Source organism: Pyrus communis, chromosome 17, assembly GCF_041283825.1.
Source record: "Pyrus communis isolate YQ-2024b chromosome 17, ASM4128382v1, whole genome shotgun sequence".
Taxonomy (NCBI): Eukaryota; Viridiplantae; Streptophyta; class Magnoliopsida; order Rosales; family Rosaceae; genus Pyrus; species Pyrus communis.
The window spans coordinates 27,738,288-27,853,083 of record NC_142581.1 but is presented as its reverse complement, the minus strand read 5'-3'; the positions used below and the strand labels follow the sequence as shown (position 1 = coordinate 27,853,083).

General features: G+C 36.2%; 12 protein-coding genes, 1 long non-coding RNA gene, 1 other non-coding gene and 2 pseudogenes across 22 annotated transcripts in view; 6 read left to right on the top strand and 10 right to left on the bottom strand.

The window, feature by feature from the left end:
* The first annotated feature begins 17,408 nt into the window (after positions 1–17,408).
* LOC137708752 (trans-cinnamate:CoA ligase, peroxisomal) lies at positions 17,409–19,728 on the top strand. Its single transcript, XM_068447904.2, has 2 exons — positions 17,409–17,739; positions 17,902–19,728. Exons 1-2 carry the CDS (start codon positions 17,527–17,529, stop codon positions 19,411–19,413), a joined length of 1,725 nt encoding a protein of 574 aa, XP_068304005.2. The 5' UTR covers positions 17,409–17,526; the 3' UTR covers positions 19,414–19,728.
* An 18,392-nt stretch (positions 19,729–38,120) lies between these two features.
* PAO4 (polyamine oxidase 4) lies at positions 38,121–43,357 on the bottom strand. Its single transcript, XM_068446749.2, has 10 exons — positions 42,686–43,357; positions 42,459–42,574; positions 42,192–42,280; positions 41,386–41,499; positions 40,932–41,019; positions 40,742–40,827; positions 40,560–40,662; positions 40,290–40,387; positions 38,813–39,242; positions 38,121–38,612 (listed from the first exon to the last, which is right to left on the bottom strand). Exons 1-10 carry the CDS (start codon positions 42,723–42,725, stop codon positions 38,295–38,297), a joined length of 1,482 nt encoding a protein of 493 aa, XP_068302850.2. The 5' UTR covers positions 42,726–43,357; the 3' UTR covers positions 38,121–38,294.
* A 2,905-nt stretch (positions 43,358–46,262) lies between these two features.
* SDG40 (SET domain group 40) lies at positions 46,263–51,509 on the top strand. 2 transcript variants are annotated; one of them, XM_088689087.1, is made up of 7 exons: positions 46,263–46,526; positions 46,624–46,774; positions 46,898–47,029; positions 47,125–47,265; positions 48,426–48,692; positions 49,873–50,451; positions 51,044–51,509. In XM_088689087.1, exons 1-7 carry the CDS (start codon positions 46,393–46,395, stop codon positions 51,158–51,160), a joined length of 1,521 nt encoding a protein of 506 aa, XP_088545213.1. In that variant the 5' UTR covers positions 46,263–46,392; the 3' UTR covers positions 51,161–51,509. The 2 variants fall into 2 exon arrangements, with proteins under 2 accessions (XP_088545213.1, XP_088545214.1); XM_088689088.1 differs by having other exon boundaries at positions 46,388–46,526; positions 46,610–46,774; positions 51,044–51,366.
* Positions 51,510–52,027: 518 nt separating this feature from the next.
* LOC137709602 (small nucleolar RNA Z103) lies at positions 52,028–52,131 on the bottom strand. The gene has a single exon (XR_011064894.1). It is a non-coding gene; the product is annotated as a small nucleolar RNA Z103 (small nucleolar RNA).
* Positions 52,132–52,248: 117 nt separating this feature from the next.
* Positions 52,249–52,334, bottom strand: LOC137709605 (small nucleolar RNA Z103; annotated as a pseudogene).
* Positions 52,335–53,370: 1,036 nt separating this feature from the next.
* LOC137708145 (sucrose synthase 5) lies at positions 53,371–57,950 on the top strand. Of its 2 annotated transcripts, XM_068447147.2 has the most exons (15): positions 53,371–53,828; positions 54,057–54,211; positions 54,381–54,573; positions 54,689–54,807; positions 54,883–55,099; positions 55,195–55,290; positions 55,381–55,554; positions 55,668–55,784; positions 55,874–56,040; positions 56,137–56,361; positions 56,451–57,017; positions 57,109–57,247; positions 57,350–57,432; positions 57,581–57,610; positions 57,704–57,950. In XM_068447147.2, exons 1-15 carry the CDS (start codon positions 53,595–53,597, stop codon positions 57,717–57,719), a joined length of 2,532 nt encoding a protein of 843 aa, XP_068303248.2. In that variant the 5' UTR covers positions 53,371–53,594; the 3' UTR covers positions 57,720–57,950. The 2 variants fall into 2 exon arrangements, with proteins under 2 accessions (XP_068303248.2, XP_088545212.1); XM_088689086.1 differs by lacking the exon at positions 57,704–57,950 and having other exon boundaries at positions 57,581–57,614.
* Positions 57,951–59,391: 1,441 nt separating this feature from the next.
* On the top strand, positions 59,392–64,079 carry LOC137708409 (sucrose synthase 5-like). Of its 2 annotated transcripts, XM_088689605.1 has the most exons (16): positions 59,392–59,587; positions 59,727–59,947; positions 60,176–60,330; positions 60,500–60,692; positions 60,808–60,926; positions 61,003–61,219; positions 61,316–61,411; positions 61,508–61,681; positions 61,795–61,911; positions 61,998–62,164; positions 62,260–62,484; positions 62,574–63,140; positions 63,232–63,370; positions 63,470–63,552; positions 63,701–63,730; positions 63,822–64,079. In XM_088689605.1, exons 2-16 carry the CDS (start codon positions 59,762–59,764, stop codon positions 63,835–63,837), a joined length of 2,484 nt encoding a protein of 827 aa, XP_088545731.1. In that variant the 5' UTR covers positions 59,392–59,587; positions 59,727–59,761; the 3' UTR covers positions 63,838–64,079. The 2 variants fall into 2 exon arrangements, with proteins under 2 accessions (XP_088545731.1, XP_068303579.2); XM_068447478.2 differs by lacking the exon at positions 59,392–59,587 and having other exon boundaries at positions 59,626–59,947.
* Positions 64,080–69,655: 5,576 nt separating this feature from the next.
* LOC137722556 (uncharacterized) lies at positions 69,656–71,652 on the bottom strand. The gene is made up of 4 exons (XR_015958728.1): positions 71,416–71,652; positions 71,246–71,314; positions 70,536–70,597; positions 69,656–69,854 (listed from the first exon to the last, which is right to left on the bottom strand). It is a non-coding gene; the product is annotated as an uncharacterized LOC137722556 (long non-coding RNA).
* Positions 71,653–72,739: 1,087 nt separating this feature from the next.
* On the top strand, positions 72,740–76,701 carry LOC137708200 (ALA-interacting subunit 5). Of its 4 annotated transcripts, XM_088689635.1 has the most exons (9): positions 72,740–72,919; positions 73,093–73,188; positions 73,682–73,740; positions 73,845–73,919; positions 74,026–74,142; positions 74,259–74,329; positions 75,490–75,787; positions 75,888–76,177; positions 76,414–76,701. In XM_088689635.1, exons 2-9 carry the CDS (start codon positions 73,122–73,124, stop codon positions 76,475–76,477), a joined length of 1,041 nt encoding a protein of 346 aa, XP_088545761.1. In that variant the 5' UTR covers positions 72,740–72,919; positions 73,093–73,121; the 3' UTR covers positions 76,478–76,701. The 4 variants fall into 4 exon arrangements, with proteins under 4 accessions (XP_088545761.1, XP_088545762.1, XP_068303321.2 ...); XM_068447220.2 differs by lacking the exon at positions 72,740–72,919 and having other exon boundaries at positions 72,980–73,188; XM_088689636.1 differs by lacking the exons at positions 73,682–73,740; positions 73,845–73,919 and having other exon boundaries at positions 72,787–72,919.
* Positions 76,702–77,408: 707 nt separating this feature from the next.
* Positions 77,409–87,890, bottom strand: LOC137708794 (plant/protein). The gene is made up of 11 exons (XM_068447944.2): positions 87,502–87,890; positions 86,989–87,091; positions 85,627–85,640; positions 85,288–85,506; positions 84,593–84,664; positions 78,921–79,007; positions 78,695–78,733; positions 78,407–78,511; positions 78,146–78,311; positions 77,804–77,913; positions 77,409–77,709 (listed from the first exon to the last, which is right to left on the bottom strand). The coding sequence occupies exons 1-11, from the start codon at positions 87,754–87,756 to the stop codon at positions 77,623–77,625; spliced, it is 1,257 nt and encodes a 418-aa protein (XP_068304045.2). The 5' UTR covers positions 87,757–87,890; the 3' UTR covers positions 77,409–77,622.
* Positions 87,891–89,015: 1,125 nt separating this feature from the next.
* Positions 89,016–93,818, bottom strand: LOC137708636 (NAC domain-containing protein 86). Of its 2 annotated transcripts, none has more exons than XM_088689637.1 (7): positions 93,648–93,818; positions 93,250–93,518; positions 91,461–91,744; positions 90,996–91,352; positions 90,320–90,781; positions 90,030–90,117; positions 89,016–89,931 (listed from the first exon to the last, which is right to left on the bottom strand). In XM_088689637.1, exons 2-7 carry the CDS (start codon positions 93,404–93,406, stop codon positions 89,195–89,197), a joined length of 2,085 nt encoding a protein of 694 aa, XP_088545763.1. In that variant the 5' UTR covers positions 93,407–93,518; positions 93,648–93,818; the 3' UTR covers positions 89,016–89,194. The 2 variants fall into 2 exon arrangements, with proteins under 2 accessions (XP_088545763.1, XP_088545764.1); XM_088689638.1 differs by having other exon boundaries at positions 91,467–91,744.
* A 3,902-nt stretch (positions 93,819–97,720) lies between these two features.
* On the bottom strand, positions 97,721–98,913 carry LOC148689757 (uncharacterized; annotated as a pseudogene).
* A 1,936-nt stretch (positions 98,914–100,849) lies between these two features.
* Positions 100,850–107,657, bottom strand: LOC137749408 (putative glutathione S-transferase parC). 2 transcript variants are annotated; one of them, XM_088689422.1, is made up of 3 exons: positions 107,648–107,657; positions 101,594–101,898; positions 100,850–101,194 (listed from the first exon to the last, which is right to left on the bottom strand). In XM_088689422.1, exons 2-3 carry the CDS (start codon positions 101,858–101,860, stop codon positions 100,850–100,852), a joined length of 612 nt encoding a protein of 203 aa, XP_088545548.1. In that variant the 5' UTR covers positions 101,861–101,898; positions 107,648–107,657. The 2 variants fall into 2 exon arrangements, with proteins under 2 accessions (XP_088545548.1, XP_068345604.2); XM_068489503.2 differs by lacking the exon at positions 107,648–107,657 and having other exon boundaries at positions 101,594–101,911.
* Positions 106,376–108,150, top strand: LOC137708578 (protein ALTERED XYLOGLUCAN 9). The gene has a single exon (XM_068447691.2). The coding sequence runs from the start codon at positions 106,691–106,693 to the stop codon at positions 107,798–107,800; it is 1,110 nt and encodes a 369-aa protein (XP_068303792.2). The 5' UTR covers positions 106,376–106,690; the 3' UTR covers positions 107,801–108,150.
* Positions 108,151–109,347: 1,197 nt separating this feature from the next.
* Positions 109,348–112,158, bottom strand: LOC137708447 (expansin-A13). Its single transcript, XM_068447532.2, has 2 exons — positions 111,474–112,158; positions 109,348–110,224 (listed from the first exon to the last, which is right to left on the bottom strand). The coding sequence occupies exons 1-2, from the start codon at positions 112,085–112,087 to the stop codon at positions 109,915–109,917; spliced, it is 924 nt and encodes a 307-aa protein (XP_068303633.2). The 5' UTR covers positions 112,088–112,158; the 3' UTR covers positions 109,348–109,914.
* A 1,872-nt stretch (positions 112,159–114,030) lies between these two features.
* LOC137708219 (protein REVEILLE 1) overlaps positions 114,031–114,796 on the bottom strand; it is a 3,263-nt gene continuing 2,497 nt past the window's right edge. Inside the window, exon 6 of the mRNA XM_068447244.2 lies at positions 114,031–114,796. This exon is cut by the window's right edge and continues 264 nt beyond it. Coding sequence (XP_068303345.2) covers positions 114,332–114,796 — 465 coding nt within the window. The 3' untranslated portion in view covers positions 114,031–114,331.

Here is a 114,796-nt window from a genome sequence, read left to right as displayed (position 1 = left end):
TATGTCATTATAGTCTGATAAATAAATACTCCGATTATAACATGAGCGGATCGACTAAAAGTATTTTTGGACAACTAAAAATTGGCTTTTTGACAATTAAAGTTGGTTATATTTGGAATAAAAATTTGTTTTAGAGTCATTAGAGAAACACATGTCAGGTGTTTATTCACGAAAATCGAACCTAAATTATTTTACTTACAAGTAAATATGAATAAAACTTTGTCGTAATACTAAGTGAAACGTCAAATCACCCTTCAATAAAGTTACTGTAGTTAGTAAACTAGGGATTAAATCATAAAAAGATACCATAATTAAAGGTCATCATCCCTAAAACATGTTTTAGGCCCAATTTTGATAAAACCGGGTGAATAGGTTCGTGGTAGTCGAGGCCCATAACTTGGGGCTTCTCCTACGTTTCCAATCCATGATCGAAAGCCCATTATCCTTAATCCAGGTGATTAAATTTTTTTCAAGTATTCAATTACTTATATTAAAATACTAAATATATCAAATCGTATTTTTAACGTATTAAAAAATATCTCAAAATTGGAGGGTGAAATCATTTCATTATAGAAGCGCAATCAACCTGTAAAAACTAATTCCAAACTTCTACTAAGTTGATTGTGCTTTTAGAATCGAACTTTTTTTTTAACACGAATTAAGCTAGTAGAGGTGTAAAGTGGTATTTACATAATTCATCAATAGAACACATTTTATCAACGCTTAAATAATAATTCAAAGGTAATGCTAGGGAGATTAAATTTGAAGACAAAGTTTTGGAAACTAAGAGACATGGAAGTTGATGATTAGTATATTACTTAAACATTGATAAACGTGTTTATTCTTATTGGTGACATATAATTTACTTTGCAAATTTAGTCTTTCTATCATTACCCATAATTCAATCATCAACTTTCATATCATTTAGTTCATAAAATTTAGTCTACAAATCTACCAAAATTGTTTTTAAGAAAAGCTACCCAATGACATTTGAGAAGAGATACACAGATGATAGATGGTCCGAGTACTAATGCAGTTTTTCCCAATTAAGTCCTAATACTATGATGACCTGAGATACTCTACACACTCATTAAAGTCCATGCCAGGCCTAACAAGCCAATGAAGGAGTTGAGGTCGAAAGAGATTGATCTGGTCCTAGTAATGCTAGATGATTGTCATTTTTGTAGGGTCCATTCTATAATGTATTTTAACGATTTGAATAGTTCTAATAATGTTAGGCCATTGTCATAAGATATACGTTTTCTGGAGCTCATTCCGTAATGTATTTCAACTATACGAACTGTTAATTTTTTAGGTTGTCCTTCAAAGATCATTATACAAATCACCCAAATTTGAAATCATATGAATGTTCGATCAGGGTTTAAGGTTTCATAGAAAACCGTATTAGTCCATTTCTTCACTACAAATGAATAAACGTTTGAATAGTTTTGAATTTGTCTAATTTTCTGCAAAGATGATCTATGAATGATGTTCTAAACGATAGACGGTTCAAATGGTCAAAATATATTACGTAATGGACCCTACAAAAACTTATGTCAAAAGTTGTGCAAAAAAAGTGGTGTCATGGATCTGCCCCATATATATATATATATATATATATATATGTATATACCCATACACACATATTTATACATACACACACATATATATACATACATATCTTTTAAGCAAACATGGGCGTGCTAACCCTTTACAATCAAGTTCGAATCCCCCTCCTTTGGAGCATTTTACAAATGAAAATTGAAATAATTTTGGTTCTTTAGTTTTACGCATTTAGAAAAATACCAGAATGGAGAAAAGTTCACCCTTAAACTTTCCCATGTACTAACACGTAAGAAATAAATAAATAAAAAGTGTTAATTTTTCTTATAATCTATAATCAAATACCTGAACAAAAAAGTCTTAATATAGGTTTCTCGACTAAACAGTTGTTTACATTGAGTTGTTAATAATATTATTCAAGTGGAGATCGAATTTGTTTCCCACCAACAAAGTTCCTGGAAAATTCTCATAAAACTACGAACTAATTAGAATTCTTAACACTTTGGAAAGTTGAACATAAGTTCTTGGAAAGTACCACACTAGTTTCTTCTTGGAGACTTGAGTTACACTTCATTTAGTGGAAATTATTTCTTAGTCTATCCTCAAGTAAGATTTATAATCCAAATAATATCATTCGTGCAACCGAAAAAAAAAAAATACCGTATGAACTTTATGTTAAGAGGTTGGTTGGTTCATTCCGAATTGGATCGGTTTATTCCGAAACACATTTTTTATGCCTATTTAACTCAAGAATATATTTTTTTGGGGCCTTATTTACTCAAGGGAGAGAGAGTATGCAGTAGCACAGAGAAAGATAAGCCTGACGAATTTTGATGATGCATGTTTTTCATCACTTGTGTCTTTATTTATAGTAAATATAGCGAATTTTCTTGCCTTGCAAGTAATGCAATCCTAAACGAATAATATTTTTTACTATCATAAAAATAATCAATTAATAATTTACACAATCACACATGTAACATTTTCGTCATATTCCATGCCTTGCAAGTAATGCAATCATAAACGAATAAGATTTTCTACTATCATAATATAATCTATTAATAATTTATACAATCACAGATGTAACATTTACGTCATATTTTTATCACATGGAATTAATATCATAACATTTGCCTAATTTTTGTAAGGATGATCAATGAATGATATTATAAAAGATAGACGGTTCATAAATACATTACAAAATAAGTTCCACAAAAATTTATGTAAAAAATTGTGTAAAAAAAATTGGCGTCACAAATTGTGTCAAAAGTTGTGGAATGACCTTTTTTTTTTTCTTTTTTTTTTTTTTTTTTTTTGTTCTTTCTTTTTAATATGAACACACAGTGACTCCTTTTTCATTATTCGTTTTTTCTTTCTTCCACTCGTAATATTTGATTCTTTAGTGTGATCGATGTGTGATATAGACCTGCAAACTAATTTCCTCCAGACTACATGACCTTGAATATTCAAGGGTCGACTGTCATATGACCTTGAACAGCCCCTAAAAGTATCTCAGGTCATCATAGAATTAGTACTTAGTTCATCTCCATCCAAATGGTCTAGAGGGTTAGAGGACCGAAAATAGCTCGAAAATTGTCTCCAACCGAAGGCTAGGCTAGAGGGCTCATAGGCCCCACAGAATCTGAAAGGGCCAAAGGGCCGGCTGCTGGGGCTGGCCAGAAATTCAAAAAATCATGTCGATTGAATCCAACGGCTAGCTGACTAGCCGTTGTATTCAAATTTTTTTTTTTTAATTCTTAAAAATTCTAATTTTTTTTTCTATAAATACCTAAACCATTCATTAAATTTAAGTTCTAATTTTTTTGGTTTTTTGGGCCAGTTACCGTTGTAGTTTTTAAATTTAAGTTGTTGTAGTTTCTAAATTTAAATAATAAATTATGTTTAGCTCTCGGTTGGAGATGGTTTTTTGTGATAGGACTAAAACGAGCCCTATGACCTTTTGACCCTTGGTTGGAGACGGAGGTAAATATGGTATTGTACTGTTCATTAAAATATTAATATCTTAGAGGGCTAGAGGGCCAGAGGGCTAAAACAAGTCATCTGTCCAGCCCTCGGTTGGAGATGGCCTTAATTGGAAAAAAAGTGTATTACTACTTGGACCATCTATGTATCTCTTCTCAAATGTCATTGGCTAGCTTTTATTAAAAACAATTTAGGTAAACTTGTAGACTAAATTTTATAAACTAAATTATATGAAAGTTGATGATTGTATTATGGGTAATGCTAGAGAGACTAAATTTGTCACATTTATCAACGTTTAAGTAATATATCAATCATCAACTTCTATGTCTCTTAGTTTCTAAAACTTTGTCTCCAAATTTAGTCTCCCTAGTATTACCCTTGAATTATTACTTAAGTGTTGATAAACGTGTCCTATGAGTGACACATCATTTAATTTGTGAATTTTATCTACAAATTTTGTCTCCTTAACATTACCTATAGTAAACTGTCACATCCCGGCCCGGGGCGGATCACTTCCCGGGTCCGCTCCACCACCGTAGCACGATATTGTCCTCTTTGGGCTTACCATTCCCTCACGGTTTTGTTTTTGGGAACTCACGAGCAACTTCCCAGTGGGTCACCCATCATGGGATTGCTCTAGCCCCCTTCTCACTTAACTTCGGAGTTCCGACGAAACTCGAAGCCAATGAGCTCCCAAAAGGCCTCGTGCTAGGTAGAGATGAGAATATACATATAAGGATCACTCCCCTAGGCGATGTGGGATGTCACAATCCACCCCCTTAGGGGCCCGACGTCCTCGTCGGCACATACGCGACCAGGGTTAGGCTCTGATACCAAATTGTCACATCCCGGCCCAGGGCGGATCACCTCCTAGGCCCGCTCCACCACCGTAGCACGATATTGTCCGCTTTGGGCTTACCATTCCCTCACGGTTTTGTTTTTGGGAACTCACGAGCAACTTCCCAGTGGGTCACCCATCATGGGATTGCTCTAGCTCCCTTCTCGCTTAACTTCGGAGTTCCTAAGGAATCCAAAGCCAGTGAGCTCCCAAAAGGCCTCGTGCTAGGTAGGAATGAGAATATACATATAAGGATCACTCCCCTGGGTGATGTGGGATGTCACATAAACTGTCATAACTTGGTTATTTGTCTCGTTCCATTGCTATGACTGTTATTGTAAATGAATTATGTAAATACCACTTTACACCTCTACTAGCTTAATCCGTGTTTAAAAAAAAAAGTTCGATTCTAGAAGCACAATCAACTTAGTAGAAGTTTGGAATTAGTGTTTTACAGGTTGATTGTGCTTCTATAATGAAATGATTTCACCTCCAATTTTGGGATATTTTTCAGTACGTCAAAAATACGGTTTGCTACATTTAGTATTATAATATAAATGATTGGATACTTGAAAAAAATTCAATTACTTGTATTAACAACTTAGTGTATTAGGACCATGTTCTGCACACCACAAAATTTCTCCCAATATTCAGATTTATGCTCGGTGAGAACGGACCCAACCCAAATCGATTCTGCTGTTTATTTTTGCTTGTTCTTATTCCTCTAACAACCATTTTGTTAACCATCTTGATGACTTGTCCCATTCATCAATACCTTGGAAGGAACTGAATCCAAGTCAAAGAAGGAAATGAATCCAAGTATTAGGACCATGTTCTGCACACCACAAAATTTCTCCCGATATTCAGATTTATGCTCGGTGAGAACGGACCCAACCCAAATCGATTCTGCTGTTTATTTTTGCTTGTTCTTATTCCTCTAACAACCATTTTGTTAACCATCTTGATGACTTGTCCCATTCATCAATACCTTGGAAGGAACTGAATCCAAGTCAAAGAAGGAAATGAATCCAAGTCAAAGTCATCATGTTTTTACAAATGAAAGTCAATATTTTGACTGGATTTCTTTCAACAACCAATAGCATGTCTTGTTTAATCTTTACGGGATGGTTTGGTAGTTGAGACGAATTACATACTCGTATTCTATACAGAACGTTTTAGGTTTGATTTATGGCATTAGTGAATCACACCATGTTGGTTAGGAGATGTTCAAATGCCTCTATGAGTCGCTTTAACCCTAGAAATGATAGATTACCGTAATAAAATCACAAACTAGTCTCTTATTATAATTTCCTTCTAATATTTCCAACATAATAGTGTGTCGTGTTATATAGAAGATGATCTAAGGCCAACAACAACCCTATTCAAGCAGCCACTTTTGCGGTTGTTAAAAGTTTTGATGTTACATGCATGGTTGTAAAGTATTTTGAAGTGAACAAAGAAGCCCCACAAACCCTACAACCCCTGGTCAGGTTGTTTTCTTGTAGTACCATAGTTGTTATGTTTTGTTTTAATTGTGGCTACAATTTTTCAACCCTTAATTTCATAATTTATTATACAAAGCCAAAGCTATGTGTGTGTAAAAATTTTAAAAAGAAAAAAAAAACTATGTGGAAGAGAGATATGTTTGAGACAGATGTGAAAGAAAGGGAGAGTGAGAACGTGGTAGATGTTTAAATTTTTATTTTGTAGTTTTTAAAATTCAAAATCAGTGATATATTATGATAACATATAAGTCATAGAAAAAAGAAAAAATTGGTTTGCAAAATTACATTACTTCTCATCATTTTATTTTGTGATAGTAGATCAAATTGTTTTTTCACCATCTTTTGATTGACAGAGAAGATTTTGCTAATACTTCGTGAACTATATATCCGACTGAACTAAGAGGTTCAAAACCTCTTTAAAGACAAAATTATTCAGATGTGACCTACAACAAAGAAGACAGTATTTTGGAGATCGAACTAACCTTACGTTCTTGTTGTATCCAAGAGGTCAGTTATACCAAAAAGCTGTTGATAAAATATTTTTCTGGGTCGTCCCCGCCTAGAAGTCATGTACAAAGCTTATTTCGATGTCATCCATTCAATGCAGCAAGCAGATAGAAACACACATAAATTAGTGTTTTCAAATGGAAGAAAGAGATTCTCGTAAGACTAAAAACAAGTTCTTCGAAGTTGCACTCTTTAACTTTGTTTGACTACAAGAACGAGTTTCTTCTTGGAGAGTTCAGGTAAAAGCTCTTTTAGTGGAGCTATTTTTCAAGTCTTTAGTGGAAAGCAAACAAAGCACTGATTCATGCATGTTTCTATCAGCTTGCTGCATTGAATATGGATGATAACAAGATAAGCTTTGTACATGACTTCTCGGCAGAGACGACCCAGAAAAGTATTTTATAAACAGGTACATGATGGATTAGTTATGAAGAAAACTTTACTCCTAATTGTAAAATATAGGGTTTAGAAGGGATATAACTTTCTTTCGTGACTACTTCATCTTGATGTTTTAAAACGCTTATTAATTGATTTGCCTCCTGAAATCGCCATTTAGTCTTACTTTATTGCCTGAAACTGATTTTGTCTCACTTTACTCCATGAAACTTCCATTTTAGTCTCATTTAATCTTAATTCATCCTTGTTCAGTTTATTCCATCAAATAAATATAAAATTAAAGGATAGTATGTACATTACATCAAATAAACGTTAAATTAAAGTGAGACTAAATTGCACTCCTCAATGCATGTTTCTATCAGCATGCTGCAGTAATCGATGATAACGAAATAAGCTTTGTACATGACTTCCAGGCAGGGACGACCCAGAAAAATATTTTATTGACATGGTAGGTGATGGATTAGTTACGAAAAAACCTTGTAATTGCAAAATTTAGAGTTTATAAGGATATAACTTTTCTTTATAACTACTTCATTTTCTATGTTCAACTTGTATAATAGTTAAAAGTTTTCATTCATGCCAAATCTTAAGTTCGATTCTCGCTAAAGATGAATTAAAATCACATTATTATTAATTGATTGTAAGGCTAAGCTTAACTCTAACCCCCTTCCCCTTAATATATTATTGTTTGTTTTAAAAAAAAAATAATAATAATAAAAAAAGTTTTCATCCATGCTTTCTTTAAATTTTCGTTCGAAATCACCTCTCTCTATCAAGCGCAGCCATGATTTGACTTATTTTTCATCCGTTCATGTTCAGACAAGAAGATAAGGAACATAATTACCCTTATGGGTCCTAAGTCCTAGCATGCGAGTTGACTAGTCTTGCCAACTACTTCCCCATGACTGGTTTTAAGGCTAGTTTGAGATTGTTGTATTGTGAAAAAAGCGTTGTTTTAAAAAATGAAGATAGAAGTAGAACTGCTTTTATTTTCTACTGTTTTGGAATCATGATTTGAAAAAAAAAAAAAACAATTTTTTTCATTTATTAAACACGATTTTAGTTCTAATTTTTTTTAAAAACTACTTCTTAAAAAAAATTCAGTAATGTCAAAATTACGTCTGATTTTAGTCGTCCAAGCATGCCTTTTAGGTCGAAATTGATCTTGTTGCTCAAGTTCAAGTTAGACAGTTTTCTTTTCTTGCATGCCAAGGGAGAAAACAAAATAATTCTAAAGTCAGACTGCGCCTTGCTAGTAATGGTTTTTATATTCAGTATTGTCGTTTAACTTTTTCATACAACGTACAAGAGAAACAGGTGTTATGTGTGAATTTAAAAAAAAAAAAATGTTACTCTTACTGTATTTTATATATCACAGATGAAATCCATATGTGTTGGTAGGCGATATTTTTATTAAAGAGGTTGTATGAAAAATGTAATAAATATAGCATTACTCAATTTTTTTGTATACTTGCTGTTTATGGGTTTATCATAATTTATTCAGTTTTTTTAGCAAGTTTATTTTTTAATCTGGAGTTCAATTTTCAACTTGTGATCTTCATCTAAAAAATGAAATTTGAAAACAATTATCAAACAAGTTTTTGGTTTTAAAAAAAAATACTAAAAAAAAAAAAACTTAAAAAAAAATAAAATTTAAAAGCTAAAACGAATATAACCAGATATCAATTTGTTTTCAATTTAATTTTTCACTATAGTTTTTCAATTTTTTTAGTTTTAAATCTTTAAGTTTATAGTTTTTTTAGTGTTTAAGACCCAGTAATCAAATCTGTACTAATCTCTACTAATTAATAAAACAGTTATTGTCAACCAAAATCTTATGAAATTACCAGTTTAATTCTCTAATTAAAACAGAACATGCATAAGAAATATGAGCAGAAATGTAATTTCACACAACTAAATTTTTCTGTTTTTTTTCTTTCAAAGTCTCACCTAGATGTAATCCTAACATATCTCTAATTAAAAATAAAAAAAATAAAACAATAAAACATCCTACTCTCACATTCTCTATCACTCTTTTCCACTCTCCTTCTATTTCAAAACAAAAATAAAAAAAAATTCACATATTGTGTGTGCTCATATTCTAGTGTTTACGAGCATTGGTTTCTTTTTTTTTTTATCGAAATAATGGGTGTTTTAGGGATCAGGATCATCTCCGGAGCAATTACATCAGGATCCTCGGGATCAATAAATCATGGCCGTCCGTAATAGATCGTGTGGCCAGAAATGAATCTCTCTACATTCGTCTGCTCCTTCCCCTTCCCCTCTTTCTTTATGCTTCAATTTGATTCTAATCATGGGGGATAAAGACAACACAGTATCTATTAAAATCGGGAAAGGATGGTTTTCCTCCATCGTGACCCAAATTGAACCCGCGGCGACCTGATTCCCATCCGACGACGGCGACACGTCAACGTCGTGTCGGTCACCTCCGAACTCAACCCCTAGCTCTGCTTCTCTCGCAGTCTCCGAGAGCAGAATCCAGATCAGGAGAATCGTCGGAGTTCGGCTTGGTAAGGTTCGAAAAAGAAGGTTATTGATTACCGGAGTTCGACTTCCATACGGCTCGAAGAAGAAGGTTGGTGATTACCGCCCGGGGGGGGGGGGGGGGGGGGGAGGGGGAGGGTTTATTTTTGACCGCACATCTCTTACGACGGTTTGGATTCCTTGATCCCGAGAATCCGGATGTAATTGCTCCGGAGATGATCACATAAACTAAAAATTCATGAATATTGATCTCTAAATTTTTCATAATATTGGGCAATAATCCATTTCGTTAACACCCTCACAACTCCCATCCAAGATAAAAGGGTTTAACAAGCAAATAAGTGACATAATTTTTAACAGTTACCCCAAAAAAAGTGTTACTTCATAGTGTAAAAAGTTGGACCAAAACTTGCGGATCAGAAACTAAGACTCTAATTAGACTAAATTTCATGGACAAATGTTCTAAATTTCTGTATTTATATTGTTAGAAATTATAAGATGTGAACCTAAAATATAAAAAAAGGTTAAAAAAATTCATGGAAACCCGAAGAGTAAAATGTGTTTTACTGGAAATGGATGAAAATGAGAGTGGTAAAAAAGAAGATTTACTTGGCTCCATCTGTCGAATGCTTAGTATTCTTTCCTTTTCGTATGGGTTTGAAAAGAAAAAGTTTAAAAACAAGTATTAATACTCTATTCTTCACTGGCAAGTTAAGTGTTTTAGGTCCAATTCTCGTCTAAGTCGAATTTGAACCATATTGTTACTTGCTCATTATGAGGCTTAACTCACTCCCTTACTCCTTTAGTGTAGATAATATTGTTTGTTCAAAAAAAAAAAAAAAAAAAAGACTAATATCACAATCATGTGCATTAATCTATTGTTTTTTTATCTGTTCCTAGGAATAGATTTTTCAATGCGTGGAACAGGGGCGCTATGGCACATGTAATTGTACAAGAGGTGAGAAGTGTTTTTTTTTTTTTTTTTTTAAGTGTCCTACTTCTTGTATAATTATATGTGGTGTACCACTCTATATTCCAGATACACTGAAAAATCTCTCGTTCCACGAAAACAGATAACAACCCGTTCAAACAGCCTGTTTAATGCATAAATGTATGAGAGATGCTAAAAAGACTCTCAAAGAAGGACTCTCTATGGGCTCTCAGCCACCTCATATTTTTTTCACAATGTTTTATAATGTTTATACAAAAATTGTGTAAAAAAAATAAAATGTCGGATAGTTCCACTTTTGAGAGAGTTGAATGTATCAGCCTTGGAATCCCAAGTCTGGCCTCCAATTGGAGCATTAATCCAACAACCAAATCATTATACACTCATTTGAATAGGCTATGCAAAATAGTATGTGCTGCTCCTTTATATATATACTAGCCTTCATGCACACGCTCACGATGGTGCAAAAAGTATTTTTTGAATTACGACGTGCTATGTGACTTACATGTTTTTAATATATTTATATGCGTAAATTGACAAAAAGAAAGTCAAATATTTGAAATAAATAAATAATCTTAAATCATGCTAGAAGAAACCTCTCATAAACAAATTAAAGCAGTTGAATCCACATAATAAAATCGGTCTCTATTGCATTTATATTAAGAATAGAGAAAATAATATTTAATAAACAACTGATTGAATCACATTATTACTAACCCATTGTAAGGATAAACTCACCCCCTCACTCTTAGTGTAGATAATATTGTTTGTTCAAATAAAAAAAAAAACAAAAAACAATCATTTGACAACTAATTTAATCACATTATTATCCGAGTGCGAAAGACATTTTTTTATAACCGACATTACACAACTCTTAAGATGTTTTGAATGTGTTTAAAAACAAAGAAAAAAAATATTTAATGAACATTTGAATCATATTATTGTTAGCTTATTGTGAGGTACTAATTATTAAAAAAAAAAAAAAAAAAAAACTGTACAAAAAAATTTAATTATTAAAAAAACAATGTTAAAATGATGAAAATACCCCTGCCACATTTGATGCATTATTTTGAGTTACTTTTGAAGTTTTTGATTTGAGAGCATTTTTGTTCAATTATTTTTTATGAAGCTTGTGACACCAAAAAACACTGTTTATTGGGCCCTTAACTTTATGTATAAAGATATATCACCTAAGCATATCGTGGGGCACTTTTGTGTTATTGGAGTTGTAGCTTAATATGTGGCTATGAGTACACATATATTGTTGAGAAAATCATTGATCATCACGAAGATACTTACCAATATAGTGGAATCAATCAACGATAGTCATGGAACAAATATATTGTAATTACTTACTTTCCAACCTTGCATTATATATTTTCAATTAGTAGCTAATTTGTAGGCGTTGATTGAGCTATAGCTATTTATAGTTACATATCGGTACAAAGAAATACATTCATTGATTGAGAAGAAATCAAATGTCCAAATTTCACATTTATGCTTGTACTTGAAGTTGTAGGTTCAATGCCTCTCCCTCTTCATCACTGTGTCAAAACGAAAGAAGTTTCACTACTTCTACATAAACTATATACTATGATATCATTTAGTGACGTTTTCGTTTTGTCTAAATTGCCATTCATCCCCCAAGTTAGTTCCATATTGTCTAGTCACCCCTTGAATTATTGTTCTCGACAATTTATTGCTTTAATTATTTAGTTTGGTTTTAAATCTTTAAGTTTAGTTTTTTAGTGCTTAAGACCCGGTAATCAAATCTGTACTAATTAATAAAACACTTATTGTTAACTAAAATCTTATGAAATTACCAGTTTAATCTTCTAATTCAAACAGAACATGCATAAGAAATATGGGTAGAAATGCAATTTCACACAACCAAATTTTTTTGTTTTTTTTCTTCAAAGTTTCACCTACATGTAATCCTAACATATCTCTAATTAAAAATAAAAAAAATAAAAAAATAAAACTTCCCACTCTCACATTCTCTATCACTCTTTTCCACTCTCCTTCTATTTCAAAACAAAAATAAAAAAATTTCACATATTGTATGTGCCCATATTCTAGTGTTTACGAGCATTGGTTTCTTACTTTCTTTATCGAAAATGGGTGTTTTAGGGATCAGGATCGTCTCCGGAGCAATTACATCAGGATCCTCGGGATCAATAAATCATGGCCGTCCGTAATAGATCGTGTGGCCAGAAATGAATCTCTCTTCATTCGTCTGCTCCTTCCCCTTCCCCTCTTCCCTGCAATCACCAACCTCTTTCTTTATGCTTCAACTTGATTCTAATCATGGGGGATAAAGACAACACAGTATCTATTGAAATCGGGAAGGATAGTTTTCCTCCATCGTGACCCAAATTGAAACCGCGGCGACCTGATTCCCATCCGACGACGGCGACACGTCAACGTCGTGTCGGTCACCTCTGAACTCATCCCCTAGCTCTGCTTCTCTCGCAGTCTCCGAGAGCGGAAGCCAGATCAGGAGCGGCTGGAATCGTCGGAGTTCCGCTTGGTAAGGTTCGAAAAAGGAGGTTGTTCATCGCAGAGGAAAGGGGAAGCTGAAGGGGAAGGGGAAGGAGAAGAAGAGGCCGGAATCGTCTCGAAAGCACCGGAGTTCGGCTTCCATACGGCACGAAGAAGCTGGTTGGTGATTACCGAGGAGGGGGAAGGGAAGGGTTTATTTTTGACCGCACGATCTATTACGACGGTTAGGATTCCTTGATCCTGAGAATCCGGATGTAATTGCTCCGGAGATAATCATATGAACTAAAAATTCGTGAATATTGATCTCTAAATTTATCACAATGTTGGGCAAAAATCCATTTGATTAACACCCTTACAACTTCCATCCAAAATAAAAGGATTTAACAAGCAAATAAGTGACATAATTTTTAACAGAGTTACCCAAAAAAAAGTGTTACTTCGTAGTGTAAAAAGTTGGACCAAACCTTGCGGATCAGAAACTAAGACTCTAATCATGGACCAATGTTCTAAATTTCTGTATTTATATTGTTAGAAATTATAAGATGTGAACCTAAAATATAAAAAAAGGTTAGAAAAATTCATGGAAACCCGAAGAGTAAAATGTGTTTTACTGGAAATGGATGAAAAGGAGAGTGGTAAAAAAAAAGATTTACTTAGCTCCATCTGTCGAATGCTTACTATTCTTTTCTTTTCGTATGGGTTTGAAAAGAAAAAGTTTAAAAACAAGTACTAATACTCTATTATTCACTGGCAAGTGAGGTGTTTTAAATTCGATTTTCGCTTAAGGCGAATTTCAACCATATTATTGCTTGATCATTGTGAGGCTTAGCTCACTTAATTACCCCTTTAGTGTAGATAATATTGTTTATTAAAAAAAAAAAAAAGACTAATATCACAATCATGTGCATTAATCTATTGTTCCAGAGATTTTTCAATACGTGGAACATGGGCGCTAAGCCACATGTAATTGTACAGGAGGTGAGAAGTTTTTTTTGTTTTTTTTTAATTGTCCTACTACTTGTATAATTATATGTGGTGTACCACTCTGTATTATGGATACACTGAAAAATCTCTCGTTCTACGAAAACAGATAACAACTGATTCAAACTGCCTGTTTAATGCATAAATGTATGAGAGATGCTAATGATACTCTCTCAAAGAATGACTCTCTATGGGCTCACACCCACCTCATGGTTTTTACACAATGTTCTATAATTTTTATAGAAAAATTGTGTCAAAAACATAAAATGGCGGAAAGTTCCACTTTTGAGAGAGTCGAATGTATTAGCATTGGAATCCCAAGTCTAGCCTCCAATTGGAACATTTATCTAACAACCAAATCATTACACACACATCTGAATAGGCTATGCAAAATAGTATGTATTGCTCCTTTAGGAAAACTAATGAAAAATGCTTGAAAACTTTGAGTTTTAACTGTCACATCCCCGCCCGGGTGGAACCACTTCCCGGGCCCGCTCCACCACCGTAACACGATATTGTCCGCTTTGGGCTTACCATTCCCTCACGGTTTTGTTTTTGGGAACTCACGAGCAACTTCCCAATGGGTCACCCATCATGGGATTGCTCTAGCCCCCTTCTCGCTTAACTTCGGAGTTCCTACGGAACCCAAAGCCAGTGAGCTCCCAAAAGGCCTCGTGTTAGGTAAGGATATGAATATACATTTAAGGATCACTCCCCTGGGCGATGTGGGATATCACAATCCACCCCCCTTAGGGGCCCGACGTCCTCGTCGGCACACACGCGCCCAGGGTTAGGCTCTGATACCAATTTGTCACATCCCGCCCCAGGTGGGACCACTTCCCGGGCCCGCTCCACCACCGTAGCACGATATTGTCCGCTTTGGGCTTACCATTCCTTCACGGTTTTGTTTTTGGGAACTCACGAGCAACTTCCCAGTGGGTCACCCATCATGGGATTGCTCTAGCCCCCTTCTCGCTTAACTTCGGAGTTCCTACGGAACCCAAAGCCAGTGAGCTCCCAAAAGGCCTCGTGCTAGGTAAGGATATGAATATACATTTAAGGATCACTCCCCTGGGCGATGTGGGTGGATTGTGGCCTTTTGGGAGCTCATTGGCTTTGGGTTCCGTAGGAACTCCGAAGTTAAGCGAGAAGGGGGCTAGAGCAATCCCATGATGGGTGACCCACTGGGAAGTTGCTCGTGAGTTCCCAAAAACAAAACCGTGAGGGAATGGTAAGCCCAAAGCGGACAATATCGTGCTACGGTGGTGGAGCGGGCCCGGGAAGTGGTCTCACCCGGGCCGGGATGTGACATTAACGATAAGGACAAAATAAAGGGTAAAGTGAATAAGGATTGACTTTTTAGTGTAAAAATGTGATTTTTCGTTAAAGTGAACAGTACCGCGAGTTTTTCGTTAAAACGCCCTTATATATATATGCTAGAGTGGGTGCAAAATGTATTTTTTGAATTACGACGTGCTATGTGACTTACACGTTTTAAATATATTTTATGCGTAAATTGACAAAAAGAAAGTCAAATATTTGAAGTAAATGAATAATCTTAGATCATGCTAAAAGAAACCCCTCATAAACAAATTAAAGTAGTTGAATTCACATAATATAATCGGTCACTATTGCATTTATATTAAGAATAGAGGAAATAATAAACAATTAATTGAATCATATTATTGCTAGCCTATTATGATGATAAGCTCACCTCCTCCCTCTTAGTGCAGATAATATCGCTTGTTCCAAAAAAAAAAAAAAAAAAAAAAGCAATCATTTGAAAACAAATTTAATCACATTATTATCCGCTTGCAAAAGATATTTTTTTATAACTGACATTACACGCCTCTTAAGATGTTTTGAACGTATTTAAAAACAGAGAAAAAAAAATTTAATGAACAACTAATTGAATCACATTATTGTTAGCCTATTGTGAGGTACTAATTATTAAAAAAAAAAAAAACTGTACAAAAAAATTTAATTATTAAATAAACACTTTTAAAATAATGAAAATACTCTAGCCACATTTAATGCATTAGTTTGAGTTGCTTTTGAAGTTTTTTTGTTTAAGAGCATTTTTGTTCAATTATTTTTTATAACGTTTGTGATACCAAAAAACACTGTTCATTGGGCCCTTAACTTTATATAGAAAGATATGTAACCTAAAGTGCCCGATATCATGGGGCACTTTTGTGTTATTGGAGTTCTAGCTTAATATGTGGTTATGAACTTACGAGTACACATTTATTGTTGAGAAAATCATTGATCATCACGATGATACTTACCAAAATAGTGGTAAAGGAACAAACATATTGTAATTGCTTACTTTCCAAAATTGCATTATATATTATCAATTAGTAGCTAATTTATAGGCGTTGATTGTAAAAGCTATAGCTATTTATAGTTACGTATCGGTACAGAGAAATACATTCATTGATTGAGAAGAAATCAAACTTCCAAATTTTATATTTATGCTTGTACTTGAAGTTGTAGGTTCGACGCCTCTCTCTCTTCATCACTGTGTCAAAAAGAAAGAAGTTTCACTACTTCTACATAAACTATATACTATGATATCATTTAGTGACGTTTTCGTTTTGTCTAAATTGCCATTCATCCCCTAAGTTAGTTCCATATTGTCAAGTCACCCCTTGAATTATTGTTCTCGACAATTTATTGCTTTTAGTATTTTTTCTCAGTACTTTAAATTTAAAGTTAGATTTGAAATTTTTTATCAAATGTTTGAAAATTGGTGTCATTTGAAAGGCATGTAACTCACTTTTGAGCAAATGAAGTCTTCACTAACTTGGGCTCCTTAAGTTTTGACTCTTCAACTCTGCACAGCAATTTCAAATAGATGTTGCCCTTCAATGCTCACTTGTGAAAGGATGAAAATATGGTTTTTTTTCGTAAAAAATGAGTCACATGGTCATATGATGACAATTGATCGAAAATTGGATGAAATTTTCGAATTCCTGCTAAATTAACGAATAAATTGGCAAGAAAGTTTGTTTGAGCAAATTGCCGATACTGTACTATTGCAAGAGGTAAACAACATTTTCCTCTTTCGTTTTCTATTTTATATTTCCAACGTTCTGGTGAGAGAGAGAAATTACATGCACGAGAAAAATGTCACCAAATGGGTCTTATTCTCAGTGTTGAGATAATATAATTTTAGCGAGTAATCTCACTACTAACCCACTCAATATTACAACAGCTTGGATAATTGAGAGAAATTTTTTATTGTGACGGGAAGACGGGTGAGACATTATGTGTTTCTATGTAAGTGGTGTGAAATTTTATTTTTTAAGTTATTAACTTTTTAACACATATATCTCATCATTTATAGAATAATATGTGGTATATTATCTCGTATTTCGGCCACACTAAAAAAAATCTGTCGATAATTGAATACCGGTCAGCATAGAAGGTGTGAAAACCCATTAGTTTATGGTCACGGGAAGTTCAAAAGAAATGTAAAACATACATAAAAACGAGGTCAACGGTTTTCTTGCTTTCAGACTAACTAATTAAGTAATAACTTGGTAATTTCCACACAAGCATCAGGCAGCATCCTGCAGCATCATGATCCACTTCCAACACCCTCCCACCACAAGTATCGTGGACCCTCCCACCCTGTCAATTCGCTATATATTGCTCCACTCATCCACCCTCACCCATGTCCTTCACATCGTCTCCCTCCCTCCCTCACACTCTCTCTCTCTCTCTCTCTCTCTCTCTCTCTCTCTCTCTAATTAACCAAATCAAGCAGCTTAATTACCCACAAATCGATCGAAATGGCCTTTGAATCAATGAATATGCTTCCGAAATGTGATGCAAATTACACAGCTCTCTCTCCCACAACTTTTCTCAAGAGAGCTGCTGCCTTTTATGCTGAACGTACCTCACTCATCTATGAATGCACTCGCTTCACTTGGGGCCAAACCTACGACCGTTGCTGCCGTCTCGCTTCATCCCTCGTTTCCCTCAACGTCGTCAAACACGATGTGGTAAGTCCCGTTATTTATCCGGATATCGTATTCAAAAGTGGTTAAGAACATTTACTTCTAATGCAGTTTTCTATAGTTTTAATTAATTTTTTTTTTCTCCAATATGGTTGGACAGATATTAAACATAAGGTTAACTTTTGGTGTTTTTTTTTTCTCCGGCAGGTGTCAGTATTGGCTCCTAATGTTCCGGCAATGTACGAAATGCATTTCGGAGTGCCCATGGCCGGGGCCGTGCTCAATACCATCAACACACGCCTCAACGCCAAAACCATCGCCTCCATTCTCCGGCACTCGGGAGCCAAAGTCTTTTTTGTCGACTACCAATATGTCCCCCTGGCACGTGACGTCCTCAGGATCCTCACCACCGGTACTGCCGACAAATCCATGCCGTTGGTCATCGTGATCGACGACATCGACTCTCCCACTGGCATTCGACTCGGCGAGTTGGAGTACGAGCAACTCATCAAAAAGGGCAATCCCGGATTTGTCTCCGTTCCAGTCGATGACGAGTGGGACCCCGTCGCTTTGAATTACACATCCGGAACGACGTCGGAGCCCAAAGGCGTTGTGTACAGCCACAGAGGCGCATACTTGAGCACCCTGAGCCTAGTTTTGGGCTGGGAAATGGGGAGCGAGCCTGTTTATTTGTGGACCCTCCCCATGTTCCATTGCAACGGCTGGACCTTCACGTGGGGCGTCGCAGCACGCGGCGGCACCAACGTCTGCCTCCGCAACACCACCGCCTACGACATCTACCGCAACATTCACCGCCACAAGGTGACGCACATGTGCTGCGCCCCCATCATCTTCAACATCCTCCTCGAGGCCAAATCCCACGAGCGCTGCGAGATATCAATGCCCGTACAGATACTCACCGGCGGAGCCCCTCCTCCGGCCCCTCTCCTCAAGAAGATCGAGCCGCTAGGGTTTAAAGTAACCCATGCGTATGGCCTGACCGAGGCAACAGGCCCCGCTTTAGTCTGCGAATGGCAGGCTAAGTGGAACATGCTGCCTGGGGATGATCAGGCCAAGCTCAAGGCAAGGCAAGGCATAAGCATATTGACTCTTGCTGACGTGGATGTAAAAAACAAGGATACAATGGAGAGTGTCCCCCATGATGGAAAGACCCTGGGGGAGATTGTTTTGCGTGGGAGTAGCGTCATGAAAGGGTACTTCAAGGATCCCAAGGCGACCGAGAAGGCGTTCCAAAGCGGATGGTTCTGGACTGGAGACGTCGGGATTGTACACCCCGACGGCTACATGGAGATAAAGGACAGGTTGAAAGACGTGATCATATCAGGAGGAGAAAATATTAGCAGTGTGGAAGTGGAAAATATATTACACGGGCACCCAAAGGTGTTAGAGGCAGCGGTTGTGGCAATGCCACACCCTCGATGGGGAGAGAGCCCGTGTGCTTTTGTGGCTCTCAGAAGCAACGCCGAGGGGGCCGCCACCGAGTCCGAAATCATCGCTTACTGCCGGAAAAACTTGCCGCACTTCATGGTGCCCAAGAAGGTTGAGTTTCTGCCCCAACTGCCAAGGAATCCGATGGGCAAGGTTCTCAAAAACGTTTTGAGGGATCAGGCAAAGACATTCGTCTTATCGGAAAGCCAGCAGACCGCCATTGATCGCCACATAAATGATCAGCAGATTCTTGCTTTGTCTCGTCTTTGAATTGTTTATCAATATTTAACCTCAAAAGTCGGAGAGATTTTTGAGTGTCACCCTCACGGGGTATACCACGCCTTCTATGGTGGGTTATATGTGGTAAAAGGTTAATAATTAAAAAATTAAAGTTTTCTACCACTTGCATAAAAACACATGGTATATTATTCGTATTCTCATCATAACTAAAAAATTTTCTAAAAGTCGGGTCTTTTTCTTAATAATTTGAGTATTAATAAAGGATTGTATATGGTCTAGCAATTTGTACTTGGATTTATGTTTAAGACTTGCAGATACCTGGGTGTTTAATAATCTTTTCTGTGAGCTGTGCCTTCCTTTTTAATCACAATTAACTTTTTTCCGTATATATCATCTGTAGTCAACCATGTTCTTTCTAATTAATTATTTGCTTGTCAATTCGTATAAAGGCGGAAATGATTCCATTCTCAGCATATCCCAAGTCTCAAACTAAAATTACTATGGACAAAAAATTTTCCCTCTAATTTTCCCTTCCTTCCTCTCTCTGCTCTCTTACTTTCTTTTCCTCTTTTTCTCTTTATAAGAAAAACCAACACAGGATATTGAAATGGTTTAATCCTAACCTTTCAAATAGAAATGCAAGAAAGAAAATGAGACTTTTAAAGGAAACAAATCCTACTTCGCACACAAGGTGGAGGATTCTCCTCCCTTCTAATATTTCTACCATTCCCTCCCCTCCTACTTGAATTGTTACGGTTAAACAACATCAACGTTTTATATTGATATTTTTATAAAAAAACAATAAGACAAAAAATAATGTATGAGAGAAGGAAAAGAAAGGAAATAAGAATAAGAGGAGAGAAAATCTTACTCCCGCACGTAACCAAGCAGAGTATCCAGCTTTTGCTGCAAATATATAGCACAGGTTTTCGCTGAGTGAAAGCCGAAAGCTCCAATGTTTTTTTTTTTTTTTTTTGAAATAAAATATAGGTCTATATACATTCAACAGTCTACAAGTTCAGTAGGATATTCCTTTTCAAAATAAATCATGAAGTCACAAAATGTAGCTTTTATTGTATTAACTTATGATTCAATCTAACGAACTATTTCATTGACAAAAAAAAAAAAAAAAAAAAAAAAAAAAATCTAATGAACTATTTTATTCATTAAATTTTTTTTTTAATATATAAGAGGTATTCTTTTTTCCATGCAGCACCGATATCACATGGGACGGTTGTACTTTTTGCCTTCAATTCAAAAGGCATGCCAAAGTAGAGCTGGTAGCCACAAGAAATGAATTCATCTGAGCAGTGACGGAGGTAGAATTTGAAGTCACTGGGGTCATAACAAAGAAGTAAATGTAATAACATTTTGTTATTTAGATATATAATTCATGACTGTTTCTTATAATTTGAACTCATCGATGTACAATATTATCATAGGAAAACTAATGAAAAAAGTTTGAAAACTTTGAGTTTTAATGATAAGGACAAAATAAAGGGTAAAGTGAATAGTATCATGATTGACTTTTTAGTGTAAAAATGTGATTTTTCGTTAAAGTGAACAGTACCATGAATTTTTTCGTTAAAACTCCCTATTATTATTTACAGTGTCATTATTTATTTCGACGTAAACAACCAAGTTATAACCATATGATGATTATAATATTAGATCTTTGTGAAAGATTATTGATCAATCCTTTCAATTGATTGAACTCACTATGAAATACTGTTGATTAATAGTGTTTTCGTAAATAATTCTGTGGAGTAATATAGAGTTGTTGGGGTTTTGTGATCTCATTGCCCCACCTTTCCCTCTGCTAGTGCATTTGAGTTCGAACTCAAGTTGGGGGTTCTAAATTTTTGCTCTCTTTTTGCTGGACAACCTTGGTGTTATTTCATTAAATTGATGACATGATGAGTGTGGAACCCATAATTTAGTTAACATATAACTCAAATTTGCACCTCATTGACAGAAAAAACTCATCAATCTAATAGAGGTATAAATGTTCTAACAGACAGAAGTACAAATATGAAAAAGTGAAACCTCATGGCCCATTTTAAAAACCACCTTAAACTTGGAGGGTCCAATTTGTAGTTTTTTTTTTTTTTTTTTTTTTTTTAACAAATGATATTATCTAAACTCAGGGGAAGTGAATGGGCTTAACCTCACAATGAGTTAGTAATAATGTGGTTCAAATTCGCCTTTGGTGAAAATCGAACCTAAAACCTCTCACTTACCAGTGAAAAGGAATAGCACTAGACTGTAGTACTAAGTAACCTAATTTGTAGTTAAATATACAAGAGATGAAATAGAGGAGAATAAAGAAATAATAAAAAATAAAAAATAAAACCTTAACGAAAAGAGTTTGAATAAAGTCTATTTTAACAAAAAATTATCTAATAACTTTATTTAATGTTACCGAGCTTGAAATTTAATAAAAAGACTAATTACAGTCTGATAAGGACAAAAAAACTAAAGCTTCACAGATAAAAAACAAGTCTATGTTCATGATTAATTTTTATTTTTGTTTCAGCTAATGCCCCTTACGAAAGCCCTTCTCTCTCTCTCTCTCTCTCTCTCTCTCTCTCTCTCTCATCTCTGCTATCTCATTTCATATTTAAACCATATATCCAAAAATCCCTATCCGATTAGAAGAACTTAAATTTTTCTCGGCGAATCACTTGAAAAAGCCTAGCAGGTTTAAAGTCTGGTTTGGTACTGAGGTGATTCTGAAAAAAATTAGTATAAAAAAATGCTGGGAGCTGTTTTTGTGTTTGGTAAACATTCAGTTTCAGTTTTTTTTATAGTTTTGGGTGAAAAAAAGCCAAAAACGAGAAGCTGCAAAACGCAGATTTGAAAAATCAGCTTTTTTTTTCACATCTGTTTTACATAAAAGTTTACTAAACACTATAACACTGCTTTTTTATTTTTCAAAAGTACTTTTACAAAAAAGTTTACCAAACACTCTGCTGCTTTATTTCACAGCTGCTTATTTTTATAGCACAACAGAAGCAGCCTTTTTTTTAAAGCACAACAATACCAAACCAGCCCTAAATATGCCTCTTCACGAGGAACACGGCTTCTCTGCCCTCCCACTTCCCATACACTCTCATCCCTTCCTATTTTGTGCGGTCACGGTTAAGCCATATTAACATTTTATATTAATTTTTTATAGAGATAATAAAATAAAAAATAATAGTAATATAAAATATTAACATAATTTAACTGTGGTTGTATAAATAAGAAATGATGGTAGTGTATAGGAAATAGAAAGGCTTAGAAGCCGGGTCCCTCCGCGACAAGATCTATCATCTATGAGTTTTGAAAGATAGTCAAAGGATTTCAGATTAAAAAAAAAATCCTAACTTTGGGAGTGAGAAAAGAAGGAAATTTAATTCCAAACTTTTATTTTTTAATAATTTTGTCACTCTGAGTCTGTGGGACCTATGCCGATAATTACCGTTAGATCTAGCGTCATGCATGTCTAGTGAGTCTTCTTTGCAAAATCCCTGCAGCACTCAATTTTGTTGAAACCGAGAGAGAAAATAGTACATGGTACATGGTGGAGGTTTGTGAGACTTTTTAGCACGGCAGATTGCTTCTCTCTGCGTATTCTCTCTTTTAGTGTCCGCTTCTGGTTTTTGGATTGAATGCATGTGATGAGAGAAATCAAATTTCAGGTTGGATTACATAAAATAAAGTTATTAGATAATTTTTTTTTTACTAAAATAAACTTAATTCAAGTTCGGTTACATAAAATGCCTAGAAAGTCGTGCATAAAATGTATCATCTTTGTGTCTCATTTAGTAATTTTATTTAATTCATTTCAGAGCTAAGCTCAGCCAATACATTTGTCATCCGCCTACTATAGCCATATACTCTTTTTTTACATGCTGAAGATTAATAATATATAATTAAAATTGAATTGATTAAGTCTCGACTGATCTCGACTCTCCAGGGCAATTGGGTCAGGTTATGTTTTTATTTTTGGGGTGATGGGGCTTGACAGGAGCTTCAGCTACATTTATGGCGTGTATACAAATTTGGAAATGAAATTAGAGAAACTAAAATGAGAAGAAGAATTGCTCACCTACTAATTTATAAACTACTAAACAAAATTAGAGGAATTGAATCGAGAAGTATTTAAACTGAGGAAGATTTAAAATCAGACTCATGTTGAAATGCTTATTGAAATATTTATAGAATCAAAATAAGATTAATATAAATTTGATATAAGCTGTTTATAAAGAGCCAGTTTGAGACTATTGTGGGTTTAAAAAAGTTGCTACTACTATTTTTAGAACTGAACACTGACGATTTCTACGTAAGCGGTGCATTAAATGCCCAGAAAGCACATGAAATTGAACACAAGGCTTCTAGGTTCATTGAAGACCTAAATAAAGGGGTATGAACCTCTTGTAAGGGGGTAGACGACTAAGAGAATGGACTTGAGATCAATACAATTTGAGCAACATAGTGTATGTAGCCTAGTTTTGAGAGGTGAACCACTCAAATCTTTGATTCCATTTCATTTTGGTCTGTATCCCAACCACACCAAGGGTTTATTGTTTTAATTTGTTGAGAAAAGGTACGATATCCATTAAAGAAGAGAATATGTACAATCAATAAGAATAGGGGGCGTGGTGGCATACAATGGGTCTCGAAATTTTTTTTGTCAATTTTAAGCTGGTCAAAGAGAAAAAGACTGTCCCGGTAAAAAATTCAAGTAGATTCATAGCCAATCATATTGCTTTAACAATGCAAGAGAAATCAATCACATTGAATGATCAAAGCTTATTGTATCCATAGGCGGATAGTTCATAGATGGCAAAAAGAATATAGAAATTTAATACACGTTTACCATGTCATGTATAATATTCGTATGAATAAAAATAATTATTCCAAAACAGAGTCAAACATAACGTGTTTGAAATGATATATATGAATAGAGAGGAACTTCTTTATACATGATTCGGTTACGTAAAGTCACGTAAAAGTTTCCGTACTTTACATTACATGAACTAAACTCATAAAATATTACATAATAATATTTACAACAATATTATGTGTAGTATACATAGTGATGATGTACTTGATAGTAAATAACAATTTAGAAGAAGAGAAGTATGGAACGGCACAGAGAGATGGAAGAAGGGATTTGGTATTTAGCTTGACTGATTTTTCTTTTGTCTTGTGTCTTTATTCAAATGAGTTTTACTTGTCTTTCAAGTAATACGAATTATACGATGAAAAGAATCTTGTGGATCCTATAGAATTCCTACTCTTCCAATTTACATAATCACATTTATATAATAATAAATAATAACGACAACATTTCCTCGAGTTTGTATAACTAAAGAAGCATTAGCATCATGTCTTTAGACAAATGTGGAAGCAATTGATGAAGCCTTCTCGTCAAGCACATGCAATGCATATGCGAGTCTCCAAGTAGGGATGCGTATAAAAAGTATAGTCTCACCAAAACCAGGCTATGGTAAACCCAATGGGACAAACTTGTATTCACTGTAGTAAACCCAATAGGTCAAAGCCGAATTCTAAGAATAAAAAGATGAGCTAATGCAATGTCGACGCTTGAGATGAACAAGCGGCAGTAACTGCTCACGTCAAGGTTATGACCAACCCTAGTGGGTGTCTCATTTAACCTTCATCAGGTTAGCAAAAACTCAATGGGAAAAGGTGCTCCTGATCTAAGGGAAAAAGAATAGATTAAAGTCAAGTGAGATACTACATAATTTTTCTCTTGAGTTTGACTAAACTTCCCCTGAGAACTACCAACGTTGCAAATGACACAAAAAAGTAGTTTTAGCAAGAATGGTAAAAGTTTATTCCAAATGTAAATGTTTTGGATCGATTGACAAACACTAGTAATGACATAAGCAAAAAAATTCACCTCGCTCAAGACATTAGACCAAGAAATAAAAGAAAAGGAACTGGCAACATATCTGATGTTGTCAATAATTGTCTTTAAGTGCCACGGTGTATTGCATTTGTTCAAAATAACATCAATGATGAGCTTGGAATCTCCTTCAACGCAAACCTTCCTAAAACCCTTGACCTTTGCAAATCTCAAAGTATCACTAAGAGGAAGAGCTTCAACAACAGAAATAGTACTTTCTCCAAGATTGCTGGCACTAGCCACAATGGAGGTGAACCATTAGAATCTCTTATGATAAATCCACCCACAACCTGAGAACCCACCACAAAGCCATCAAAATTAATTTAAATTAGAAATTTTGGTACACCTAACTTGCTATTTGGACCATGCTAAGTGACTCTAGCTCGTACCTATTCAAAACTTACCATGTGGTAAACCAGAAATGGAAACAGAAATTTATGCCGAACCAGTTTCTCACTTGGCTCAAAATCGTTGATCTGGAGCTGTGCGTATCTCACACGTATTTTCTCAGTTTACAAAATTTTTTCTAGCCTGGTAGTGATACATCTAAAAGGTGGATTTACTCATGAATATTAATGGAAAGTGTTATTGGCACTTTAAAAATTTTATTCTACACTCCTTACAAGTGTATTTTTTCTTTCTAATATAGAAAATTTGAAGTGTAGAATGAGATTTTTGGAGTGCTAATAACAATTTCCATATTAATAGCCTATTATGTAATTGCACTTCCACACTAAGTTTTTTGGAAATGGGATCCTCTCCGAATCCATTCCACCAAGTTCTCCTTATCAACTAATCCCAGCTCTTGAAATTTAATCCAACGGCTACAAACAGGAGCCCACTTTAAAAGTTATAATAACTTTAGCCATTAGATCAAATTTCAAAATTCCGGATTATTTGATGAAGAGAACTTGGTGGAAGGGATTCGGAGAGGATCCCTTTCCAAGTTTTTTATAAAGTCACAAGCATTCTGAACTCTTTTGGGTTAGTCTAAAATGCATAGCATGTGCATTGATCAAAAGCTTAACGTGGTCTTGTAGTCTATTTGTTATACATCATCATTTGGTTAATGCCGAATCGTGAATTATATTATTCGGTTGCTATTATTGGCACTTTAGAAAATTGATTATGCACTTCTCGTAAGTATATTTTTCTTTTTAAATATAAAATGTTTGGAATGTACACTGAGATGTAGTGTTGATAATAGAACTTATGCTCCTCTTACGATTGATTAGTTAATGTATATCTATACTATTGTTAAGAGAAAAGAACTTGTTACTTATTACTACGATATAGTAATATTCATCTTCATTTATAAGTGAGAGGTCTTAGGTTCGATTATCTCTAAATATAAATTCAAACCAAATTATTATGAATAGCCCATTGTGTAATTTAGTCTATTTCATCATTTTTAGTATAGTAATATCGAATATGTTAAAAACATGACTTATCAACCTACACGTTTCCTTTATAACCCTAAAGATCAACCCCAATAATTTAATTCAAATCCAGCATCTATAAGAACCAAACTCAAGACTTTTTATACAAAACTGTAATACTAAGTGGCCTTATAGTTATATTTATTTATTAAAACTAAACAAAATAAACTAAAAGACGAGAAATAAAAGCATTTCAAATCGAGCTAGGGTTGGGTTTGGTTGGTAAACCGTGTTCTTGTGCCACTTGCCAACCACATATACATAATGACTGAAAATCAATTTTCGCTAGCCAACCATCTTCTTGCGGTTGCCAAAAATTGATTCAATCAAAATTATTAGCTGGTTTGGTTGGTAAATGGCGCAACTAGTAGTTTGCAAATAAGGAAAATGTGGATAATAACAGTAGATTTGCAAGAGTACGATCAACATTTGGATGCTGTGAATATGATTACATTTGTGGACAAAATAAGCTAAAAGACGAGAAATAAAAGCATCTCAAATCGAACACAACCGTAACGTTATATTTATTTATTAAAATTAAACAAAATAAACTAGAGGACGAGAAATAAAAGCATTTTCAAATTGAACACATCTGCAGCGAAAGAAACGTGACCAAGTTAGTGCACAAAAGTCAGAGGGATTGTCCATTGTGGCACACATAAAATATTTCCCATCATTATTCACATCGCATGAATGGACCCATACCTTCTATTATTCACATTTTTTCATTACGACAAAGATATTGCTATTTTTCATAAAATAAAAGTTTTTTAGCCATAATAATCTATAAGATTTACATAATTCATTATTTTGATTTTTGAGATTTGAAATCAATAGAAGTGATCCATGAGTTTGTCCAACCTCAATCATTTTGGTTTTTTCATGAAAAATTATATTAAGTAAGTATCAAAATGATAAAAATACCTTCAATTTAATAAACAAACGACCAAATGATTTGATAAAAATTGAAGGTAATTTTGTCATTTTAACTTTATTTAATGGAGATTTTTCATTAAAGGGTCAAAATGATTGATAGTGGACAAACTCAGGAACTAATTTTATTGATTTCAAATATCAGATACTAAAGTGATAAGTTATGCAAATCTTAAGAATTATTTTGCTTAAAAAAACCTAAAATAAATAAAGAGGCTGGAGAGATAAAAAGGCTTAAATAAGATGAATTTTACAATATAATTTGAAAAGTTTTTAATCTAATTTTTTTATTATTTTCATGTACCCATGACATGTCACTTATAACAACACCACATATTTTACTATAATTTCTATGCATGCACCATCAAAGTTTCAGAAACGTAACCGAAGTTTAAAAAAAAAAAAAAAAAAAAAAACCAATGCCATCAAAGTTTCAGAACCGTAACCAGAGTTTCATAAACATAACCAAAGATTTTCAAAGTGAAAACACGACATGAAAGCATGCTTCAATTATACATGTAATCAATGAAAATTTTCAAGTTTTTCAAATAGCAACTATATAATTTTGAAAACCCTGCTCTTTAATTTTGTTTTTTTCTTGATATTTATTCAAATTTTGAATATTGTACACCCAGTTTCCTTGTCGTGCTTTTGAAAGCTCTGATAATGATAATACGTGGAGAATATGATACCCAGTTTCCTTGTCATGCTTTTGAATGCTCTCATAACCAATTTTTGTCTTAACAAGACATGATTACAATGTATACCATGTGTTTGTTGAAAGGCCTATGTGGGGAGTTTGCATTTTTTTGGTTCTGTTTACATTTAGGTACGACAATTAGTTTAGATCCAATCGTTTTGGTACGGTCAGTTGGGTTGATTTCAATTAGTTAAGTTATGTAGTTTAGGTCCATTTCATTCGGTATGGTGAATGTGGTTATGATTTCAAGTAGGTACGTTGTATAGTTTAGGTATGATCGTTTCGGTATGATCAAACTAAAAATTCAATAAATCCATAGAAAAGTAATTAAAAATGATATGGAATACATATTTTGATGTGGACACAAGTTAAAGGACTATTTTTCAGTTTTTAATCTTACATATGGTGTTATTATCTGTATAATAATAAAATAGATAGAAAATAGATAACTTCCATCTACATTTTATTTTTTTCATTTGCATTTTATTTTTTTCAATAGATAATAGATAACTTTCATTTGCATTTTATTTTTTTCAATAAATTGTAAGAGACTTGTTGAATACTTAAATGAACACATATTATATGCTGGTTCTCCATATTTTTATTATTTTCAAATGCTTCATAATATATATGTCATTCTATTTTGTAGTTTATGATGAAATTATATATATTTTAAGTATAAACGATTACTTATTTACACGAAATATAATAAATTTACTTAAATCCGTCTAGGTGCTAAATCTCATCCTACGGTTCGATTAGCGCATATCGTTTTTTAAAATCTTGACTACAGTACTTAATGTACTGATCCCTATTCTTGAGATAATAAAAAATTTCTTGAAGGCGACATGCGAGGGGAAAGGCAAGGACATCGCCATGCATGATTGAGTTTTTACACGCTTGTCTTCTTTAAATTTACTTATCTTCTATGAGACTCATTATATCCGTTGGTTTTAAGTTATTTAGATGTATGGCTTGGATTTAATTGTGGCGGGGTCATGCGCACTTGATGTGCACGATCCATGTGCGCAACACACAAAAACTGATGGGTAATTAAAGTGCTGTAGGTACAACTTTGTAACTAAATGTGTAGGTAAAATTTTGTAAACTAACATGAAGCGCATAATTTATAGAGACTAAATGTGTAAGCAAAATTTTGTAAATTAAATAACGTAAAATTGATAATTAAATTATTATTTAAGTGTTAATTAATATGTTTATTTTTTATTAATGATACATCATTTAATCTGCAAATGTAATCTACAAATTTAATTACGTAGCATTACTCAAAATTGATAACGCGATCTACGACTTTATACCAAAATAGGTCATTATTCAAGGAATCTTGTTCGAATTATGGTGTGCCAAACATCTAAGAGTAGTAAATCCAATTCACTAAACCTAGAATGCATTGACAGCACTTCGGTGGAAGAATATATATATATATATATTGGAGTAATTTCTACTTTATTCATGTGAGTTGATTTCAGTCGTTTTCATAGGATTTGGATCTCATTCGGATCTAAATTGTGGAAATCTTTATATTTTAACTATTCATCGTGTATTGTGCGGTCAGAAATCATTTGATTTTTTTTTTTATATTTAAAATTAAACATAAATAGTACCTGACAAAAATTGACCGCATAATGTACGATTAACAACTATAATGTGAGGATCTCTAAAATTCCCATAAAGTAAATCCAAAAAGAATCTTCTTCCGTGTCTATACATCCGCCAGTGTTTTTGTCAAATTTTCTGTTAGCTAATAATGTGGTTGGACTTTGATATGTGGAGTAGGCCTGGCAATTTCTGACACGACCCGATAACCCGACACGACACGACACGAAATTAACAGGTGTTTGGGTCGACACGATAACGAATCGGGTCTTATCGGGTAACCCGATAAGCACCTGTTAAGATAACGGGTTGGGTCGGGTATACACGTGGGTAAACACGATACACGATAAGCAGAATATTATTTTTATAATTTTATAACCCTAAAAAAATACTGTAATAATTATATACATTAATTTTACAATTTTATACCCCTAAAAATTATAATAAATATATATATATTAAATTAACTATAAAATTTATAATAATTATACCCCCAAAATATTAAGTCTATCTATACTAATTATATATATATATATATATTAAATTTTATAAAAACTATAATGCATATTAATTAATAATTTAATATGCATGATCAATGCATTTGCCAACTTGCCGTCCTTTTTGAAAAAAAAAATTGAGGGAAAATGAAAATGTTAAGAAAAGTTGAAAATAAAACAAAAAAGTGAGGGAATCAGGGAAAGATGTTGGAGGGAAAAGTGAAAATGATAAGAAAAAGTTGAAAAGGAAACAAAAAAGAGAGGGAAAAATGAAAATTAATAGAAGTGGTGAGAAATTTTTTTTTTTTTTTTAAGTTATTAACTTTTTATCACACACATGACTGTCATGACATATCTCACTATTTTTATAATGAACACGTGACACGTGATGTATGTACTATTCCATGTACCAGTCAATTATAATTTATACGTACAAAATAAATAGATTTAAATCTACTTAATAAATATATATATATATACACACACACACACGGAACTTGATTGATGGCATACGAATTCTCCAAAACTAATTTCAACGATCCAAACCGTCAAAATTGTTTGTATATGCTTGGAGATCACATCAGCAAAAAATCACAAAAACAAAAACATTCAAAGATCAAGTAACGGGACAAAGTTTTTTAACGGTTATAAACGAAAAATCAAGATTTAACGGTTATTTTAACTCCGATTTTGATGATTTTTTATAACTACACTCCTTGACCCTATATGAATACAATGAATGAATTCGATCTTCAATTAAAAATATTTACACAAGTGGATACCACAAAATCTTATGTTATACTTAATAAAAGTATAAATAAACTCTAAGTGTTAGTCAATCTATCGTTTTACGAATTCTCCAAAACTAATTTCAACGATCCAAACCGTCAAAATTGTTTGTATCTTGGAGATCACATCAGCAAAAAATCACAAAAAAAAAACATTCAAAGATCAAGTAACGGGACAAAGCTTTTCAACGGTTATAAACGAAAAATCACGATTTAACGGTTATTTTAACTCCGATTTTGATGATTTTTTATAACTACACTCCTTGACCCTATATGAATACAATGAATAAATTCGATCTTCAATTTAAAATATTTACACAAGTGGATACCACAAAATCTTATGTTATACTTAATAAAAGTATAAATAAACTCTAAGTGTTAGTCAATCTATCGTTTTACGAATTCTCCAAAACTAATTTCAACGATCCAAACCGTCAAAATTATTTGTATATGCTTGGAGATCACATCAGCAAAAAATCACAAAAAAAAAACATTCAAAGATCAAGTAACGGGACAAAGCTTTTCAACGGTTATAAACGAAAAATCACGATTTAACGGTTATTTTAACTCCGATTTTGATGATTTTTTATAACTACACTCCTTGACCCTATATGAATACAATGAATGAATTCGATCTTCAATTTAAAATATTTACACAAGTGGATACCACAAAATCTTATGTTATACTTAATGAAAGTATAAATAAACTCTAAGTGTTAGTCAATCTATCGTTTTACGAATTCTCCAAAACTAATTTCAACGATCCAAACCGTCAAAATTGTTTGTATATGCTTGGAGATCACATCAGCAAAAAATCACAAAAAAAAAACATTCAAAGATCAAGTAACGGGACAAAGCTTTTCAACGGTTATAAACGAAAAATCACGATTTAACGGTTATTTTAACTCCGATTTTGATGATTTTTTATAACTACACTCCTTGACCCTATATGAATACAATGAATGAATTCGATCTTCAATTAAAAATATTTACACAAGTGGATACCACAAAATCTTATGTTATACTTAATAAAAGTATAAATAAACTCTAAGTGTTAGTCAATCTATCGTTTTACGAATTCTCCAAAACTAATTTCAACGATCCAAACCGTCAAAATTGCTTGTATATGCTTGGAGATCACATCAACAAAAAATCACAAAAAAAAAACATTCAAAGATCAAGTAACGGGACAAAGCTTTTCAACGGTTATAAACGAAAAATCACGATTTAACGGTTATTTTAACTCCGATTTTGATGATTTTTTATAACTACACTCCTTGACCCTATATGAATACAATGAATGAATTCGATCTTCAATTTAAAATATTTACACAAGTGGATACCACAAAATCTTATGTTATACTTAATAAAAGTATAAATAAACTCTAAGTGTTAGTCAATCTATCGTTTTACGAATTCTCCAAAACTAATTTCAACGATCCAAACCGTCAAAATTGTTTGTATATGCTTGGAGATCACATCAGCAAAAAATCACAAAAAAAAAAACATTCAGAGATCAAGTAACGGGACAAAGCTTTTCAACGGTTATAAACGAAAAATCACGATTTAACGGTTATTTTAACTTCGATTTTGATGATTTTTTATAACTACACTCCTTGACCCTATATGAATACAATGAATAAATTCGATCTTCAATTTAAAATATTTACACAAGTGGATACCACAAAATCTTATGTTATACTTAATAAAATTATAAATAAACTCTAAGTGTTAGTCAATCTATCGTTTTACGAATTCTCCAAAACTAATTTCAACGATCCAAACCGTCAAAATTGTTTGTATATGCTTGGAGATCACATCAGCAAAAAATCACAAAAAAAAAAACATTCAGAGATCAAGTAACGGGACAAAGCTTTTCGACGGTTATAAACGAAAAATCAAGATTTAACGGTTATTTTAACTCTGATTTTGATGATTTTTTATAACTACACTCCTTGACCCTATATGAATACAATGAATGAATTCGATCTTCAATTTAAATTTAAAATATTTGTAATAGATTAGTAGTGTATGTATTATTTTTTTTATTAGGCTTTCATTTTCGAGTGTAGATATAGTACTTGAACGAGAAATGTTTTAATGTTTTCAAGTAATATTTATGTCGCAATGTGTGGTATGTGCAAATTGTAAAAAAAAATATTTTTTTCTTAACGGGTCATAGCGGGAGTGACACGACCTGTTAAGGACCCGTTAAGATAACGGGTGTGACACGACACGACCCGTTAAGATAACAGGTGTTACACGAAAACGACACGAACACGACAGACACGACCCGTTTGCCAGGCTTAATGTGGAGGGACAAAGGAGGGACAAAGACATGCTACGTCATTGGTATGCGGACGACTTAAAGGATGAAGATGAACTAACAAACAAATGTACGAAAGTAGTAAAAAAAATCAAATTTTCTGTTAGCTAATAATGTGGTTGGACTTTGATATGTGGAGGGACAAAGGAGGGACAAAGACATGCTACGTCATTGGTATGCGGACGACTTAAAGGATGAAGATGAACTAACAAACAAATGTACGAAAGTAGTCAAAAAAATCAAATTTTCTGTTAGCTAATAATGTGGTTGGACTTTGATATGTGGAGGGACAAAGGAGGGACAAAGACATGCTACGTCATTGGTATGCGGACGACTTAAAGGATGAAGATGAACTAACAAACAAATGTACGAAAGTAGTCAAAAAAATCAATGTAAAGAAAGTAAGAAAAGAAACCCTAAATACTAAAAAGCTGAAAATGAAAAAGCTTAGGGCCCGTCCGGACCATTTGCAAATTGAATTTTGAACTGTTTTGTAAACAAAAATGACAAATAGGATGTTGTATTTTTATGATTTGAGAATACGTCGAACAATTTAATTCAAGAATAATTTTTTTAGAATGAAAGCATTTAAAACGTGTTTAGTATCAATATCTAAAATGTCAAACAAAATATAAATTTGTGCTTGTTAGTGAGGGCGGAGGTGATAGTAGAGATGGTGATTGAGATGAAAGTGGTGTTAGAGCAATAGTGATGGAAGTGATGGTAGTAGTGAGGAAAATAATAGGGTGAAGATGGTGGAGGTGGTGGTGGCAATGATGAGGACAGTGGGGTGGAGAATGTGGGGATGGTGGTAGTGGCGATGGTGGTGAGAGGTGGCAACAGTGGTGATGGTGATGGTGGCTGTAGCGGTGTATGGTGGGAGATGGTGACGGCTAGGGTGGCGGATTGTGGCGGCGGGTGGGGGTGACGGCAATGAATAATATGGTGGTGGTGGTGACAGTGGTGGTATTGGAGCTAGTCATAGTGAGATGGTGATGGTGGTGTCGATTATGACGATGGTGAGACGGTGGGGGTGATGATGATAATGGTGGCGAGAGTGATGATGAGACAAAACCTTAATACTAAAATCAATGTTTGGATACAAAAGTTAGACAAAAAAACCTTAAATACTAAAAGCTAGAAATGAAAAAGCTTAGGGCCGATCCGGGTGTTTTGTAAACTGAACATTGGAGAATTATTTTGTAAAACAAAAATGACAAATAGGATTCTTCAATTTTATTTATTTGAGAATGTGACTAGTAGTTTAATACGAGAATGATTTTTTAGAATGAAAACATTGAAAACGTGTTTGGTATCAATATCTAAAATGTCAAACAACATATAAATTTGCGTTTGGTGATAATAGTGGCCGTGGTAGTACAGATGGTGATTGAGACGGAAGTGGTGTTAGTAGCATTGGTGATTGAAGTGATGGCAGTGGTGAGGATAATGGGGTAGAGAATGTGGTGATGTTGGCAATGGCGATGGTGGTGGTGGCAGTGGTAACCGTAGTCGTGATTGAAGGAGGTGGTGATGGTCATGGCTACGGCAGGGGGTGACCATGGTGGATAATATGGTGGTGATGGTGACAATGGTGGCGGTGGAGGTGTAGGTGGTGGTGGTCAAGGTAGTGATGGTATACATGATTTATTTATTTATTAAAATCTAACTTTGTTTTCCATTATTTTGAGAATTGTTCTTAAAAAACAGAGGAGTCAATCCGATGTTCTAACAAAACCAAGGTTAAATAATATTTTGCAAAACGTTAATGAAGATGCCCTTATAAATAGTAAATTGAAAATAATCCTTTTTTCCCTGGTCCTTCCAATTAAAAACTACTGGTACATACTCGTGCTTTTGGTGATGAGATACAAGTTGAATTCAGTTATTCAAATACTTATATTATTTGCATTAGGGTGCAAATAATATGTACACTAAACTAATAAATATTTTGGTCACATTAAATAAAAAAACAAATAAATATGAGAGCATGCGGAGTTTAGTGCACATTGATAGAGACTACAGAGACAAATAAAACGAGTATTGCGAATTAAGGCTATCTCCAATACACATGAAAAATTGAAAGGTATAAATTTTTATTTCAAATTTGATGGTTAAGGAGTTATTATCAATATTAATGTCATGTATCTCAAATTAAATGGTCTAGAGATCAATTTCTCTCCAACGCGTTTAAACAGTTGGATTCATATATGAACTTAGAGTTAAGTGCGAATTAATATTTAATTCTGCATTTACACTAGCGGAGCCATGTACATGATTAGGGTGGGTTCTAGCATAGCGAGGGTTTGAGGTTTTTAATATTAAAAATACTAATTAGTTCCGCTATTATATGAACTTTTTTATGATTCTAACATACCCAACTAATGAAAAATCTGAATCCTAATTAGTTTTCTTTTAGAGAATATAAAACAATAAAAGTGTTTTAAATGCTAAAAAACTAACCACTTTAACCAACAATAAAAATTTATAGTATTAAGTTAAAAACTTCATTGTCATTACTGCAATACGTGGCTCTCTATAGATTGTAACATTTCACCACTCAATACACTCACTTACAAATTATGAAAGCTGTTTGTTAATTCAATACGGAGTTACAGACATGACTTGACATTTTGAAGTCTAAAACACAACAGCCTACGCTTCTTGCCAAAGACAAAGGGGCACCCAGACATAGATATTTATTCTTTGACTCTTAGTCTGCAAGTTTATTGATGTCTCTTATCAATTAGTAAGTTCTTGAAGTAGCTGCGAGTTTATTTGTTCATTGTTTGGATTTTAAGAGTTCATACTTGAAATTTTAATTATTTTAATTTAGTCCATCCATCAAATAATTCCTGACTTCTCTTTTGGGCATTTGGTCGTATATGATTATGTATTTAACTTCAAACATTATATTTGATTCTTATTTGTTGTGCATCGAGGATGATATAACATTTGAAGTTAAATTTTACTTTGAGTAAATTTAACTTATAACTTTTTTAACTATTAGATCACAAATAGCCTAAAGAGAATGAATGAGTTATTGATATGACTTCCGCACTTGACTCGGGATCATATTTTTTTTATTTTCCTCTTTTTTATTATCTATTTAACTTTGCATGTGTAAATTTATCTTACGTGCTCTCGATTCTAAGCATGGATAAAGGAAGAGAGGAAGTGGGTCATGTAGTCGGCAACTGACATTTTGTTCTTCGTCAAAGCCCTATGATATGAATCATAAACGAAATGACTTGATTGTAGTTGTTATTTTATTTATTTGTTTTCACGACAAGGTTTTGTCTGCTCATAATCATCCCTTGACTGATCGATTAATATACGCTTAAATTAACCACTTCACGTTTGGCATCTGCTCCATTTGAAAAATTAGAATCGGATTAAGAACAATATCTTGTCGACATGCATGATATCCATATGCAAATTAATCAAATAGAGTGAGCAAACATTGACCTTACCAAAAACCCTTGAAATTCCTTTGAACTTTGAAGAACTAGGCACATTTAATTTTTAATGTGGATTTTATGCACACGTATTATTAGTATTGGATGACACGTATCTGTATATATAAAGCCAGCAGGTTCCCTTTGGGGTCACGATTTCATCAAAAAGTTTTGGACAAAAATGCTCCCCAAACAAAAAAAAGTCAAAAGTAACAAAAAATAATGCAGGGGTATTTTGGTCGTATAAACAGTATTTTTTAATAATTAATTATTTTTGTACAGTTTTTTAATAATTAATCCCACCACGTAAAACTACTATTCATCACACCAAAATTAGCTAAAGCATCCATCAAACTAGTGAGAAGTTAGAAATCAATGAAAGACTTTATGTTATTAGTAGTTAACCTGCATAACGGATCAGAGATCTCATGAGACTTTAACATGTAACATAAAATTGTAGTCATTGTTGTAGCTTACACAGAAAGAAGCCTTTGCAGCTTTTAAACAACGTAATTGCGCCTCTCTTTGGTTCATAGGGTAAAATCTCCAAGCCCCTTTAAATTTAATCTACTTCTTTCTTTATACATAGTTCCACTGCCAAAACTACGATATATAGGCCTACCAAAGAATTTGGTACGCTAATCGCTCAACAGCAATAAACCAGGGCTTCAAACTAGTGTCATCTTTTTCTCTCTATGTTTGCTACCAAAGAATTTGGAGTCTAATATAATATCGCTTGTTAAAAAAAAAAAAGAAGAGGTTAAAGTTGGTTTTATATTACAAACGGTCACAACGCCCAACTAGAGTACCCACAGTAATGCAAATGATGTAAATAACGATATTGATATCGAATATTGACGTCATATCAACAACTGTATCGTTCACGTTATATCAACAACTTTATACTAATGTACCATTCGTTTATGACTTTATGCTAATGTACCATTCGTTCTCGCACTTCCATGGGAGGTCGAACTCGACATGCATGCATTTGTCAAGAGGGAAGCAGCACTGAGGAGTGAGGTGATGAAATAAAAGTTAAAGAGAGAGGAGAAAAGGTAGAGGCAGAGCTCGGGTCTTCGGGTTTTCCTTGACCCGGTTGTAATTTTACTAAAACATCTCAAAACATTGCAAGTTAATGAGGGTTCCTTGATAAATCCAAAAGATTAAATTAGATCAACAACTTTGAAATTGTAAATCCCATCTTTCATGTCTGAAGTATCAGAAAATGGTTCACATCCTTGAGATTTGGAGGGGAACTGTTGCTGCTTCAAGCACTTCTTCCATAAGGTAAGCATGCTGAAGGGTCTCCAAATTACCGAGTTTCTGCAACAGATGCTGCTGACAGTTCTCAGCAGCCATAACTCCTGCCGAGTAAGCTCCGTGTACAGATCCTTGGTGGTCCATGCTAACAGCTTCCCCACCGAAAAAGAGATTACCCAAAGGTGCCCGAAGCCTCTCATATATATCTCCTGGCTTTCCAACCAAATCCAACGAGTAACATCCAAGCGAATTCAGGTCCGTTCCCCATCGTGATACCAGATATTGAACCTGTTAAATAGAGACCAGTAAAAGGTAAGTCCACAAATTTTCATATGAGTAGACTCCTGAGCACCGGCATTGGGAAGAAATTTTATCCCGCTGGCTGACTGCTTAGGGACTGTCGCTTTTTTTCAGTTACCTATGGTACAAATTTGAGAAAATAAAAAGATGACCAAAAACTGAGAAATATCTGGAAACGAAGAACTTACTGGTTCAGTGGCATCAGGCAACATCTTCTTAAGCTGCAACATCACAAAATTAACAGCAGCATCGTTCGTTAGTTTTTCAAGGTCATATGCAAACCTTCCAGCAGCCATGTAAACGAGGACCGGATGGCCTGTGGCCTTGTGAAGATTGAGAAAATAACCACACGCAAAAGAATTTGGTGCAACAATGCCCAAGAGCTCTACATTTGGCCAGAAAACTTTCTCAAACCGTAAGGCAACTTTGTTTTCATTGCCCACACCGAGATCAGAAATTGCAGCAACCTTCCACTCAGGCAACTGGGGTACGAACTCAATCAACTTGGCTTTAAGAATCCCATGGGGTACTGTTATTATAGCAGCATCTGCAATGAAGTTTCTTCCGCCCTCAATTGCGACCATCACCTTGTTAGACCCATTTAATATCTTTATCACCCTGATTATCAAGAATCGCAAAAATTAAAAACATAGTCTTCCCCAAGAATGTGTGCACTTCTTAATTTACTTATCTTACATTTGAGAACTCAAAAAGCATAAGTTATTATAAGAAGTTGCACCCTAAACTCAAAAAGGATACGTTCACAAAAGGATTGGTAATACTGAGTAGAAGAAACCTAAATTTGTCGTTAAATAAACCATTGCAATAATCAAACTATCAACGTATTCTCTTGAAGTGAAGAGAGAAGAAAATACAAACTTTCGTATTATTCATCCATCCAGACTTAAAAAACTATCATAACCAACGTACGACACCATCTGAGCCTTCAGGCTGGGGCAGTCATACTGATATGCCATAGGCTTCTGTTTCGACTGTTTTACCAGCTCTCTTCTTAGAGATAGGAGTTGTATTTATCTTAAGGTGTATTTGGTAGAATAAACAAAATCGAAGAAATTGTCTTGCATAGAAGACTCTAGTGTCAAATATCTCTTTGGAGAGCCAATACTGTAATAATATAGATTGCATATTTCAAAATTATATCCTATCTGTATCTGTTAGGACTGAAGATGGAGTGGAATTAGGCAAAACCAGCGAACCAGCCACCATATTCTAGTCATCGCCCAGTAAATTCGAGCAAAGTGGAAGTACAACCCAAACTCAAAGAAGCCCGAGTCTTTGGAATTGTAGGCCCTAACGAAACTATATATATTCAAAATCTGATGTAAACCTTGGAAGCTATACACACAAAATGATAAAGCTAATCCATGTAACAAAGCTTGTCAAGGAATGAACAAGCTAATTTTATAATTTGAGAACCGATGGTGGCAGAAAGGTCTAGGAAGGAGGGGCGTTTAGAAAAACATAACTAAGAACATCACAGCAAAGATGAAAGTTCAGAATCCGATTTAATGTCTTTGACCTCAACAAAATGTATATATATTGCTACCACAAGGGAATTATGCCAATTTTTTTGTTTGCAGACTCACAATACACCCATGCCAACTCAAGTTACGCATTTGTCAATTATGCTACATGCACACATACCTGTGATTCAAGCGTACATCAATATCTTTTGCAAGAGCCTTTATTATTGGGTCATACCCTTGCACCATAAGTCCATGACCACCGGATAGAACATGCTCCTGTATAACAAGTACCCTCAACTTGTAAGCCTTCATGAATAGATAACTCAAAGGTACCTAGACTTAAAATGCATCATGATTACCCGGCCGAAACAATTCATTCCCCATTAAAGAGATCTCTCCCAACGTAATTACCAAAGAGGCATCACTTGTAAGGAGATATTGAACTAACCTGATCCCAGTTTTTTAGTGATATTACATCCGCATCTGCAGCAAACCACGCTTCCATTCGACATATGTACCATTGTAACACTTCGTGAGCAAGTCCGTTTTGTCTACATATGGTGGGAGTTAAATCAGTAAGACCAACAGATCAAACAATGAAGCATAATACAATAAAATGTGTCCTAATACCTTAATTCAGGATGCCTATCCATCACAACAGAAATTGCTTGAGAAACGGACATGTCATCGGTATGCTCATTCCTTACTTTCTCAGTCTAGAGAAATAAACCGATAAAAGTTTGTTTGCAGATTGCATCAGAGCTAGATTCATAATTAACCAGAAAATCAAAGCACCCGGATTGCAGTTTAAAGATTCTACCTCTTTGAGAATTTTCGTGAAAGTATCACCAACTTCAACGACTATCTTTTGAGGCACTTGGCAGCCATCCGTATCAAAAAGTGCAAAGCTGGAAGGTAAAACAATAGTTCAGACTCAATATTAAAATTATTACAAAGGAAAATGTCATGGCATGATTCTGTGGAAGATAAAATTTTAAAGAATGCAAAAGATAAGGCCTGAATTCAATTTTTTCCGCTGCTTCAAAGATGAAAATTGCAAAAAACAAAATAGGAATTTGACGGAGTTATGTGAAACATTGAAAGTACTAATATCAGTTCTAATGACATCAAATGGAACTTTCCCAATGGTTTACACATCCTATGATTAAATAAATCTATATCAAGTAGATAAAAGGAAGACACTTCTACCTCTTAAAACTTGTGTGCAACACATTTACGAGCATAAATCCAAAGTCCAGTCAGAAAAATAGTACCTTTCCAAATCGTGATCATACAACACAGAGTCATCACCACTCGTACGGTATAGAGTAAGTCCTAAGCGGCGTATCAGTGGAGCCAAAGGATTCTCGTTGCAAACACCATGTAGCCTGAAATAAAATTGAAGACAGTATTATACTATTAGTTTCAACCTAAGTTAATCTTCTTCAGTTCTTCAAATGCAATGCACAACCGGAAGCGACAGCAGCTTTTTAAAACCTCTAATTATAACTTTTAGTAAAAAGGATTCCTTTCAACACTGAGAGAAGCATACATACTCCAAGACCCAATTTATAATAAAAGAAGCAGAGTTCATGCTGATGAATACAATGGACGAGGGAAAAATATAATAGATTTACTTAAATCCGCTCTAGTCCGCCTAGGCACCCACCTAGCCGCTAAGCCCCAGCCCACCACCAATAACGAGCTTCTATGCTTAAAGAATAAGTAGAACTAATTTCCGAGAGTAATGCTCATAACCTAGGAAAAGCCACATTAAGTGTAAATTGTTTATTTCTAACCCTTTTCATGTTCATAGGATTCTATGCAAAGGAACAGGAGTTAATCTCAATCAAACAGCAGAAAGGATTCAAATACAGCATAAAGCATACAAATTAAACAATGAAACATAAACTAATGCCACGGGAACCAAATTAAACTAATCAAACAGCAGGAAATTTGTTCATTAACATGTACAACTATATTAACCAACCAATTTGGTAACAAGGATGTAAAACTACAAAAAAAACAACCAAAAAAAGGGAGGTCCTCAAATACTCAGAACTAAAAGCAATGAAGTTACCATGATGCTCCCATATCGACTGGACAACCAAATGAGTAGTCCGTATGAATCCGGCCACCAAGTCTGTCCCGTGATTCGAGCAAAATCACCTGAGAAAATGATGACATAAAGTTAAGACATTGCTGAAATCAAGCAAGATACAACAATTTTTCAATCATTCCTGAGGGGTCTAAACATATTCACATATACACACAGAGAGAGAGAGAGAGAGAGAGAGAGAGTGAGAGAGATAGAGAGAGAGAACACTAATAGTTGCAGATCACTGACCTTAAAAGATGCATCATGGAGAATACGTGCAGCAGCAATCCCTGATATCCCACCACCAATAACAATAACAGAAGGGCATGCATTCTGTTGCCTCCCAATGTGAGACGAAACAGAGCCTACTCAACACAAATATCACAATTTTCAGACCAAAAGCAACAAACTTTTTCAAAAATAACAACCCAAATTTTCAAATGCAAATTCAAATTATACAAAGACAGAAATCATACCATCAGATAATACAGCAGAGAATGGATCCTTCGGGTCCATTGGCAATTTGGAATTGAAAAGAAAATTGGGAAACGAAAAGAATTGAATTTTTTAATTGAATGATTAATTCGAACAAAATTTGGAATTTGGAATTGTGGGTTTCAATTTTCAGGGTGTATAGGAATCTTGGAGACTAATTGGAAAGAATGACAAAGAATGAATATTAGAAGGCCTGCAATTATGCGGCTGAGATTGGAAGAAGAACAACTACAACGCAGCTTCTCAAACCAGCTCATGTCATTTATCATGTCACATATGCTCTCTCTCTCTCGCTCTCTCTCTCTCTCTCTCCCCTCTCTCTATATCACAATTCGAAACGGAAAGAAGAAGAAGAAGAAGAAGAATCGTTTCTCTCACTTCTCTGCAACAATGGCAAGTTAAAACTTTCAACCAGATGTTAATATGGCATGAATTCTGAATTCCCTTTTCGGTCAGGGGGGGATGAAGGCGACGAAAGAAGACAACCCAAATCGCCAATTGCGATGGCCAATGGCCAATTGGGCGAATATTTTATGAATCTTCAAGCTCGGATCCAGCAGCGTCCAACTTGGACGCAAAGTGTTCAATGTTTATAAGCCTAAAGGATTGTAAAGTTTGTTATTAATTGATTTTTTTTTAATTAAATTATTCACAGATATTTTTGTCCGATTTTCTTTTTAAATTGTAAATAACGGCCGACTCTCTACCCGCACGTGTCAGATTTATTCATCGATCATATTTTTATTTTTTCATGTTTATCACCTTTGAGTAACGTGGTCTTCAATACTTTGCTACTTTTAAAAAAAATTCGTCTCAGTTTCATACTTAAGCTTTGATTTTTTGACACTTTAATATCTCTATTGGGCTTTTTGTAAGTTCTGCACTAAGTGATAACATAACCTAACTTTAATCTACCATATTTGTTTAGAATTAGCTAGACACAATGCTTAGATTTAGTGAACCAAAGTTATATCACGTCATCGCTTAACAGAGAACCTGATAAAAAGTTTAACGGAAATATTGAAGTGTTATAAAAGTCAAAATTTAGGTGTAAAACTGAAAAGAAAAATCAACGTCTAACAGAAGTATTAAAGTGCTAGGAAATCAAAGTTATTTTGACTACTTTTTGGAGATACATATTGGCCAAGGCCGCCTCTAATTTGCATGATTGATGCATGTGGAGAATATATAAAATCCAAAATTGTAGTACAAGTTGGAAGAGAAAAAGCCAAAAAGGAGGGAGGCGAGATTAAAAGTAGGCAAATAAATATTAGGGTTTGGTTGATTACGATATTAATCTTGATAGCATATGTCATTTTATAACAGAGCAAACAATAATTATATTTATACATCTTAGTGCAGGTCTGAGAATTTGGATTGTTGGGTTAATGAACAATGTGCTTCTCTCTTAGTACTCCTTACTCATTTGTTTCAAGTTCCAACCATATTTTGTTCATGTTACATATTGTTTTGAATTCAAACTATCTTGTTATATCGACGCATTTTCTATTTGAATCCGTTTTTAGATTTGAACTACGAATGTATTGAATCTACATACATGATAACTACGCTAGGTAGATCAGCTTAACGATAGCGGCAGCAATTGTGACATTAATAGTGAAGGTGACAAATAGGCTTGTAAATGTAAACAATTTAGGTCTGCTACATCAAAGTCGGGACAAGAAGCAACATCCCCCTAGGGTCGTTGTGAGAGTCTTCTTTTTTCTTTATGAGCTGTTGGTATCCTCTCTTTGTGAGAATTTGTAGTTTTTTTTTTTTTTTTTTTTTTTTTTTTTTTTTTTTTTTTTTTTTGTTTCTCTGATTAATGGTGGTTTGTTTAATTAAATTTCTAGGCCTGCTAAGTCTATATTGGGCTATTGTATATGTGGTTGCATGAACACCTTACATCAACACAGCAACAACAACAATAATTAATAAGAATAATAATCTATGCTGTTATATATTAAGAGAATTCTCCCTGCCAACCAAGATGATGCTGAACAAGAGTCTCAAAGAAACAAAAGATAGATAATATAGGAATCAATCAACTAAGAAGAATGAAGTTCGCTCAACGTTGTTAATTGTGAAATCACCTGACACGACCAAGCTAATTATTATAAGGAGAAAACGCTCTCTTCTTAAGATTATTTTTTTTTTTAATTCACTATTTGACTGCTTTTATAAAAAAATATATTCAAAAGGAGCCCTTTATATAAGGAAATTACCTTACATTTTCTAGACTATTAACACTAGGGGTGGAAAAAATTCCCGAAAATCCCGAACCGAACCGAAAAAATCCCGATCCCAAACCAAAAATTTCCCAAACCGAAATTCTCGAAATTTTCGGGATGCTATCTCGAACCAATCCCATAATTTCGGTATGAGATTCGGGATTGGCTTCTCGATATTTCGGGAATCCCATACCAAACCGAAAATATATAATATTAATTATTATATATATATATATATATATATATTTATTTATACATATATATATATTATTCTTTTATAATTGATGCTAGTAGTTTCTAATTCATGCTCAGCAACCTAGAATGCCCTATACCTTGCATATTTTTCATGTTCTGTTTGATATTCATGTGGATTTTATTATTGCTGATGCCATGGCTGATGATTTCAGAAGGCTTGATTCTTTTGTCTCTCAACAGATTGCAAAAAGAGTTTAATTAATTTGAATTTTGACTATGATAAAAAGAGTCAAGCATGCCAGTGTTCAATTAAATGGTAGTGTGAATGAAATGAAATTCCTAGTTCATGAATGTGTTCTTGAATTATATATTTGAAGAACAATTCATAATTTCATATTTCAATTTGGGATTCCCGATTTGTCCCAAAATCCCGAAAATATTTCGGGATTCCCGAAATTTGGGATTCTCGAAAATTTGGTTTGGGATTGGTCTTCAAATTCCCGTCCCGAAAAATTTCGGTTTGGGATTCGGGATACTAGTTTCGGTATGGTATCCCATACCGAACCACCCCTAATTAACACCAATATTAGGACTTGAGAATCACTCAACTAAAAGCAACGAAGCTCGCTCGATGACGTTAATTGTGGGATCATCCGACACAACCAAGCCAATTAATTGGAAGGAGAAAACACTCTCTTCTTAAGATTAATTATTTTTTTAAGTTCACTATTTGACTGTTTTTTATAAAATTCAAATGGAGCCCTTTTTATAACTGGAAATCACTCAACTAAAAATAACAGAACTCGCTTGATGTCATTAATTGTGAAATCACCCAAGACCACCAGACTAAACCTTGATTGGAAGGAAAAAACACTCTCTTCTTAAGATTAATTTTTAAATCTTAATTTCACTAGATCATGAGATTTACATGGTAGAAGAAAAAAATTTGAGTGAAAAAAAAGAAGAGAGTTTTAATGAAACACTCCTGATACTGTTTATGACATTTTTAGCCTAAAAAGTCACTTTTCGTAATATTCACTTACACATTTATTTTATCATTTTGATTAAAAACTAAAGTTTTCAAATCATTTTCGTTATCTAAAATAAATAATAAAAAAAAGCTATTAATTTTAATTTTGAAAAAAAAAAAATCAGTATTGTTTCTTTCCATTTATTTTCCAAAAGCCCATGTCTTTAACAGCCGCATTCTGATCCATTGCAGCATGCGTTGAGGTTTGCCAAAAGTTCACTGCTGGTGGGAGATGGAGCAAGGAGAAGGAAATCTCCAACGGCTTTTGAAATGGGCATCAGAAATTGGAATATCAGACTCAACCAGTTGCCAAGCTTCGTGTTTGGGCCACTCTCTCGCCGTCTCCTTCTTTCCTGATTCCGGCGGGTATGCAATTTCTGCACTAACATCCACGCTCTCGTCTCCTCTCTGTAAATTCACCAACTTTCTGCTCTCACAACAACTCACAGAAAAAATGTTGCAGGAGAGGTCTGGGTGCTGCTCGTGATCTTACAGAAGGAGAGTTAATTCTCAAAGTTCCAAAGTCCGCTTTGATGACAAGCACAAGTCTTTCACTGAAGGATGACAAACTCTCTCTTGCTCTCAGTGCTCATCACTCTCTCTCCCCTACCCAGGTTTTTTTCGTAACTCATTTTTTTGAATTTTGATAACCCAATTGTTTGTTTTTGCTGAATTGAAAAACCCAATTGTTTGTTTTTGGTGAAATTAAATTCCTTTATCGTTTTCATACTATGCAGATATTGGCTGTTTGTTTACTGTATGAAATGGGGAAGGGGAAGAGTTCATGGTGGCACCCTTACCTGATGAATTTGCCGCGCAGCTACGACATTCTAGCAACTTTTGGTGAATTTGAGAAGCAAGCTCTGCAAGTTCAGTTACATTATGCTTACTTACTTTTCTGTGTGTTTTCCTTTTGTTGTTGGGATTTAGGAGCTAAAACATTTTTCTTTTGCAATATTTATAGGTGGATGATGCTAAATGGGCTGCTGAAAAGGCCACATTGAAGGCTGAGCATGATTGGAAAGAAGCTAATGCGCTCATGGAACAACTTAAGCTCAAGCCTCAACTTCAGACAATTCGGGCATGGCTTTGGGCTTCTGCAACTGTGAGTATACACTCTTTCCCGGGTTTGAGAATGATCATGGTGCTTAGGGTTTGAGATAATTGTTTGAATGAATTAATTTTCCGTTTAACCATTCTGTTATATCAGTAAGTTTGTTTTAGGTATCTTATAGTTTCGGAATTGCCTGTGTACAAAGGAGCAACTATATTTGGGTTTCAGAGTTTTCTAAAAATGAGTACACAGACATAAAGTTGCCCACCTTTTTCTTTTAATGAAAGATGAAATACGTTAATAGGGTTTCAAAGATTACATTTTGGATTATTGTATATGATTTGGGAACCTTTCACATTGATAAATCACAGATTCCCCGACGAGTTTTGGCTTTTTTTAAACCCAAAACAAGAACAATAGGAAATCATATGTTTCCCAATTTAATGGTGCATTAAACTAAGAAGCATTGAACAGGACTGTATGGCTACTTCTTTCGCATCCAACCACAAAGTAATTGACCAAGGATCTTATACCTTATGATGCTCGGCTTAGATTTTCTCGATGTGAATTCTATACTCTGGAAGTAAACTCATGTAGCTAACTGTCTGCTAAATGGAAGTCTAGCTTATTCAAATATCCACAGCTGATGTAAGGGTTTGCATATATTAAATATATATATATATATATATATATATATATGTACATTATACATATGAATTTCCATTGTCTAAGTCGCTAGTTTCAGAATTCATTTAACATTCTTGGCATATTGTCCATATCATAAATAAATTGATTTGTGCACAAGGGAGCAACTGTATTAGGAATTCAGAGTTTTCTACAATGAGAACACAGACATTAGTGTATCCAAAATGTAATGCAAACTGTGTATCTCTCTGTTCTAGTTTTGTTTCTTTGTTTTCTTCGGCCTCTCTTTCATTTTATTTTCTCTGTTCTCTCAGTTCACAACAAGAAATCTGTATGTTTCACGTCATTTACAATATTCAATGTGACATCTTATTTGTCAGATCAATCAGTTTCACTTATATATCACTGACTGAGTTATCCACATTATTAAATCACATGTTTCACGGTGTACAGTTTTGTTGGTTTAATGAACTGTTTAGTAGTACTGTCATGTAATGGTTGGACCTTCTGGTTTTTTAATTAATATTCCAATGTTTCAAATTGTTAAATTGTTATCTTATTTAAAGATATCCTCAAGGACGTTGCATATACCATGGGATGCAGCTGGGTGCTTATGTCCTGTTGGAGACTTATTTAATTATTCTGCACCTGGAGAAGAGCCTTCTGGTTGTGAAAGTATGGAGCATGCAACGCATGACTTGGTGAACAATGATAGTTCTGGTACGCTGGACGTGGACGTTTCTGATTCACGAAGATTAACTGATGGAGGGTTTGAGAAGGATATGGACGCCTATTGCTTCTATGCTAAGAAAAGCTACAAAAAAGGGGAGCAGGTAATATGTTCTTTTTTGTCTCCTGTTAAAGATATCATATATTGCTGCATGATAGCTTCCAGGTACTCATTGTCTTCTAGTTTTGTGGGCTATGTCTTACTGCATTGAAATATTTACATCTCTCTTCCAGTTTCAACTAATCTGTGAATCCTAAATTTGAGTGGCAAATTTAAGGTTATTTATTAGGTTAACCTATCATTGTTTCTTCAAGATATCCGCTAAACCTTGATATTTACTTTTACAGTATTTGTGGTAGATGGTGAACCACCTTGGTAAAGAGTTTATGATTGATTTGATGTAGACCATAAGGTGGGTGTTGCCATTGTTTATGGTGTAGAAGATAACTAAAAATTTAGCAATCAGACAACCTGTAGGCTATGTTTGGGTATGGGCTTTTGAAGTTCCAAGGTATCGAGGCCAAGCAAGGAACGGATTACAAAATGTTAATAGGAGGGATTAGAAATGCACCACATGAGCAGTAAAGGTATATGAGAGGAATCTGTAAATGACGACTTGGAAGGACTAGTTTACAACTCCCTTATACATGCCTTTGCAATGCTCATGAAGTGCATTTCTAACTCCACTCTACACATTTTGTGGTCCATTCCTTACTGACTTGGCCTCAATCCCTTTGGAGTTTGGAAATCCCTCACCCAAACACAGAGAAAAGAACTAAAATAAAATTCAGAGTTTGCTAGTGGTCTGGAGTTAGCATGGAAAACCAGAGTTTAATGGTTAGAAAAGGTGAAAATGGAAATCGTAAAAAGAAGAAAAGCTTGGAAGATGCAGTCGTGCTTTTGGTCATGGTTGAATAGAGAATCTAGTGTGGATGCTTTGGTTTTGATGAGATTTTTAATTTCCAATTATACGTTACAGTAGTAGTCTGGCTGCAGGTGCTTTGGAATATCCAGGATATGGTTTGGGATAGTAGTGCTGTTCTGCATTAGCTAGTTAACTAGGCTGTCTTTCTGATTCTATGTAGTGCTGTTGTGAAAAAAGATAAAAATGTTTATAGCTGTATCCAATTCCAGTGTTTGTTTTATAACTTTATGAGTGCATATTACTTCAACTTTGTTATGACTTCCTGTATAGATTACTGGGATCCATTTGGTTTCATTAGGTTTTTTTTTTAGGTCTTGAATTGGATTTTTTTTAACCGATACTTCTTTATTGTATGCAGGCCCTTTTAAGCTACGGAATCTACACGAATCTTGAACTTCTTGAGCACTATGGCTTTCTCTTAAATGGAAACCCAAATGACAAAGTTTTTATTCCTTTGGAACATGAAATATATTCGTCATGTTCCTGGCCTAAAGAGTCATTGTATATACATCAGAGTGGGAAACCATCTTTTGCTCTACTGTCGGCTTTGCGATTATGGGCAACCCCACAGAACCAGCGAAGGTCTGTTGGACACCTTGTTTATTCAGGACTCCAACTCTCAATTCAAAATGAGATGTATGTCATGACATGGATATTGAAGAAGTGCAACACTATTTTGAAGAGTCTGCCGACATCTTTTGAAGAAGATCGTTTGTTATCAAGTGCCATTGACAAAATCCAAAATCTCGAGTCCCCTTTGGAGTTCAATCAGTTGTCATCCGCTTGTAGAGACGAGATTTGTGCTTTCAAATCTAATGTTGTGCAGAAGGGAGAAAGAAGTAGTATGCAGTCAAGGGAGAGGTGGAGATTAGCTGTGGAGTGGAGGCTCAGTTATAAGAAGATCCTGGTTGATTGCATTTCTTATTGTGATGAAACTGTAAGTTATCTCTTTCATGAAAACAACTCGGTCCAAAAATGAAAATCTTCTGCTTTCTTTATTTCATTTATTTGTTTTGATGTGATTAAGAGAATACATTCAGATTGGGGAATTCTGGTGAAATACTGGGTAATAGTTTGCTTGTAAATAACTAAATATCGAGTCAAGGGGTAGACGCTTGAGGCGAGAACCTTGGGCAGCGGTTGATCAAATTCAAACAATTAGTCACGTAGAAAGCTAGTACTGTATTTGCACAACACATCAAAATAAACTATCCTAATCTGAAGTCAAATAAGTAGTACTGTGATATAGGAAGGCTCTGGTTTTCGGTTTCTCTTCCTACAAAATTGTGCATCTTTACTAATAACCATCACTTCCATCTTTGCTTCTTGTATCGTTAATTTCGTTTTTGCTCAATATTATGTCCTTGATTCAAACATCATTTTCGTATTACGGAGCTAAACCGTGTCATGGTCATGGGGCATACTGTAGAGCTTTGCTTGATCATGTAAAATAGGCATGTGTCCAAGCTGCTTCGGCTTTGTAAGTGTTGTCCTAGCTGAGTGAGTTAATGATCTTACCATATACGAAGGAAATCCGGGACTTTGCGGTCTTCCATTGGCAACCCAATGTTTATCGGGATCCAATAGTAAGGACCGAAAAGTTGAAGAAGTCGGCGAAGGCAATGGAAAGATGGGTTTGTACATAAGTATGACATTCGGATTCATCGTGGCACTTTGGGTTGTTCTTGTGATTTTAGCGATAAAGAGGACCTGGAGACATTTCTATTTCGAGTTTTGGTAACATGGAAATGCTTGGCTTGTTCAGGAAGAAAGAGTCAACATGAAAGACAGCAGTAGTAACTTGTAAGGTAATTATTAAGGTCTCGAAACTGTTTCAGTTCTATCTTGTTGAGTTCGGATCCTCGCCGGATTCTCTTTGCAAGAATCTAGAAATTCATGAATTATATCCGTTCATCGTAAAATTCATGAATTATATCTGTTCATCGTATATTATGCGCTTTGAAAACATTTTAAATATTTTTATTTAAAACTAAACATAAACAGTACTTGACAAAAACTGATCGTACGATGTTTTGATAAACGAACACGATTTATAAATTACCATCATCCTCACCAAAAGAATCCAAAGAGGATCCTGTTGGTGTCTTGGTTGGAAGATGGTGTTTTTGTACTAGAATAAATTTTGTTCGATTAGATGATAGATTAACCTCGGATCTCAACATGATTGAAGTGATCCCAGGCGGTCGAAAAACTTGTAAGGCACTCAGCATTGCATTTTGCGTGTGCTGCTGTAATCAGCTGTTGATAGCTGCGCAATATGTCTCAGCAAATCACAAATGACTATAGCTTTCAACGAATTGACAAACTAAAATTTTACACACTATTTTCGATATGACTGACAAATTGCAGTCTCCATGATTGCAACCAAATCAAACCCATCAAAAAGGTCCCAAGGAAAATTGAGAAAACATAACCAAACTCAGAAAACAAAACTGATATCAGTCGAGTTTTGGACAAAAAACTGAGCAAAATCTTAAGAACAAATAAAGAAGATGGATCAGATACACCTGGCTTGGTGGTCTCTGTGCAATACAGAGATGTAATTCGCTCAGTTATTTCAGCTTCGATCATTTGGGGAAATAATCATCACTTCCATCTTTTCTTTTTCTTTTTTCAACAACAATATCATAAAACATACACTAAATTCAAAAACATAGAAGAAATTTCGAAGACAAAAAAAAAAAATAAAGATGGTGGATTTTGGAGATTTGGGAAAGATCAGAGTTCTGGCTTGGAAATTAAAAATAGCGCAGGTTTGAATCAGCTTCGATCATATGGGGAAAGTAGCATCCCTTCAATCCCAAATCCACCCCCATATCAAAAACCCTAATTTCAACACAAAATTAGGAAAAGCACGCAAATTAAACAAAGAGAAAGACGAAAACTTTGTCCGAATCTGCGAGAGAACAAACAACAAGAAGGCCCTCAACTATTCACAGAACCCGTATGACTATGGCGTCGGCTCATACTCAGCGCCCAATGTTATGACGGCGATGGTAATCAGTTTATTCGACGCCCATTTTTACAAACCCTAACCCTAATGTATAATTAATCCTACATACTCACAATAACAACGCAGCTGGAAGGCCGAGAGAGATGAGTATGTTGTTGGAAGGACTGGAATTTATAGGCCCTCGCGAACTGCTTCGAAACCCTAATTTCTTTTATCTTGTAGCCGCGAATGCCAGGTGTACGGCTGATCTTTTGTGTTTTTCCATCAGCGGTCGGTGTCGACCTATTCGATCTTGCGTCCCTTTTTCTCCTCCTTTTCATCGGGCTGTGGGCTTTGAAAATAAAAGCCCAAAAAATAAATTGAGTTTTAGGTTTGAGCATATGGGCTCGTTTGTAATACCCAATTATTTTGATTGCAAACGGCGTTTCACTGCAGTGGCGAAACGCAATAGGATAGATAGCGTTTTACCGCAATGGGAGTATTTTTGCTCATCATCATAAATTATGGTGTATGCTCACCACTATATTTATAACCGTTAGATGAGTTTGAATTTCGAAATTCGTATAGTAGAGAAGCGCGAATCTCAAAATTCAAACTTATTTAACAGTTATAAATAGGACGGTGAACATTATCATGATTTGAGGGTGGTGAGCAAAAATGCACTCGCCCGCAATAGCCAAGTATTGCCCCTTTACAAATACTACACAGAAACAAACGAATTTTGTTACTTATGTATCGTGGAGACACCATCGTTCGAGATTCTTTCTTGTGCCAACCAATACAAGAAGAAACAAAGAAGGAAAGAATGATACCAGTAAGTTACGTGGGAGAGAATAAACACCTACTTTTCAAAACCAGAATATCTTCACTTACAGAGATCACATTCTTTTCTTTTGCAAAAAATGTTCAGATTTCTAAAGCGCTTGACGAAACCAAAAGCAATCTGCAACAATGAACAAGCCAGCCGCATCGCATACATCGTACGTAATGAACTCCGAAAGCCGCCTATAAATGCAGAAACATAAGCTCAGCAACCCTCAAACTGCTTCTTCTTTTAAGCATTTGAAACCTTTGCCTCTTTAAAAAGAAAAATATTTTACACAAAAATGGCTTCTGCAGCAGCCGTCAAACGCTCCGATTCCATAGCTGATACCATGCCGGACGCCCTGAGGCAGAGCCGGTACCACATGAAGCGGTGCTTTGCAAAGTACATCGAGCAAGGAAGAAGGATCATGAAGCTTCACCATCTGATGAGTGAAATGGAGACAGTCATAGATGACAAGGATGAAAGAACCCAAGTTTTGGAGGGTGTTCTTGGCTATATATTGTGTTCAACTCAGGTTTCTAATTAAACACTTCTTTATATATATATGTTCTTTCATTTTGGGGGACTAACTAGAATTTTTAACTGTTAGACCGTTAGTTAATTAAAAATACAATGACTAAATTTTAATGGTTAAAAACTCAAGGGTGTAGGATACTCCAGAGCATCATAGAATTTTCGTTAAACAAATAATTATTGGTTTTACTTTTGACTTAATGAGATGTCTACTTAATATAATCCACAGGAAGCTGTTGTTGTTCCTCCACATGTTGTCTTTTCAATAAGACTAAATCCAGGATATTGGGAATTTGTTAAGGTCAGCTCTGAGGATCTCTCAGTTGAGGCTATCACTGTCCGAGACTTCTTGATATACAAAGAAGCTTTATATGATGAGAAATGGTACATGTTTTTTTCCTTCTTAAAGTTTTTTTCTTTTTTACAACACGATATTCGAAATTACTCAAATCTACGAGGAGCGAGATTTGATTTTGGGTGCAAGGGATGATGATGAGCACACTACCTTCGCTAATCACCAACCAGCCTAACCCCCATATGCTTTTCATTGCAGGTCAAATGCTGAACATGTATTGGAGGTGGATTTTAGAGCAATTGATTTCTCTACTCCTCACTTGACTCTATCTTCCTCGATCGGAAATGGAATCGATTATGTTACCAAGTTCACCACTTCAAAGCTAGCTGGAAAACTGGATAATGCACAACCCCTTGTGGATTACTTAGTTTCACTACACCATCATGGAGAAGTATGGGAATCACAGCAATTTAATTTGACAAAAAATAAAATTTGATGCAGAGAAATTCAAATTTCATTCTAATGATAAGGTTTGAAACATAGTTTACGTGATTTTGAATTTACAGCAACTTATTCTAAATGAGACCCTCAACACAGCTTCGAAGCTTCAGGCGGCTCTGATTGTAACAGAAGTGTACCTCTCAGCACTTCCTAAGGACACACCATTCCAAAATTTTGAACTAAGGTCTCTTCCTCTCATGTTCTATCTGCCGGTGTCATGTAATGTAACTTGCAATCTGAAACCGAGTGTCATTTACAGGTTTAAGGAGTGGGGCTTTGAGAAGGGGTGGGGAGACACTGCAGAAAGAACAAAGGAGACGATGAAAATACTTTCAGAAGTACTTCAAGCTCCAGACCCATTGAACATGGATAGGTTTCTCAGTAGGCTTCCCACAATATTCAATGTTGTAATATTCTCTCCCCATGGCTACTTTGGCCAAGCGGATGTTCTTGGCTTACCAGACACGGGCGGGCAGGTATTAATTTGAATACTGTATCCGATATGCTAAGTCTCTTTGCAAATGGAATTCGTTACCGAGACAAATTTTTTTGAATCTGCTATCGAAAACAGGTAGTTTACATTCTGGATCAAGTGAAAGCTATGGAGGAAGAATTGACCCTGAGAATTAAGCAACAAGGACTTACTGTGAAGCCTCAAATTCTTGTGGTATGTTTCATATACAACCATGGACGATTTGCTTGGAAGTTGGAAGGTAGTTCGGTTTATTTAACATTATCTAACCACTGGCTACAATAGGTGACAAGACTCATACCAGAAGCTAGGGGAACTAAGTGCAACCAGGAGTTGGAACCAATCAATGGCACCAAGTACTCTAACATCCTTAGGGTGCCATTTAGGACAGAAAAGGGGATCCTACGCCGTTGGGTTTCTCGCTTTGACATCTATCCCTATCTTGAGTTGTTTACACAGGCATGTTTTCCATCGATATTTAAGTTCATACTTTTAGAGTGCTCAAGTATTGATTTTGTTCCTTATGTACTTTCTGCTCTAAAATAATTGTTCCGTTTGTTTCAAACTACTAGGATGCGACTGCCAAAATCCTCTACCTGATGGAAGGAAAGCCGGATCTTATTATTGGAAACTACACAGATGGCAATTTGGTGGCGTCTCTCATGGCTAATAAACTTGGGATAACTCAGGTCACTGTTAATTTATCTTATTATAGATACAACCGTAACACATTTTTCTCCCACTTTGTATTTACTAACCCGTAGCGCGTTAAAACCAGGCAACTATTGCTCATGCTTTGGAGAAGACCAAGTACGAACATTCAGACATCAACTGGAAGGAGTTAGATCCCAAGTATCACTTCTCATGCCAATTTCTTGCTGACACAATCTCAATGAATGCTACAGATTTTGTCATTGCAAGCACATACCAGGAAATTGCAGGAAGGTTAGCAAAATTAACCAGCATTCATATGTTCGGACACCCTTACTAAATGATTACATTACAGTTTACACCATAATGTACTTGGATGTTGTTTTGCAGCAAAGACAGACCAGGACAATACGAAAGTCATACTGCATTTACGCTCCCGGGGCTCTGTAGAGTTGTTTCTGGCATCAATGTATTTGACCCCAAATTCAACATCGCTGCTCCTGGGGCGGATCAGTCTGTATATTTCCCCTACTCAGAGAAGCAGAAACGGCTCACTTCATTCTATCCTGCCATTGAAGAACTACTGTTTAGTAAAGAGGATAACAGTGAACATCTGTAAGTCCTGGACTAGCAAATCATTCTTTAAGAATTCAAATGCTGATCAAAAGTAATCTAACGTCAACCTGAACCATTTTCTTGAACAGTGGATTTCTAGTAGAACGGAAGAAACCTATCATCTTCTCAATGGCAAGGCTGGATATTGTTAAAAACATTACCGGGTTGGTTGAGTGGTACGGGAAGAACAAGAGGCTGAGAAATTTGGTTAACCTTGTGGTAGTTGGTGGATTCTTTGACCCTTCGAAATCAAAAGATAGAGAAGAAATCGCTGAAATAAAGAAGATGCATACACTGATAGAGAAGTACCAACTCAGGGGTCAGATCAGATGGATAGCAGCACAGGCTGATAGGAACCGAAATGGAGAGCTCTACCGTTGCATTGCCGACACAAGGGGAGCTTTTGTGCAACCTGCCCTGTATGAAGCATTCGGTCTGACTGTCATTGAGGCAATGAACTGTGGATTGCCCACCTTTGCAACCAACCAAGGAGGCCCGGCTGAAATCATCGTTGATGAGGTCTCTGGTTTCCATATTGATCCTAACAACGGAGATGAAGCAAGCAACAAAATCGCTGATTTCTTTGAGAAGTCCAAGACTGATGCTGCATATTGGGACAGATTTTCCAAAGCAGGCTTGCAGCGCATATACGAATGGTAAATACACAACCTCTGCATCCATACTTATTTGGTTAAAAACCAACATCTTTTTCCATGGAATTTAAAACAAGTTATCGAAACTTTTTAGCTACACTTGGAAGATATATGCAAACAAGGTGTTGAACATGGGGAGCACTTATACTTTCTGGAGGCAGTTGAACAAGGAGCAGAAACAGGCAAAGCAAAGATACATCCAGATGTTCTTTAATCTCCAATATAGGAACTTGGTATGTTACAGATTACGCTTATACATAGGATGCATCCCATATCTATTTCTCATTCTATTAAGCTCGAGACTTCGACCCTAATTTTCATCGGCATTGTTGCAGGTGAAGAATGTGCCTGTACCAAGTGATGAACCTGAGCAACCAGCTGCGCCAAAGCCAACTGCCAAACCACAGACCACATTAAGGCATGTTAACCTGAGCAACGAAACTTTATGAACACGTCTTAAATGCTTGCTTATCGTTCTAAAATGCATCTGTTAACATGGCCTCTCTTATTTCTCTGATCACATTGTACTGTTCATCCAAAACTAACAACAAATAATTGATGTGCAGCTCAAGGCGCTCACAGTCTCGATTGCAAAGGTAAAGAGTAAGATCGCCACAAACGGCTTGCTTTCAATCTTTTCGCTAAAGCCAGCATAAACTGAAAATTAATTCTTCTCCGCATAATTTCAGGTTGTTTGGAAATTAAGGTCAAATAAAGGGAGCTTGATCGAGGATTGCCATTTGAGCTACCCAACTGCATTACTGCCTCTTCTGTTTCCTATACATTAACTCCCTATTATTCATTTGCAAAGAAGAATTATTGTTGCATAACCATTGGAGCATGAAAGTTTGTTTTTATGTAATAAAATTATACCAAATTTACAGTTTGTGAGGCTTTCAATTCATATTTTCAACCTAACGGTTTGGTGTTGGTTCATTTACACTTTGTGATTTTATGCACAATGAACTCAGTAATATATTTTTTATTTTACAAGACGATATTTTCTAATTTAGTTTAATTTAAAAGGAGTAGGATTTGAACTCGGTGAAATAAAAAAAATGGATGGAAACAACACTGCCCTACTCAACTAGTGTAATCAACATCTAAAATTTACTCAATGACACTACATGATGATTAATTAAACTTTCTAACTAAATTATTATACCATTTTCAATTCTTCAATTCGTCTGCCATAACAATTTAATTCAATTCAACCAGTGTATTAAAAATGACGAGATATTGTAATACCAATTTGTCCTGCTCACATCGATCAATTTTAATTTTAAATATTAAAAGTACATATAATTAACAGTCTCTTCTTTTTAAGCACTCTCTCTCCCTAATCTCTATAACCATCGGGGATTCTCTCCCTCCCTTTTTTCCTCTCCTCCCTCACTTTCTCTCAGTTTTTTCTTCTTCTCTCTCTCTATTTGTATATTTTTTTTTCTCTTTCTCCAAAGATGAAATCTTGAGCGTTCAACCAAGAGGAGAAAAGAGAAGGAAAAAAGAAGAGAGATAATCCTTGTTCAAATCATATGCTAAGCATGTCATGCTCCGACAGTCCCACTAGTGCAATAGGGGTTATGATTTTCACTGTATTAATTTTTCTCCTCCACCTCCCATATGCTGTTATTTGTTCGCAGTTGATTTATTAAATCTTATGATTAGAAACTATAACACAAGTACAAAGAAATAAAGAGAAAATACGAAACAAAAATGTTTCTTTGTTCACTAGGTGACTAAGGAGTATATAGTCATTCATCCTTTGATTTGATATCAATGACAGATCAAATCAAATGATAAATAAACATATGAATCATCTGGTACTTGGTAATCAAAATAACAGAAATCAAATCCGATAATCATTCTGGCGTTTAATCCAACCGAAAATAAATATATAGTAAATTAAAAGTGATAAGTTAAAGAGAGGAAAAAAAGGATAAAAAGAGAGTGATCAACCTCTCAATGCAGTCCTCATAAACTAGTCGGCAGCATGGCTTTTGGTCTTTTGTTCCAATCTTGGTCGAGGTCAGATTATATGTGTCAGATTATTAGGCTGTAATTTGCATGGAAGAATGGAATTAAAAAGATTATGGTGGAATCAGATTCTCTATTTATAATATAATTGATTTTAAATGCAAAAGTGGATAATCATCATCTTGAAAGTTTAGTATTGAATTTTCATGCCTCTATGTGCCAAACTTGGTCTTATGAAACTTGTCATATTTATCGTGAAAAGAATTTTGTTGATAATGATTTGGCTCGTTTGGGTTTGTCATGCAGTTTGGGTTCAGTCTTTTATTAGCAAACTCCTTTTTTTTTTTGTCGTCCTAGTTGCAGATATAGCTAAAGTCTCATAGTATTATTATATTCTTATATAATTAATATTTTTTAAACGTATGCCCGGTTGTCAACCAAAATAAAGAAAAGAAAAGGGAGAGAGTGTCCAAGAATATCTTCACTTACACAGATCACATTCTTTTCTTTTGCAAAAAATATTCAGATTTCTAAAGCGCTTGACGAAACCAAAAGCAATCTGCAACAATGAACAAGCCAGCCGCATCGCATACATCGTAAGTAACGAATTCCGAAAGCCGCCTATAAATGCAGAAACATAAGCTCAGCAACCCTCAAACTGCTTCATCTTTTAAGCATTTGAAACCTTTGCATCTTTAAAAACAAATATATTTTACACAAAAATGGCTTCTGCAGCGGCCGTCAAACGCTCCGATTCCATAGCTGATACCATGCCGGACGCCCTGAGACAGAGCCGGTACCACATGAAGCGGTGCTTTGCAAAGTACATCGAGAAAGGAAGAAGGATCATGAAGCTTCACCATTTGATGAGTGAAATGGAGACAGTCATAGATGACAAGGCTGAAATGACCCAAGTTTTGGAGGGTGTTCTTGGCTATATATTGTGTTCAACTCAGGTTTCTAATTAAACACTTCTTTTTATATATATGTTCTTTCATTTTGGGGGACTAACTAGAATTATTAACCGTTAGACCGTTGGTTATTTAAAAATACAATGACTAAAATTTAATGGTTAAAAACTTGAGGGTATAGGATACTCCAGAGCATCATAGAATTTTCGTTAAACAATAAATTATTGGTTTTACTTTTGACTTAATGAGATGTTTACTTAATATAACCCACAGGAAGCTGTTGTTGTTCCTCCACATGTTGTCTTTTCAATAAGACTAAATCCAGGATATTGGGAATTCGTTAAGGTCAGCTCTGAGGATCTCTCAGTCGAGGCTATCACTGTCCGAGACTTCTTGAAATACAAAGAAGCTTTATATGATGATAAATGGTACATGTTTTTTTCCTTCTTAAAGTTTTTTTCTTTTATACAATACAATATTCTAAACTACTCAAATCTACGAGGAGTGAGATTTGATTTTGGGTGCAAGGGATGATGATGAGCACACTGGCTTCGCTAACCACCAACCGGCCTAATCCCCATATGCTTTTCATTGCAGGTCAAATGATGAACATGCATTGGAGGTGGATTTTAGAGCAATTGATTTCTCTACTCCTCACTTGACTCTATCCTCCTCGATCGGAAATGGAATCGATTATGTTACCAAGTTTACCACTTCAAAGCTAGCTGGAAAACTGGAGAATGCACAACCCCTTGTGGATTACTTACTTTCACTAAATCATCAAGGAGAAGTATGGGAATCACAGAAATTTAATTCTACAAAACATAAAATTGGATGCAGAGAAATTCCAATTTCATTCTAATGATAAGGTTTGAAACATAGTTTATGTGATTTTGAATTTACAGCAGCTTATTCTAAATGAGACCCTCAACACGGCTTTGAAGCTTCAGGCAGCTCTGATTGTAACGGAAGTGTACCTCTCAACACTTCCTAAGGACACACCATTCCAAAATTTTGAACTAAGGTGACTCTTCCTCTCAGGTTCTTCTGCCGGTGTCATGTAATGTAACTTGCAATCTGAAACCGAGCTTCATTTACAGGTTTAAGGAGTGGGGCTTTGAGAAGGGGTGGGGAGACACTGCAGAAAGAACAAGGGAGACAATGAAAATACTTTCAGAAGTACTTCAAGCTCCAGACCCTTTGAACATGGATAGGCTTTTCAGTAGGCTTCCCACAATATTCAATGTTGTAATATTCTCTCCCCATGGCTACTTTGGCCAAGCAGATGTTCTTGGCTTACCAGACACAGGCGGGCAGGTATAAATTAGAATACTGCATCCGATATGCTAAGTCTCCTTGCAAATGGAATTTGTTACTGAGACGAAATTTTTTGAACTCTGCTATTCAAAACAGGTGGTTTACATTCTGGATCAAGTGAAAGCTATGGAGGAAGAACTGACTCTGAGAATTAAGCAACAAGGACTTACTGTGAAGCCTCAAATTCTAGTGGTGTGTTTCACATACAACTATGGACGATTTGCTTTGAAGTTGGAAGGTAGTTCGGTTTATTTACCATTATCTAACTACAGTTGTTGGCTACAATAGGTGACAAGACTCATACCCGAAGCAAGGGGAACTAAGTGCAACCAAGAGTTGGAACAAATCAATGGCACCAAGTACTCTAACATCCTTAGGGTGCCATTTAGGACAGAAAAGGGTATCCTGCGCCGTTGGGTTTCTCGTTTTGACATCTATCCCTATCTTGAGTTGTTTACACAGGCATGTTTTCCGTCGATATTTAAATTCATACTTTTAGAGTGCTCAATTATTGATTTTGTTCCTTATGTACTTTCTGCTCTAAAATAATTGTTCCACTTGTTTCAAACTACTAGGATGCTACTGCCAAAATCCTCTACCTCATGGAAGGAAAGCCGGATCTTATTATTGGAAACTACACAGATGGCAATTTGGTGGCGTCTCTTATGGCTAATAAACTTGGGATAACTCAGGTCACTGTTAATTTATCTTATAGATACAACCGTAACACATTTTTCTCCCGCTTTGTATTTACTAACCTGTAGCATGTTAAAACCAGGCAACTATTGCTCATGCTTTGGAGAAGACCAAGTACGAAGATTCAGACATCAACTGGAAGGAGTTAGATCCCAAGTATCACTTCTCATGCCAATTTCTTGCTGACACAATCTCAATGAATGCTACAGATTTTGTCATTGCAAGCACATACCAGGAAATTGCAGGAAGGTTAGCAAAATTAACCAGCATTCATATACTCGACACCCTTACCAAATGATTACATTACAGTTTACCACATAATGTACTTGGATGTTGTTTTGCAGCAAAGACAGACCAGGACAATACGAAAGTCATACTGCATTTACGCTCCCGGGGCTCTGTAGAGTTGTTTCTGGCATCAATGTATTTGACCCCAAATTCAACATTGCCGCTCCTGGGGCGGATCAGTCTGTATATTTCCCCTACTCAGAGAAGCAGAAACGGCTCACTTCATTCTCTCCTGCCATTGAAGAACTACTGTTTAGTAAAGAGGATAACAGTGAACATCTGTAAGTCCTGGACTAGCAAATCATTCTTTTAGAATTCAAATGCTGATCAAAAGTAATCTAACATCAACCTGAACCATTCTCTTGAACAGTGGATTTCTAGTAGAACGGAAGAAACCTATCATCTTCTCAATGGCAAGGCTGGACATTGTTAAAAACATTACCGGGTTGGTTGAGTGGTATGGGAAGAACAAGAGGCTGAGAAATTTGGTTAACCTTGTGGTAGTTGGTGGATTCTTTGACCCTTCGAAATCAAAAGATAGAGAAGAAATTGCTGAAATAAAGAAGATGCATACACTGATAGAGAAGTACCAACTCAGGGGTCAGATCAGATGGATAGCAGCACAGACCGATAGGAACCGAAATGGAGAGCTCTACCGTTGCATTGCTGACACAAGGGGAGCTTTTGTGCAACCTGCCCTGTATGAAGCATTCGGTCTGACTGTCATTGAGGCAATGAACTGTGGATTGCCCACCTTTGCAACCAACCAAGGAGGCCCGGCTGAAATCATAGTTGATGAGGTCTCTGGTTTCCATATTGATCCTAACAACGGAGATGAAGCAAGCAACAAAATTGCTGATTTCTTTGAGAAGTCCAAGACTGATGCTGCATATTGGGACAGATTTTCCAATGCAGGCTTGCAGCGCATATACGAATGGTAAATACACAACCTCTGCGTCCATAATTATTTGCTTAAAAACCAACCTCTTTTTCCATGGAATTTAAAACAAGTTATCGAAACTTTGTAGCTACACTTGGAAGATATATGCAAACAAGGTGTTGAACATGGGGAGCACTTATACTTTCTGGAGGCAGTTGAACAAAGAGCAGAAACAGGCAAAGCATAGATACATCCAGATGTTCTTTAATCTCCAATATAGGAACTTGGTGTGTGACAGATTATGCTTATACATAGGATGCATCCCATATCTATTTCTCAATCTATTAATCTCGAGACTTCCCTAATTTTAATCGGCATTGTTGCAGGTGAAGAATGTGCCTGTCCCAAGTGATGAACCTGAACAACCAGCAGCGCCAAAGTCAAGTGCCAAACCACAGACCACATCAAGGCATGTTAACCTGAGCAACGAAACTTTATGAACACGTCTTAAATGCATGCTTATCGTTCTAAAATGCATCTGTTAACATGAACTCTCTTATTTCTCTAATCACATTGTACTGTTCATCCAAAACTAACGACAAAAAATTAATGTGCAGCTCAAGGCGCTCACAGTCTCGATTGCAAAGGTAGAGAGTAAGATCGCCACAAACGGCTTGTTTTCAATCTTTTCGCTAAGGCCAACATAAACTGAAAAAATTCTTCACTCCATAATTGCAGGTTGTTTGGAGCCTAAGTTAAGGTCAAATAAGGAGAGCTTGATTGAGGATTGCCATTTGAGCTACCCAACCGCGATACTGCCATTTCTGTTTCTTAAACATTAATTCCCTATTCTTCATTTGCAAAGAAAAATTGTTGTTGGTAACTATTGAAGCATGAAAGTTTGTTTTTATGTAATAAAATTATACCAAATTTACAGTTTGCGAGGGTTTCAATTCATATTTTTCAATGCAACCGTTCGGTGTTGGTTTATTGACACTTTGTGATTTTACGCATTATGAAATCTGTGATATTTTCTTTTGATAAGACGATATTCTCTATTTAGCTTAGTTTAGGGGAGCAGGATTTGAACTCGAGTGAAGGAGACGGAGAAAACGGACACTGCCCTGCTCAATTAGCGTAACCCACATCTAAATTTACTCAATAATATTACAGGGTGATTAAACTTTCTAACTAAATTATTATACCTTTTTCAGTTGTTCAATTCATCTGCCATAACAATTTAATCCCATTCAGCCAACTAACAATTTTAAATCCTCAGCAACCCTAAATAAACAAACCAACCAGACGAAGAGACTTTGCATAACCAGCTATTTTCCACCTTTAATTCTTTTTATCCAAGAGAAGAAGGAAACTGTCTCTCTCTCTCTGTCTCATCTACTTTACAGTGAAAGAATCTCCTGTTGGTTTAAAATTGTGTTCTCTGTCAAGAAAAAATGTCACTTATAAGCCGTGTTTAAAATATATACGAAATTGTCGATATTTTTATCGAAATATTTAAAAAATCAAGGATTGATATGAAAAGGGGGTTGAAAAGCAAACTTCACCCATTCAAGTTGCATAGAATAATGGAATTAAAAATATTATAGTAGAATCGGATTCTGCATTTACAGTACAATTGATTTTAAACGCAAAAGTGGATAATCACCCTCTTGGGAGTTTAGTACTGAATTTTCGTGCCCTTATGCACCAAAATTGGTCTTGTAAAATTTTTCATATTTTTGTGAAAACAATTTTATTACTAATAATTTGGCTTGTTTGGATTTGTCATGCAATTTGGGTCTAGATAATACCTGGGAAATCAAATACTATTCCCCTGAGAAGAGACTTTTGGGGTGGGCTTGCTGGATAAGTAAGAAATTCTATATATACTAAAGCTCAGTGGATTGGCACTGTTCATTAACAGTGCCGTTCCGGTTTTGCTCCTGATCTAACGCCCACTTTTTTGGCATTTTGAAGATGCTACATGAAATGTCGTTTTTACCCCTCTCCTTTATCCTTTTTTTTTTTTCCCCGCGTGTTGCTCGGCTTTGCCGTTTTGTCCCTTTGATATTAGGTATTTGTTTCCTTTTTCTCTCCTGACTTCCCCTCGCATGCTTCCCTGCAATACCTGTCGCCATCTCACCTTCGATCCATGTGGCACAAAACACAATAAAAAATTATAAATAAATTAGATGCATGCACAAAATAATTATTAAAAATTTTGAGAAGCCCACCTATCTCCCATTGCTTTGCCTTTTGGTTATTTTTTTTTTTTGGTTTTGCTCTTTTTTTGTCTTCCACGTAGGGGTGGGCACGGTGCGGTTCGGTGCGGTTCGGTGCGGTTCCACCCCTAAATTAGAACCGGAACCGAAATATATTAACGGTTCGATTCGGTGCGGTTCCACTTAAATTTATGACTAGAACATTACGGTTCGGTCTACACCGGTTCCGATTCGGTTCTTGCCGGTTTACGGTTCCTAATAATAAATTATTTGAACACCAAATCATTATGCATTCAAATACATCTTCTAAAACTGATTACATAAAGTTGCATACAACACATCTTTTTTAATGCAAATGTCTTTGGTAGTGGCACCAAGTCAACAAAAAGAGACAACTAAAATACATATGCACTGGTCAATCAGTCAACAAACAAAAATATGATGAAACAAATTGCAAGTTTTCAGACTTCAGAGAGCAAGCAAGAAGCAGCAGCTCCTGTACACAAATTTTCAACCTATTATACCATGACATGTGTGTGTATATATAATTTATTTATTTATTATTAATAAAACGGTTCGGTTCGGTTCGGCCGGTTCTTGGTCATTCGAAACCGGAACCGGAACCGGTTTGAACGGTTCGGTTCGGTTTTTCACTCAAAGTTGACTTTTCCGGTCAACACGGTTTTTTTTCTTACGGTTCGATGCGGTTTTGCGGTTTGGCGGTTTTTATGCCCACCCCTACTTCCACGCCGACCTTGCAATGGTTTGTGGCAAACAACACATTAAAAAATTATAAAAAAAAAAAAAAAAAGATACATGGACAAAACAATTATTAAAAATTGAGATATTTGCACCCTTTTTCTCTCCTGACTTCCATTTTGTTCCGTCTCCTTTCCTTTTCATTTGCTCTCTCTATCTCATCGTCTATCTGTCCGTTTCAATTTCGATTCCATCGTCTAAAAAGGCATTTTGGATTTTTTTGGCTGTTGTCCAGAAACCAATCGCGCCGTTTTAGGTGTGTTGCTTCATCCGCATCTTATTTTCTGTTTGGTTAGCAAGAAATTTTTTTTTTAATTGATGTATCTATTTCATTGTATGTTTACTTTGGAGATTTTGGATAATAGTCATGAATTATGGTGTTAGTGCATCTCTATTTTTATTTTTCACGTTTCTGCATACTGTTTATATCTAAATGATTTTTATTTGGGTCTTCCAAATTTTTTAACTATTACTCTGATGAAGTTTTATTTATTTTTGATTCATTGGTTTCAAGTATGGTCGTTGACTGTGTGAATTTTAAGTTTTGCACAGTTAAGAGACTAGATGGTAATGTTTCATTTCTCTCTTTCTCCCTTCTTATTTTCTCAGCCATGAGTCTTAATAAGATACGATTGACTAAGAATTTGTTAATCATTTTAACACGTATGAGATGAGATATTTACTTTTTATGATACATTTCTAATTTTTGCAAATTACTTGATTTACTATTGTTATATGGTTTACAGATTTTTATGTTAAGTGTGTCGCTATATTGTTGTAATAGTTAAATTGGATGTAATATGAAGTGTTGAGATAAAACTAGGCACAACTAATTATCTTTCACTTCTTGAGATACAGTCATTGTTTGATTTATGTGACATCCCACATCGTGCAGGGAAGTGATCCTTATATGTATATTCTCATCCCTATCTAACACGATGCCTTTTGGAAGCTCACTGACTTCGGGTTCCGTAGGAACTCCGAAGTTAAGCGAGTAGCGTGCAAGAGCATTCCCATGATGGGTGACCCACTGGGAAGTTGCTTGTGAGTTTCCAAAAACAAAACCGTGAGGGAATGGTAAGCCCAAAACGGACAATATCATGCTACGGTGGTGGAGCGGGCTCGGGAAGTGATCCGCCCCGGGTTAGGATTTGACAATTTAGTATCAGAGCTTAACCTTAGTGGCGTGTGTGCCGACGAGGACGTCGGACCCCTAAGGGGGGTGGACTGTGACATCCCACATCGCCCAAGGAAGTGATCCTTATATGTATATTTCCATTGCTACCTAGCACAAGGCCTTTTGGGAGCTCACTGACTTCGGGTTCCGTAGGAACTCCGAAGTTAAGCGAGAAGGGGGCTAGAGCAATCCCATGATGGGTGACCCACTGGGAAGTTGCTCGTGAGTCCCCAAAAACAAAACCGTGAGGGAATGGTAAGCCCAAATCGGACAATATCATGCTACGGTGGTGGAGCGGGCCCGGGAAGTGATCTGCCCCGGGCCGAGGGAAGTGATACTTATATGTATATTCTCATCCTTACCTAGCACAAGGCCTTTTGGGAGCTCACTGGCTTCGGGTTCCGTAGGAACTCCGAAGTTAAGCGAGAAGAGGGCTAGAGCAATCCCATGATGGGTGACCCACTGGGAAGTAGCTCGTGAGTTCCCAAAAACAAAACTGTGAGGGAATGGTAAGCCTAAAACGGACAATATCGTGCTACGGTGGTGGAGCGGGCCCGGTAAGTGATCCGCCTCGGACCGGGATGTGACAATTTAGCCTATAACTGATAAATCTTTAATTATAATTGGTTTTTTTAGTTTACTTGGATCAGAACTGATAACGGTATTAAAAGGTAGTAAAAATTAAAGTTTGCCTGTTCTGATGACAACTGATAAATATACAGGTCTGCACTGTATACTGGTTGATGAAAAGGTGAGCAATCATTACTTAATGATCTTAAGTAATAAATAATTAGTATTGCTCATTGAAAATTTGTTAATTGTTTCAATGCATACGATCTAATGTTTCTGCTTTCTGTAATAAACACCATCTAGGATCTTTATTTTTTTGGTCAAAAACACTATTTGGGATCTATTTGTCATATTTAGACATTGTTTGATTTTGTATTGTCAAATGATATATATTTTCATAATCACAGTGTCTGTATAATACATGGATTTTTTTTTAATAATATTCAATGTACTATTCTTTGTATTAGATCTTTTTATACTTAAACAACTTTTTTAAAGTGTTAATTAAAATGGTTAATTGATAGTTACTGTTTGCCTATGCATATTCTTGCGTAGTATTTACTATGCACATGCATATTCATGTTATACTATATGTAATGTTCACTGTTATTGACTTATTCACATGATATTTAACAATATTTTTTTCTTGCATTTTTCCCATGCTGAATTGTCAAGCAACAATCAATATAAACTTATATGAATTTTGTTTCTTCATTGTTAATCTACTGATGCTAGGGATAATTTAAACTTCTACATTCTTAACATTTTTCATATTTGACTTGCAAGATTAGTGTCATGTGCACCTTTCCGCAACTGATTGTTCTGTCTTTTTCTCTCACTTTGTATAATTTTAGTCAAATTCAACTACTTTTTAAAACTTGAGATTTAACTGAAGTGCTAAGAACTTAGTTAAATGGAAGTTTACTTTGGTTTGATGACATTTACATGATTATTAGGTCCACAATCATTGGATGCATTATCTTTTATATCTTTTAATCATAATATGTTATAAAATTTTCAATTCCACAGCAACACGCATATCATACTTCCCGCAGTAACGCGCGGGTCACACTTTCTAGTCAAGTGCTATTGGCCTAGCGTGTTGTCTGGATTGTAATAACCATGTTTAATGGGAAATTTGGAAAAATAACCGAAATTTAGACCCTATATAGAATTATAGTCACAACTTTAATTTTATAATAATTATAACCAAAAGTTAATATAAAACTACTGATATACCCTTGATGACTAAATACTTCCTCTTTTTTCCTAAACCCACCTGAATACTCGTTGTACTTTATCTCCATTCGATTCAGCTCCAAGGGGAAGTTGCGAGCGAAAAGATGAGCATGTGATCATTTACTTCACACAGGCGTTTTTGCCTTTTTCTGTCCTTTCTAAATTCAATGATTGTTGAGCGGTATTGGGTTTTCTTCCAAGTTTTTCAAATTTTTCCATCTAGGTTTTATCTCTGATTATCACTTCTAGTATTGGATATCGGTTGTACTTGCTTGTTCATCATCATCTTCTTCCTTTGGTCTCCAAGATTTTCATTCTTTTAATAACTTATAATTTTGGGTGAGGAATTCTAATCCAATTTTCCAGCTGGGCGGGGAATAATTCAAGAAAAAAGGGGTTTGTCTCCAGCTTAACGTCGGCGAGGTAGCAGGGAGGAAGAACTGCGAGATTTAGGTAGATGGAGGCTTGCGGGTGGGCGTCACCGACGAGTTTTTTTTTACACGCCCTGACCCCGATATTCCCCGAATACCAGGATAGGCACGAGCTGGCCGACACCCGAAGGTGACGAAAGCCATTTATTGAGTGCAAATGCTGAAAACAAGGGATAAATAAGGCTTATAAATATAAAAGAATAATGAATATGCAAATAAGGACCGTGTTCAAAGCACACCTCTAATCTAGAACACTAAAGAAAAATAATATAAAATTGAATGAAACCAAGGAGTGGGTCCTACACCGAGAGGACTCGAAAATACCGATGCGGAAGTGCTTGGATGTCGGGATTGTATGCCTCGATTCTAAGTCCTGAAGGGGGCACAAAACAAACATGAGTGGACCAAGTTGATATATATATAATAAAACAGTTATCAACATACTAACCCCCAGGTTTTATGAAAACACATATATAATGAGAAACAGGTTTTCCGAAACCTAGCATGTCGTGCAATGTCTCAAATCATAATTCGCATAAATAATAAATACTAGTGAATGTCCGATACAACTCTCCAGGCCCCATGCCGGCTCCCCGTCTCTGAGCAGACAGTCAGAGGAAAACACACTTCAGGCCCCTTGCCGGCTCCCCGTCTTTGAGCAGACAGTCAGAGGAAAACACACTCCAGGCCCTATGCCAACACCAAACCGTCGCCCGGGACGGACCGGATCTATCCCTACGTCCCGTAGCGGAAAGGACCACTAGGTAAGTACAAAACCAGTGAACATACATATATTGAAAATCAACTTCATAGTATAAAGTCATCCATCATCTATACTATAAAGAAGTGTTCTAAACATGTTCTAAATATCATATCGTCATCCATCAGATATTCTATAAGAACATGGGTTATAGGAAAAATAGTAATAATTCAAACTAGCCTCAATAAGCATGTTATCTCGTAAAACGTTTCATAAAACATAATCATCAAATCATGCTTTTCATGTATGCATTTCTACTATCAAAACATGCATTTTTAGAAGAGATACACTCACAGTACTTCGCTGTCGAAAAGCCACGCCACTAGCGAAGACGGAAACGCCACAAATAATCACCCCTAAGCACATAAAGGGTACATTTAGTCAAACTCTACTCAAACGATTGAATTTGGGAAAACGGACATCGAAAACGGGTTCAGAACGTCGAAATTAGCCAAGGAGGGGTCCCGCACGAAAACCCAAAAAGTCAACGGTCAAATCAACGTTGACCGTTGATCGGTCAAAGTCAAAGTCAACGTTGACCGTTTACCGGGTCAACGGTCAGACCGGGTCCGGGTCAACGGGTCAGGTCAATGGGTTTTGGGTTAGGATTTTGGGCTTTGGGTTATTGGGTTATTGGGTTAGGTTTTAGGTGGATTGGGTTTGGGTTAAAAAGGAAATGGGTTTGGGTTTTTGAACCTCACGGCCCAAGGTCTAAATAAAAAGGGGAAATGGGTTTGGCTGCAACCAAGGCCCTAAGGCCTTTTGTGTTTTTAAAATGAAACAAAATAAAAATAAAAAGGAAAAGGTTTAGGGTTTTGGGCCAGAGACCAAACAGGCCTAAGGCCCGTGTGAGGGTGGAGAACGGCCCGAAGGCCTGGGTGCGCCGGAGAAGGACGCCGGAAATTAGACAAACTTTGAACGTCCATAACTTTGTTAATACTCGACGAAATCAAGTGATTCAAAAATGAAAATCGTAGCTCTCGAAGAGACGAAGAGAATGATACCTCACACGACGTCTAACTCGCCGTGGTTTGGCTGGAAAACACCTCGAAAGTCACTGAGATCGCCGGAAACTGGGTAAGATTCAAATGAGTATAACTTCTTCAATACTCAATGAAATTAGGTAAAACAAAAAGGAAAGTTGTAGTACTCATCGAGGCGAAGAGATTGATACCTTGCACACTGGCCAACTCGCCGTGGTTTGGCCGGAAATTGCCTCGAAAGGGGCGGTGCTCGCCGGAAAACTGGGAAATGTCTCCGAGGTGATTTCTTCATGGTTTGACGTCCAAAACACAACCACGGGGTTAGAAAAGAGTTATAGGTGTGGGCATGGGTGTGTGTGTGTGTGTGTTCTTGTCGGAGGAAGGAGCACCGAGAGGAGGGGGAAAGAAATCACAGAGGAGAAAGAGAAGAGAGAAGAGAGAAGAGAGAAGAGAGACTTTTCAGAAAAAAAGAAAAGAAAGGGAAAGGGAAAGGGAACAAAAACAGGGGGTGGGCCCCTTGGGCTCACCAATTAAGGCTCAAAAATAATTTTAAAAAAGAAAGTATCCCTTAAACTTAGTGAAAATACAAAAACACTCATTTTCTTACGTAAATTCTGGGACGGGTTGTTACATTTTTCACGGTTAAGAGGAAAAGAGGAAGTTTATAAAGTCATTCAGGGTAAATTAGTAATTGTACACCAACTTTTGGTTATAATTATCATAAACTTAGAAAAATGGCTATTATTCTATTTGGGATCCAAATTTTGGTTATTTTTCCAAATTTCTCATAATGCCCATATTCAAATAAAGTTCTGAACAAATCATTTGACTTTGTTGGAAGCAACTCTCAGCGGCATATCCATGAATCGGATTTTTTCTACCTGATCCTCTAAGTTTTATCAAATCAAGTAATCTTTCGAGATCACACTAAGTATATTTGGATAGGGCTTGATACCATCAACGTGTAAGTGAAAACCGTTCGCAAATCAGAATTATAACGAATGAGATATAAGCGAGCGAAGGTAAGGGTAAAATGTTCATTTGAACCAATAAACGGTTAAACGGGTACTTGTTTATAATCGTGGGTAATACGTATAATCCAAAAATTTCACGGATAAACGGTTATACCCATAACCGTTGTTTAAACAGTTACCCATACCTGTGGGTATTTTGCCCATCTCTAAATGTGTTTGGTTATAGGTTTAAAGGGAGGAGTGTATGTTTGGATGGAAGAACATGATGAACTTGAGTAAAATTTTATATTACACATGTCATAATTTTTTTGGGTCACTTAAGAGAGTGAGTAAATGGGATAGTATTATCCTTTGGCTCTCCATTTTTTTTTTTTAGCAAACTCTTTTCTAGTTGCAGATGTAGTTGAAATTCGTGACATCATGATATTTTTATGTGACCTTCTTCTTTTTTCTTGGGGCCTATGCCCATTGTCGTTAAATAAAAAAAGGGTGGAAGAGTGCCTAAGAATAAACATACGACTGGTAGGAGGACTAGGTCGACATTTAGGAGCTACAAGACCGGTTGTTGCGCTCCTGCCGAATCAAATAAAAACCAACCAAAACGCACACGCTACACATATGGTATCCTTCGTTCCATTGTCTTTCCTAACAACCTTCCACACTAAATCACCAATCAATAACCCAAAAAAAGCACAAAAATATCAACAACAAAAAAAAAGGGGTAAGTGGGATTTCAGATTAACGAACAAAAAGCAAAAACTTTGATCCTCCCATGCTTCCAAATTTGCAAAGAAAGTTGCCAAATTTCCAAAAGGGTTCTTGTTTTTTTGGTCGAATTCAAAAGGGTTGTTTCCATTTTCCTTAATTTATCAAATTTTGTTGTGTGAATAATAGTGGCATTGTAGAGGGAGGGGATCGTGGAGATGGAAGCAAAAGATGGAGCCTCAAATCCAACCTCCTCTACCAAAAAGAAATCCAGAAAACCCAAATGTTCGTTTTCTAACTCCCTTTTGTTTCATTCTCGCTTTGTGTAGCATGAATGCATGTCTCTGTTTATGTTAATTTGGTTTATTTTTCATTTTCCCATCGTTTTTTGGGCTTAACTTTTATCTGGACGCTTGATTGTGGATGTTTTATTTCTTCATTGTGCTTTATTTGGTAATTATTTGACAAACGATAGAATAATCTAGCACTAAATTCATCTAAACCAGGGGAAAGTGGGAGGGTACGAAGATGGGATGCAATGGGTTAAAAAGGAGGGTTCTATCCACTAGGGTAATTTATTTGGTTTATGAAGAAACCACAACTTTTTCTTCTAGGAATCCAGCAACATATTTTCCATATATTCATGAAAGCATATAAAAACAGATAAAAGTAGATGCAGTTGGATTCTCATTGTGCATAATCCAGTCCTTTTCGGATAGTGTTAAAGCGTTATTCTAACGAAAGTAATATGCTTGGTGCATGCTATGATGCATTACAGATTCCAAGTTCACACAGCAAGAGCTTCCAGCTTGCAAACCAATTTTAACACCAGCGTCGGTATAGGTTACATTGCATTTTGTTAAATTTTTCTTTTCAGGTGTAGGTTTTGCTTCAGTTTTGTGTGTTTTGGTTTCTAAACGTGTTTCCTTTTTGGATTTCAGGTCATTTTAATATTTGTCGCCATCGGCATTGTCTTTATACCAATTGGACTTGCTTCCTTATTTGCATCAGAGCGTGTAATATATCTTCATATTCTTTATGTAGTGCTTATCGTGAAGTTTGGTCAGTGGCGGCTGATTATTCTTGAGCATGAAACTAAACTTTGCCTTGTTTAACATGCAGGTGGTGGAAATCGTCCACCACTATGACAAAGATTGCATTCCTCTTAAATATGCAGATAATATGCTTGCATACATTCAGAGTAGTAAAACTAACAAGACATGCGTTAGGAAACTCACTGTAAGTACGATCCTCAGCCAGTGTTAAGTTTAGGCTAATTTTGCAAAGTCTTTATCTGCTTTTCTTGGCTGATAAGACATACTTCTGATAATGTGAATTTACTGGTGGTTTTTCAGATACCGAAACAAATGAAATCTCCCGTTTACATTTACTACCAGCTTGATCACTTCTATCAGAATCATCGCCGGTATGTAATAATTTTCTTGTCAACTATCATTTTTTTCTTATGGAATATATATATGGCATGGACATGAACATGGCTGTTTGATATAAAACATTCATGGAAGAGGCCTAGTTTCTGTTTGCTAACATGGTCATAGAGAAACTTAAATTATGCTCAGCGCAAGCTGGGAAGCCCTGGACTTATATTATTTTCAGAAATTTGAGTGCCTAGATATCCCATAAGCAGTTGAAATTAATTCTCTACGGATTAATTTCGAAGTGTTTCCACAAAGCTATTCTCCTCCAGAGACAAGTTATCCCCTAGAACAAACATCAATGAAAGCTTAAGGGTAAAGCAAACAATACTTTCTAACAACTAGTAAAATCCAAATTCCAAGTAAGTGCTTCAATGGTTTCAATATTTGGTGGAACCTTTAAGTGCTTTAATCGTTTCACCATTTGAATAAGTCTTACAGAGTAAGGTAGGTTCCTGGAGGTAAAAGATTGTGGAGGGTGAGAGCATCTGGAAAATACTATTGTGGATGTGAAGTGATAAGAACGAGAGCAGGACTGTTCTGGTACATTAACATCACTCTTGGAGTTGCATAAGTAATATCCCGACTTTGACTAGAAGTATTTAGGGTAGGAAAATGCATGAAACCTCTGTTTCTCTTTGCCAGTACTGTGCACCAAACATCTGAAAATAAACATAAGGTCCCCTTACAGACAATTTCCATAGGTAGTCAAATTTTCCTGCAATATGTGGATACATACCCGTAAATGTGAATGATGAACTGTAATTGTTATCTGAAAGTAAAAGGAAACCAAATCATTTCTGTCTAGTGTAGGGTATTCTTGAGGGGTATGTTCGACAAGTTAAAACCCTCACCTGCCACCTGATTCGAGGTGCTACTCTGCCTAATCAGATGATGCCTACATTTGTTTAGTAATTTATTTAGATGGAAAAATGAAGTTGTCAGTTTACCAAGGACATCATTTCTGTAGCATTTTATATGTGTAGCATTTCTATTACAGGAATTTCAGAAAACTTTAATACGAACTTGAAAAGGCCACACTATAAAACGTCACCCCCCACCGACCCCCTCTCCCCTTATCCCTCTTGTCCTGAATTTCTGAAATACTATGATTCTGTTTCTCATGTAGTATGTTTATTATTGTTTCCAGGTATGTTAAAAGTAGAAGCGACAAACAATTGCGGAGCAAGTCCTATGAAAATAAAACAGATGACTGTGCTCCTGAACGCTATACAGCAAAGGGTGTAATTGTTCCGTGTGGTCTCGTTGCATGGAGTTTGTTTAACGACACATACAAGTTTTCAGTGAATAACAAACAACTAGGAGTCAGCAAAAAGGACATCACATGGAAAAGTGACCAAAAGAACAAATTTGGCTCAGACGTCTATCCTAAGAATTTTCAGAGCGGGGGTTTGATTGGAGGAGCAAAACTGAATTCTAGCATACCTGTAAATCTCCTCACCTACTTTCTGTCTTTTGTTCCCCTTATTTGCCATCCTTATTTTATTTCTTTAAATTAATATCCTTTTCTTGTTCTGCAATCAACAGCTGAGTGAACAAGAAGATCTTATGGTTTGGATGCGAACTGCAGCATTGCCAACTTTCAGAAAACTGTACGGGAGAATAGAAGTGGACCTTGAAGCCGATGCTGTAATAACTGTGACAATAGAGAATAATTATAACACTTACAGCTTCCGTGGCAATAAGAAGTTGGTACTTTCAACCGCAAGCTGGATTGGTGGAAAGAATTATCTACTAGGTGTGGCATACCTTACTGTTGGTGGGCTGTGTTTGTTCTTGGCTCTAGCCTTCCTACTTCTCTATCTGATCAAGCCAAGGTACGTGAATTATTTCACAGGTCATACAGTCTGCAATGATCAACTAGAACTTGATTCTGTTTTAGACAATTACGGTAAATTTACACTGGTCTTTTTGCTAAAATAGATCAATTCCTCTACGAAACCAATATTTAGTAGATTACTGTCCCTATATATCGAACACAATCGGCAGTGTTGTATCTATGTCCAAGCTACTACTGAGATGTGCTTGAAATTGTTTCGCCCTTTTTGTGCAGGCCTCTTGGGGATATATCGTACTTGTCTTGGAACAGGAGTGCATCAGGAGGACACATATACTAGAAGTCTGTCCATGCATCTTAGTATCCGCTTTGATCTTTTTTGGGACAATCTTTTTAGCCATTAGGCTGGCCAGATCGAGATTTCTATATGTTTTTCTTGGATCTTTTCCTTTGTTTTGCTATTTATAGATCTTTAACGACCAATTTGTGTAAATATTGTATTGCAGTTGTGTATCATATGAATTTCAAGCAATGACATTGCATAGATTTTACGTTTTGGACGAATTACTGAAGTTTGTTTGGGATTGCGTTTTACTAGGAGGTTTCTATTTGTAGGTTTTTATTTGGACATTTACAGGAGTTGCAGACTTGCAGGTGAAATCAAAATAATTTCTTGTTGATTATGTAGAGTATATGAGAATCAGTAACCTACGAGGATCTTCATATATTGAGGAGTACATAGTGATGGAAGGTTCGAACTAATCTAAATTGTAATGAGGAAGATTTGAACTCGAGTGCATAGTGAGAAGTACATCCGCTGTAACTAATATGACAATGCCCACGTCTGCACTAAAGTAATAATATGATCAAAAGTTCATGCCAATATTTAAAAAGCTTATTTTTAGCTACGCCTATTGAACCTCGACTTTGATTTTACTTTTCTTCTGCAACTCAAAAGTTGTCACTTTGCACATTGAGACTCCATATTCCTTTACTTGTGAGATTCTGTCTATTCTGTCAAAATTGTTTTGCAGGGAGTAAAGTGACAACTTTTGAGTTTCAAGATAGAATAATATTGACAAGATTTTGTTTTGCTACAATAGTAAGTAGAACAAATGAATTTAGAGGGTGTGCAAAAAAAATATAGAACCAATTTCTATTCTTTTTTCAAATATGAGTGACCGCAAAGATTAATGCACTAAAAACTGTAACTTACTCGTAGCACGCTGTGATTAAAAAAAAAAAAAAAAAAGCGTTTTACGTATACGAAGTGCTTGCAGAAAAACTAATACTAGTATTATGTGGGCCTTTGGCCATGTTACAATAACAGTTTTAACAATGATATTTCAAGAAATTTAACCCTTCTATACCTTTGTACTTCTAAAAAGGTAATTGACCAAAGCAATAGAGCAGAAGAATGTCAAAAAACTTGTAGAAGGAAAATTCAACGGCCACTAATTGAAATAGAAAAATGCAACCAGTAAGTTATGCACAAGCTGGTAATGTAGGCTCCATTGCAGAGGAGATATCTCTGTCACACATTTCAGAAGTTATGTTTACAACCCCTTCATCCTGCATGTTCAGATGCTTAAATCTATGAGTTAAAAAAAAAAAAAAAAAAAAAAAAACAATTTTATGTGATTTTATCAGACGATGATCTACGTACCTTTGCAATATTCCTGAAGTATGTTGTTGTATAATTTCCGGTAGGGAACAGTACTTCAAGGAGATCTGCTAAGACCAGTTGAGGCTGGGAGATTGCTCCATTGTACCAGTCTTTACATGTAAATACAGATACCAATTATGCACTATTTTTCAAGCATAAAAAATAATATTTCAACGACAACAAGGTATAGAAAATAATAATTCATTAAAATATAAAGCACAAGGTGAAATTACTATTTCAATTGCTTAAGACCAAATCGTTATCCAATTTTAATTGCCTTAAAAAAAAAAAATTCAACGTTAAATATAAAAAAGAACGAAATATATGTATAAAAACACTTACCAAGGGCAGTTGAGTTCTGAACTCTTTTATCGTATCTCCAAATGCTTTGGTTAGAGAGGAAAGCAAAACAAGAATGATCCTCCACGTTTATATTTTGCAGAAACGTTGATGAATTGTACACAACTGGATCCCAAGTGTATGTTTCATCAATAACCACATCCACGGTCTACATGAAGAAATAAACTGAGGTAAGTATGTTGTGACACGCGTAACTAGTTAGGGCTTGAGTGCTCATGATTAAAATTTACACTGTGAACTCACACATAGGATGGCATGCAGTGCATCCAAATCGTCAGGACTAGAGATGTTGTAGGTATTCTTGTTGATAGAATCATCCACATTTTCACCAAATGCGTCTTCCACATACTGCATGTTCCAAAGTTGAACACACGAATACCAGTTAAAATAATTAAAATAGAAAATTAGATTTTCATCTCTGATCAATAGAATGATTTTTGTTTTTATTCACGTTAGGTTATATTTTAATGAGATTTTTGAACATTAGTCCTTGAAAAAGATTGAATTTTAAAGAATTTGAAAATTACTGACCTTCAATTTGTATTTTTCCTTTGCAAAAGACCATGTATCCTGCATAAATGAACTCCAATTAATTAATGTTATACGTAGAAGTATGCAAATTCCCTATTAATAATTTGACAATCTTCTCATGCAAGACTTTAATTCTTTCTTCCCAAACAACCAAGGTTTTCAATAGTGTTGGAGAACAAAAAGAGATTATTATTGCTCTCTGAAATTTTGTGTGCTTGCGACTAACATTATCGTACTCCATCCATGCTACTGTTGGTTTGAAAGATGTCCTGTTTTTCGCAAGTTTGGTCAAGCATTGATAATTCTGTGTAACCTGCATAATTAAAAAAAAAAAAAATGATTTGTTAGTGTAACAGTAAAAATCATATTAACTTTTAATATATAATGACGATTACAATGGGAAGCAAGTTTGTAAGGCGGAGCGAATCCTGAAATAGGTTGCCTTATTTCGGATTGTTCTTTGCAACTTGGGAACATGAAGTTGAAAACTCTAGTTGTTGGTATTTGACAGTTTACTAACTCAATACCAAAAATATGTGGGTGATAAGTTTACAAACTCTATCACACCTCTTTCACTTTGCACTCTCAAATAAAATTGGACAAAGAAAGAAATAGAGAAAGGAGGGAAGCAACAAGCTTTGGCAAAACACTTGGACTTTGATATATGAAAAGGTTTACAAACTATTGGAATAAGAAAGCTTACAAGCTTCTTCACAATTGGAAGTGGGATTAGGATGGGATGATTTACAATGCTTGAGAACTTGGGTATTTATAGCAAACCAAATGATTAAACTAAGATTATTTATTACCACACAAAACACATTAATTGCACCTAATAATTTTTATTCAACCATACCTAACATTGCCTAACTTTCAATGCCTAACTTTGACATTGATTTTCAACAATAGCAACCTGTTTTGATTTGAATTTCCAACACACCTCCTCAAATCAAAACGCCTTCATTCCTAGCATTTCACGCAGTAGCCGGAATGTTTCAATTGGCAATGGCTTTGTGAAGATGTCTGCCACTTGTTCCTTGGTGTGACAGTAGACAAGTTCAATTGTCTTTTGCTTCACATGGTCTCTTAGAAAATGGAACCTGGTATCAATGTGCTTGCTCCTTCCATGTTGAACAGGATTCTTTGCAAGTTTGATTGCAGACACGTTATCTACGTGAATCACAGTCGATTCCACTTGTGGATAACACACTGACTTCAACAGATTTCTTAACCAAATTGCCTCACACACGGTTGAGGCTACAGCAACATACTCGGCTTCACATGATGACAAAGCAACAATTGATTGCTTCTTTGAAGTCCATGAGAAAGCTGTTGATCCTAGAAAAAACACATAGCCAGTTGTGCTTTTCCTTTCATCTTGGTCACCTCCCCAATCACTATCTGAATAACCAAATAATTTTGCATCTTCACCAAAATTATAAAATAGACCATAGTTTAGAGTACCTCTTATGTACCTCAAAATTCTCTTGGCGGCCAGCCAATGAGACTCCCTTGGTGTTTCCATGTATCGACTCACGAGTCCAACACCATAAACTATATCAGGTCTTGTGATTGTAAGGTACCTTAGGCTTCCAACGAGGCTTTTGTACACTGTTGAGTTTACAAACTCACCCTCTCCTCCTTTGGACAGCTTCAATCCAGTTGCGACTGGGGTATTGACAATGTTGCACTTGTCCATATTGAACTTCTTCAATATGTCTCTCATGTACCTTTGTTGAGAGATGTAGATACCATCACTTTCTTGCTCCACTTCTATGCCAAGAAAGTATGACATTAATCCATTGTCAGTCATCTCGAATTCACTGAACATGGATTGCTTGAACTCATGGAACATTGCCTCATTGTTTCCTGTAAACAATAAATCATCTACATAGAGACAAATAATTAAGAACTCCCCTTTTTCACCATTCTTCATGTAAACTGAATGCTCGTATGGACATTTCTGAAATCCATTTTGGTGAAGGTAGTTGTCGATCCTTGAGTTCCAAGCTCGTGGTGCTTGCTTGAGGCCGTACAAAGCCTTCTTCAAACGATACACCTTATCTTCTTCTCCTTGTACTTGGAAGCCTTCCGGTTGTTCCACGTACACTTCTTCCTCAAGTACTCCATTAAGGAAGGCTGACTTGACATCTAATTGATAAATTTTCCATTTATGATGTGCGGCAAGAGAGATTAGCAATCTTACCGTGTCAAGTCTCGCAACTGGAGCATAGACTTCATCATAGTCCACTCCATACTTCTGTTTGTAGCCCTTTGCTACAAGCCTTGATTTGTATCGATCCACACTCCCATCTGCAGTGCGTTTGATCTTGTAAACCCACTTGACACCAATAGCCTTCTGATTTGGTGGGAGCTTTGTCAGCTCCCAAGTGTCATTCTTCTCGATGACATGGATCTCTTCTTCCATGGCTTTCTTCCAACAATCTTCTTCCACAGCTTCATTGAATGAGAAAGGCTCGTGGTCTGCATACAAGCAGAAAAGGTTGGTTTCTTCTTCTTCTTCTTGTCCATAAATCTCTGTGAGACTCCTTAACCTCACTGGAGTTGAGGAGCTGCTTTCCTCACTAGATGTAGGACCACTCCTTGCAATTCTGTGCACTGGAGTTGTTGTGATTGTTTGAGCAGGTTGTTGCTCAATCGGTGGTACAACTTCTGGTTCTTCAAAATCAGTGGAGACGATCTTCTCTTTACTGACTTCTTTGTTGTTCCACGTCCATGTCTCTTCCTCACTGAAGATGACATCTCTACTAACCACTAGTTTGCCAGTTAGTGGGTTGTAGAGCTTGTATGCTTTGGACTCTTCACTATAGCCCACAAACACACACTTCTCACCTCTATCATCAAGTTTCCTCCTCTTGGCTTCTGGAACTTGAGCATATGCAACACACCCAAAAATTCTTAGGTGTGTAACATTCGGCTTGTATCCACTCCAAGCCTCTTGTGGTGTCATCCTCTTGACACTCTTTGTTGGACATCGATTCAACAAATAAATCGAACAAGCTACAGCTTCTGCCCATAACTCTTTTGGCAAATTCTTCTCCTTAAGCATGGACCTTGTCATGTCAAGGATGGTTCGATTCTTTCTTTCGGCTATCCCATTTTGCTGTGGGGTATAGGCAGCAGTAAGTTGATGCCTAATTCCTTGCTCCTTGCAGTATGCTTGGAAAGCATTGGAGGTGTACTCTCCACCTCTATCTGATCTCACAGCCACAAGCTTGTGGTTACTTTCTGCCTCTGTGAGTGCCTTGAACTCCTTGAAAATTTTTAGGGCAGCTGACTTCTCCTTGAGAAAATAGACCCAAGTCTTTCTACTGAAATCATCAATGAAGGTAATAAAATACCTATTACCTCCATAAGACATGGGATCCAATGGACCACATATATCTGTGTGCACCAACTGCAGTGGTGCCTTTGCTCTCCATGTATCACCAACAGGGAACGATAGTCGTGCTTGCTTGCCAAGCACACAACCTTCACATACTTGGCGTGTGGCTTCAATCTGGGGTAGACCACGAACCATTCCTCCACTTGACAGCAACTTTAGGCCATTGAAATTAAGATGGCCAAATCGAAGATGCCATTTCCATGACTCATCTTCCATTACACCGATGTTGCAGCTTCCAATCTTTGTGTTCAAATTCAACGGAAACATCCGGTTCTTTGACATTCGAACACGTGCAATAAGCTTTCTCCTTGCATTCCTGAGAGTGAGAAGCATGTTCTCCATATGTATAATGTACCCTTTCTGGAGCAGTTGACCAATGCTCAGAATGTTGCTCTTCATACCTGGTATGTAGTAGGTATCAGAGATGTATTCTTCTCTTCCATCCTTCTGGATGATCTTGATCTTCCCTTTGCCTTCAACTGGCAACTTTGAGGAGTCACCAAGACTTACAGATCCATAGGCCCCTTCTTTGAGTTCGGCAAAAAACTCCTTCTTTCCACACATGTGATTGCTTGCACCAGAGTCCAAATACCAAACATCTTGTTGGCTTCTGGAATCATGGTGTGCTAGTAAGACTGTAAGTTCTTCATCAGTATTTCCACTTGATTCTGCCATGTTGACATGCTCACCATTTTTATGTGAACATTCATTGGCATAATGTCCATATTGCTTACAGTTGTGACACTGGATATGCTCCTTTCCTCGAGTAGATCTCCACTCCTGAGACTGACCTTGATTTTGTGCATAGCCTCGACCTCTTCCTCGGGCTCGTCCTCGGCTACGGTTGGATGAGCTCCCACGACGTGAGTTCCACTGCCCACGACCTTTATTTGGTTTGTCAATATTCAACTTTGACTCCAAAGCTTGCTCTAGCGTTGTGGGGCTTGCATTCTTCTGAATGCGTTGCTCGTGAACTAGGAGGGATCCTAGTAGCTCTTCTGCGCTCATCACCTCCAAATCCTTGGATTCCTCAATGGCAGTCACCACATGCTCAAACTTAGATGTGAGTGACCGGAGTATCTTCTCCACAACTCGTACTTCATCGAGTCTCTCGCCATTTCTCCTCATCTGATTTACTATCACAATGAGCCTTGAGTGATAGTCGGAGATGCTCTCCCCTTCATTCATATGAGCAGTTTCAAAATCTGCTCGAAGTGATTGTAACCTCACTTTCTTGACTCGATCTACTCCTTTGTAGATTGTACTGAGTGTATCTCATACTTGCTTGCTCGTTGTTGCTTCTGCAACCTTCTCGAACGTTGAATCTTCCAAACCCTGGTATAGAAGATACAGCGCCTTTTGGTCCTTCTTTCGTAAGTCCTTGAGAATGTTCCTTTGATCCGCAGTATATACGGCTTCTTGCTCGGCAGTGGGTACAACATACCCACTACTGACAACTTCCCATAGCTCCTGTGATCCAAACAATGCTTTGAATTGGATGCACCATCTTTCATAATTTTCTTTCTTCAATGTGGGAACTTGGAGTTGCACTAAGTTAGACGCCATAACTGCTGCACCTGCCAGAATGGTATTCCAGCTCTGATACCAATTGTTGGTATTTGACAGTTTACTAACTCAATACCAAAAATATGTGGGTGATAAGTTTACAAACTCTATCACACCTCTTTCACTGTGCACTCTCAAATAAAATTGGACAAAGAAAGAAATAGAGAAAGGAGGGAAGCAACAAGCTTTGGCAAAACACTTGGACTTTGATATATGAAAAGGTTTACAAACTATTGGAATAAGAAAGCTTACAAGCTTCTTCACAATTGGAAGTGGGATTAGGATGGGATGATTTACAATGCTTGAGAACTTGGGTATTTATAGCAAACCAAATGATTAAACTAAGATTATTTATTACCACACAAAACACATTAATTGCACCTAATAATTTTTATTCAACCATACCTAACATTGCCTAACTTTCAATGCCTAACTTTGACATTGATTTTCAACAATAGCAACCTGTTTTGATTTGAATTTCCAACAGTGCTGCGGTGAATATGTATCCCTTTTACACACCTTGGGAATTGGTTTCACCCGAAGCATCAGACCAATGATCACCCATGATTTCTGTGTAGTGCCACAAAGACTTTTGGTGGTCCTATTGGTGCATACGATGATGGGGTCTTTGACTAGGGTGAAGTCGTAACAAGGTAGCTATTTTAATATTTATATATTTTTTATCCTAACATATCTTAAGCTTATATATAGTTAGTAAAGTTCATTGTTTTACTTCTTAGGGTTTTCCTGCACGTTTAGAGCTTACAGAAAATATCTTGGTTTTTAGAAGTAAAAAATTAACGACCTATCATTTTAAAAGGAATATGAAAAACATAAGGAAATTGAAAGGAGATGAACTATATTTGCAGTGTACATACAGTGGTTTCTTATTGACTGTAAAAGAGAACGGTATTTATCATACTTACTGCATCATATACTTGATTTGCTCTGCTCTCAACGTTTGCAAACACTCCCAAGAACTTGATCCACTCTGCTCTCTATCAAGAACACAGAAAAACCAGATATTAGCATTTTGCTGCGTTCTTTTCTTTCCTTGATTTAGGTATGTTGGCCTGCCCGCCCTCTTTTTCCTTCCTTGGAGTTTTTCTTAAGTGGATTTACCTGCATGAAGTTTTATTGGCCTGCCTGCCCACTCGTTCATATTCGCTACAAATGTTATTGGATTGAAAGAAATATCGCTTAATTACTCTAAAAAAACCAAAAAAATTACATATGGACACATGAAATATCGCTTAATTACTCTAAATGATACCACAAAATTACATATAATTTTGAGGACAAACTAATTTCCAAGATATATGCTTGAGAAAAGATATATAATCACCATGATAAATTGATAATGTTTGCTTTATTTAACATTAGTGTTTCTTTTGGGTTTTCTATTATCTCATCCTTTCCTATATAACTTAATAACAATGCCTATTTTTTCAACTATTATTCTTGCAAGTTTTTTTTCTTAACATCTCTATTTGAGCGAGTGGGAGAATTAATTGTACTTAATTAGGATCTCATTTAACAAGATGAAGAGTAATACCATAGCATATATGAATCATAGGAAAACTTGAACATGTAATGTTACATACATACATGACGTGCTTACCTGCAAAGGGTTATCCTCTCCATAAGGAACAAAAGAGGCAAAATTGCAAGCCTGTGGTTGGTCAATGTTGGTAATGAAATGTGCTGCAAATTTTGCTACTTGTTCTGGCTCACCATTGGGAATCAAATCAATTTCTCCAGCTTCATACAATTTCAAAACACATTGAGAAGCCACAGAGTTTGATGTAATGCCCTTCAAGCTCCCTAGTAATCCCAGGAGCTGCATAACAAAATTAATATTGGTACAGAAAATAAAGCAAAAAGAACAAAAAATGAAATTGATACAAGATATTTAGAAATTGTATGTGAATTACGCCATATTGGAGCTGGCAATCCTCACCTCGAAAAAGGAAACTGCAATTTTACAAGAAGATGTTTAGAAAGGGATTAAAAGTTAGCTTGAATTAAGGACAAAAGATCATAAAATAGAAAAATGTGCAACAGAAAAAGGTTACTGTAGAGTTGTAGGAAAAACTAGTTTATTGGTACCGTGGGGAACAAATTTCACACAAACGTATAACTACTATGGTGTCTCTACAACCAAAAAAGAAAAAAACAAATGAAACGTTGTCACACTGATGTGGTGTGAACCAAAGGCTCTCCAATGCTTAAGTTAAGACTTGACTTTAGGAAGAAAGAATCTCATATTATAGGTTTCAAGGAAATGGTCATGCCTTTATATAGGGGTAGACATAGTTTTGAAGATGATTCATTAGGAAACGAGTTACACTTCCTAAGTAGTTGGTTCAAACCCTCCGTAATCTCGCCCATTTAGCCAACTGTTGACCATGAGAGACGTGATGAGGTGCACCAATTAGGAGTCCCATTAGGGGCGACTCTTGACAACATCGATGCTCATAGCCTTTGTCTGAGCCATGATTATTGGGAATTTGGGATGGCTATCCCTCTTGCCTTATCCAGCCCTTATGGGCTTCGCATGGCTAACCTTGTTTCTGAATCCAACTAGTTCACGACTTTTGGGCTTTGTATGGCCCAATGTATCGTTTTATGTGAGTTCATCACGTGTAACGTGGAGAACACACTAGCCTGGTAAAGAAGTCATCTCTACCGGGCATGAACATGATTTAAGGGGTGATATCTCTTCCTCATGTTAATTTTCAACTCACATCCCACTCCCTCACTTTCTTAATATAGATTAGTATTTACTTACTCACTTTATGTGTTTGAACACATTTTTTTAGAAAATGAGAAGAAGAGAGGGAGGGGGAGAGAGAGAACGTGGGGGGTGGGGGGGGGGGAGTGGAAGGTTTTTGTTTTTGGTTTTTTTTATTTTAAATATTAGAGATATTTTAACATCACATGTATGTGAGGTTTCAATAAAAAACAGTAAAATTTAAATATGTGAAATCACATTATTGCTGATCATTTTTTTTTTTTTGTGTGATAGAAGACTGAATTGTCTTTTCACCCTTTTTTTATTGACAAAGAGGATTTCATTAATTAATAGAGATAATATCGTTTTTCAAAAAAAACAAAAAACAAAAAAAATAAAAATAAAAAACAAAAAAACCCAGACAAGGGTTAGGTGCTAGTTTAATTTTAGGAGTAATTTCATCATCCCTTACTTGCTTTAGTACAAGTGGCGTCCCCATACACACAATTTTCTTTAAATTTTCCCGTACACACAATATTATTTCGCTTTGATAGGGAAAAATACGGAGTCCGTAGCAATCAATAATACCTGGAAAATAATCGGCATCGATTGAATAATTTGATAATGGGATAACAAATGATTTGATCCTCGAGGTACAATATTTTGTCCTTGCTGCCATCCTTGTATTGTTCTGCATTTTATAAATTAAGGATATTGTTAGAGTAGATTCTTAACTATACGAGTATTTGTATTATAGAAAAATACGATATGAGAGCACTAAGTGCTGCTGAAACTCTATCACAAATGAATCAGTGTTGAACCATGGTTTCTAATTTCAATTATTTAAACACTTGTTCATTTCTGATTAGATTTTCAACAGTACTTGCTGCTCTTCTTTAAGCAGCAAAGCATGGTTCTTTTGCTAAGCAAATATAGCGAAGCTAAAATATATTTGGGAGTTTCTAAGTATGATTTCCAAGAAGTAAAACTATTTAATTAATTATATTCTTATGTATTCTGAAGAATGACAAATTAACCTGCAGCCCTCTGTAGTGCAGTAGTAGGGATGTATAGAGGCTTAGATGAAGAAGAAAAAGGTACCTGGATGAGAAGGTAGCTCTTGCCGTCAATGGAATTCTTGATGACTTTGAAAGTCTGTCCATAGTATATATGGAAATTAACTGCGTCTACCACCTTTGAAATATTGCCATTCACTTTCACAGGCGCTGTGGCTGCATTTGCTCCAATTATTCCATGGCAATCATAGCTAAAGAAAAGCCAGACCGCAACGAAGAAAGGGACGAACCTTTGCACCCAACTGCTCTTAAAACTATAAGAAGAAGAAGATGAAGCCATATGTATCTGCCGGCCACCAAACGAAACAACAAAGCAAACCTCTCTTCAAATTAACTAGCTTAGCTCTCTAGCTAGTCTCTATAGGTTGCTTGTGAATTAGCAGTCATTTAGAGCATGACCTACTTGCTCTCAAGAAGTGCCCATTCATGTAGGTGGACTCCACATAATTATATTAGTTTTTATTTTTTATTTTGGTGTTAGAGAAGTATAGAAAATATACGACAAAATGGGAGGGACGAAGAATAATGGATGAATGATGATAGGAGGGAGTTACAAGAAATGGGTATCAAATACCATATAAAATGATAACTAATAAAAAATTTGTTTCATTCATTCTTCTTCTCCCAAATCATTCGTACCATCATTTTTGTAAAACGTTTAGGGGAGGGGAGGCTACCCCATTCCAGAGCCAGCGCATATTACAAGCCTCTTTGAGGATTTACAGAGAAGGTCTTATTTTTAGATGGTCTTCATATATTTTCTCTCTATCTCTGAAAAATGAAAACTAAAAACTAAAACGAAAATATTACAAAACTACAAACTATAAATATAAGTAAAAGGAAGCTGGAATTGAATGATTCATATCCCTTCCATGTTCTATTAATCCTTCTAGTTTATAATATGCTCCCATCACAATTCATGAGAGGGAAAGTCATGGGATGAACAATGACCTACCTATTACCTACTATGAAAATAGTGGATTGGCGGTGGCTTCAAATGACTATCTTGAATTGAGAACGTGAGTGTGAGTTGGCAGGATGTGTAGCACCCCAATTGTTAATTGGGAGGGACAGGACAGGATATATAGTAAGTGACCCGTGAACCATTATTTCTTGTTTTGTTGCATATGTATATTTGTCATCTTCTTTTCATCACTTTTGCTGCATGTTCTTTTTATCTTCCAACATATTCATCCACATGGTCATATGCTCTGCAAAGATTTGTACGACACAACTCTCTCCACCATCTCCAACAGTGAAAATGTTCATGTGCTCTAGCAAGTAGCAACCCAACGAAATATATATTTAGTTTCCCAATGCCCCAAATGGGAACTGCCTTTCTTTTTCCGTTTAAAGTGTTCAACAAATTTTTAAAAAGTAGTATAGGGACTAGGAGGTCGAGGGAAATTTGTAAAATTTGTGTCGGGGCTCAGCTTATCACTGAATTTTGTTGAGTTACACTGCAAACTATTTAAAATTTACCATGAATTTTAATTACACGGTCAGAAACTATGCTCCCCTCTGGCATGATTAAGAAAGTAAATGGAAACCAGGAAATCTCTCTTAGTATAGATGGATAACAAATCTTACTTGATTTTGTGTCAATTTACAATACAAATTGTGAAGATATATATGAACTTATAGCTATGGGTTAGGCTGAATTGTCCCCTCTCCCAAACCGACAAACTATTGTTAGAACCGAAATAAAATGGTTGAGTTCAAGGGGAAATTATATTGTGGTTAGCCCACATGGTACCAAGAGCCAAAGAAACTGTGAGGAAAATCCCCATCTTCTTCAGAAACACACTACAACTATTCCCACCTCTTATATTAACCAAGCAAACCTTTTCTTTTTTGTTGCTCCACTTAATTAATCCAAGTCCCTTCTTATTGGTAATTTCAGAATTGCCGTTTTCTTCCACACTAGTTGCAGTTGTAGTTCTGGTGAAGGCATCCATCAATTTCTCATCTTCCATATGTTGCCCAAGATAGAAGATCATGTGCATCAATATAAGTGTAACTGCACAAACAATAGTGCTTGCAATTTTCCTCCATGGCCTTGTTGATTTGGCAATTCCGTCGAACTTTTCCATCACAAGTTCCTTGGACCTCTCAAACAAAGAACCTCTATCCTCAGACTTTTTTGGCGCAACAACTCTCTCTACAAAAAAGTTCTGGCCGAAAACTGGGTTTAGATGGACCTTAACTGTTTGTGAAGGCATTAACTGGTGAAAGAATGTTTCAGCCACCTGCCGAGTTGAAACAAACATGCCGTGATTAACTTGAATTTCTTCGATGACTTCAAAGCTTGGAGAAGGCGAATAATCATCCATGTTTCCATCATGGAGGAAGTTCTCGTTCGGGTCTTCATTGATGAAACTAAGTGAGAAATCATCATCATTTGCCTCATTATCATTGAGTTCCTTGATTATGCCACTATGATGCCCGGTTTCTCCTGCAATTGAATCTTTTGTTAGCCGAAAATAAAGAAGAATTGCAATAACCTAAGTGTAAACCTGAAAGATAATTAAGAAATACAAATCTTGCATATACCTTGAATCTCATACTGTTGCTCTTGTTCTTCCCTACGAAAAGATGAAATATTTTCTATTGGAACTATCTTGTGTTCCTCCGTGAAACTCTATCCAATATCACAAGGGAGAATGTATATTAATATCAAGAAATAACAAATGAAGGTAATGCATTTAAATGGAAATCTAGCATTAGGGTTAGCAAGAGATCATTAAATTTTAGTCAAACTGCATTTTCAAGAAGCTGGTTTTATGTTTTTATGCGCGCCAAGTATGATGGATGGTAAGTTGATAAGTTAAATTGTAATATACCTTCTCTAGATCTTTGTCTGACATTCCTATCCATCTTAGATTCTCGGCTGTATTGTCCATCCTAAAATCATCCTCCAGGTCTCCAATCTCGATTGACCGTGTATACGAATTTCCCCATGTTTTGTCATCCACATATCTCATAGAATTCATGTGACCAGTAATCTGATTATACTGAGCATCTCGGTCAACCATAAAGCTAAAGTCATTGGCTGGAGGAGCATAGTTTCCACCCCATGTCTGATCCACAAGATTACTGGATTGATTGATCATTTCTTGAGAAACATGTGCAACTGAGAGAATTTCCTGCAAAGCATCAGTTTCAGTACTTGTGGTGTCAGGTGCAGGATTTGAGTATTGCATCGTTTTGAAGTCGGTGAGTCCAACTTGAGAGAAATCCTCCACTTCTAATGGAGGAAGTGAGAGTCGATGCTGCAGCCTTGCACATTCTAATGCAATATCAACCTGCAAGTAGGAAAATGTTGTGAGGAAAATAAACAAATAAAGGAAATGCATTTGTCCAAAAAAACTAGCGTGTATCTTTTGTTGAACTCTCAAACAGAATCATTATATTTGTTTCTTTTTACGCTTTAAGTTAGTAATTCATAACTTTTGTCTAACTGTGTAATAATTTCTCTACATAACTTTTCATATATATTAAAATGAAAATTAATAATACCTTAGATGGAGGGTAGGGAATGTTTCCATGTGTAGAAATATGAGAAAATGAGGACGAGCAATTAAAAGCCTCTTTCGATAAGAACTGTGTCCATTTTCCATCTCTTTTTCTACCCATGTCATCAAGTGAGTTTGTATGAACAAAGTTTGGTGATGAAGAGCATGCATTGTTCATTTGCATCGGATAACTTGAGCTCTCGAAATCTTCACATCTTCCTCCATCAGAATACAGTTCATTAACGCTAGATGAATGGTCACTGGTTAGCTGGTAACTAGTAGTACTTGTGCTACCATAATGCTCTCCTATCTTTGGCCCCGTTGCAGTCTTCTTAAAAATACGGCATAGCGCATATGCGTCCTGTACGAATGCATATATATGTTTCAAAAATCTGTAATTAATTGCATGAGGGTTTTTATTACCATGAAATTTCAAACTGTGAATTTTGAGAAAGAATTAGAAAAGAACCTGAACCTGCAAGCCTAGTGCAGTTTCGCACTCCCTCTCGTCGAGGCGATATTCATGCATAACCCAATCGGTTCGAATCCCATGTGGTGCCCTTCCTCTGTAATAAACTAGGGTTTTCTTCATGCCTACAGCACGCGTCTGAGAGTTTACCTTCCGATCCTTTCCCGTCGCCTTCCAATATCCGGCTTTAGTTGCACGATTAGTCCTCGATCCGTTAGGGTACTTCCGATCTCGCGGACTGAAGAAATACCACTCCAGATCTTTGCTAGGCAATAATGACTTTCCTATATACGGCAATATTTCAGTTTGTTTTAAATTGGTTACAGTGAGTAAGTTATTAAAGCCAGAGAAAGGAATGACTATAGGGGATCACATTTCATAATCAATGTGGTTACTGATTTGGTATGAAAGTGTCAGGAAAATATAGTCTAAAATTGTGGTTCGTCCACCGTTATTCCCTAAAAAATAACAACAAAAATAATAACTATACCAACGACGACATAAGAAAGTACTAAGAAAAACATTGTCATTTGGAGGAGATCGATTCTCTCTTACAATCAAGATATAGTCTCAATGACGGTACCTGACTAATAGATGTTTGTTACGTGTTTAAAAAATAAAGCATCCATACAATAAACGCTTCTCATATCATAAATTGGAGACAAAAACGTATATTTTCATTTGGAGTAGCAAGTGGATAAACATACAAGCAGTTGCATGGCTTAATTATCAACATATAATATTATCAATAATTAAGAACATTCTTTGTGGAAGCTTTAACATAACACTAAGACTGTATATGATTGTTCTTTTCAAGGCCTCCGTAGCCCAGAATCTAATCTTGGGAACACGTCACTCACAAGTTTAATTAATTAAGAACCAATAATGTAATAAAAGAATTTAAAGGGTTGTGAAGGAAGAAGTGCATGGAAAGCATTGCTTGGAACTCAATACCTATCGCACACAAAAAGCAATCCTTTTCTTTTTCCCTGCTAGCTTTTTTGACTTGGTTCTTTCTTTGTCTTACTACAAAACTTGGTGTTCACAACAGGAACCCTAAAGATCGAGGGACCGGTGTGTCGGTGGTTTTAAGTATTCTTTACACTCAATTTTTTATTATTATTATTAAAAACCCTAATGGATATTTAAAGGTTAAAAGTTCAGCATATTTGACTCATAAAAGTAAAGCAAGTATTTCATCATTAGTTACAAAAAAAAAAAATATTAATAATAATAATAAATAAATAAACATGTACTTAATTCATTGTTAAGTATTCCGATACGAGCGTAGTTGAACACAAATAAAGGATAAGGGTGCCCAAAGAAGGCAAAAGATCGAATTCCTTTTTTTACATAAAACATCGGCCATAATCAATTATTCAATTATGTTCGTGTTAATAATTTGGCACAAAACTGCTATAAACAAATTTATAAATAAGGGATTGTAGGAGAACTAACAATTTTAAAGACTAAAATGATGTTATTTCATCTGAAGCATTACATTAGGGGGTGGTGCAGCACTACTCTTGTTAACTTAAGCACATGCCTCTCAATTTTTGAACATCGGATTGAATGAATTAATGAAGATCAATGATAGAAATTAACAGGCTAGGGGGCATGTGAGAGATAAAAAGAGATGTGCTTGAACAAATTAACAAGCTAACACTTAAACAAAATAACGAAGGAAAGAATAAATATATAAATAGATAAGTAATTAATATGAGAAATAAAGGGAAAGAAAGACATTACTGGAAAAACAAATTATAAATACTGTTCAGAGGGAGTATACCTGGTAAGTCCCATGGCTCACACTTGTAGAGATCAACTTCAGGGATGACCTCTAATTCGATCTTACGGCCATTAATCTTTCTTTTGAGGTAGTAAGCAACTAATTCCTCATCTGTGGGATGGAACCTAAAACCAGGAGGTAATGAAACAGGAGCCATGTATACTATGGACCTTCTTCTTCTTCCTCTTAATTATAATAAAAGGGCACAACTGTTAGTAGCTAGCTAGCTTGGATGACAAGCCTCCTCAACCAAAATCAAGAATTGCACCCTGCAATAATCAATCAGCCACAAAACCCTAGTTATTAGAGGATATTAGAAATTATGATTAGTACAACACTCGTATATACGTGTTACATATAATACTATCATACGTACGATTGTACACACGAAAACTAACCTTGGCTAAGCTAGGAGGAAGAAGAAGATATGAAGATCCAAAGCTGTGAGAGAGAGAGAGAGAGAGAGAGAGAGAGAGAGAGAGAGAGAGAGCGGTTGGAATGTGGGGGTTGCTTGGGGTTTTGTTAATAAGAGAACAAAAAGGCAACGATGGAAAACGCAAGCAAATAAAGATGGGGAGGCTGCCACCCCCACCTGTTATATTTCCTCTCTCCAGATCTCTCTGTACTTTAACTTTACAGATTTGTTTTTCCTCAACCAATCAACATGCATGATTCCTCTCATCGTTCTTTACAAGCTTAATCCATCTCTCTCTCTCTCTCTCTCTCTCTCTCTCTCTCTCTCTCTCTCTCTCTCTCTCTCTTCTCTTTCTTTGTCGCTCTCCCTCCATTGATCCCATGCTTCGATCTTGTCCTTTCTTGGAACCTCTGCTCCACGTGGAGGTGTCTTATTGGAGGCATTACAGGCCCTTTGTGCAAACAAGTATCTTTTCTTAACGAGAAACCGCGGAAACGAATTTCGGCGGCGTTGTAACTCAAGACTGTCCTTTTCACATGCTCGTCCCCACTCTCCCCACATTCCTTCATCTCTTTTTCTTCCTAATAAGAACCGATTACAAAATTAATCAGTATCTTCCTTTTGTCTTTTCTAGTCATTGGTATAAGCCAACCCAACTAACAGTTTTTGCTTTCCACTTTTATGCATATCACATGCTTCTTGTTTTCTTCTTATGTCGAAGATTAATTATTTATCACTTGACTTGACCCCTACAATTAACGAAACAGAAAATAGTATGTAGTTCTTCGTACTGCGTGGCAAAAAAGTACGTAATTCCGCTCATTGAGCGTGGTTACCAGGAGTAAGTGTTCACTAATTATAAAATGCCTCAAAGTGACAAAGGGTGAGGAATAGTGGTACGAAACCAAGGGAAACTTACATAGATGGCATGCAAGTATCCACCAATGCGTAGAATATGACTCTAAAAGACGGTAAAACCAACACCAAAAGGAGAAAAAACTTATCTTAAAAGACGGTAAAACCACACATAAAGAGGCGTATTACGGGTTGTCCCACAGAGAAAATGGAACCTTTGTCTTAGGGATTTAGGTTAGATGTTCATGTTCTAATAGAAAATTCAGTCATTAACTATTGAATCAAACTTTGTAAATATATTAGAATAAATGTTATGTACTACTATGGTTTAGTATGTAATTAATCATCTTCACTTGTAAATGGAAGGTCTTAAGTTTGACTTTCGTAATTATTATGGTTAAACCATTGTGTGACAACCAAAATCTTTCTGTAACTATATTGTTGTATTGAAAAAATTTATAGGTGAACTGGCCAAGAATCTCTTAGATGCATATATACGAAAATTCTCGCCGGCACATTTTTATTCACGAGTGTATGTACGATTGAGATTTAGTTAAATATCAAAAGTTCACAAATGAAAAAAATGTGTGAATGAGCAAAGCTTTTGCCATATATATAGAAGGCCACAAAAGAAATTGCTCAACTCACAGTTAAAGGGTCTATGATTCTTGCATGACACCAAACAATGTGAAAATTTGAAAGTTTAAAATTTACAGTCTCATAAGATAGTAGTTCCATGTACATCCAAAAATGTCTATGAACACCCTTACTTTCTTGAAAACCAAAATTATTTTTTCCTTTTTCTCTAGACACCCACAATTTTGTACAATAAGCTTAACCTTCTTTTAAACTCTGAAAAGTATATTGCCATTCCAACAAAAGTTTTCTGAAAACAATACGAAAATTTGCTGAGTGACCGCATCCATGAATCACGATCCGCCATGGCTGGCGGACTAAATCACCGGTGACCTCCGACTTGGGACCACAGTATTAACTGCTGCCACTTTTAATTTGTTCAACACCCCCTCTCTCTTCTTCTATCTCACTTGATGTCCTTTGAATAAAAATGAAACTTTGAGTCGTAAGAAGAAACAGACTCAACTTCCTTCAAAAGCAAAATGAAAAGTCATAGAGTGAAAAACGACAGCAACAGCATTCTTATAAATATAACCCCTTATTTTGTTAAAATGACTGCATATTGTAAAGGCTATGAAATTGGCAGATTGAAAGATTTCGTATATTTCATTGACAAGAGTATATTGTACAATATATACATGACTAAGTCAACTAATCAACCCTACATTAATGGTTAGGAAACAGTGTCCTATATTTAGTGGGATTTGACTCAAATCTATTTAGGTAAAGGACAATACTTGACTACTCAAAGATGAGTAAGAACTCCTACTCAAAATTCTTAGTGTTTTAATCACAGAGCTTTGTGCTTATGATCAAAACTGTTCATATTATGAATCATAATGTAAAGATCATCTATGTAAAAAATAAATTAAAACTAAGGTCGTTTAGTCAATCTATTGTAGCAAATACATAGATGATTCATAATACTTTTACCAATACTGTTCATTTGTTTTTAAACAGTTTGATGACTAAACGACCTTATTGTTTTTTTTTTTTTTTAATTTTGCAGAGGCAATCTTTATAAGTTGATTTATAATATGAACGGTTCTGATTATAAACACGAAGTTCTATAAATTGACAACGAACAATTTTGAGAAATTTTGAGTAGGAGTACCTAATCATCTTTGAGTAGCCAAGTATTGTTCTTTTATATAATACAAGATATATTACATATAATACCGTATAATATTTCCTAATACTCCCCCTCAAGTTGGAGAGTGAATATTATGAAGTCCCAACTTGTCGCGCAGTGTCACAAATTGATCCTTCGCCAAGGCCTTCGTAAATAAATCTGCTAACTGGAAACATGTAGGTACATGTGAAAGACTAATCATTCCAGCTTGCAGTTTTTTCTCGAACAATGTGACAATCAATTTCAATATGCTTCATTCGCTCATGAAAAACGGGATTAGCTACAATATACAAGGTGACTTGATTGTCGCAAAATAACGGTGTCGGAGCCTTTTGCGGAACCTTTAAATCTTGCAATATACAGTGTCTTGGTTCTTGGATTTCCATGAGATGAGAGAATTTCTAAGAAAAACACAATACCCTGTAACTGACCTTCTTGTGGCATGACAACCTCCCCAATTGGAGTCACAAAAAGCCTTTAACTCAAGATTATCAAAGACAGGGAATAACAAACCTTGACCAGGAGTACTTTTGATGTACCTGAGAATTTGTAAAGCTGCATCCCAATGAGGTTTGCGAGGTTCATGCATGAATTGACTCAATGTGAAAATTGAAAAGACTATGTCAGGCCTGGTGATAATAAGATAAATCAATCATCCAACTAGTCTTCTGTACTTAGGGGGATCATCTAACAATGCTCTGTCAGTGGGAGTGAGTTTCAAATTTTGTTCCATTGAAAATTTGTCAGGATGTGCCCCCGTAAGCCCAGAATCCTGCAAAATATCTAATGCATATTTTCTTTGATATCACAATAGAGTAAATCAAATGGATTATGAGTTGATATAAAACTTAAAGGAAACGGAAGTCTAGTTTGTTTGGCTATGGGACAAGCGTTACAATTATTATCAAAAGAAATATTATTCGAAAATAATGAGGGAAATACTAATTTAAGGAAAGTAGGTGAAGGATGTCCAAGTCACATATGCCATAAATTGAAGGAATGGCAAACTTGATAGGAGACGGGCATCCGTTGCAACAACAACATGTAATAAAGACCATCACGTTGCTTACCCGATCTAATCATCTTCCTCGTAGCCAAGTGTTGCAAGACACAAAATGGCACAACAATTTAGAGAATCAGTGACTTGGCTAGCAAACATGAGATTTAAGTGAAAAGAAGGAACACACAAAACATTATCTAATGTGATATCAGAATTGAACGGTATGGTGCCAAAGGAAGTGATTGTGGATGAAGAGTCGGTGGGTAATTTAACAGTGGATATCTGTGAAGGTTTTGTTTTATTGAAAAGTGAAGAATCTAAGGTGGTGTGGTTGGTAGCCCCGCTATCTAGAATTCAAGGCTTTGTAAATATAGAATTAATAGAAGCAACAGTAAAATGGGATAGACCTGCAGCGTTTGCATAAACATTGTTATTACCAGAGGCATGGTTTAAATTTATCATGGATACAACGTGGGCCAACTGTTGAAGTTGTTCTGCTGAAGGTCCTTGCAAAGCATTTGATTGAGACATGTGCAGTTGAAAGGGGGTAACTGCTGTATTGGCAGCAAGGTGATGACCATACGTTGCGTTGGTAGCAAGAAAAAAATGACCCAGCAACTACATTTGCAGCAAGGAAGGCAGCACGTGGGTTACTGCTATGAGACCCACGTGAGTGAGGCTTGTTGATGTGTTTCTTGTCTTGGTTTCCCCCATAACTAGAATCCTCAATCCTATTCTTTATTCTACATTTGTCTTCAGTGTGACCTCTTTTGTCACAAAACTTGCAATAATATTTTCGAGTCCTACAATTGTCAATTGTGTGTCCGTCTTTATCACAGTATTCACATCAAAGATTCTTGAAAGAGGAATGGTTCGATCAACTTTGGACTGCAGCATCGATTAAGAAATTTTCGGTTAGTCCCGATGTCATTTGTCGTTGTGTTTTAGCTTGAATGACAAGTGAATAAGATTGACGAACTTTAGGTAATGGTGTCATCATAAGAATGTTACTGCGAACTCCGTTGTAGACGTCATTGAGGCCAATGAGAAATTGCATCATCTGATTTTCTTCTATTTGCTCATTATGTGCCTTTGTCTGATCGCAGGTAAGAATGGGTCGATATGTCTCTAATTCATCCCAATGGCCTTTAAGTTTTGTAAAATAAGTCGAGATTGTCATGGAGCCTTGTGAGAGAGATGCGATGGACTTCTAAATTTGATAGATTGTTGGTGCATTCTTCTGTGAAAATTGATCTTTGAAATCTTCTCACACCTTTTGGGCGCTTTTGTCATGAACAACTCTTTTAGATAAATCAGATTCAACTGATTGAGTAAGCCATGATAAAATCATAGTGTTGCATTGACTCCAGAAAGCATATCTTTTGGTTGGTCTATTGCTGAGGGGGGTTGAATGGAGCCATTGATGAAGCCAATTTTGTTCTTGGCTGTGAGAGCATGGATCACAGATTTACTCCAAGATGGATAATTGGGTCCATTTAATTTTTTTGAAACGATCATATGACATGGGTTGTCTGAATGATGAACATAGTATGGACCTGATGAATCCATGTCGATATTGTTATTGGTTTGATTATTTTGTGGTGGTTGAACTAATGTGTTTGACATGATGTTTGGAAATGATGATGGTTGAAAATGTAGGCAATCAAGCACTAGAACCTTATGCTTTGCATACCATGTTAAAATGATTGAATATTGTAAAGGCTGTGAAATTGGCAGATTGAATGATTTCGTATATTTCATTTAAGTATATTGTACAGTATATACACCACTAAGTCAACTAAGGTCATCTCCAACTGATCCGACCAAATGGCCATAGGGCTAAAAATAGCTTGGAATAACACGAAAACCGTCTCCAATCAAGTATTAGGTCAAAGGGCTAGTGGGCCCCATCAACCAAAACCCCAAATCAGGCCAGGGGACTGGCCATTTCCAACCCTCTAGCCTAGCCATCCAGCGTTAGAATGTCAAGCTTCATTTTGTGGCAGGTGCAAGAATACCACGCTTTCTTCGTTATTGTGGCAAGTGGCATTCAAAATATATCCGAAAACTTTTATTTTAATATGATTGTTTAATTTAATTAATCATATTAATTCAATTAAAATAATAAATTATTGATTAACCATATTAATTCAATTAAAATAATAAATTATTCATTGAAGGGGTTATGTTTGGCCTATGGCCATTTGGCCCCTTTGGTTAGAGATGCAGTTTTTTGTCAAATGACTATATTTGGCCTATGGCTCTTTAACCCACTCGGTTGGAGATTGTATAAAATATTGTTTGACACTGTTCATTAAAATATAATTTCTTGCAGGGCTATAGGGATAAACATGACAATTTGATCCTCCTTCGGTTGGAGATGACCTAATCAACCCTACATTAATAGCTATTCAAACTTATTTAGGTAAATATAATACAAGATATATTACATATAATACCGTATAATATTTCCTTATATATTGTTTAGGAGAAGCAACAAAAGTTTACTCTTAACGCTAAAGCTTTTATAACCTCCTTTGCTGCCTTACATGTGGCCGCTTCATCCCTTGCCAGCTACCAAAAGAAACTTATTTACGAGAATATGTCACTGCTTTGCTTTTACTGTTAATAAAAGTTTATTAGGTGTTTTTCATTATATTAAGACCTTTTAATTTAAACCCCAAAATAAAATAGCTATCAGACAACCTTTCCCTACTGAAATTGGGAAGTTTTGGAACTTGTAGATACTGAGATATGAAGGCCTTGATCGATCGACAGTCTCGCCGCCGAAAGGAGAGCGCGCCATTTGAGAGTAGGAGGTAGGTTGGGTATGACGGGAGGGAGGAAACTTTCATAATATTCAAATTATCCTTCTTTCATTAAGATTTTAAAAATAAATAAAAAATTTCACGTAGTGGGATTATAGGTGGTTACATTCATTATTTATAAATATATATTTTAATGAAAAAAACAACTATTTTTAATTAAGTAAACAAAAAACAACAAAATTTGTTTTGTAAATTACGTTATTGCTCTTAACTTTTTTATTATGATAGAAGACTAAATAATTTTTTTACTCTTTTTTAGTTGACAAAGAAAATCCTATTGATATGTAATTTAGATAAAACAATAAAATAAATAAATAAAAAGTCAACTCTACACGCATAGACGGTTGACAAGAAGCTAGTACAAAATAAAGATAGAATAAAATGTTCAAGTTATGCATGTCGGTATAAAAGAAACATAATAATACAGCAAACTTATCTAACTTCAAATATTGTAGCATGTTAAAAAAAAAAAAAAAAAAACTACAGAAAAAAAATGCAACATTTTTTAAATACAAGCTATACGAGAAGGCACTGGAACATTGATCAAGAAGTGTGCCCGGAGAAGACTGATTTTCCTATTCTCTACTCTGTCGCGTACATCACAGCAACTGATCAAGAAGAACGAAAATTATTATTTGTTCCTTATTTTTAAAATTATCGGAACGGAAATTAAGAGTCCAAGTACACAATGTACTAGTAAATCGGATCATCAACGATGTCGCGATTTTCGATCTCTATTCCATCCCCATCATTTTTTTGAGGTTGATGACGAATTCATAGATTTTTTCTGGGTCTGGGATGACTTTGGCTACCGTCTCTCTCTGCATGCACCTATTAATCCAAGCTGATAACTTTGGTGTGTGGTCTTCAACCTTGAAGTTTCCAAATTTTTCGAATGCAAGGAACCAGCTCGTTATAGCGATCGTTATGATGTCAACGAAACCAAAGCTATCGCCACCGAAGAAATCTTTGTCCCCAAGAACTTTCTCTAACTGCTTTAAGACTTCTATGAAGTCTTTTATAGCCACCTCTTGTGCTTCTCCTTTGGTCCTCCATATATTGCCTCCTGCATCGAACAGCTTCATGCATACAAGAATATCATGAAGTTAGTACATTTATACGTGCACACCATAAATAAGATCATCAAGTTTGGTCATCAAATAATATGACATTACTACTATGTTACTTGTTAAAAATAGAGAAAGTTTAGGATAAGTTCATATTTGAATGAATATAAATCTAATTTTTGTTCACCAATAGTGTGTGCGTGTGTGTGTATAACATCATCATGTAACTAAATGCTAGAAATAAAGAAGATTCAAAGTGAGAGTTGAATACATAAAAAATGCGGGAGCTCATTTAGTCAATAAAAATTTTGATAACAGCAAAAAAAATCGATCGAGGGGAGGACTAATCAAATCTCTCAAAAGTTGAAAGTAAAAATTTGATGACAAAAAAGTACATAAAAACATACTAACCTTCTTGTCAACGTAATCTACCCAGAACTTGGCCTGAGCACGAGCATAAGGGCAAGATGGGAGCAATGGTGGGGAAGCCCAGGTCTCATCAATGTAGCCGACGATGATGCTTGACTCACACAATGGTTTTCCTTTGTGAAGCAACACGGGCACCTTGGCGTAAACCGGGTTGGATGTAAGCAGCAGTTCACTCTTGCCTCCAAAGAGATCCTCAGCTCTCTCTTCGTATTTGATGCCCTTTTCCTCCAGGGCAATCTTCACCCTCATGCAGTACGGGCTAGCCCAGCAGTCCAAGAGAACAACATCTTCCGTCGCCATCTTTATCGACTCTCTCTTGTGTATATGATTGTCTTGAGTTTGTGGTATCACACAATGAGGAAGATGTGGAGGAATTTATAGGGTGTGTGTGTTCTTAATTAATTACTTGTCAATTAGGAAATTGAATTTTCGATGTTTTTAATGCCTAGCTATGAGGTGTTCTTGTTTTGCCCTTCAACGAGAGGCTACATTATTGTAAGTTTGTTAGTTTAATATGTTAAGTAGCGTCCGGTGTTTTCAATTTGGAGCTAACTATGCTTCAATAAAGCCTTTGTCCTATAGTTTGGAGTGTAGCTAGAAAGCCGGCTCATAGGAGGTTTTTAGGTTAACTAGAAATTTATGCCTCGCACGTTGCTGCGATATTAGAAATTGTATGAAGAATTATGTTTGAAAGATATATAAAAGATTGTGTCGTAGAAGATTAACCATTTACATTGAAAACATTAGATAGATTTTTCCATATAAAAGATTTGATCGATACAGTCTACATACACAATATCAAAGTTCCTTGCACTGTACCCAAATACTACTTAAAGCACGCACATGACATCCTCAAATTATGTATGTGATCATGAAATCCTGCTAAACACATTTGCACACAAATTTGTCAAATTGCAAACCTCGTTGTGTTCCATGTAAACAATGACTGCAAGTGCTGATATATTCATAGTCATGCTGAAATACGTAAAGAAAACCTCATTTTAGTTCATACCAAATTGTGGGAGTAGAATTTTCTCCCCTTTGTTTTCCCTCCCTTCTTATTTGAACGATCACAGTTAAATCACATCAACATCTTATATTACTTTTTTATAGCAAGAGAAAGACAAAATAAAGAAATGTGAAATGAAGAAATGAAAGAAAATGGAAAAAGGAGATGAAGGAATCCTAGTTCTTTTCAATAACCCATCTAGCTAGTCCCAGTATTCCAGGTGGTTTTACAAATCAAGATAAGTGAAAAATCATGGGCCCTACCTTCATGAAGTATAGGAATTTTTTTTTTTTTTTTTTTTTTTGGAAACTGAAGTATAGTTTATTGGACTTAGGCTGCATTTGTTTTGTCATTGGGCTCTGCTCCTGCGAATGGATGTTACAACTGAACACAAGTTATAGAAGGTTTCTAGTTTTCTCTTGTTATAGTCCATTACCCCCTTTCAGCCCCTACATAGCTCCATGCCTGTTATATCTTGTATTTATAAATTCTCACGAGTTGTAGAAAGTTTATAACTCAGTTTATTACAAACATTTATCTTTTGTACTTGATTTTGAGTTTGATTCTCTTTCCTCTAAAGTTCACTCAACTTAGAGGTCGGCTAGTATGAAAAATATAAAATGTTCACATAAGTTAAGAGGGATACGTATGATCTCGATCGCATTTAATAAGAAGCGTATCGAATACTCCAGTTATGACCTAAAAATTCACTAAATTAAAAAGAAGATAATGGATTGGAAAGCCCAACATGGCCCCAAAGATGAAGTAGCCCAACATAAAAAAATGACAAACAATATTTATCAATATATCTACACTATTCATAGATTTCTCATTGTCAACCAAAATCTTATAAAATTATTATTCTATCTTCAATCAAAACTGAACATAAATAAAAAAAACATGGACATAAATGTAATGTCACACAACATTTTATTTTTATTTTTAAAAGCCTCATGTACCTGTAATTCTAACATATATTTAATCAAAAATAAAAAATAGACCTATCTCCGCTCTCCCCACTCCCAGTTCTCTCTCACTCTCTTCCTCTTTCCTTCTATTTTAAGAACAAAAATAAAAAATGATCATACACACTTTGTGTGTTGTCATATGCTAGTATATAAAGAGAGACGGTGAAAAGAGTGAAGATTTCATAATACCTAAATTATCCTTGTTACTGGTCTTCTTCTTGGCCTGGTGTACAAGTGCTGAAGCTTGCTTCCATTAGGTCTCAGGTTCAATGGCTGGTGTCCGTTGAGATGGTGAGTTTGATGATGGTCAAGCATGTGTGTATGTATGCGTGTGGTGGCAGAGAGTTGAGCCAACTTTTGAGAGACTTTTTTTTTTTTTTTTTATCATTTCCCATAAATTATCCTTGTTCCATTAAGATTTCAAAAAATATATATCACAAAAAAACTCACATATTGAGACGGTAAGTGATTACGTTCATTATTTTTCAAAATATATTTTAATAAACACAATAATATCTAAAATAAGTAAAATTAAAAACCAAGTGCACCTCTATTTATTCCTCACAAATTACCTACTGGGATAAGTGAAAAGAAGGAGAAATTTTTAGTTGTGACGGGAATACGGATGGTACACCATGTGTTCTTATGCAAGTGGTGGAAAATTTTAATTTTTAAGTTATTAACCCTTTAACACATATAACCCACCATTTATATAGGAACACGTGGTGTATCACCTTGTGTGACGGTCACACTGAAAAATCTCTCGAAAAGACAAAAGTGTTATGTGTTATTTTGCCACGTGGGTGCCACACTCACAACATGAATAGAAAAATTAACAGAAATAATGTTAGAGAATAAAGTTAAACACACAAATATATGATTTAGAGGGAAAGGGATCCTTCGAGGATCCTTTTCCTAGGAATCTTAGGGATTTCGCAATCGTATCCATTTATCGTACATTATGAGGTCAGTTTTCATTAGGTACTATTTATATTTGAATTTTAAATTTTAAATAATTTCTGATCGCATGATGTACGATTAACGGACACGATTGCGGTATCTCTAGGATTTTGTTGATCCTAAAACTACCTAGCCTACGTGGCGCGTAGGCCAAGTAATTAATAAGCTAACTACGTCATTCGGTTGTGTGTGGGGCGTGCCAACTCGTTGGCCGAGTTCTGCCGGGGAGTAAAATATGTTGATGTAGCTTTGGGCGCATTGCTGACTTCTTGATATCGCAACTGTAGCCGAGGAAGGAACATGTCTCGACCGTCGGGTTCTAGAGCCTGAGACAAGGCTGCTAGTTCTGTGAAGTTCAACATGAAATTCAGCTTTCAATGTGTCAAACGTAGTAACCTAGTAACACCTCACTTCGCCGAGAAGGTTGATGAGATAACATCTACCAATAAGGACTCGAAAATCCTTGTCGACCGAGACTTGGATAAATAATCAATCGTTCTCGAAGTAGTGCTGTTTATTCAAACTGAAGGTGTTCCTTAATCGGCTAATTCTACGGCTCTAATGTTGTTTATCCAAACTGAAGATGTCGTTGGTTGCCTTCATAGTGCTGTTTATCCAAACTGAAGATGTGTTGACGAGAAGAAAGGGGGAGAAGACAAAATCTCAAAGGTTGTTGAGAAACTTTGTGCTTGACAATTTGTGTATTGAATTGGAGGGGGCTTTAAATATTGCCTACGACTCTGTATTTATAGCATCCATACTTTTTTGCTTGAAATGGCCTGATAATTTCGTAGAAACCAACTGAAACTCAAACTCGTAGGATGAAAGACTGATCCATGGCATAGGCTAAAGCCTATCTTCCAGATGGCTGACTTTTCAATCAAAATAAAAACCTAATCCAAGCTTATCCCATCATGACCAAAAACCTAGCCTACCTAAGGTTCTTAGCTTATCATAATTCCATCACCCATCCATGCATCCTGATCCCTGTTTAATGAATTTCAAATTAAGGCATATACTTATCCAATTTGCTACTGGAACTTATCCTATCTGCAAGTTAACTCTGCATGCATGAAGACCATGCACCCCAACAATTCTGACCAACCCCTATGCTGATATATCCATTATCCAGCCGTGACCATGCATGAAGGTCATATGCCTATATTCCATCATCCTACGAATCAATCGGGATTTAGACAAATATTAGGTTTAAATAATTTAATATATTACTAAGAGATAATATCATGATTAAAATCACAATATATAGAATGAGAATTTTGGAGTGCCAATAACACTTCCCAATAATAATTGAAAATCATTTCAAACACTTTGTCATTCAATGGTCTAAAATTTTGCTCACTCAACGGTCTTGATTACTTGGACTGATGATATAATTCTGGGTCCAAACAGATCCCTAGGAAAAGGATCCGGCGAGGATCCTTTTCCAATTTAGAGGGCAAGCTAAAATAAAATAAGTTTCGGGAAGTAAAGTAGGACCCAAAAACGAACACAGATCCTCTCCGGATCTGTGCAACCGAAGCCCGGGGATCAATAGATCCGAACCATTGAAATTTGATTCAACGGTTATAATTATTATAACTTTTAGGGGAGCCTCTTGTTTGTAGCCGTTGAATCAAATTTTAATGTGTCGGATCCAATTATCCTCGGGCTCCGGTTACACGGATCCAGAGAGGATCTGTGTTCCTCAAAAACACTTTTGGTGGGCACACCAGTCATTAAGCATAAAATTAAGAAACCTCTAAATGTGAAATAGGCACAAAATCTTTCTCTATTTCAATTTGGTCCCCCATCCCCCACCTGCACCCCAACCCAACCATCAGTGCTCCTTATTGTCTGCCATTCGACCCCTTCGATCGCGAGACGAGTCACATCATTCTTCTTCCGTAAAATACACACAAAACACAACCCAACACCCACTCTTCTCCTCCTCCTTCTCCTTCTTCGTTCTCTCTGTTTTGTTGCCGCTGCAACGTTCCTCTCAGAGCCGGTCAATAAATTTACAGTCAATTTTGTACAGCAATACGCAGAAAATACAAGATTGATTAATTCGCAAGGCACCGAAAATTCAAATACTTTCTGGTCCGATTAGATGTTTGATCTGATGAGAAGAGTAACTGTAGTATGATAGGAGCTGTGCAATTGGGGGTGTTGGCTGCGTGCGTCGTCGTTTTGGTCCCAATGGCCATGGCCGGATACCATCTCAGCCGCAACAAGATGTTGTTCTTCAGCGGCGCTCTCTTCATCACTCTCGCCATCGGCGTCCACCTCACCCCTTACTTCCCCACCGTCAACGACTTCGTCACCACCGTCTCCTCCGTCGTTGTCTTCGAGAACCGCCGCGACTCCTGCCTCTCCCACCTCCACGACGTCGTTTGGGAGGTAGACCCTTCCCCCAATTTCAACCCCCTCGACAACAACACCGTCAATTACGACAAGTCGTGGGCTTGGGCTTCTTCCTCCGCCGTTTCTGCATGTGGGTTTCAGAAGCTGGGTCGTTTCGACGTCTCCGATCTGCTCAACGGCTCGTGGGTCGTGGTGGCCGGAGACTCTCAGGCGAGGCTGGTGGCGCTTTCGCTATTGAGTCTGGTTCTGGATTCTGGGCCTCTGGAGATGGTGAACAAGGATCTGTTCAAGAGGCACAGTGATTATCAGATTGTGGTGGGTGAGATTGGGATGCGATTGGATTTCATCTGGGCTCCTTACACTGTGAATTTGACCAATCTGGTGACGAAATTCAAGCGAAATCGGAACTTCCCCGATGTGTTGGTGATGGGTTCTGGGCTATGGCACATGCTGCACTTCACCAACGCTTCAGATTTCGGTGTTCAATTGCAATCACTCAGGAGGTCTGCGGCGTCCTTGTTGCCAGTTTCGCTGGAGACCGGCTCCAATAAGCTGGAAACCAGCTCGGCTTCAGGCTCTGGTTGGGCCCGGAGGCCGCACTTGTTCTGGGTTGGCATGCCCACGTTGATAAACTCGATGTTGAATACGGAGGAGAAGAGGGAGAGGATGACTGATGCGATGCGTGGCGATTATGATAAGGAGCTTCAAAAGAGTAAGCTTTTGCGGCAATCCGGCGGTCCCCTTTGGTTACTGGACATTGAGTCCCTGAGTTGGAATTGCGGGGTTCGATGTACGGTCGATGGTATGCATTATGATATGCCTATTTACGAAGCAGTGCTGCACATCATGCTCAATGCATTGCTCATCGAGTCTCACCAGAAGCTTTGATTTGATTCTTTTTTGTTTTCTCTTGGTATATGTCTGTTCCGGTTCGGTGGTTTGATTTCATATGGAGAGAGCTTTTGATTCATGGGGGAAGTCGGTTGGCTCCTTTGCTTCCTACTTTTATCGTGCATCTTCGGTTTCTGCCAGGTTTTCTCTCTTCGCCCCGGATTAACTCAGTATAGTTTATGTGAGATAGTAATTGAGATTGAAATTCATTTGTATCTTCATTGCATTTATATAAATATTGAATGTACTTACACGTATTGTGTAGTCTATACTCAAGACAATACACATCCGTTGTTGAATCATTCAAAAGGAGCTTCCTGGATAGAAAATACATGCTCCTTTTCACACCTTTTGTAGATTATAGCGGACACGAAAATTTTTGTTGTTTTGCTTCTATTGTGCTTTCTTTGCTAGCTTTAACTCCGGAGCGAGTTTATGGTTTTGCACCATGTTTTGAATAGTTGTGAATGTATGGGCCCTTTCACCTTTCTGCTACTGATTGTTACTTATGTTCTGCCATTATTCTTAAGGAATCCAATGCGCATGAAGCTTGTAGCGTTTACCTGTATGCGAGGTTTATGCAGTAGGCATCCATAGAAGTAGCTGCTCTCTTTACGAAAAGTTATGAAACTTGTTAGATAAAGTGTACTCTAAGTAAGCAAGCTAAATAAGTATATAGAGAACACTAGTGATACCTCCCAAAATACTACAACATGACAGATTGCTTGCCTGCAAGTATGACTGTATGCTTGGAACTTGTATGTTAACCCATTCTTCAGGCTAGGTTGAAACGAACTTACGAAATTAATTTCTTTTAGAAAGATGATGATTGCCATTCAGGAAGCGTTTGGTTTTTCCTTTCTATATTGGGGATGATCAAGAGAAGAACAGAAAGACAAAGGGGAAAACTATTCATCCCGAAGAATAATTCTTGTATTGAAACCTAGTAGTTGGACTTCATTTTGAGAATGGGTTGCGTGGGGGAGGGGTTAATCCTAACATGTTTGCATTTAGGGTCTTTTTCTTAAACCGGTAAGAGAAAACAGTCGACGATCTCTGGTTGCCATAGAACCTTGCGAACGACAAGCAGGTTGAAGTAAAGTCTGTTACGATTGAGAGAACATGTTCGTGTAGATTTTTTCGAAAGTTTTGTTGACGAGTCCATCATCGCTTGTGCTGAGTAAATTCTGTGGTGTTTTCTGGTGTGCGCGTAACATGTTCTGCTTCTGGTGTTGTATCTGTTAGACAATGTAATTGGTTCTTTCAACTCTCTGTGCGATTCTTGTTCTGTGGATGAATCTGAAGTACTGGTGCTTAATATTCGAACTGACTCAAAGTTTGATGATTACTGATGTGTTTTGGGATGACCGGAAATGGGAGCTAACTCTTACTCCTCTTCGCGTCATTAGGTTAGTAAGTAAACATGTCATTAGGTTCGTTTGTCGGTGTTAGCTGCAGCAAATTTCTGCGAGTATTGCACGTAGTCATGAATACGACAAGAACAAGTTAGTTAAGGGTGCACCCCTTGTGACCAGCAAGCACAATTGCAAACACGCCTAACAAAACTAGATTAAACCCGAAGAGGAAAATTCCGCAAGACATTTGAACCATGGATCAATCGACCATAAGCAGAACAAAGAAATTTATCACTACTGCAAAATATACTCTTGCCTTCACACCCTGCCACTATCAGACCACTGAATTCATCTCCGGAGACCCGCAAGCCGCTACCTAGCAACCTGAGCAGTTCTAGCCCAATCCCCTATCACCGTCCCTAGCTGGTCTCGCATCATTACACCCAGTCGACACTTATTGAACTATAATAATTCTATAGCATGCCCTGAGCATCAGCATGACACCATAATCCGGAAGGAACCTATACCTCAAGCATCTCGGTTTACTTCCCGGGGCCTTTTGATAGTTAAGCTTCGACACACATCTCTGTACAACATCATCTGCAATCTAACTATATTTTCCTACTGAAAGAAAGCAGAATAAACATAGGATAGTGCTATTCACACTCATTTTCACTTCCTACACATCCTTGTTAATTTTGGCCATTGATCTTCTTTAATTCATTCAATCTCGCACTATTTCGTTAAATGGGGCTTTTAAGACTCAAACTGCTTTCCTTCAAAGGTCTGCCCAAAGTTCCAAGCCTTGGGAGCAACATTGTAAGATGTAACTGTGCGGCCATCACTGCTTGTGACCTCGAAAGAAAGAGGTTGGTTCAGTAAATCAGCACTTACATGCCAGTTTTGGCCCCAATTCCGTCCCATTGGAAGCCAACCGGTTCTTGAACCCTTGACCTTCACCGCAACTATGTCTCCAGCACCAGCAACATTGCTGATGAGTACTGATATAAAGATGTTAGAACCATCTATGGTGAAACGAATTCCTCCTTCCTTTCTACACTTGATCCTGTTTAAAACAAAATGATCAAGAACAAGTGGAATAAATCTCAGAATGACGGAAGTCAGGTCAGATTCAAACATAAATGCCAAAGCATCGCAACAAATGCTGATCCAACCATGCACATGCATGCACTTGTACACAACACATACACTCGTTTATTCATTAAGAATGAACATCACAAGTTTCGCCTCTTAAATTTTATCTGCGTTCCTACAAAACAAATATCAAAACTCTACAAAAGGACTACAAGAACACTAACAATTGGATAAGGAACTTTAAACTTCCGTGGACCTTTAGACTCAATTGTTAAAAATGCGCTACAAGAACACTAACAATGAACTACTCAAGCACTACAAAGATACTACCAAAAAACACCACAAATGCACTACAAAGACAGTAAACAAAGAACTTTCAAATGATGCATCGTATCCTATAGGCTAATTCCAAATTTGTGTCACAAAAGCGGTGTTACTAGCAGTTAATCAAAATTACTTCCAATTGGGCAGATACCATCACCATTTTCAGCTGTTTTAATTAGATACAAACCTTGTTTTAATTTTTAATTTTATTACAAGCATTATCACTATTATAATCTACACTAACGGAAATGGGAGAGTATGAACCAGGACGCAATGGGTTAACGAGGAACACTTTATCCACCACTTTGCACAAACCTTGTTTACATGTAGAGACAAGTTGCTATTCTAATGCTACCATTTTCAATCGTTTTTTTTTTCTCTAAGAAGAGGACCAGCTGGAGGATTCGCCACAGTATTCGTCATTCCGAGGCCAAGAAATCTCACAGAAGCATTTCAGCCTCCTTTGGACACTATCGTGTGATTCACCAACGTCAAGAAACAAACCTAGACGCGCCGTGTGAAATATCAACCTGAAATTCGTCCCAACAACTGAACCACCCCGTAGTGGTTACCATTTTCAATAGTTATAATTAAGTTTTTTAAATGCCAACAACTGAATCACCCCACGGTGGTGGTTACCATTTTCAATAGTTTTAAATAGATTTTTAAGTGCCAACAACTTGGTGTTGAATCAAATGCACCATTTTCAATTGTAATTTTCAAACATTATTTTCAATTATAATTCACATTTAAGACACCAAAAGCATTCTATTTTGAGTTCTTGACAACAGAAAAAAAAAAAAAAAAAAAAAAAAAAAAAAAAAAAAAAAGATATAAAAGAGTAAAGTAGAATGCAACAAAAATGGATGCCGAAGCTTGAAAGCAGAAGGACCAACCTGCGATACTGGACGGCCATATTGCCAGCCTTCCAAACAGCGATCTTCTCAAAGGCCTCGATGGGCAACACCAAGTGCTTGTTCGGAGAGTTGCAGTGGCCCCCACCCTCCGCCATGAGTCCGTAATTCGGTGCGCAGAAGTTGGTCGCCGTCACGATGATCGACGTCCCTGGAATGCACCACCGGGTGTCCTCCACGCACCGGACCTCGAAGCATGCGCCACAGATCTGGCCCCGCTCGAACAGCGCCTCGCTCAGCCCCACCGTCGCCAGCCCGTACCCGGCCTTCTCGAGGTCTCCGTAGCCGCACGCGCCGCCGACCTTGTCGCGGGGGTCAGAGGCGGCATAGTAGGTGGCGCGTGCGGAGCTCCAGTCGTAGAGGGAGGAGGAAGCGGTGGGGGAGGAAGAGGAGGAGGAGTGGAAGTGGGAGAGGGCGGTGGAGGTGAGCGCGAGTGGGAGGAGGAAGAGGAGGAGCAGGGGGAGAGCTGCCGGCCACATTTCTGGGCTTGTTTGTTTGAATGTCGTCGGCTTTTTGTTGTCGGTGTTAATAATTCGCTTTCTTCTTGAAGGAAGGATTAGTGTGAGTAAGAGAGTGACCCAGAGAAAGAGAGACATAGTGACTGCAGCCGCTGGTAAAGACGGAAAGATAAAAACTTGTTCTTTTTTTTTTTTTTTTTTTTCAAATGATATTATCTACCGTCAAAGTGTGAGCTAATCTTATAATATGCTAGCAATAACATGTTCAATTCTCACCAAATATCTCACTTACAGGTAAACCAAAATACCAAAAGACATTTTGAACTTTTTATTTATTTACAATGGTGGGGTTGGGGTAGGTAAATCTGCAAGGAGCGTTTTGAAATTAGCAAAAAATAATGGGGGTAATATTGGTACAAAAGTTGGATTTCTGATGGGCTTCATTTATGAGGAATTTGAATACCACCTTAGTATCAAGAATCCAATTCCCCGAGTTTAAGAATTTTGATTCTTCATTTTAGGTGGATAAGAGATGGACTTAACCTCATAATAGGTTAGCAATTGACACATTCTGATCTTGGTGTCTAAAGGACAAAGAGATGGCCACATGTTGGTCGACACTTGAGGGTAACGCAAGCTATTTAATGAATGCATATGCCGAGAACATGTGAAACATGCATATAATTTTTGCACTTAACCACGCAATATAATATTCAAGTACAAACCTTAACCAAATATAAAAATCAACTGCCAACAATTTAAAAGTGATGATGCATGATATGTTCATAGCATACTACTAATTCAAAATACAAGTGGAAGGAATACTAGAATGTGCAATTACAAGAGATGTCCTACGTAGAGAGGAGGACACAAATTCACTGATATGAGCATAGTCTGAAATATCGATAATATCAACGAAATATCAAGGATATTTCAGATTTTTCAAATCACGGATATTTTGGAACATATTCATGTACATATCGTACAAATATCGACAATATCAACGATAATATCGGAAAATATCGATGTCGATAATTTCGCTCACACTTCAGCAATATTTTGTCAAAACATTAGTTTAATATCGCTAAAATATCGAAAATATTGATGTAAAGGAAGGAAAAAAAAAAGAAAAAGAAGAAAAAAAAGGGAAAAAAAGGAGGGAAAAAAAACACAAAGGTGATTTGTTCCCCTCCCATTTTACTCCTCCAACACCTTAACCACAAAATATCACTTATGTTTTAGTTATAATATGCTAAAATATTTATATTTATATGAGTGGCATGTTAACAATTACATGCAAAATTATTTTGGGGATTTATCATTTGATGAATACTCTTCACAATAAACTTACTCTACACATAGAGATGATGAAGATAGTGAAAAATTTGAACCTCATAGGAACTTTATGTGGTACTAAATCATTCATGTATCTTACCATGCAATGTATAAAGTGTAAAATATTGTAGTAAATCATTATATATAAATGATTATGGTGTGTTTAATCTTTTTTTCATTAATTACTACATATTTTCTACACTCACAGTGTTTGCCAGCTCGCTGTATAATCAACTTAAATCAGTTAAATCCATCTTGTAATGCATTTCCTTCTAATTTTTTTTGATAAACTAATAGATAATTGACTAAATAAACACTTCTAGGCGTGAGACCTAAGAGAAATGCTAATAACAATTCTCTTATTAAAATAGGGATTGCAACTAATTATCTATAATTAATTTAATTAATTGTCACGGTGCTAATAACAATCCCCTTGAGCCCAAACTCACTAGGCGTGAGACCTAAGAGAAATGAGGCTTAAAAAGGCCCAAGAAAAGCCCAATGGCCTATTTTTGACAGACTGAATTGTCAAATGCTCTCTTATGCATAAACTTTTGAACATTTACATTCTCATAATCGAAGATGGTGATATGGCAAGTATGAGCTTGAAGACGATTCATTAAAGCAGCGTCATGTCCGTGCTAACTAATTTGAGTCGTTATTCAGCTTAGCAAGTCAATTAGGCGTTTGACTTTGGGAGGGGTGATAAGGGCGTCATGTAAAATCTCGTTTAAAGAAATTCAGTGTTACAAACAAGGAAATGAATGAGAATTAATAATATGAAAGCTTTAGTACCAAGTCCTGGGTGTAAACAGTAAAACAAGGAGATACAAGCAATGGCAAAGTAGCCTTTTAAAACAGTGGGAGGTCAAAACCACCACTTCTTATCATATTAGAATTTCCAAGGCCAAATGAAAGCTACTACTGGCTGCATTCAATCTGAGTCATCCACCAGTGGCAGCTCAAAAACGATAAACGTCGTTGTCAACCATACGCTAACGGCACACGAACCCCAATACGAGGAACCCCAATACCGGCAGGAGGGCACTAAAAGGAAAGGCGGACTCTTTTCCCATCCCTGTCCTCACTTGCCATTGTTGAGGACTTGGCGTCTCTCTCGGCCACACATCTTTTGTACGGGACAAATCCTTTTCTATACTTTCCGGTGCTTGCTCTTAATACCGAGAAGGCGGAGTTTGCACTCACCTTGAATTGAAGAACCGAGTTTGGCTCTCGTTCTTTGTCAGAAACACGTCGATCGCCCTGCGTCTCAACTTCTTTGTCACGAATTTCGTCATCACTGGCTGTTCCCGCATCTGAGCCGGTACAAGAACCTTCCCTCTCAACTTTCTTAGAATCAACATCTTCATTCACTGGCTGCTGCTGCATATGGAATGGAATAAAAGGCGGACATATGTTCCACCACGGTACAGGATAAGCATTAGTACCAGATTCTACTACATTTGAGTTTTGATTCTGAAATTGCATACAGTAGATGCCTTGATGTCTGCC

Coding starts and splice junctions, on each gene's coding strand:
- LOC137708752 (XM_068447904.2), top strand. CDS start 17,527: ATGGCCTTTGAATCAATGAATATGCTTCCGAAATGTGATGCAAATTAC. Junction 17,740..17,901: donor ACGTCGTCAAACACGATGTG/GTAAGTCCCGTT, acceptor TTTCTCCGGCAG/GTGTCAGTATTGGCTCCTAA.
- PAO4 (XM_068446749.2), bottom strand. CDS start 42,725: ATGGACCCGAAGGATCCATTCTCTGCTGTATTATCTGATG. Junction 40,828..40,931: donor TCACGAAAATTCTCAAAGAG/GTAGAATCTTTA, acceptor TTATTTCTCTAG/ACTGAGAAAGTAAGGAATGA. Junction 40,663..40,741: donor GATAGGCATCCTGAATTAAG/GTATTAGGACAC, acceptor CACCATATGTAG/ACAAAACGGACTTGCTCACG.
- SDG40 (XM_088689087.1), top strand. CDS start 46,393: ATGGAGCAAGGAGAAGGAAATCTCCAACGGCTTTTGAAATGGGCATCA. Junction 46,527..46,623: donor TTCTTTCCTGATTCCGGCGG/GTATGCAATTTC, acceptor AAAATGTTGCAG/GAGAGGTCTGGGTGCTGCTC. Junction 48,693..49,872: donor GCTACAAAAAAGGGGAGCAG/GTAATATGTTCT, acceptor TATTGTATGCAG/GCCCTTTTAAGCTACGGAAT.
- LOC137708145 (XM_068447147.2), top strand. CDS start 53,595: ATGGCTTCTGCAGCAGCCGTCAAACGCTCCGATTCCATAGCTGATACC. Junction 54,808..54,882: donor TTCCAAAATTTTGAACTAAG/GTCTCTTCCTCT, acceptor TGTCATTTACAG/GTTTAAGGAGTGGGGCTTTG. Junction 55,291..55,380: donor TGAAGCCTCAAATTCTTGTG/GTATGTTTCATA, acceptor TGGCTACAATAG/GTGACAAGACTCATACCAGA.
- LOC137708409 (XM_068447478.2), top strand. CDS start 59,714: ATGGCTTCTGCAGCGGCCGTCAAACGCTCCGATTCCATAGCTGATACC. Junction 60,331..60,499: donor GCTTTATATGATGATAAATG/GTACATGTTTTT, acceptor TTTTCATTGCAG/GTCAAATGATGAACATGCAT. Junction 61,912..61,997: donor ATAAACTTGGGATAACTCAG/GTCACTGTTAAT, acceptor TGTTAAAACCAG/GCAACTATTGCTCATGCTTT.
- LOC137708200 (XM_088689635.1), top strand. CDS start 73,122: ATGGAAGCAAAAGATGGAGCCTCAAATCCAACCTCCTCTACCAAAAAG. Junction 74,330..75,489: donor TTCTATCAGAATCATCGCCG/GTATGTAATAAT, acceptor TATTGTTTCCAG/GTATGTTAAAAGTAGAAGCG. Junction 76,178..76,413: donor CTCTATCTGATCAAGCCAAG/GTACGTGAATTA, acceptor CTTTTTGTGCAG/GCCTCTTGGGGATATATCGT.
- LOC137708794 (XM_068447944.2), bottom strand. CDS start 87,756: ATGGCTTCATCTTCTTCTTCTTATAGTTTTAAGAGCAGTTGGGTGCAA. Junction 78,512..78,694: donor AGGAAAAATACAAATTGAAG/GTCAGTAATTTT, acceptor TGGAACATGCAG/TATGTGGAAGACGCATTTGG. Junction 78,312..78,406: donor CACTGCATGCCATCCTATGT/GTGAGTTCACAG, acceptor TTCTTCATGTAG/ACCGTGGATGTGGTTATTGA.
- LOC137708636 (XM_088689637.1), bottom strand. CDS start 93,406: ATGGCTCCTGTTTCATTACCTCCTGGTTTTAGGTTCCATCCCACAGAT. Junction 91,745..93,249: donor TGAGCCATGGGACTTACCAG/GTATACTCCCTC, acceptor TGCCGTATATAG/GAAAGTCATTATTGCCTAGC. Junction 90,118..90,319: donor CAGACAAAGATCTAGAGAAG/GTATATTACAAT, acceptor GATATTGGATAG/AGTTTCACGGAGGAACACAA.
- LOC137749408 (XM_068489503.2), bottom strand. CDS start 101,911: ATGGCGACGGAAGATGTTGTTCTCTTGGACTGCTGGGCTAGCCCGTAC. Junction 101,195..101,593: donor TAGATTACGTTGACAAGAAG/GTTAGTATGTTT, acceptor GTATGCATGAAG/CTGTTCGATGCAGGAGGCAA.
- LOC137708578 (XM_068447691.2), top strand. CDS start 106,691: ATGATAGGAGCTGTGCAATTGGGGGTGTTGGCTGCGTGCGTCGTCGTT.
- LOC137708447 (XM_068447532.2), bottom strand. CDS start 112,087: ATGTCTCTCTTTCTCTGGGTCACTCTCTTACTCACACTAATCCTTCCT. Junction 110,225..111,473: donor ATGGCCGTCCAGTATCGCAG/GTTGGTCCTTCT, acceptor TGTTTTAAACAG/GATCAAGTGTAGAAAGGAAG.